Below are 143,787 nucleotides of genomic sequence, written 5' to 3' on the forward strand. Positions count from 1 at the left end.
TACCACATGCTACACACACACACCCCCGACACACAAGCCACACCCTCATGCTCAACATATAGAACATTTCTGACACCCAGAAATAGTCTGCAGTACCTCTTCCCAATTATCACCCCAGGCCCAGAGGTAATCACTGTTCTGACTCCTATCACCATAGAGAAATTGTATCTGCCCTCAAACTCTCTCTGATTGGGCTCCTGCTTTAAAGACTTATGTGTCTGGCTTCCCTCCGCTTCATTATGTCTGTGACATCACCATGTTGTTGTTCTGCGTACATCTGCTCTCTCCTGCCACAGAGGGACCCAAGATATGACCGCAGTACAGGCTGACTACTGTTCTGTCACTGCATGTCTCAGTTGTTTGTACTTACTGGCTACTATGAATAAAATATAAGACCACTATTACATGTGTATGCTGGTGGACACACACACACATTTGTCTTGGGTTTGTACCTAGCAGAATTTAGGTCATCAGTAGACATATGTCTAGTTTTTAGACCTGCTGCCAAACGGTTTTCCAAAGTGATTGCACATATTTATGTCCTGATCAACAGTGGAGTGTGGTTGCTCCACATGATTGCCAAGACTGTACATGATCAGCCTTTCTCATCTTAGCCACTACACCGAGTGTCTAAGGTACTTCCCCAACAAATAATACGAAATAATTTCATTGTGCATATGTATGTATTCTTATACGCACACTGGTATCCTCTTTTGATACTACCTGAAAAACAGATGTTTTAATTCAAAATAAAATAAAATATACTTAATAATATTATACCATAAACAAAGATAGTCTTTAGAAACCATATGTTCTAAGTTAAATGCATGAAGCACATCCGATACTGTTAGATTGGCTATTTTAAAGTAAATTTAAAAGGAAACAGACATCATAAATCTCTGGGCAGACACAACCAGTCAGGTCTCATAAATTATTTCAAGATTGATTGATTTGTGGACATAAGCAACACTTAACTTGAACCATTTCTTGTAAATTCCCATGTTAAAGAATAAGAAACATAAGCTAAACAATCAGAAGTAGCCAACAAACTTTTAATAGCCATATCAACATGGGACTTTCCAATGGGACACAACAAATAAGGCATCTGTGCAAGTGTAACCAAGCCAGCACTCTTTGCTTCACTTCTGTGTTGTCTAATAAAAGCATGAGGCATTCCCTCAGGGGAGTTCCTGAACCACCTCTGGTTTGGAGCTGCCCAATTCATGAATTGTTGCTTGCTCAAATGAACTCTTTAAACATGTTGCTGTGCCTCAGTTTACCTTTTTCACAGTCCAGTGTCAGAAGTGAGATCTGAAGGAGACCCTTGATGACCCCCAGGAGCAATGAGTAACCAGGCGTGGGCAGCCTCCAGGCCACTGTGCTCACTGCTCTCTAGCTGCATTTGGTGGTCACAGGGTAAGTCCCTCTAGGAGGTCAAGCTCCACAACTTGCATCCTGAGCTCTCTGACTCCATAGGAGCAACTTTTATTACAGAGGTTAATAGCCTGGGTCTGACAGGGACTGCACTGGAACCTGGTTTGGGATCCAGAGTTAAACTGGGTGTTCTACAGGAACTGGCCTGGGTCCAGTTGGAGGCCTCAGGCAAGAAAAATGTGAGAAAAACAAGGAATTGTGGGTTCATCAGAATCCATGGAGTCTGGGACACCCCAACTGGAACTCCAGGTAATTTTCTGTTCAGAAACTACAGACCCAGAGCCCGTGCCTTTCTAGAGAAATGGGTGCAGCTCAGGAGGATGGCTCTGAGTTACGGGGCCACAGTGGGAAGTTTATTCCAGATGAAATCATTCGCCTATGGGCACATTGAAGAAAAGGAATCCTGAGTGCCTACAACACCATGCAATACATTTTTTGATTGGTATACAGATTGATTTCAGACAGAATGACTCCAAAATTGTAGCCTCTCTAAAGGAATCTCTACAGCGCTTGAACAGTGAGGTGTCTCCCGGCCACTCCATAAACATGGCCTGCAGTACCGGTAAGGCTGACCAGACTACATGCAACTGTGCACAACTCCTTTCTGGAGAAAACTTACTGTCCTTTCTCCCACCTTAGAGTTGTTGAAAGCTTTAAAATGCAGCGTCAGGGAAATGACTCATCAGAAGGGAGAAGAAATGGGAACATTATAAAATAAAAACTGGCAAATGGAAAATCTTAAAAGTCCTTTTCATATGAATTAACAAAAGGCTTTGGCCATCCGAACAGGTAACTTTATCTGCCAAGAATACAATTTGGACCGACCAGTGAGTTTTATATTATTGTACCTGGCACAGGGCTACAATTAGAGAACAGAAGTCAGCAATCTCTGCATCTGTCTGTTTGGTTATTACATCTATATATATGTATTTTGTTTGCATGTTATAGCATTTACCTCTGGATGCTATTAGAAATATTAAAAGAGCTCTATTTTACTGGCCTAAAGAAAAAAGTGCTTATATAAATTATTTTCTCAGAAGCAAAGGAATTAACCCAAATCATTTTCAAGGTCACAAAACTTGAGTAATCTTTTTGTTTTGTTTCATTTTTAAGAAAGTGTTACTCTGTTGCCCAGGCTGAAGTGCAGTGGTGTGATCATAGCTCACTGCAACCTCAGTCTTCTGAGCTCAAACAATCTTCTCACCTCTCACCCCAGCCTCCCAAGTAGCTGGGACTGCAGGCATGCACCACCACACCCAGCTAATTTTTAAGTTTTTTTGTAGAGACAGGGCTCTCACTATGTTGGCCAGGCTGATCTCAAACTCCTGGCTCCGAGCAATCCTTTGGCCTTCCAAAGTGCTGGGATTACAGGCATGAGCTACCATGCCCAGTAAATCATTTTTAATAAATGAGAATACTGACAATTTGGTAGAAATGGATATTCTTCTACCCAGTTGTAATGGTCAAATAAGCTTACAAAATTTTTGTTACAAAATTTGTCAACAAGAAAAATATCCTGAAATGACAAGGAGTTATGTCTGCCTACAAAGTTTCCAAAATACTTTTGAAAACTTGAAACCCTAAAATCATACCAATTTAAATTAAATGATAATTATTAAATATCTAGATCATGCCCAGAGATAAGATAAACTATTAAAACATTAAGTTTAATGTTTCACAAAATCAATTAAAGCTTAAGTGTTTTTTGGCTTGTCATGGGGGAACTGGAGCTACCTGGGTCTGCCGTGAGCGTGTCCTGTGCTGCGGAGGCACAGGCCATTTAATAACTACGACATCATGTACTTCCTAATTGGCAGTGGATATTAACGTCACTAAGGATTAAGAACTTGAATTAACACATGCAATTAAAACCACTAGAAATAAAGATGAAAGCAAACAACTGTGTATGAAAAATGTGCAGAGAAAGTAGGATGTGCCTTCAATGAGAAAAAATGTACAAGGTCTGTGTTTAAGGAAAAAAAGAGATTTTGTGCTAAAGCAAGATAACGGATTGTCCCGGAATGAAGAAGAAAATGAGTAAGACAAAAATTTAATGTGTATAGAAAGTTGTAGAAGGTTAGATTTGGCTTTCTCTCTGTTCAAAAGAGGTATCTTGGAGTTGGTCTGCTCTTGATTATGAAAAGCTTTTTAGCCTTTTAAGCAATTGACCTGGAAAACAATGATTTTATGTTTTACCAGGTTAATTTCTTATGCTTCATGTTATGTTATTAGGTCTTTGATTATTTAAGAAAATAGTCTTTTCAATACTAAAAATAGTTAAGTTTTTTTTTCTCACAACTACACAGCTTTCTGTATTTATTTTAACACCTTTTGGCACTTTGACATTTTTCCACAGCGGCCTGTGGTCCTGCCTGAGTGTCTTAAGCCACCTGACATTTCTGACAGCATCCCCAAATCACTGTCACCTAAGAATCTTAGGTTACACTTACATGCATATATATCTTTCATAGGAATGCTTTAAAAATTACATGAAATTTCTAAAAATCTGATATGCTCTGGTATAACATTAACTCTAATTCTGTTCTTAAAATGTGGCGTGTCACCCAATCAACCAAATTTTGTCAGTTGCTTGAAACCACATCGCAGGAGAGTCATGAGAAGAACTCTGACAAGTACGTGTTTTTGATAACTTTAAGATCATACTATTGAATAAGGATTCCAGAACTTTAGTGATAAACTGATGGATTCATTGAACTGCTAAGCAATGATTGAACAAAACAAAATTCAGTACCATTAATTATATGGTACTGAATTAACTATTAGAATAATTATAACTTTCATGACTTGTTTGAAACATTGCTGGCTCTTTAATGTCTTATTTTTCAGATTTAAGGAACCCTCTTTTTTTATTAATCTGTCTACAACTTGCAGTCATTTGATAAAATATGCTTTTGTTTTTAAAAAAAGTGGAATATATATCTTTTTCTCCCAAACCCTGCTAACTGAAGCTGGATGACTTTAAACTTAAGAAAAATCCCTGCAGCAGACTACGGATGGACAAGGTCCATGCCTGCTGCCATTTCACTCAGGGTTCACCAGAACAGCTGATGACCTCACCAGGGACATGCCAACTGCAAACCAGGGAGATCTGTCAGATCTCACCTGCCATCTGCATTCTACCATATCAGGATGCTTCAAACTCAAATCTAGAATCTTCTTGACAGCGGTCCGGGCTCAACCACTAAGATCATCATTTGCTCCAAATATGAACCTTCGTTTTTCTTGTTTTCATAAAACAATGCCTTGAATTCCCTTCAAGCAATACAATCTGAAATGAGCACTTTAGCCTCGGTGGTACTCCAAAATAAACGTTCTTGACACCTTAACAGGTTAGTAAGGAGGAGTTTGTGCTCTTTTTGATCTAGAAAAAACATTGTTTCTACATTAATAAATTAGAAAGTGTTGCCCAAAATTTAAAGGCTCTTAGGAAACAAACACAAGGCTCTCATCAAACAGGTGCTGTGTCCTCCACTGACAGATTTCACCGTAAGCCTCAGCTCTTTGGGGTCTCTGCTCCGGGGAATTTGTCGGGCCTTCGCCATGACTTTCTCACTGCCATGGCACTTTTCTCCCTAGTGTATTGTATCTGCTCAAGGGTTTCAGTGCCTTCCAGCAGGCACTCACACATCCCACGCCTGCCATCAGGATCAGACACCATGAACAAACAGCAACCTGACCCCCAGCCTTCAATGCCAGGCAACGGTGCAACTGCAGACAATGCATCCTCCACGGGCCCCTCCCTCCCAGCGACTGTGCCAACGTGGCAGCTGAGACTTGTTAAATTAAAACAGTGGGTCTTGGTTTACATTTTTAACAGCTAAACAGTTTAAAAATGAATTTCCTTACTCAATAATGTCATCATGGAAATAAGCTGACATCATAACAGTCCTCATCAGATCACTGAGTTCCAGTCAGTGAGGGTTTGGTAAAAATGGCATAGAATGGGCTCAACGGGTTGAGAATGGTACAGTGTTGGCCTCTCTCCTGCTCTGCCACTTACTAGCTGTGCAGCTGGGCGAGGCCCTGGAACTTTCTGCATGCAGGGTCTACATTTTCAGAAGTCCACAGTTCATGTCTAAAGTGCTGGCTTTCCAGATGGACCTGGGCCTCCAGGGGCAAAAGGGAGTGCCGTCATCTTCTGTTCTCATGCTGCCCAACGGCTTTCCAGAAACAACGTCAATGAGCATTTCCACAGTGCTCTGCTCTCCAACCCAGCCCCAATCACATTTGGTTTTATGTTCACAGGAGCCTTGGAGACAGGTGCAACAGACATTGTCACCATTGCAAAGGAGAAGTGACAACAGTTTCCTGGCCAGGCGGAGCTGAGGATGGGTCTTCGTCCCAGAGCAGGGGTGAGACCTCCTGGAAAACGGGAGCGCCGCATTCTCCCCTTCACTGGCCTGCTCCCCCACTTGCAGTTCCAGCGTCTGCCACTCCACCTTCTCCTCTGCAGTGTGCCCGGGCTGCTCCTCAGGAGAGCCTCTTGTTTCTTCATCCCTTGCACCTGGGCAGGACTCCGGTTCTGACTGAGGGCCAGAGGTTTGACGCTGACTGCTTCAGGCACAGCCCTGACCTGGCCTGCGGCTGACGTCACCTGTCTTCAGGAGCCACCAAACGTGAGAGGCACAGCCATGCTGGCCCCGCATGCGTGGGCAGCCCCAGCCACACATACAGCCCATGTGGAGAGACAGAGAGAGGCCACGCATGTGCGGAAAAGCCACATGAGAGGTGGGTCCCTCAGCCCCAGCTGGCCAGCACCCGGAGGGTCAGTGGGTCCCTCGCCCATGGAATCGTGCGCAAAATCAAACAGGTGTTTTAAGCCGCTAACTTCTGTGAGAGTTTGTTACACAGCAGTAGACAATCAAAACACGCACCACAGAGCAGGGAGGGAGGGAGGGTGCCCACTCTGCTTTTCTAGCACCGAGAAACCCCATCACAATGCCATAGAGCTTCTGCCTAGAAAACTTGCCAAGATTTCCAGTCTAAAGTCCAGCTGAGAGTGCGGCCACTGGGCCAGACGGGCTGGGGTGAGTCCTGCCCCCGGAGTGGCACAGCTTTGCTTCATCCCACACCTGCACTCACGACTCCCCACCTCGAAGTGAAGAGAAGGTGGCATTCGCCTCCCGTGTGGGTAAAAGCTTTCACACCCAGACAGTGAAGCGCCTAGAACAGGCGGCTTCCTCGAAGCTGCACCCACCCTTACTGTTCCCAGGCTGCATCTGGAAACAGGCGACGTGAACCTGCAAGGAAGGTGTTAGATTCTGTGACCCGAGCTCACCTGGAAGCTCTCAGCATTTGTGACCGTGGCCAGGGCCCTGTTTCATCTGGACACTTTCTGGCCTGAGAGTCAGCTGAGGCCGGTGTAGCACTGATGGCGCTCTCCACGCAGTTCCAAGATATTTGACCTCATTCGGGACCTGCACCGGCTTTGCTGCTGTGGAACAAATCAGGATGCAGCGGCTTCTAATATGCATTTTATTTTTGTGTGTCAGAAACAAAATTTTGTGTGTCAGAAACTTGGTAAGTGTTCAAGAGCAGTTCCCATGTGATCATTCATGTGGCCAGCCCCAGGTTGGACGCCATGTGGCCCAGGCACACACACCTGGCCAGGGGTTCATGTCTCTGCTCAGCCCCTTGGCGTGGCAGGCTCCCCATTGAGGGTCCCAACTGAATTGGGTGGAGGGCCCACGGCAGCCTCACTTTTATTAAGTAGAAACTTATGCAATTGACTTTTAAGGATGAATTAGCAGACAATTTAAAAGTAAAGCTAATAAAATAAATTTAAAAATAAAAATCAGTTTATGGACTTTAACTTCAAAAATAAATAACAGGCCTGGCAGGGTGGCTCATGCCTGTAATCCCAGCACTTTGGGAGGCCAAGGCAGGTGGATCACCTGAGGTCAGGAGTTCGAGACCAGCCTGGCCAACATGGTGAAATCCCATCTTTACTAAAGATACAAAAATTAGCCAGGTGTGGTGGCGCAGCTACTCGGGAGACTGAGGCAGGAGAATCGCTTGAATTCGGGAGGTGGAGATTGCAGTGAGCAGAGATCATGCCACTGTACTCCAGCCTGGGCAACAGAATGAGGCTTTGACTCAAAAAATAAATAACAATTTCATTGGCTTTGTGAAATTTCCCTTGACATTTCTTCCTCCTCTGAAACTCTCTGTTAAGTGGGTCACTTCACTGGAATTATGATTTTACAAGTGTGTAGCTGGTGGGGAAGGGAACAGAAGCAATTGATATGGGTGGATGCAGTCGTGGAAGGGGTGATTTGTGGTATCGCTAAGGAGAGAATGGCCTGCAAAGAAAGATGGGGGAGAATCCCACAGTGGGAAATGGCTCCCGAGGAGTCACTGTGTGGGGAGTGAGCTGTTCTTACTTGGTGTGAGCAGTGTCTAGGTTGGATGTTGACAAAAATGAGTCATTTAGAGTTGATGTCAGGAAGAGACTGTCACCACAAGAGGGCTATTCCTGCACCCAGAGGTGTGGCTCTCGGAAGCCTCTCAGGCGGATGCCAAGCACGGCTTCCCAGGGGTCCCCCGGCCACACCCACAGCAAAGCCCAGAGCCCACCTCTGTGATCTCAGGCTGGTGACTCAGAGCACTCCACTTTTCCAGTTTCTTAGGAATTAAATTCCTAGACTGCATTAAAATAGTATGTTCAAAGGAGCTTTTCATGAACAGAACTGTAAGGAAATGGATCTATTAGAAGGAATGTTCTCTTGTTGAAAGCAACATGTGAGGCTGTGAAGCACAAGAACTGCCGCTGGGTTTCGACGGGTGTCCAGTCTCCAGTCTGGAATCTGGCTGAGCAGCTCCAACGCCCCACCCGGAAACCAGGTGGTTTGATCCACACCGGCTTGTCCTTTCGAGTTTCTGTACACTTAATAAAATCAATGATGTTTTCTTAAAAAAATAGTTGTTTTCTTCCATTAAAAAAATGAGTCCACCATATCTGCCCAGTGGCTGGGCTGAACTCTGTCTCCAAGGGAGCAAACGACATTTTGTTAAGGCATAACAATTGTCTCCAGGAACTGATGTTTTATTCTAGTCAGAACAAAGATCTTGGCGTCACAGAGTCTGGGAGACCTGCTCCTCCACAGCCGGTGGAGGCACCGGGCCTGTTGGTTGCAGGTGCCAGGCTGGGCGCCATCAGTTGCTCCCTCCCTGTTCATCTGCAAGCATTTGCCCGAAGTCTGCTGTGACAGTCAGTTCCTCTCTGGGATCCAGAGCTTCATGCTGGCCAGTGAGAAGGCAGAGATGCACCTGGGCTGGCTGCAGAGGCACTGAGAGAAGCTCAACTGTCATCACAGCACCTCATGCTGGCACGAAGGAGAAAAGCATCCTGCATGGACACAGCAGCCAGCCCTGGCTTTTCCAGCTGACCACGAGGCCTTCGGCAGGCATGCTGTCACCTGCACAGGGAGACATGGGCTCTGAACTCCACGCAGCTGCGAACACGCGGTGGAGCTTATGAAAAAGCTGCTGCCACAATGTTTCAGGGAACAAGTCACGCGTGGACCAACCTCACGTAAGCTGCACACACACCACCAGGCAACAAAACAAATTACCTTTCCCAACACGCTCTGCCGCATACGATGGAGTGGGGAAGTCAACACGGGTAAAGCTAATCGTCCTTCCTGCATTTTGCTTTTGAGTATCCTCTTCATGTCCCCACATTCTATTTGTCACTTTCTTACCACAACATCTTTTACGATCGGGAGGGAGGATATACTGCATAAAGAAAATCAAGGTAGAAAATAACTGCAGATGAATGAAGCACTTCAACACAGCGACAGAGCCCAAACTCTAAGAACAATCTTCAGGAGAAATGTGGGCTGATTTGAGGGCTTAACAGATCTTCCTTTTCTGCCATTACACTGTGTCCAAGCTGGTGTGTTTAGGACTCAAAGGCGTGTGAGTTAAAGCTCAATACTTACCTCATTTATTTTCTGTCTATCTAAACTCCATCTGTGTAGTTAGTTGATTAGAACAAAACACTGAAGAGGACGTGGTCTGTGGTCTCACTGCTGTTTCTTCTCAAATGCCAACAAAGCACCTTGCACTGGATCCTAAATAAATTGTTGATGATTGATTGAATAACCAGTTAAGAGTTTGAGTTTTCTGTCTTGTGAGACCATCTGAAGACGGTTGGGGCGTGGACGGAATGTTGCCAGTTCTGTGCCAGCAAACAGCATCGTGTGGAAAGCACCCCCTTAGGCACCACTGGAGCAAGAGAGACACAGGTCCAAGGCGCTGCACTCCGCAAATATGCGACCCAGCTGAGCCGCAGACACAAAACAGTCAGAGGTCACGCAAATCAGCCTGTGGTTGCCCGTCAGAATGAGCAGCATGAGCACCAGTCACAGTCCTGGGCCGAGTGATCCATCGCCCATGTTCCCACACTGCCCTGGTTGCAGTTTGAAATAAAGGCACAGCTGTGCCAGGTGGCAGAGATGGTCTGGTGACCAGGAGGTGGGGCGAGGGAGCCCTGTGTCCTCAGATGTTCTGGATCTTCATTCGAGGAATGGTTCCACAAGTGTAGGCCACTGTAAAACTCTCTGGTCACCCACTTAGGAACTGTACACTTTACTGTGTGTGACTTACACCTCAACTTAAAAGTCAAAGAGGAAAATTATTTTAACTACAGCCAGGCACACATTTAGTTGAGTCTGGAAACTTCTGTGTTTCTGGCACACCAAGCGTCATCTGGCACATAGAACTCTTGTGAAGTGGAGAGGACTGCTAGAGACGGAAGACTCCTGAAAGTACATCAGCACTTGCTTCTTGATGGAAAAGCAGCCACAGTTGACCCTGTGGTTTTTAACCCTCTTCCAGTAAGAGCATGCACATCCCTGGTGCCTCACACAGTTCAAGGCTCTGAGAGGATCACTGCACCTGTGGATGTTGTATCCTCGAGTCCTACACAAATCTCAGCAGAAATATGGGGGATAGAATGTTCCAACTCTTCTCAACGAGACACAGTACATGGGTGCATGTGTGATGGTTAATTTTAGGCGTCGATTTGACTGGATTGGAACACCTGCATAGCTGGTGAAGCACGATTTCTGCGTGTCTCTGGGACAACGGGTGCGTGGGTGGGTGGACGGAGCAGGGAGATCTGCCCTCACCGTGGGCCAGCACTGCCCAATCAGCTGGAGACCCATATGGAACACAAAGGTGGAGGAAGGGAGAGGAAGGGAGAATTCTCTCTCTTCTGGAGCCGGGACACTGCTTCTGTCCATGGATGTCGGAGGTCCAGGCTCTCCAGCTTCGGGACCCCAGAGCTTGGGGATTTGCCCTGGTAGCACCCGGGCTCCCAGGCCCTCAGCCTGGGACTGAGAATTACACCATGGGACCCCTGGCTCTTGGGCCTTTGGACTGAATTGCTCCAGCAACCTCCCTGGCGCTCCAGCTTGCAGAGGGCACGTCCCAGTAAACCCCCTCTCACATACCCATATCTGCACCTTGTCCTGTGGCTCTGTCTCTGGAGAACTCTGACTAACACAGTGTGATGGCTGTTCCTAAAAGGTTCTGCTGGTCCCCAAAGTGTCAGTGCCCCCAAGGCAGGAAGTTATTCAGAGTTCCCGGTAACTGGCTTGGTCCCTGGCACAGTACATGTGCTCTAAAATACATCAATATGTATCACATTTAATATAAATAGAGATTTCAGAAAAAGTTAAATGGAAAAATGTATTTCCACAGGTATGCATTATTCTATTAAAGACTTCAGAAGTAACAAGTAGCTTTCATGAAATTGAGCTCAATTGAAAGTAAAGTCACACAAAAATTCTGAGGCTGACAAATTTACCCTGAGGATCTCTATCCCTGGCCCCCCTTTTTTGTGGCTCATTCGCCTTCATTTCCCCACACTCCTGTCCTCTGCTCTCCCATGGGAAGGGTTCCCCTCTGCAGAGGCATCTGCGCTTAAACACTGACCACAGCCCTGGGCTAGACGCTCCAGCTGTGATGATGGAATTCCAGGCACATCTGTGGAGTCTGAAAGGACTGAGGAATGGGGGTGAGTAGGGCAGCCTTGTGGTCAGCGGGTCACATAGCCTTTGGAAGAGACAGGGCCCCACTGCCAGAAGTGGCCGTCTAAGCCTGACCTCAGCTCCGGGCGGTGGGGCCTTTAAGCCCTCCCTGTCAGACAGCAGACTCCTGGCTTTCCTACGACTGGGCCGTTCCACATGTCCCTGGTCTTGGCAATGTTTAGACAGCGACTTTCCTGGAAAAGTCATCTTTTGATGAGTGAGCTGTCACTGTAATACCTTTCTCCTTCAGATGAGGAACTGACCCTCTGCGGTGAGGACAGAATCCCACAGCGCATGCAGGACACAGCCCTGATGGCAGGAGTGCTCCTGATTCCAGGTGTGCAAACGTTCCAGGGCTTTTGTCTTGTAAAGACGGAAAAAAAGGAACTGTAAGGGGTTTTATTTCCGGTTTCGAAATAGGGGGATAGGAGGTAAAACGCCTCATAACGTGGGTTTTATTGGTTTAAAGACTCCAAATGAATAACAAAATGAAGACTCATTTCTAAATTTAAATTTTTAAATGTCACTTAGTTGGCCGTTGAGGGTGCTAGGGTTCACTGAAATGGTCTACCAGCCCTTCAGTGGATTCCTCCCACAAATGAGATTTGTGTCCTAAGAGATCAGGTAACACCTCCAGGCCGAGCCGGCACACCTGGGCCTCTGGGTGCCCAGGGCTCTTTTGATTACCCAGGGTTGAAAATAAAAGTGAAGACCCTGCTCCATACACTGGGCCACTGGTGCAGGTGCTAATGCCAATGAGGGAGAAGTGAATTAGCCACTGTTCATGTTATGTCTTGGGAAAACATTGCTTAGTAATTGTAGTAAATAACACGTTGAAAACTCTTTTGTTGATGGAATATCTCCACCATCCGCCCACCCTCATCTGCCTATCCCCATCCCCTTCCAACGGGCATTCAGAACTGGGGAAAGGACCTAGTCAAATAGGGTAGAAAATGGGAAAAAAGATTAAGAACAAAAAATCAGTATTTTAATGAAAATACGAGGACAAAATTCTTGATATTGTAAAAACTCCGGTTTTGTGTGTAAAAATAGTAACTGAGAACAATTAGACATAGAAAATCCCTCACTTTCATGTGATGCTTTAATTACTCCCAGAAGAACATTATTAATTATTTAAAGGGTCATGTGAGTCATTAATTATCCTTCCCTGTTCATTTCTAAGCAAACTTTTAAACTTAGTCTCATTCGCCAATTTACTCTTCAATTAGATTTCTATTTCTGCTTCACATGCAGCTAAAAATAGTTCCCTATTTTGTCCCTTTAATGTTTGTTTTCTTCTCTTCTCCCTAAAAAGCAAGCCACTTGGAAAGGTGACATGGCTGTCAAACCAGACTCTGCTTCTCTCTGAAGATCCAGGACCCTCTGGCCTGGAATCATGGGCCTCTCAGCCCTGCAGGGTCTCCCTGTCACTCCCAGGACCCTCCTTTCACCCTGTCTCCCCTTCCCCATGCTCCGTGGATCCTCCACACCCTCAGAATTTTGGCACATGACAAATGCGTGACTGGTGCTGCAGATAATGGCCAGGGGGGCTCAGCTGACAGATTTCTCCCTCCTCTCACCAGGCCCTACCCAGGCCTCGCCTCTGAAAAAAGAAAGTTCTGGTTTACCAATTCACACACAAGTGTTAGCAATTCAACACCTTTTACTTCTCCTTTGAAAGGGAATAGGAGAGAAGAGCACAACCCAGAAAACCAGAAGGCCCTGGCAGAGGGGCAGGGTCTGGAGGGCAGCCCTGCTGACCTGCTCCCAGCCTGTGGAGCAAAGTGAGGGCTCTGGGCTGGGCTTGAGGGGAGTGCTCAGGGAGGGGCCTGCTGTCTTGGCAGCCGCTGGCTGAAGCCTCCCAGACTGGAGTGAGTGTAACCAGGAGTCACTCACACATCTGCCCACTTGCTCGTCCACAAACAGGAAACACCTACTGTGCAAACCCCAAGGCTGAGCAGTCAGTGGAGGGGCAGACATCAAATAACCTCTCTAAATATTGTGTCATATTATATCAAGCCCTGAATGGTTCTCCAAGAAAATGGCAACACCTCCTTGTAAAGGGAAGTTTAGAGAACTCTGAGTCTGGCTGGTCTGAGAAAGTGGAAGATGGCAACAGTCAGGGCCCTAGGAGAGGAGAAAGAGACCCCTCCTGGAAGAACTGGTCACGATCAGGAGGCAGAGGCTGGCAGCCTGCCTCTGTGAGTCCCATCATCCTGGGGTGGGAGAGGGGCCCCGGCCAGGGCTGTGCCATGTGCTGGTGTGTGGCCAGCTCTTGGACAAACCATCCAAGGTGTCCTTCCAGCAGCTCCCAGACCCCTGAGGTTCCTCCCAAAATTTCACAGCTTGGAGTGAAAAAAGAGATTAAAGCTGATGATGTTTTCCAACATCCTAGGCTTTTTGTCAAGAGGGTGAAGGAAGCAATGTTTTTAAGTCTAATATTTAGGTTTTAAAAGATACAAAAAGAGGGACACAGGCAAATGATGAGTTTCTTCGCAGTACAAGCTAAAAACGGCCTGGCTGGGGCACCCCTGAGGTTAGCATCGTCCTCTGGGGCGCCCATCTCCACTACCCAGGCAGATGTGGTCTCTAGAACCCAAAGTACTCATCTGGATGTGGCAGAGACACCAGAAGGATCTCAGAGAGTCGTGTTTCTGGGAAGCTTCGTTCCTCTTTTGGAAGAACATGCAGTACTAGCATGGCACCTTTTTAAAAGTGATTAAAAGGTGTATCTTTCACTCTGTTCTAATCATGAAGCCCCGAGGCTTCCCCTGACGTGTCATTGGGTTCCAGGCTTCTGCTTCATGAGGAAAACACACAAGTAGCTGCTCAGTTTCCGCCAGTGTCTGCCAGAGATTTGATTCTCCCATCAGAGCTCAGCCTGGAAAAGCCAGGGCAGCTGCCAGTGTGGGAAGCAGCAGGGAAGTGGGTGACCTTGGAGGGCATGTCCAGGGGGCAGGATGAGAAACTGAAAAGCACCTCAGGGGTCCCAGCCCCTCCAGAATGCCCCAGGATGGAGGCAGGTGGAGGTGCAAGGGAAAGAAGGTGTGGCAAAAAGAGACCTGGTTATGGGGAGAAGAAACCTTGGTGGGAGCAGGAGGCAGAACCCAGGCTTCTGCTGGGTGCATAAGCTCAGTCAGGGGCGGACCACGCCTGAGGCCCAGACCAAAGACCACAGCACCAGGAGTCAGGCACCAGCAGAGGCCGGGAAAGGGAGTCTTCTCTGCCCTGAGGACACAGGGGCTCTGGGAGGAGGAAGTGTGAACCATCCTGAAGGAGAGGGCATTCGCCCAACAGAGTTGGAGTGATCTTTGACACACATAAGTAGGAGCCATCCCATCATCTGTGGGAATTCTGAGCAGGTTCAGAGCAGTTGGAACAGGAGGAGCCTCTTGTGGCGGAATCTGTTTTGTAGGGTGAACTTGACTCCCACCGTGTGTGCCTTTCACTACGTCGGAGCCTCCAGAATTGGCAGTCTCCCTGCTGCCACCCCGCTAAACTCCTGGCACAATCACTGCTCTCAGCTCTTCTCCCCAAGATGTCCCATCTGCGGGAAAGGCTCTGCACCCCACACTCGGCCACCCACCCACACTCCCCTTGGCCCATTCACTCCCCTCACACACTCACACTCCCCTCACACACTCACACTCTTCCTCCACCTACTCACTCTCCCTCTGCCTACTCACACTCTCCCCTCCACCCACTCTCACTCCCCTCCAATGCACAAGTAACTCCAAGTTTATGGCTTTCCCAGGGTGGAACCAGGAGGAGAAGATGCGTTCATCGAAGGAACCCAGCGTCACAAGCTTTCTTCATAAGCCAAGCTGTCACCCATGGCCCAGGTCTCCTTCTTCATCAGTTTCCCATTAGATACACATGGATGAAGCCAGAGAGATAACAGGTAGCACATAAATGACAGGCAGATGACAGATGATTGACGACAGGCAGATCACAGATATGATAGATCCCAGAAAAATGACAGATAGACAGATGATAGATCACAGACCATAGATAGGAAGATGATAGATGATGTAAAGGTACATGATACATGGATAGATCATAGATAAATGACAGGTAGATGACAGATAATAAATAGGTAGATGGTAGTAATAGATGTCAGACAGATGATAGGTAGATTGTAGATGATTGGTACATGATAGATGGATAGATCATAAATGACAGATGATAGGTGATAAATAAGTAGGTGAAAGGTTACAGCTAGATGATAGGTAGATGACAAATGACAGGCAAATAATAGATGATAGGTACGTAACAGATGAATAGATGATAGATAATAGATGACAGGTAGGTGATAGGTGATAGGTAGATAATAAAAAGGTACAGGACAGGTGCATGATGGACAGGTGACAGCATATGACAGATGGATAGATGATGTGGATGATAAACATCAGATGACAGAAAAATCGATATCTGTGAACACGGGGGATCAGAGAGAAGCAAATAAGCCCAACAAGGTCAGTGTTAATGACTGAATCCAGATGAAGGGTAAAAAGAGTTCTTTGTACTATTCTTATTCTTCTAATTTTTGTGTACGTTTGAAATTATTTCCAAATTTAAAAAAAAAACACACACAAAATTAGCTTTCGTCTCTCATTTCCAGTGCCTTCCCCTTGCTGGGTGACGCCTGCTCTCCTGGGCTGGCCCTGCGGGCTCCTCGGGAGGCGGCGCAGTCCTGCGTGGGGCAGGCGGGCGGCCCCAGTGGCCCCGCCTGAGTCCCGCCGCCGCGTGTGCGGGGAGAGGACGACTCCCCGCGCTGCAAACGCAGGACACAAAACCAGCAGCCGAGCCGAGGTTGGGACCCCCTGCCCCTCCGTCTGCGTTTTTCTCCGGTTTTCTGTCCAACCTGACTTGGTCTGTTGAGGCTGTTCCTGGGTCCCCACCGAAACGCACCCTAATTTTCTCAATTTTCAGACGTCCCAACCCTGCCCCACCCGCTACAAAGACAGCGCACCCACCCTGGACGGGTTTCTGGACGCTTTCTCGGGCTTCCGCAGTTATTTAGCGAGGCAGGTGCAGGCAACCAGCGGCCAAGGCCTCGCTCCTTCCGAGCGCGCACACCTGGCCGGGTCCTCCCTCCCCGCCCCGCGGGCCTTTTTCCAGGTTCTTCCCACCCCGAGCCAGGCGCGCACCGAGCATCCCCTTCCCTGCCCCTCCGCCCACAGAACCTGGGAGGCGCCGCCAGGAGGGGAGCGCGGAGCTGGGGTCTCGGGGGAGGAGGAAGACGGGAGTGTGAGGGGGGCGCGGGGCGGGGACAGGGCGCGGGGCGGGGACGGGCGGGCGTGGCGCGCGCTCCAGCGCCTGGTGAGGGTAGGCCCACGCGCTCGGGACTCCCGGCTACAGCTGCGGGGCACGCGCGGGCTTCGGCGGCTGGAGCCTGGGGTGCTGGGACCGCGGTCTCCGAGGACTCGGGGCCAGCGCATCCTGGGGGCGGCGGAGCCGCGGGGACTCGGGACGGAGGCGGCCGGCACTGGGTGGCCCCCGGCAAGCCGAGCTCGGGATGCGGGCGCTGCTGCCGCCCGCGCTGCTGACCTGCTGGCTGCTCGTCCCCGTGAGTGCGCCTGCGATCCCCGCGACCTGCACCCCAAGCCGGGGCTCCCCTTCCGAGAAGAGCGCTCCTCCCGCCGGGCTTCGCCTTCCTCCCGGGTCCTGGCGCGGGCGTGGGGACTCTCCCTGCCTGCCTGGGGTCCGGGGTCCGGGGTCCGGGGTCCGGGAGAGGGAGTGGGGTCGCTCGGGGTCCGCTGGGCTCCGGCCCTGCCAGGTTGTGGGACCCGGGTTGGGAGGCTGCCTCCGCCTCTCCCTGCGCCCTGCATTTCGGGGTTTGCTGGAAACGGGATCGTTCCTTCCTGGACGCGTCCACGATGAGCTCATTCGGGCCGTCCCGGGAGCTGGGAGCTTCGGGCACCTGAGCGTTTCGTTGGGATCGGGGTTGGCATTGGCCGCAGATCCTCGGCCACCTCCTTGTACTTACTGGTCTGTGTTTTAGTGTCGGGGAGACGTGGCGTTGGCTGGGGAAAGTTTCCTTTTGGAAATAGTTGCTTTGTTTCCCAAGAGCACGGGAGGAAATAACTGCGCGTAAGTTTGTTGAATGAGTGCTTTCACACACGGCGTTCTGAATTACCCACTTTGTGAACCTTTACAAAAAAGAAAGAAAGAGAGAAAGAGAGGAAGGGAGGAAGGAAGGAAGAAAGGAGAGAGAGAGAGAGAGAGAGAGAGAGAGAGAGAGAGAGAGAGAGAAAGAGAGAGAAAGAGACAAGGAAAAGAAAATCCGAGCCTTGTTTCTTGCTTTCCTCTCGGAGACCCAAGCGGGTTTGCAGTGCGCGCGGCTTTCCTGGCGTCGCGGCCAAGGTGGGTCTGGAGGGATGCGCGGCCTCTCTGTGGCTGGGAGAGCCCTGCTGCCGCCAACAGGACCGGGTTGTTTCCGGGACGCCCGGTGCTCAGCGGGGCGCGAGCTGCACTCCCTGGCCTTGAGCAGAGGCGCAGCCAGGCTTTCCCACTCCGGGGTGGGCGCTTTACGGAGCGATCCTTATCATGGTGAATGCTGCTTTCATTGCTAAAATGCCTAAGAGGAGTGATTGTTCTGCATTTTCCAGGAGCGTCAGGTATTGTAATGTCATTTATACCTTTACAGAGTTTTTTCTTTTTACATCAATATAATTTCCTTAATTCTGAAATTTAAGCCACTGACTTTCCCTGCATGAAAACAGAGGACCTGGAGCCCAGAGTCTGGCCTGGTGCTGCTTCGGTCATGAGCTAGAAGCAAGCTAGGCTCCCTCTTTTAAATGAGGCCAAAGGCGGCAAAAGGTCCAGCGTTGTTTTCCCCTTAATTCTTTAGGAAATTGTGTTTGTGGTTGGAACTGTTACTGACCATGTCAGTAGTAAGGTAACTGGACATCCATGGCCATAATACACCCAAGAGTATGACTCTCTTTAGTTATTACTTTTGTACGAGTAGAGTTTTGGTCTGTGCGGGGGAGGGGGAAGATCAAGACCAGAAGGATGGGTGCGTAGAGCCCTCCTTAAGCCCCGAAGGCTGCTTGGCAGGCCCGGTGCTGACTAGGGGTGGGCGCGAAATGCAAGCGTGTTGATCTTGGTAGAAACCGTGCCTTCTGAGAGGAACCGTTATGTAGTTCTGTCTTCTCGCATTCACAGACAAGGTTAATTACCATCTTTGTAGCATCTTTAGCTCCCCTGATGGAGCCTGCCTGGAAATCGCTCCCTCTTCTTCGTGAGGCCACAATGGTGTGACTCCCCCACCTCTGCCTCCCTCCTCATCTTGCTGATCTTCTTGAATATCTCTTCCACTGCAAATTCTAGTCAAAATGACTGCAGTTTTATCTGTAGTTATAGGGTTAAGCTTTGAAAGTATACCAAAGCCTTTACAAATAAAGCCCTGCTATCCAGCTCTTTCTTTCCCTGGTGGAAGCTATCTGCAGAAAGCTGCACAGTCCACAGGCATCCATCCACTTAAACCAAACCAAAGGCTGTGACATGGAGGACCCGGGTGTCCAGGGATTAGTGGAGTGAAGGGCTCTGTTGCCTCCATATTAGTACTGAACAACATCCAATGTGTCATGTTAGCAAGTTTATTTCCTGCCCAGAAAAAAAAGAAATCTATTAGATTTTGTACTTGTTATAAGATAACTTTACAAAGTAAATAGTGAAGTTTAAGAAACGCCAGAAAAATGAAGGTGATTGGTTTTAAATGAATTTTAGTTTGGAAGCGGTTTAAAACTGTGCGGTTTTTGGGTGTTTTTGTAGAAGTTTGCTTGTTTTCCTCTTATCGTGGAATTTTTAGTTATGAATATTTCTTTTAACCTTGAACAGGTGAACAGCATTCACCCAGAATGCCGATTTCATCTGGAAATACAGGAGGAAGAAACAAGATGTGCAGAGCTTCTGAGGTCTCAAACAGAAAAACCCAAAGGTAAGGTAGAGAGCTTGTGAGAAGGAACTCCAGTGACATTCTAACCTGGGAATATGCACACTCAGCTGTGGTTCGGGGTCACCACCTGCATCTTAAAAGAAAGAAAGAAAGGTCACTTCCCATTGTTTGTTACTGAACTACTGGAGCTAAAACTCACAGAGTGTTGGATAGGTAGGGTCTTCACACACACCTTAGAAAACCTGAATCCTTAGCAGTAACAGTTTCCATGGTTTGAGATGATAGCAACAGTTACTAAAACAATTTCTTCATGGGCTTTGTTATGCTTTACAAAAACAGCTCCAGTTTTCCAGGGGATAAGCATTTATCTGAATTCTGCCTTTAACTTCTTAGTTATAGCACAGATGATTTTGATCTGGTCAAGGATGGTGGATATTTGGCAGAAAGCAAACAGAAAAATGAGTCTTTAGTTGTCCTGAAGATGGGCCTGCGGTGAACACTGTCTTCTCCGGTTTGACAGAGGCATGCTGCGCCATCATGCCCCAGACCCGGCCTGCTAACAACCTGTTTATAGATTCTGTGCCCTGGGATAGCACCCCGCCTATAAATAGCAGCAAGGCCTTTGTCCGTCAGCTTTCTCTGCTCTTTGTCATGATTTTCTCCTCTTGAAGAAAGAAATTAAATCTGCATTGAAACAGTCTGGTGTCCTGTAGAGGGCCTCAGATGGTGGGCTTTATTCAAGAATAGCCCTGCCCAGCAGAAATAGAATGCAAGCCACATTACAAGAAGTAAAAAGAAGCATAAGAGATTAATTTTAATAGTATCTTTTGTCTACCTGAATAAATCTGAATCCTTAACATTTCGACGTATAATCAACCTAAAATTATCAATGTTATGTTCTTATTTTATGCTAAGTCTTACAAGTCCAGTGTGCTTTTTGTGCTTACAGCACAACACAGCGTGGACCCCATTTCAAGGTTCAGGAGCCACAGGCGGCCAGTGGTCTCCACATGGGACGTGGGACTGTAGATTGTAACTAAACAGGTGTTCCCCACTTCCCGTTCCCCTCTGAGCCACCATGTCCCAGTCTGAACTAAGTGGCTCTGCCTCTAGGGCTGCTTCTGGCTTTGAAGATCAGTGATTCTGTGGTGCGTGCCTAGCTCTGCCCACATCTTCCACATTGTCTGGTTGAACCCTGTCCAGAGAAAGGCAAATAAACTAACTTGGCTGAAACCACGCGGAGAGTCTCTCCTGTGAAACACTGATGCGGCCGAGGAGATGTGGATGGATGAGCAGCTGTGGCTCGTTCTTCCCAGTGAAAAATCTGAGTTAGGAAAAGTAGTCCTAAGAAGAGATGAGCTTTTAGGGTTACCGGGGGCCTGGGGGCCTGGGGGCTTGGAGGCCTGGACAGCCCTCATCACCTCCAGGTCCCAAATTGCCCAGCTTCATGTTTTCATAAATGCAGATTTATGTAAAACATTTTACTTTCTTAAAAGCTTGTAAACAATACATTTAAAAAATACATTTTGAGGGAGCCCAGAGCCATCTGATGGCTCTCTGCATGGTAGCTGGACCATAGCTTATCCCCAGGTTGGAGACGCCTCCTGGGGCACCCTCACCCAAAGCCGGGTCAGCATATTTAAACTGTTCATAGGGGCTCTTCCTCACTGAGTGATCTGTGTGTGAGCCACAGCGGACACCAGGGGCCAGAGGTCCCAGGGAGTCACTCAGCCCCACACAAGCTTGAGCAGGTTCAGATGCAGGCCCAAGAGTCAGGCCTTGAAGATCTGATTGGGTCATGAAGCCTCCACCCATGTAAAGGTTAATCCATTAATAGATCAGTGGGTTAATGAATTTTCATGGAAGAGCTGGTGGCTTTATAAAAAGAGCTAGAGAGACCTGGGTTGGCACGCTTGGCCCCCTCACTACCTGATGCTCTGTACCACCTGGGGACCCTAAAGAGTCCCCACCAGCAAGAAAGCCCTCACCATTGTAGCCACTCAACCTTAGACTTCTCCATCCTCATAAATGTAAGAAATAAATAACCTTTTCTTTACAACTTACCCAGTTTCAGGTATGTTCTTATAAGCAACAGAGGCAAACTGAGACACTTGAGCAGATTGCAGCTCTTCCTGAAGGGGACTTGGACTTGAACCTCTTTGATGGCAAGGATTTGTAGCGTTTTCTGGGTCAATACCCAGTTCCTGTGATGCTCCAAAGGCTACATGGCCAGGGCCTGTATGTTTGAGGGTTGCCTCATGTCATGGGATGAATGGAAATGAAACCATCCTGCTGACGTTTACTGATGCATTGGTTGATCTTTTCATTTATTTTTTTTTTTTCTGAGATGGAGTTTCACTTGTTGCCCAGGCTGGAGTGCAATGGGTGATCTTGGCTCACTGCAACCTCTGCCTCCCGTGTTCAAGCAAATCTCCTGCCTCAGCCTCACGAGTAGCTGGGATTACAGGCGCCTACCACCACGCCCAGCTAATTTTTTTATTTTTAGTAGGCACAGAGTTTTGCCATGGTGGCCAGGCTGGTTTCGAACTTCTGACCTCAGGTGATCCACCACCCTGACCTCCCAAAGTGCTGGAATTACAGGCCTGAGCCACTGTGCCCAGCCTTCTCTCATTTATTAACATTTTTTCAGCAGGTTTTTATGGAACAGATATCAGATTGTAAAAAAAGAACTTTCTTTTTTATATATTATTTTTATTTTATTATTTTATTATTTTTTTTTTTTTAAGATGGAGTCTCACTCTGTCCCCAGACTGGAGTACAGGGGTACAATCTCACCTCACTGCAACCTTTGCCTCCTGGGTTCAAGCGATTGTCCTGCCTTAGCCTCCCAAGTAGCTGGAATTACTGGCATGTGCTGCCATGCCCACCTAATTTTTTGTATTTTTGGTAGAGATGGGGTTTCACCATCTTGGCCAGGCTGGTCTCGAACTCCACAAGTGATCTGCCTGCGTCAGCCTCCCAAAGTGCTGAGATTACAGGCACAAGTCACTGTATTTAATTAATATTTAATAAAAAAATATTAAATAATTTTTTTAATATTAAAGACTCACATTTCTTAACTAATCAAAGACTCAAGTTATCCTGACAAAATACAAAATCATTGTTTTCTAGGCCAATTTCTTAAAATGAAAAAAAAAAAACCTTTTGTAATTAAGAGAAGACCAATATTTAAGAAAATATCGTCCTATTAACAGAGACAAAATGAGCTTTGTGTCAGTGCTTTACTAAGCTTTAAAAAAAGCTTATAAACAAAATTCTAATCTTAGTATTTGGCCACACGTAAAATTCCTTCTGTCAGACTTCCTATGACTGTGTAAACCCCTCAGTTTTTGTCTTACTCATTTTCTTCATTTTTATGCTAGAACCATCAGTCATTTTGCTTTAAGATAACATTACTCTCTTTTTTCTTAAAATACAGACCTCGTGTACTTCTCCTTACTAACAACACATCCTAATTTCTCTGCACATCTTTCATACACAGTTGTTTGCTTTCATCTTTATTTCTAGTGGTTTTAATTGCATGTGTTAATTCAAGTTCTTAATCCTTAGTGACATTAATATCCACTGTCAATTAGGAAGTACATGACGTCGTAGTTACTAAATGGCCTGTGCCTCCGCAGCACAGGACACGCTCACGGCAGACCCAGGTAGCTCCAGTTCCCCCGTAATACACCAAAAATAATTAAGCTTAAACTTCTTTTTGGGAACTAGTATTTCCGTAGTTTATTGTATTTGGGCATGCTCTAGATGTGTAGTAAATATCATTTAATTTAGCCTAGTATAATTTCAGAGTTTCAAGTTTTCAAAAATATTTTGGAAACTGTTTTTAAACAGACACATAATATCAAACTACCTGTCATCTCAGCTTATTTTTCTTGTTGACAAATTTTTTAACAGGAATAATGAGCTTATTTGACTAGCTCAGCTAGGTAGAATGTTCATTTCTACTAAATCATCAATATTCTTATTTATTAAAGATTACTCAAGTCATATGAACTTAAAACCATTGGGGTTTTTTTTCTGACAAAATATTGAATTTATACAAGGACCTAATTTTCTCTAGGCCAGTAAAGCAGCTCTTTTAACATTATTTCTAATAATAGCATCCAGAGGTAAATGCTATAACATGTAAACAACATACATATATATAGATGTAATAACCAAACAGACAGATGCAGAGATTGCTGACTTCTGTTCTCTAATTGTAGCCCTGTGCCAGGTACAATAATATAAAACTCACTGGTCGGTCCAAATTGTATTCTTGGCAGATAAAGTTACCTGTTCGGATGGCCAAAGCCTTTTGTTAATTCATATGAAAAGGACTTTTAAGATTTTCCATTTGCCAGTTTTTATTTTATAATGTTCCCATTTCTTCTCCCTTCTGATGAGTCATTTCCCTGACGCTGCATTTTAAAGCTTTCAACAACTCTAAGGTGGGAGAAAGGACAGTAAGTTTTCTCCAGAAAGGAGTTGTGCACAGTTGCATGTAGTCGGGTCAGCCTTACCGGTACTGCAGGCCATGTTTATGGAGTGGCCGGGAGACACCTCACTGTTCAAGCGCTGTAGAGATTCCTTTAGAGAGGCTACAATTTTGGAGTCATTCTGTCTGAAATCAATCTGTATACCAATCAAAAAATGTATTGCATGGTGTTGTAGGCACTCAGGATTCCTTTTCTTCAATGTGCCCATAGGCGAATGATTTCATCTGGAATAAACTTCCCACTGTGGCCCCGTAACTCAGAGCCATCCTCCTGAGCTGCACCCATTTCTCTAGAAAGGCACGGGCTCTGGGTCTGTAGTTTCTGAACAGAAAATTACCTGGAGTTCCAGTTGGGGTGTCCCAGACTCCATGGATTCTGATGAACCCATAATTCCTTGTTTTTCTCACATTTTCTTGCCTGAGGCCTCCAACTGGACCCAGGCCAGTTCCTGTAGAACACCCAGTTTAACTCTGGATCCCAAACCAGGTTCCAGTGCAGTCCCTGTCAGACCCAGGCTGACCTCTGGAATAAAAGTTGCTCCTATGGAGTCAGAGAGCTCAGGATGCAAGTGTGGAGCTCGAACTTCTAGAGGGACTTACCCTGTGACCACCAAATGCAGCTAGAGAGCAGTGAGCACAGTGGCAGGTATCTCTGGGTGGGTGGAGGAAATGACTGATCTCATCTTGTCATTCTGCACCTGGGAAGACAAGCTTGTAACTGACATAATCAGTGTAGAATTGAACAGAATTTGGTCTTAGGAGCTAGACTTAGGTTACAGACCCAAAGTTAATCATTGGATTGTCTTTGTTTATGGGAGGCCAGTAAATAATTCATTTACGAGTGATCCCTGGGGGCAGTCATTCAGAGACCTCTGAGGCCGTTTGCTTTTTGAGGGCTGAAACGTGATGCTGGTCACCGCAGTTCATTTGGAAGGGGATATTGAGTGACTAACCTCCATCCTTAACTTTTCCTTTGCCTTAAAGAGATTGGGAGTCCTGAGATTTTTCTATTTGCCTTTACACTGGAAATAAGGTTTTCCATTTGTTCACCATCCACTTTGTGAAATCAGCATTTTCTCTTCTCTGGTCTATGTTGATTCTTTGAAGTTTGAGGGCAGGGCCCCACTTTCTTCTTTCTAACATTTGATGACCCCTCCTCGTTCTACTGGCCAGAGTCTCTCCTACACACCCCTGGCACAGACCACCCCATTCTCTGCCTTTCTGTGTGTAGATGGACTGGGCAGAGGCAGCATGTTCTGTCTGGAAGAGGGGACGAGGCCTTGGATGCCATGTCCACAGCAAGCTCAGATGTCTGCAGCCACTTAGGTATCCTGCTGTTGGCTGTGCTTCTGTGGCTCAGAATTAACAGTTAATTTCAAGGCAACCTTCCTCCCATCCCAGATTACTAACAGAGCTTTCCAAAGGATCTGTAACTTACCTGTAGCTCTTTTCTTGCCAGCGGAGAACATAACCACCCGATAGGTTTGTCCTGCCCACTGCATAAACAAAATCAATTTATAGCATTTCAGTAAAGAAAGAATTTAATTGACATGATGCTGGCCACGGGTGGGAGACAGAGTTGTTACTTAAATCAGCCTCATCAAAGGCTCAGAGGCTAGGGTTTTTCAAAGGTGGTTTGGGGTATGGAGGACTAGGCAACGGGGCTTGCTGCTGACTGGTTGGGGAACCATCTTCGGGGTGTGAGAAGTGGTGCTCTGTGGGCTGAATCACTTCTGGGTGGAGCTACAAGGGTGGTTGGTGGGTCCAGGTGAAGCCGTGATGTCAGACGTGCAAAAGCCCCGAAAAGATAATTCAAAAGGCCAATCATAGGTTCCACAGTAGTGATGTCATCTGCGGGGGTAATTGGGAAAGTTGCATACCTTATGACGTCCAGAATAATGGCTGGCGGTAATTTATATCTGTGCCTTAGCAGGATTCAGGCGCCTCTCCTTCCCCTAGCCCAGTGATCTGTCATTAGCTTTACAAAGGTTGAGTTTGGGGGAAGGGCTCTTATCACTTAAACCATAACCTAAAAGTCTCCAAAAGTTAGCTTGACCTAAGCCCAGGAATAATTGAGGGCTTCTAGAGGCAAGATGGTGGGGGGTGGTTAAATCAGGTCTCTTTCACTGCCATCTTTTTCTCACTTTTATAATTTTTGTGAAGGCAGTTTCATGAGGGAAGAACAGAGGCCAGTTGGAGGGGACAGAGTGTGAAGCTGGTCACCTGGCCCTGTCCCCCCAGGTGGGTGGTGACGGATTCTTCTTACAGCTGCACACAGGCGTGCCATTGCCCCCAGGACCATTGTCTCCTGGCACCAAAATGTGCTGTGGGAGCTCACGGGAGAGACTATTTACACTGGGGCTCAGGCTGCCCTTGCCAAGGAGCTCGAAGGGTGCTGGGCTTTGGGGAGCAGCAGGTAGAAGAAGCCCATGTCAGGTCTGAGCTTAGCTGCAGGGAGGAGAGGAGGGAGTACTTGAGGGAGGGGAGCAGTCACCATGCCCAACCTGCAGAGCTGAGACCACTGAAGGCTCCTGAGAAGTGGGATTTGTGTGTGAGCTGTGTTTCAAGAAGGTCCACAGAGCAGTCATTTCTGGAAGGAATCAGGGCATTCCTGGGAGTGAGGAAACTCACTGATTGAGTTTGTCCAGGTGGGAGATAAAGATGTCCTTGTGGCAAGTGTGGGAATGGCAGCTCCAGGAGCCACCTCTGAAGATCCAGTGAGCCAGAGCCAGGCCGCAGGGCAGGATCCAGGCTGCAGGACAGCTGTGCACACTCCCCCAGAAATTTCACGGAGAGCAAAGGAGGCAGGGTCAGAGGCGAGGAAAGTGCCTCCGGTGGGGACTGCTGGAAAGAGGGCGGAGGGGTCCCAGCATGCAGGTGGGAGACCTGGAGGCAGGAGGGGAGTGGCAGGGGCCGTGCAGAGGTTTTTACTTAGCTGTGAGGACCTCAGTCATCTGGGGGACTGAAGGGAGGTCCTGGTGTGAACGGGGGCACAAGGAGGCCACTGCAGGCTCAGAACTACTCCAGGGTAGTCAGGGGTTGGGGGAGGATTGGGCTGTGAGGTCATAAGATCTGGGTCCCAGGGTATGGATGGGGCAGACATCCCAGGCCCGGCAGCTGCTCACATCGTGACCGGCTGGCCTGCAGACCCTGAGCACAGCTGCTGGCCCTGACTAAGCTGGGGTGGTGGCCCCCATCACATCCTGCAGGGGCAGAGGCAGCAGGGGCCAGAAGGAGAGACCTGTACCAGGTGTCCTCACCTGGCTCCATTCCTGCCGAGCCCCATAGTCAGGCCCTGCTGCAAGGTGGGTGTAGGTGGCTTGTTCTGGCACTGTGGATGTATATTCTGGGATGATCTGGGAGGTGACTCAAGTCCTGATCATAATCTATGGAAGATTGTCCTTGGAATAGCATGGCAGAACTCCACATGCTCTGAGGCGTTGAATGTTCACCCTCTCCAAGGCAGGCCTCGCGTGGCCCGAACCCTAACCCCTGAGGCCCCAGCATGTCCTGAATGGCAGGAGTTCAGGGGACGGGTTTGAGAATATTTGATGTGGAAGGAATCACTGCTTGTCTCTGAAGGTAATAACAGCAAACATCTCGATAGGAGAAGGGTTCAGGCATTTTGCAGACGATTTAGCACACACATCCGATTTCCTGCTCCCCACATGCGTTTACTCAGTGCCCTGTTGGTGTGAAGCTGAAGGCCCCGAGGATGCTGCAGGCGTGGGACAGACTCCCATCTTCTAGGTGTTTGCAATGATTCTTTCTCTTTAGGCAGCAATGGCTGGGCAGGGATCCCAACCACATGTATTGGACTGACTCAGGGCTCAATCTGGAGCATATTTAGATGTTTGGGTTTTACTGGATTCAGAGCATTAAAGGTTCTGTCTGGACTTTACATACATTACTTTGAAAAACCCTCTTGTTTATTGTTTTGGTTATTTCTGGGTTTGGAGTTGTGGGTTTAATGTTTGTTCAGGTACCAGAGTGTGCCCCCCGTCTGTGGAGTCCACCTGAACCCCAACGCATCATCAAACTGCTGTTTCTCAAATTCAGAATTCTGCTGTGAGCCAGTTTCCAGGTGCCATCTAAGGGCAGTGCTCCAGGAGATGGTGTTTCCCGACGCACAGTCTCTAGTTCACCATCTGGCTGTTGAGGGTGGGATGCGTGTAGCGTGCTAATGAGAAAGAATGTCAGTGTTATCTGAGTCGTCTGAAAAAAATCTGACTCCCTGTAAAATATTCTCTGCAGCATTCTAAACACATTTGGAGACCTTGCTCTGCTGCAGGGCACTGTCTCCTCCTGCTTAGCTGTTTCTCTTGGGGACCAGGAGTGGACACTTACCAGCCAGGAGGATGCTAGGAGCAAATCTCCACATTGAGGCTCTGTTTGCAGGGCTAAGCTTTGCTGTCCTTTCTGGCAAGAAAAGCCCTGGCCAGGGAGCCCCAGACAGTGGCAGGTGATCCTGCCATAGTACAGTGCCTGGCAGTGCAGCAGATGCTCAGTAAACATTTGCCAGAGAAATAAATGCTCATTACTGCCAAGTATATGGAGCTTGTCTTAAAACTGTGCTAAGTCATCAAGAGCAGCCTGTTGGTTGGACGGTGTATTGCCTGGTTTCTCTGCCTCTGTGGATGGTTGGGTTACTGTCGTACCCAGAGCCCCTTCTCTGATGATCTCTGCAGTTAGTCTCTCAGCTCTTGGCTGCAGCTAATGCCCTTCCCAGCGTGTGGTCATCTGACACCTCCGCTGATTGTCTCCTGAGAAGAGCACATTCTCGTATCTGTACTCCATGCATTCCAGGGTATGCTCCTTTTATTAGTTTTGACAGGTAATTGCTTTGGGTATTTCCCTCCAAAAGCTCTTCCCTCTCTGTTTCTGCCAAAAGCAATTATTGTCATCATTCTTGATTGCAGCATTTCTAAAATGGCATTTGGCATCATACCCAGCTTAGTGAATGCATAGATGTAGCTTTCCTTATCTCAGTTGCAAATATTTTAAGAACAAATGATGTAAATGTGCATCTTTAGAACAAAAAGAAAGAAAACCTGTCATTTGGTAGATTTGTAAAATCAGTGTTTGTGTTAGAATAACTGGGATTCTGTAGGACTGAAAGTAACAGGGTATTTTATAATTGGTCACCTGAACAGGCAGCATTCAAAGATGTCACTGACAGGGAGATTTCAGGAGCCTGGCAGTGTGGGATACCATTTCAGATCTCCAGAGGCAGCGGAAGATTTGTTTACCAGACCCCTCAAGTTCACGTCCCACAGGGTTGTGAAATCTGGACCTGGTGATGTCAGGTCTAGCTTCCCACATTGTTTCATCAGCTTCACGCTGGAGCCTTGTTTACCATAAACACTAAGACAAGAAAGTTCTGGAATGCAGCTACAAGAACACTGAGGGTCTCTATACCACTACTCCCTGATGGGGTGGGCAGGACCACAGGCATTGGCTCTGCGAAAACATCCACCTCTCAACTACAAGCCCCTGAGCTCTGGATGTGGACACTGTGGGGTTCTTGCTCTGCATGGCCAGCAAGATGGTGGGGGGAGGGTTAAATCAGGTCTCTTTCACTGCCATCTTTTTCTCACTTTTATAATTTTTGTGAAGGCAGTTTCATGAGGGAAGAACAGAGGCCAGTTGGAGGGGACAGAGTGTGAAGCTGGTCACCTGGCCCTGTCCCCCCAGGTGGGTGGTGACGGATTCTTCTTACAGCTGCACACAGGCGTGCCATTGCCCCCAGGACCATTGTCTCCTGGCACCAAAATGTGCTGTGGGAGCTCACGGGAGAGACTATTTACACTGGGGCTCAGGCTGCCCTTGCCAAGGAGCTCGAAGGGTGCTGGGCTTTGGGGTGCAGCAGGTGGAAGAAGCCCATGTCAGGTCTGAGCTTAGCTGCAGGGAGGAGAGGAGGGAGTACTTGAGGGAGGGGAGCAGTCACCATGCCCAACCTGCAGAGCTGAGACCACTGAAGGCTCCTGAGAAGTGGGATTTGTGTGTGAGCTGTGTTTCAAGAAGGTCCACAGAGCAGTCATTTCTGGAAGGAATCAGGGCATTCCTGGGAGTGAGGAAACTCACTGATTGAGTTTGTCCAGGTGGGAGATAAAGATGTCCTTGTGGCAAGTGTGGGAATGGCAGCTCCAGGAGCCACCTCTGAAGATCCAGTGAGCCAGAGCCAGGCCGCAGGGCAGGATCCAGGCTGCAGGACAGCGGTGCACACTCCCCCAGAAATTTCACGGAGAGCAAAGGAGGCAGGGTCAGAGGCGAGGAAAGTGCCTCCGGTGGGGACTGCTGGAAAGAGGGCGGAGGGGTCCCAGCACACAGGTGGGAGACCTGGAGGCAGGAGGGGAGTGGCAGGGGCCGTGCAGAGGTTTTTACTTAGCTGTGAGGACCTCAGTCATCTGGGGGACTGAAGGGAGGTCCTGGTGTGAACGGGGGCACAAGGAGGCCACTGCAGGCTCAGAACTACTCCAGGGCAGTCAGCGGTTGGGGGAGGATTGGGCTGTGAGGTCATAAGAGCTGGGTCCCAGGGTATGGATGGGGCAGACATCCCAGGCCCGGCAGCTGCTCACACCATGACCGGCCGGCTGGGAAGTGATGGCCCTGAGTGTCCAGTCTAACACCAGGTATCCAGGAATGCTGTTATTTTGAAGGGTCTCTGAGTAGAAAGTTAAAGTAAGGCAGGGATGGAAATCATGCTGAACTGCCGCGTATCATAACTGCAGCGGCCCCTCGAAGGCTCCAGAAAGCAGAACTAGGGTCGGGGATAGAAATCACAAGTAGCTAGATTTTGGCCCTAGGACATACTGGAGAATTTTCTAGTGAACTGAGGTGGGCAGCTGCTGTGGGAGGTGCTGATTTCTCAGACTCTGAGAATAACCAGAGGGTTAGGCTGCCCTGGACCAGCTCTGTGGCCTTTCCAGGCCTGGGCACCCACTGGTCCAGCATAAAGTGAGGAAAGAACCACAGTTCCCTGTGTCCTCCTTACCCAGAGACCATGTGGACTGGCCAAGAACATCTTACACTGCAGGAAAGACTGTGTCCTCCCTGTAGGCATGGATGCCAGTCAGCTTTGCAAGGTCAGCAGGTAGGGGTCAGTTTGTCTGGTCTGGGATGATTCAGGTCAGATCAAAGGCCATGGTTCACGGAGGACAAGCATTTTTTTAAAAATGATTTTCAGATGCCCTCTCTCACCACTGCTATTTAACATGCTATTGGAAGTCCCAGCCAGGGCTATCAGGCAAAAGAAAAAAATAAAGCGTATCCAAATAGGAAGAGAGGAAGTCAACCTATCCCCATTTGCAGACAACAAGATTCTATATGTAGAAAACCTGACAGTCTCATCACAAAAGCTCCTTCTTCTGATAAACAACTTTAGCAAAGTTTTAGGGTACAAAATTCACATACAGAAATCACTAGCATTCCTATACACCAACAACAGCCAAACTAAGAGCAAAACCAGGAAAGGCAGTCCCATTTACAATTGCCAAAAAAAGAACAAAATGCTTAGAAATACAGCTAACCAGGGAGGTAAAAGGTATCTGCAGTGAGAATTATAAAACACTGCTCAAAGTAATCAGAGATGACACAAACAAATGGAAAAACATCCCATGCTCATGGACAGGAAGAATCAATATCATTAAAATGGCCATACTGCTCAAAGCAATGTACAAATTCAGTGCTATTCCTATTAAACAACTAATGGCATTCTTCATGGAACTAGAAAAAAACTAATTTAAAATTCATATGGGACCAAAAAAAGAGCCCAAACAGCTAAGACAATCCTAAGCAAAAAGAAGAAAGCTGGAGGCCTCACATTGCCCTACCTCAGACTATATTACAGGGCTACCATAACCAAAACAGCATGGTAGTGGTACAAAAACAGGCACATAGACCAATGAAACAGAAGAGAGAACCCAGAAATAAGGCTGCACACCTATGACCATCTGATCTTCAACAAAGCTGACAAAAATAAGCCATAGAGAAAAGACTCCCTATTCAATAAATGGTGCTAGGATAACTGTCTAGTCATATGTGGAAGATTGAAACTGGACTCCTTCCTTACACCATATACAAAAATCAACTCAAGATGGATTAAAGACTTAAATGTAAAACCCCAAACTATAAAAGCCCTGGAAGACAACCTAGGCAATACCATCCTGAACATAGGAATGGACAAAGATTTCATGATAACGATACCAAAGGAAATAGCAACAAAAGCAAAAATTGACAAATGGGGTCTAATTAAACTAAAGAGCTTTTGCACAGCAAAAGAAACAATCAACAGAGTAAACAGGCAACCTACAGAAGGGGAGAAAACATTTTCAACTATGCACCTGACAAAGGTCTAAATCCAGCATCTATAAGAAACTTAAACAGATTTACAAGAGAAAAACAACCCCATTAAAGAGTGGGCAGAGGACATGAACAGACACTTTTCAAAAGAAAACATACATGCAACCAACAAGCATATGGAAAAAAGCTCAACATCACTGATCATTAGAGAAATGCAAATCCAAACCATAATGAGATACCATCTCACACAGTCAGAATGGCTATTGTTAAAAAGTCAAAAAATAACAGATGCTGGCAAGGTTGCAGAGAAAAGGGAATATATATATACCGTTGGAAGGAGTATAAATTAGTTCAACCATTGTGGAAGACTGGAAATTTCTCAAAGACCTAAACACAGACTACCATTTGACCCAGCAATCCCATTACTGGATATATACCAGGAGGAATATAAATCATTCTACCACAAAGACACATGCACCTGAATGTTCACTGAAGCTCTATTCACCATATCAAAGATATGGACTCAACCTTAATGCCCATCAGTGACAGACTGGATAAAGAAAATGTGGTATATATACACCATGGAATACTATGCAGCCATAAAAAAGGATGAGGTCCTGTCTATTGTGGGAACATAAATGAAGCTAAAGGCCATTTTCCTTAGCAAACTAATGCAGGAACAGAAAACCAAATACCACACATTCTCACTTACAAGTAGAAGCTAAATAATGAGAACTCATGAACACAAAGAAGGAAACAGACACTGGAGTCTTTTTTTTTTTTTTTTTTTTGAGATGGAATCTCGCTCTGTCATCAGGCTGGAGTGCAGTGGTGAGATCTCAACTCACTGCAACCTCCACCTCCTGGGTTCAAGCGATTCTCCTGCCTCAGCCTCCCGAGTAGCTGGAACTACAGGGACCCACCACCATGCCCAGCTAAATTTTGTATTTTGGGTAGAGACAGGGTTTTACTATGTTGGCCAGGATGGTCTCAATCTCTTGACCTAGTGATCTGCTCACCTGAGCCTCTCAAAGTCCTGGAATTACAGGCATGAGCCACCATACCTGGCCAACACTGGGGTCTTCCCCCAGTTGGAGGGAAAGGAGCAGAAAAGATAACTATTGAATACTAGGTTTAATACCTGGGCGATGAAATAGTCTGTACAACAAACTCCCATGACATGAGTTTACCTATGTAACAAATCTGCATATGTACCCTAGAACCTAATTAAAAGTTAAAAAAAAAAAGATTTTCCCAGTTCAACCAGTTAATCACTCTATCAAGCTGTTAGTCCTTTAAACTGATAATAGTCACAAACGATCAATGGCTTTGATGGGCAAAATGAAAATAATTGGTTTTTCTAGAAACTGTTACATCTGCATTTTAGAGCTCATATGGAAACCTCCTTGCTCAGCAGTTGTTTTTCCGGAGAAGACACAACAGCCCACAGGTGTGCTCTGCACCTGTACGTGACCCTGTGCTTTCCCGTTAGTGGCAGGGACTCAGAAACACTGCCAGCACCCTCCAGACCCACCCCGTGGCAGAAAATGAGGTGAGAGCGTCCACTCTGCTTTGTTGTTGGGCCTATTTTTATCCAGTTCAGTCTCTTCCCTGGGGAGCAGGTGGCTCAGGAGATGACTTCTAGACCCCAAAGAGAGATTCTGATGGGAGCACACTCACCCCTTGCAGCCTCATCTCTGCCACCAGCCAGGCACTGCCTCAGTTCTGTTTGTGTAGCCTTTGGTGCATGACCTCAGGGTCCCCCTGGGAGGCAGCCAGCTAGCTCTGCTGGGTGAGCCAGCAGCTTCCCATCACAGCCTCCCCAGGTGCCTTGCTCACTCAAGGACTCAGGATTCCATGAGCTCCTGCTTTTCCAGGGCCAGGCAGAACTCTGCAGGTAAAGGAACCCTGGTCTTCAGTCTCACCTTAATGAGCAGTTTTCCACCATGGAAATGCTGTTTTCTTTATAAATGTTTGAAAGCTTTTATAATCGTGGTGTTGGAAGGATATGTGGAATACTCTCGCATTCCACAACCTGGATTCAGCAGCATTTTGCTGCATTTGCTCAGACTGTGTTTACAGATTCTAGAGGGCATATTTTGGGGAACAGTGTGAGTGCAGCTACAGGCCTGTGGCTCTTAGAGGTCCAAGACTGAGCCTCCTGACAATGAAGGCATTTTAACAGGCAGGTCTGTCCCCTAACCAGCCCACATTCTGTCACAGCATTTGCTTTTGGTGTCGAATTCTTCCTCTGTTCTCTGTGGTTCTTTTGAACTAGAATTTAGTGCTAAAGGCTTGATTAGATTCAGGTCCAAGGCTTTTGGGAGGAAGACATCTGGGGAGGCTCTGAGCCTGCTGGTGCATCTCCCAGCACACCATCCTGCTGCCCGTCGTGCCCTTGACCTCCTGTTATGTTCTTTGTCACATGGTTAGGAAGTGACCTCCAGAACTCCATACAGAGAAGCATTCTCTTTCCCTTCACAGGGAGTTAAAACGGGGCTGGCGAGTCACCTGTGAGGCTGCTAGCACAGTGGTGTGAGCTCTGGTTCAACAACTCTTCATGTCTTAGCTTTAGTGTATGTCAATGTTTGGTACCCAATCAGTTGTCTTTGGAGGTTAACCATGTTGACTTCTCAAATTTTAATTATTCTCCACACATTATTAATTAGCATTTGCAGTAAAGAAGGGCTTTTCCTCATTGATTGGGAAAGAACCATAATTCCTTTTAAAGTGATAGGATGGAAGTTCAAGCATTTTTGGCCCTTATTAAATACTGAATAACTAGATTTCCTATCAGACAATTATTTTATTGCCATTTGTTTATATCATAAATATAGTGGATATTGATGATTACAAATGGGGCATTTAACTGTACTGTGGAATATTATACGGCCATTAAAAATGATGGTGTTCTACATGAATAGCATGAAAAATATGCATGCTATTCATGATGTATTAAGTGGGAAATCAAGGAATACTTCCATATGTATAATATCCTATTTTTGTAAAAAGAAATCGTACGTAACTTCTGTGTATCACATGCACATGTACCTAAGCATGTATACCAGTGTCAAAATGAACTCCTGGAGTCTCAGATTCATTATGGTCTTAAGCAGGCAGGGTCCTCTTCCCTAGCAAGTCCCTGATGTTGCTGGACTTAGAATTGGTGTCCTGATAGTTATCTCTGCTCTCAGAATGCCATGACTGCCCCCTTCCCCTGTGGAGGGAGAGGACCTGCAGGACAACCTCCCCTAGGAAAATGGAGCCCTGGGAGCCACCTCTGTGCAGAAGGAGCTGGCCTCGGAGTGTGTTAGAGTCTGCCCAGCAGGATGAGGAAGGAGGAATCAGAACAGCAGCCTGGAAGGAGGGAGATGACCACCCAGGTCTCCCGAGCGGGTCAGCGGGAGGCCTACAACCCCAGGGGCAGTCTCCCACCCTGCCCTCCAGCACCTCACGCCCTGGGCATGGGAGGAAGAGACCTCCCCTCTTCCCATGCAGGTTTCTGCCCCAAAGCTTATTTAATACATTTAGCTGCAAACTTTAAGTCCAAGCTTAAAAAGCAGGCAAGGGTGCCTGGTGCAGAGGGTTGGCTAGGAGATGGCAAAATCTGGCTGGATGGCCCCTGTTTAAGACCAACTTAAATGTTAAAATTTGGAGCTAAACATGTTAAATGAGGAAACCAAACCTAGTCTTCATACCTTAGACTAGGGTGGTTAGAAAATGCATTTTCACAGAGTGGCCAGAAATACTAGGGACAAAGGCACCTGCCCACAGAGGTGAGAAGCGACAAGGCCCAGCCTCTTAGCTAGCATAAATAGGGTGCAGTGGGACACAGAGATGGGGCCTGCACAGCTGCACCTGCTGCCAGGCTGCACACCAGCCTGTTACTACACAGTGGTGCCAATGCAAGGCCTTCACTCTTCTCCCTGTGCTGTGTTGTGTTGGAACATGTTCCCAGGCAGAGATCACCTTCCTAATTTGAAATTTTATACCTGGAAAAATGTTTGGAATCTTAAATAAATATTTAAGTGAGGCATGTGTATTGTCACCTTAGAAATGAAAAGTTCTGGGCTGTTTCCTGTAAAAGAACCCTGGTAGCCCAGGACAGCATGGTGTGACTGGACTTGGCAGTGACCCCTCTGTCCCTGCCTTCGTGACCTGGGAGGGGTCCAGGTGCAGTGGGCAGCTCCTCCTTGGTGACACTTCAGGTGGGGCCATCCAGCCCTGCTTTGCTGCCTCCTGACGACCCTCTGCACCAGGCACCCTTGCCTGCTTTTCTCCCAGGTAGAAGATGCTCCTTACTTAAGAGACAGATAAGGAGAATGACAAATACAGTGAGAAAACCACATTTTTTCCCATTCAGGGATGTTCGGTAATGAGTTTGGCATGAACCACCCCAGACCAAAATATAGAACATAGGCACAGCTGTGGTGGGAGGTCCTCCCTGTCCCTGCCTGCATCCCACCCAGGTAGGCCACAAGGACCCCCAGCAGGTGCAGGAAGCTCAGGAGGCACCCTTGCAGAAGTCGGGGGCTCACAATGGGAGATGCCACCAGAAACAAGCTCAGAGCTGGGGGTAGCCCCAGCATGCTGTCCCCTCTCCAAGGGGGACAGGTGTTTCTTCCAACCACGCCCACCAGTCTTCATGGGTCTCTGGATGGCTCTGAATAGGCGTGCCTTGCCAGGCTGCGCTTCCCGAGGCCAGGCCCTCCTGCCCTTCAGCCAACGCAACCCCACCCTGGAGGATGCTGTCTGGGGGCTGAGGAGAGGCTAGGCACCCGCTGGCTGCTTCACCTCAGGCACTATACACCACCAGTGGGAGATGGGACTGGTGGTGGCCCCTGCCCTTGGGCTTCTGGTGATGAACAAGTCCCCATGTCAGAGCATTGGGGAGGGGTTTGCCTTGGCCTCTGCTTCACACCGCTGCCTCCACAGCCCCCTGTGCAGCAGGCTGGTCTGGGCTCCTGAAGGTGCAGAGGGGAGCAGCAAGCATGAGTCCGAGTCTGGAGACACAGGCCATGTGTCGTCCTGCAGGAGCTCTGAGTGCCACTGCCTCGAAGTCTAGGCCCCATGCACCCAGCTCTGCCTTGCGGTACTCGTGATCACCTCCTGCCTGGTGTCATATCCATTCTGCAGAAGAGCAAACTGAGGCCTAGGGTTAGCAGCATGCTCAGGGGCAGCCAGGAGCTGTGGGGCGGGACCCCTACGTGTCTGGGCCCTGTCCTTCCTATCTCCTATCTCCACCTGGGGAGCTGTAGCCTGTCGTCAGAATTGCTGGGGGCCTGTTTAAATGAATGGCTAGGGACCACGCTGCACAGTGACCCCATTCCAGTCCCCACATTCCAAGGCTGGGCCTCAGCCCGGGGTATGCTTGGAACCATGAAGAATCTTGAAGAAATGAAAACATTCTCCCCTGGGGCATGCGTACTTACAGCAGTTTGGGAAGAGTGGGGCTTCCGGCAGGGGGCAGGTGTGCAGTCGATGAGGATCAGGCAGGGAGGTCCTGCCACAAGCCTGGAGGGACCCACGGCTGCATTTCAGGACGGGTGTCTGGTTACCCTCTGCCCTGCCTCCACCTGACTCTGCTCCCACAGCCTCAGATGTCCACATCCAAAATGTGGGATCTTGCTGCTAATTTTCCTCTGAAGGTGTGGGTCTGTAGGAGTGCACAAAGTGCTGTGCAGCACACCTGGGCCTCAGTTCTGTGCACTCAGGACAGCAGAGCCTGTGCCGGTGACAGCAGCCAGGAGTAGCTCTGCACACCGGCGCCAAGTGACCTTGGGAGCCATACTGTTCTGGTCACAGCAGATTTTATACAAAGAATTACCAGGGTACACAAGGTGCTATCATTCTGGTTTCTCTTAAGGTAAGAAAAAACAGTCACTTGCTATAATAAAAGAACTTGGACCTGATCATGCATCTCCGTCTGGGCCGGAAGACAAGGGCCAGCGGAGCTGGGCTCATGCCTGCCGTTGAATGGCAACTATGTTTCCGTTTCTCTCTTCCTTTCCCTCCATCTCCTTATTCACAGTAGAAACCCACTGAATCTGGAAGCACTGCAAAGGAAGAGGTGGAATCAGGAGGCAAGGGAGGTGGGATGCTGAGCACACTGTTCTCCAGCCTTGGTCTTGCTGCATTGGGCCCGTGTTTTAAGCTCGTTCCCTGAGATGGACTGGGCCGACTGCTTTCACCTGCAGCTCCTTGAGACACAGAAAATGGTATCCAGCAGCGCACTCCATCACACCAGTCAATCAGAACACCTCCTGAGGGCCTTTTCCTCATGGCGGCCTCCAGAAAGAATCCCGGATGTTACCGGGATTTGGAGCAGAAGAGGTGAGGATTGCAGAGAACTCAGACACTCAGACACGTGGCTGGTATTAAACACCCACCTTTGGAAAGAGTGATCACAAGGACTTCAGCAGCGCCCCTTGCCGGAAAAGAGAGGCTCATCCCTCAGCCCCTGCTATTTGCCATGAAAGGAGTGTTCAATGACTGTGATGGCCCCGAACCCTCTGAGCTCCCTGTGAGAACCAGCTAGGCTTCCTGCTCTGCCCAGACTCTGGGTGAAGTTTTGTGGCTGTCACCTGAGACATAAATCAAGCTTTCTTGAATGGAGGATGTGATTGGAAATATTCGCTCCTAAATGTATTGGAGGCAAGCTGTGCTCTAAGCCAACGGCCCATCTCGGGAGGCTTCGCTTCTCAGCTTTCCTTTCCCCACTTGCTGGTTCCTCGAGCTGCTCCCCAGCCCTATTGGGATGAAGCAGCTTCAGCCCTCATGCCCCTTCTCTTGGTCCTGCTGACACTTGGTGGTCACTGATGACAGCAGCAGGATGGCCTCCCATGAGCCAGGCCTCCCAGGCCACCCACCCTCAGCTGCCGCTCTCTGTGGAGTTGCAGGTGGGTTAGGGGCAGGTGACTCTGAGGTGGAAGGAGCATGTGGGGGAAACACGGGAAGATCTGGGACACTACCTCCCAGAGCTGCCCATCATTCAAAGAGAGCACAAGCTGTAGCAAGCATGATGCAGGTGATGACTGGAGTTGTACCTCTCTGTGTCCATGTCTCAGGAGAGCAGGTGCAGCCCCCACCTCCAACGTGATGCCCTCCATTACCTTTGCGTGGTGCAGCACCATGGGTGACATGCTCACTGTTATCCCATCTGTTCACAGGCCATGCAAAGGGGTTCATCTCCATTCATGCCAGAGGTTTAAAGAGGATCCTGGACCCACACACCTACCCTTTGGCTCCATGACCAGTGCTTTTATAATTATAAAATTGTGGAGAAATTAAGCCACTGGAAGCCTGTGTGGTATACACTAGTGATAAAGCAAGTCCCATGAGGTTTGGGACAGCAGGTGACTTTCTAGGGAAAGGGCAGTGACCCAGGTGCCCAACCTGCTCGGCCAGCTCCCACACTCCATCCTGTGGCTCAGAGCATGTTTCCTCCCCTCTATGAACCTGGTCTCCTCCCCACTGTGAGGACAGGGTCTCTCGCCTCATTCAGGGAGCTGCTGGGAGGACAAAATGGAATATCTGTAAAAGTCATTTCCTAGATAAAGGGAAGCGTGTCATATGAGAGTCTCTTGATATTTAATTGATGTTTATGTCATTGAAATTGAAATAATGAGAAAATGAATCCAAATCCACAATTCAAAAAAACACTTTTAATGTCATCTGTAAGAGCCAGGACTTCCTAGGGAGTCTTTGGAGAGAAGACAGCCTCTTTGATATGATGGGATTGCAGGTTCCTGCAGGTTCCTCTCCACTGGATCCACTCTCCCGTTTGGCTGGAAGGTGTCACATAAATGAGTTCCTGCTGTGTTCCTCAGAACTGCACCTGGAGGAATTCCCAGTATACTGATAAGAACCTGTTCTAGCTGAAGCCTTTCCCAAACCCTGTGTATTCCATTGAAGATACTCTAAAGCCTCAGAAATGTCAGGAGGCTGCACCATCACCGGATCAGTTTTTCTAAACCATTTAGTCTAGAATGTTGTTGTCGGGAGACTAAGCTGATTTTCAGGCAAAAAGTTAGGAAGTCACCACTGGCAGTTACTCATTGCCTGGAAGCTTCCAGAGCCCTGACTGGCCCCTGTGACTGAGCACCAGTCACTGCCCACTTGCTTCCCTGAATGCACCATGTGGGCACTGGCCATGCCAGCGCCAACCCAGTGTGGGGCACCCTAGAGGGCCCATGTGACTGCTCCGCCAGCTGTGTGTTTCCCAGGAAGATTTGCTCCTGGTTAGTTATGTGTGGCTATGGCACAAATTTCCTGAAATTTGGCTTCAAAATTGGTAGTTGGCCCCTCCCAGGGCTCTGAGGTGGGCCCAGAAGGTTCTGCCCACATCGCCCAGGCCGTTCCTTCTCTATACTCCACAGGTGCCTAAGCCTCGCTTCTCCCTGCAGCCTCTCTAGCAGGGTTCCCACCATTGCTCTAACCCTTCCATGATGACTACCTTCCAGAAGGAGGCAGAGCCTGCCAGTCTGAGTGGTCAGCACAGGTCACAAGGCCACAGAGCAGGGTGGGGACAAGATCCCATGTCCAATGGGTGCAGCTGGTGTGCATGGGATAGGAGGAGCTCACAGTAGCCCTGGGAGACCTTGCTGTTTACAAACAAATCGATGCCTCACACCTGCTGCCTGACTACTTAGCTAAATGTAGCCTAAGCTGGTATATGAAAGGAAGCACATGGCTCCAGGAAGCTGACTTAGGTGCTTAGGAAAGACTGGAAGCAGCAGCAGAATCAGAAGTGAGAAGGGCAGCTACAGGGTGTCAGGCAGTTCGGACACCAGCTTTGCCAGCCTGAGTTCCTCCACTCCCAGTGCCCTGACCTTGGAGGTTCCAGGCAGCACGTCAGGAGCATGACCCTCAAAGGCCAAGGGTGACCCAGCCAGCAAGCCTGAGTTCCGGGGCTTTGGTGATGCATTCTAAGTGCTAGTGGTGACACACCTTGCTGTGTTCTAATTGAGGTGAAATGTCCAAAGCAGACAGACTGCAGTCCTGTTTCAGCCAGGCTTGCCCACCAAGCCCTGGCTATCACTTCAGATAAAGGGCTGCTGATTATCAGAGAAGGCTCCTTCTCCACCCCTCTGCCAGGTTTTGAAAGATGAAGATTGGGGTGATAAGTGAAATAACTTTCTCATTTATATTGATTCATAGGTATTTTGGATTATTTATATGGAACATTTAAGCTGAAGAGCAGTGACCCAGAGAAGTGGCTCCTCTGAGCTTCTGCCTCAGTGTGCAAACTGAGGGGTATCATCGCTCTTTTCTCTTTTTGCTTCTCGATTTGTGAGACAAGTTTGCTGGGTTTACATTGCATTTGTCTAACTCTGGACCTAAACAGTGCTGTCCAGTAGAATTTCCCATGGTAGTGGAAGTGCCGGTGTGATAGCTACCAGCCGTGTTCCACGGTGGAGTTTAAATGTGGTGGTTGCAACTGAGAAACCAAACCTTTAACTGTATTTCATTTTAATTAGCTTTCATTTAAATGGCCACATGAGGCTAGTGGTTGCTATACAAAAAGTCCAGTTCTAGGCTGTTTTCTCTGCTTTTTACCAATTTAAACCTCAGTTCGTTTTCTTTTATCTGCTGTTTTAGCTGAAACTTATGACACATTGTTGAATAATAATGGATTGCAAGTGCCCAACCTAGCTCCTCAGTTGTACAATTGTGTTTAAACATGTCTAATAATATTTGCTCTTTCTCTTTCTTCTTCCTTTCCCTTCCTTCTTCCTCCCTCCCTTCCCTCATTTCTCTTTCTTTCCTCTTATTTTTTTTCTTTTCTTTTCTTTGAGACAGGGTGTCTGTCACCAGTCACCCAGGCTGGACTCAAGCTTCTGGGCTCAAGCAATCCTCCTGCCTCAGCCTCCTGGATTGCTGGGACTGCAGGCACTCACCACAGTACCTGGCTTAGTACTTGCTATTTTTAACAAATATTTTCTGTGATGTTAAGGGTTTCTCATTATTTTACTATTTAGGGCTTTTAAAAATTAGAAATGGCCACTGAATTTCACCAAGTAACTTTTCAGAGTCTCTTGATACAAACGTGTTCCACTTTTCCAGTGACCTTTATGAGCACCATCTCGAAGACCTAGGTTGCTACCAGAGCTTAACAAGTCCCATTTCCCTGACTGCCTCATCTAAGCACTTTTGTTTCTCACTACCTCCATCTGCAAATCTTTTTTTTTTTTTTTTTTTTTTTTTTCATGAAATCCCAACTGCCCACTGCTTTCATGGCTGTGCTTCTCTCCTCTCGGGGGTGGCCCTGCCTGCCTCCCCTTCTATTCCCATGCTGTCCTGTGCCTCGGCACACTCTCTAACAGAAGGATTTGCTGCCTTTCCCAAATTTACTGCACCAAATTTGAATCACTTACATCCGACACTGAACTGATGGCCTGTTCCTGCATTATTTTGCTTTGGCCTGCACAATGTTTCTTAAAAATGCAAATATTTAAAAATGGGTATCTTAATATTATGATACCCTTCAAATATTAAAGTTGTACAAGGCTGATGAAGTCTCCGGCCCCTTCTTGGCTCCTCCTCCTCCCAGTGCTCAGCCCTCTGGTAGCATCTCTTTTATGTCTTCTCTGGTATTTATTTTATTTCTAAACAGCATACTTATGCTGCCGTTTCTTTTCTTTCTTCCTCCCAATTTACATCAGTGTCCATTAGATTTCTAACAAGAATAAAGATCAATCTCTCCCGTGCTGTTCTCACCACCCAAGTATAATTTATCATCCCGCCAGCCTCTTGATAGAATCACTTCACATTGCTGGTGTACATCATCGCCATCGCAGCTGAGCCACATAAGATTCGACACTTCCTTTCTTCATACTTGACGCCTTTACTCGTTTTTCCGTTGCTGGGTTTTTTACCTACCTGTCAATAGTTAGGCATCAAACCTCGGGCCAGAACAGCAACCGCAAAACATTCTCCAGATACCACATTCATGAGGTGGTCTCAGGGTTCCATTCTTTTTCTCTTAGCGCCACTCCCTTTGGATTCCCCTTCCTTGCCTATTCGGGATCCTGAGCCTCCTCCTCACAGTTGGGATCTGGTCCCAGGTAGGCTCCATGAGCCTCCTCCTCACAGTTGGATCTGGTCCCAGGTAGGCGCCATGAGCCTTCTCCTCACAGTTGGATCTGGTCCCAGGTAGGCGCCATGAGCCTCCCCCTCACAGTTGGGATCTGGTCCCAGGTAGGCGCCATGAGCTTCCTCCTCACAGTTGGGATCTGGTCCCAGGTAGGCGCCATGAGCTTCCTCCTCACAGTTGGGATCTGGTCCCAGGTAGGCGCCATGAGCTTCCCCCTCACAGTTGGGATCTGGTCCCAGGTAGGCGCCATGAGCCTCCCCCTCACAGTTGGGATCTGGTCCCAGGTAGGCGCCATGAGCCTCCCCCTCACAGTTGGATCTGGTCCCAGGTAGGCGCCATGAGCTTCCTCCTCACAGTTGGGATCTGGTCCCAGGTAGGCACCATGAGCTTCCTCCTCACAGTTGGGATCTGGTCCCAGGTAGGCGCCATGAGGCTTCTCCTCACAGTTGGGATCTGGTCCCAGGTAGGCTCCATGAGCCTCCTCCTCACAGTTGGGATCTGGTCCCAGGTAGGCGCCATGAGCCTTCTCCTCACAGTTGGATCTGGTCCCAGGTAGGCGCCATGAACCTCCCCCTCACAGTCAGGTCAGTCCCAGGTAGGCCACGTGAGCCTCCTCCTTACTGTCGGGATCCGGTCCCACATTGGCGCCGTAAGCCCCTACCCCTCCCAGTCGGCGTTCTTGGCCAGGTCTGGTCCCACGTAGGTGCCGTGGCCCGCCCTTCAGGAGGCTGCAGCCTTAGAGCCCGGGACTCCACCTGAACATGGTTCCCTGCTGCGTCCTCAGCCCTTGCCAGTGAGCGGGGAGGGCACCATGGCCTCTCTCTTGCTTCTCCCCCTCCTCTGCCTGGCTATTTAACACAGTTGTTTCTGTCTGCAACGCTGTAGGGACATCTCCTGGAGATGCCCTTTCAAATTCTTGGCTGTCCTTTCCGTGGGTTTGCGAAGCAGACGGAGAAGCTCCCGCGTTCCCCGCCCCTGGGGGCTCTTGCCCTGAGGTTGCGATGGCACCACGCATGCGCCCCAGTGCTGTGGTTGTAGTTCCGGCTGCGCTTCCGGCTGCGCCCTCAGCCTCGGCGTCCTGACGCCCTCGAGTCCACGTACTCACATCCTCACAGCTTCTAGCTCTGCTCCCTCACGTGCGGTTCAATAGAGGAGCAAATGAAGGGAAGACTTTACCTAGCCATTGAAGGAATCAGATGATAAGTTCTAGACACTTGAATCAAATCCTACTGTTGTGGTGTGAATTTAGTATTTCTGTTAAAATTTAAAGCAGCAATTAGTCGTATACAACATATAATTATTGCATTATAATTTATGTATTAGTTATCTTATTATACATTATCTTCTTTATTATTTATTTATTATGAGACAAGGTCTCACTCTGTGGCCCAGGCTGGAATGCAGTGGCATGATCTAGACTCAAGGCAACCTTGACCTCCAGGCTCAAGTGGTCCTCCCACTTCAGCCTCCTGGGTAGCTGGAACTGCAGGCCTGCGCTGCTACCCTCCAGCTAATCTTTAAGTGTTTTCTATAGAGACAGGTTCTCACTGTGTTGCCCAGGCTGGACTCAAAGTCTTGGGCTCAAGGGATCCTCCTGCCTTGACCTGCCAAAGTGTTGGGATTACAAACATGAGTCACCGCACCCAGCCCATTATTTTAAAATAACAATATTATATAATTATTACTATCATCAAGGCAGAAATTTGTCATTTTGTGGTGAAGAGTTGAACCTTCAAGATAACCAGCCACGAAACTGTCAGAGCTTGCTGTTTTGTAGGAGAGGGACAAAACTTTGCTGATCATATGCAGAGTCTTCACTGGAGGCCTAGACATCTTCACTTTCCTCTCCACCTTGTTCGCTCTCTGCTGGGAACCCTATCCTGATACCTCTCGACCACCTTCCCTATACACCAGCGTTAGAGGTGCTTGGTTTACGAGCTTAGCACTTGAATAACTCTACAACTTAGACTCTAAGCACCCTTACACAGGGGCTGATGCCTGTTGAGCCCAAGGCACATCTGGAGTTTCTAGTGATGCCTTAAAAATGTTCACTTGTTTTGAACGTTTGAAAAGAAAACCAACATTTTCTTTAAATATGTTAACATTAATGTAATATGAATTTATGGATCTATTAAGTATTGATGTGTAATTTTATTTTATTTAGAAAGTATTTTCATCTGCAAAACTTAGCTCATGCCCAGCTTTTCAGAGACGTTTCTATATTCTTGAAAGTAAAACACTTCTGTGTTCACACCAAAGCTGTGTGTTCTCCATGAGGGTATTTCTGCAGTTATTGCACAGGCCTGGGTGGCATGTGTCTGAGAGTTTGTTTGCTGGTTTTTACCTAGGCTAGCACATTGCTTTTCCAATATCGAGGTTTAAGTAAAAGATAAAATTTTAGAGGTTTCAAATATAGTATAAATACCATGGATATGTAAGAAAAAGTCCTGGGTTTGAATATGGATTCTGTCACTGTTGTGCAATACTGAAAAATCATTAAATGATTCGAACCTTAGTGCGTTGCATCTGGAAGAAAATGCAATATTTTTATGACTTACCTTCACCAAGTGGTTAAGACCAAATAAGAGGTCTAAAAATGTTTAAGCTATGCATTATGCAAATTATTTGATAACTCCATGAAGGTAACCTAAGATTTTGTTGCTAATAAGGCATCTTGAGAGGACCAAACTCTTATCAAATACTCAATTTGCAAATAATCAGTGATGTCAGATTCCCCAGAAGCACAAGCATACTTTCCCCGGGAGTCTTCCTCCCCCACGGGCCCAAGTCTCCAAGACTTACGCTAATACCCAGTGGTGCCCATTTCATTACACTGGGAAATCCTGATCACAAGAAATATTAAAAATTCAGAAAGTATGTAGTATATATTGTCTTAAAATTCAGAAAGTACATAGTATACATTGAATTACTCAAATGCTTTCTGTCACCATGTGATTATTCCTCCAAAGCTAATTGAGATGAACCCACAAGCTAACTATAGTCTCAATAATTGTGTTGGTGTGTGTTTCACAGAAAAGGAGTTTGTGAGGCAGTTATCTCATTAATGGCTTTTCCATCTGTGACAATTCTGTCACCTTGCACCTGCCTCATTCTGCTTCTCTCCTTTCTAGCCTGCAGTGGCGTCTGGGACAACATCACATGCTGGCGGCCTGCCAATGTGGGAGAGACAGTCACGGTGCCCTGCCCAAAAGTCTTCAGCAATTTTTACAGCAAAGCAGGTACTGTCTGTGGGTTGAGTTCCTTAGCTCCCCCAGGGTGTTTGCATCTGAGTGTCCATATTTTCCATCCACGAAGCAGGAACATCACTTTTCTTCAGGCATCTCCTGCTACCCTGGGGGTCAGGGAACAGCTGTGGTACATTGGGGTGAGTGCCCATCTTGGGGAGCAGGAGGGCATTACCTACCTTCAGCCAAACCCCAGAGAGCAGGGCAACTGCAGGGAAAGAACCAGGGGACACAGGAGCCAAATGGAAACCAAAGCATGGGAAAAGTACATGAGAGGGGAGGGAAGGCAAGGGGGTCATAAAGGAGGCTCCCCTCCTCCTGCTGAGTTGGTCTGTGAACCCCAGAGAACATGCTCTGGAAGGTTCTGGGAAGTGGGAAAGTGTGGCACCCAGAGCTTCCATGCTCAGGGGAGAGGCCCCAGGATGCACCTAGTTTACTGAACCCACTCCCCCAACCTCCTTGCTGCCTCACAGGTTTGATACTGCCTGGAATTTGCAGTTTCTCTGAGGTTCCAGGCTCCTTCTCTGTGTCCAGGGCATGCTTCATATGCGGTACTGCAAATATCTCTTGGCTGAATCCTCACAGAAGGGTTTGATTATTTTTGTGAGTGATTCAGAATTTCATAATGTAAAGAAATCTATTTAGAAAAATAGAAAACATAAGAAACATCTGGAAACAGAAAGCATAAGACTTTGGAGTGCTATGGAGAATTTGCTTTTTATCTTGGACAGAGGTTAAAGGGTAAAGACGCTGGGAAGTAATAATGTTGACATGTTAAAGCAGAGTATTAGAACAGAGATTGGGACAGAGGAAAAGGAGATTCTGACAGGAAGATTTTTACTTCCTCACCCCGAGCTGCCAGCAGAGCAGCCTAAAGGTGGGGACCATGCTTGTGTCAGCATCATTGGCCACCCCCCAAGTTAGAACCTATGTCACTTTGGAGGACCTGAACTTTAAGAACTGCCCCTCTGGTCAGTAGCGTTTCTAGTAATCAGCTTGGGCTACATCCATTCTCCCAGAGATGTGGAGTGAATTGGCCTGGACTCCAGCTTTTCCTAGTCAATGGCATGGTTCTGAGGCTTCCAGAAAGCACCCAGCAACCTGGTGGTTTCCACATTGGCAAACACCAGAATGCAAACTCCTGCCCTGCAGTTAGAACCTTGGATGCAAGCCCTCTCCCCACCCAAGCTAGACTTTACCCCTCTCCCACCGGGGCTGGACTTCACTGCTGGTGCTTGGGAAAACTGTGAGGATTAGGTGCTTCTGGCATTTCCTGTCCCCATCCCCTCCAGGAGGCAATGAGCCAACTGTCTGCATAGAGGGGAACAAAGGAAGCGGAGAGCTGGGGCGAGAGGCACAAGGACTCACCACCTCATGACAGCCTTCCATGAGCAGCTCTTGCTCACGCCCATGCTCAGCGCCCAGGAGGCAGCTCTGACAGCTATTGTGCTGGCTTTTCTCCCTTGACTTGCTCTCCGTGTTTCCAGTTGCTCCTGGTGCCCACCTGCCAGTTCTGCATGGTGCTGTTGTAGCCAGAGCCAGGGCAGCAGCTCAGCACAGATGTAGGTCCAGGTGCAGTTCTGCGTCTTTCAAGGGGCATCAGCGCAGCCCTGAGTGGAGGATGATGTAGGCTCATGCAGCTTGGAATAGTCGCTGAGAAGCACTGAGGCCCTAAGGGAGGCCTTCAAGTATTCTTTGTCTGGCAAGTGGGTGAGAGTGTGGCGCCCCCCCACCCCCAACCTTTCTTTGCATCTTCCTGGCCTCTCTGCCCCTCCCAGGCCTCTCTGCACCTCCCTGATCTCTCTGCAGGCTGCCATCTCAGGCATTTCATATCCTTCCACATCTACCCCATGTGTCTCAGCAGTGAGTAGTCAGAAAGGATGAAGAACCTGTGAGAGAATCTGCACCTCATGGAATGACTTACTGGCTGAGTTTTTTGAGTTTTATTTAAGCATCTTCTTTGGATTGGTAAACACTGATCTCCTGTGGGAAGGAAAGAGGGCTGCACCTTGCAAAGGATGAGTGACAGGCTTAGCTCCCACCCAAGTCCTGGCTCCCGGCTCAGGATAGGACCTGCAGGTGCTATCGGGTACAGGATCCAGGCTGTCGGGTGTGGCACTTGGCCCATCGCTCACCAGCAGTGTGACTTTGGGCAAGTGGCACAACTTCCCTCCGCCTCGGCCATCTCGTCTCTGAGATGAATTAGAAAGCTGCCTCCTGTGGTTGTCGGGATTAACTGGGCTGTTGCAAGCACAGAGCCCAGCGTTGCTGAGAGCTCGGTGAGTCACAGCTGCCACTATGACTACTATCATTGTAACAACCACTACAAGTGCTATTCCTGAGTCTGTAGTGGGCACATCATTTGTGTTTGTGGGCCTGTCTCCTTGTCCGTAAATTGGGGCAGTAGGACCAGACCTATAGGAGTATTGCCCCCTTTAGGGCTCTGTTTTGCCTCTACCGTGTATGGGGGTCTCTGCAGCTAAGCAGCCCCCAGAACCCCCTGGAGCTTGCTGTGTGAGGTGTGGGTCTTGTACTCAGAGCCCCCAGTTGGTGACAGTGTCAGGGTGCCAATGGGTAGGGCCAGCCCTGTGGTCTTGCTGAGACCAGCCTCCCACCCACTCCTCCCTGGTAGAGTCAGGGCCTGGCCGGGCCCTCTCTCTGCCTCTCCCCACTACATGACAAGAATCACGCAAGTACCCGACTCAGACTACTAAGTCTTCAAAGCTTTGTTTGCCTCTTCTGTAAAATGGGAGCAGCAGTGCCCACCAAGTCTGTCTTGCAAGGTTGTCTTGAAATTAAAAAGTCATGAGAGTGAATATATTGGCTAACTCCAAAGCCCCAGGCCCTTCCAGTCACCCAGGCAGGGAGATAGGTGCCCCGCTCTGGCCACACCAGGCTCAGGTGTGCATGGAGGGGTCCGGCCTCATGGGCTCTGCGGTGGGGTGATCCTGAGGCCGTACAGCCATGCTCGGGGCAAGGCTGGCATGGGGTTCAGTGCCTGGTTTCATTCTTATGCCTCGGACACCCTTGAGAGCTATATCACTGTTCCGTGTGGCCCCATCTGCTAGGGACACCCACAAATACAAGGAACATTGAATTTCTGAGCTTACATATGATTTTAGTTCTTTAGGAGCAAACGATGAGATTGTAAGGGCATAACTGCCTTGGTTTCATGTGATTAAACTGTCATTTCTCCACCCTTCCTTCCAATACCAGTGGCCAAGCGAAGCCTGCCCTACCAGGTCAGGGTTGGTGGTGAGGGCCTAGCGGGGAGGAGGGTGGGTGCTGTCAGGACCTGGGGCAGGTGAGGCACCTGGCTCCAGGATGGTCAGGGCTTGGCTGCAAATATCACTTATGGTGGCAAAATGTAAGAATCTATTAAGAATTTTCATTCTGACCCAAAAGAGCTACACTTACCGCTGTAGTAATGATGATTTATGACACAGTGCATTCACTCACATCTCAGGCCCCTGAGAGGTGGCCTACTGGCCAGGTCACGTGGACAAGGAGGCCAAGGAAGGTTTTTCGAGGGGCAGCCATGTCTCCTAGCTGACCCCTGGGCATGGGAAGCATTTTAAGACAGCATAGGCTCAGCATGGACCAAATGGTGCCTTCTGAGGCCAGTTTTCATGGACTTGCAGATAAAATATCTGAACTTCACTTTCCAGGAAACATAAGCAAAAACTGTACGAGTGATGGGTGGTCGGAGACTTTCCCAGATTTCATAGATGCCTGTGGCTACAGCGACCCGGAGGATGAGAGCAAGGTAGGCTCCCGTGTGGTGCTGCGGTGGTCGGGCTCCACATCCTAACACTACATCAGCAGCCCCTCCCACCCTGCGAGAATTATTCAGATGTTTCCCCTAAATAATCCTCTGAGTACCAACACTACTTCCATTTTCCAAATTAAGCAATGTCCCAGTTTCCGTTCTGCTGTCAGCACTTGGAATTGTTGGGTTGTTCGTCGTTTTGCAGGCAGGGAAAGGCAGGTTTTCTTGATCTGCTGTCTGCGCGTCTGGAAGATGGTGAAGAGAACCTAAGAGTGGTCCCACCTTCCTGAAAGTAGCTTTTCAGATGGGTCCTGGAGAGCGCGTCCTTTCTGTATTTGGATTTCTTGTCCCATTTAAGATTTTGCCACATTCTGGGACACTGAGCAGCCAGTGCCCTGGTTTCTTGAGCCCTGAGCCTACAGCAGGAGATGTGACCACAGCTAGGGTGTCTTTTCAAGCTGAGAGACCTGGTTTGTCCTCGGCCAAGAGGCATCTGGGAGCCGGGGGCCCACAATGAGTTGGGGACACCCCCAGCAGGGCTGCACAAACTTGCCACACTGTTCTGGGGCTCTCAGTATGATGTTCACTGTGAACCCTTTTGCAGGGCTGTGATCTTGCAGTAATGAGGATGTTTTTCCTGAGTGTGGGATGTGCAGCCTTAAGCTCTGCTCCAGTCCATCCGCGCAAACTTCCCCAGCCCCACCTCGGGTGGCTGCTCCTCCTGAGGCTTCATTCCACTGCAACGTCCACCTGTGGTTTGTTTTATCACCAGACAGACCACCATCCTCCCCCGCATTCCTGGCAGCACCGTGTGGGTGGCAGGCGCCGTACAAACCTTCAGCCAGAGGTGTGTGCAGAGCGTGGTCCCTGCACAGGGCGAGACAGGGGCCGGGGATGCGTTGGAGGCTGCTCTAAGGAGCCCCCGGGAAGTATCGCACTCCCCACGTGCAGAGGTTCTCCTACAAGCCCGCAGAATTCCCAGCAAAACCATCAGCTCCCTGGTGAATCACCTCCTGCCCTGCCCCTGCTCCGCCTGCACCTCCTGGAGGTGTGGCTTCCGCCCTCTTGGTCCCCAAGGGGACAGCGATGCTACCTGGCTGCCTCTTGGGGGCATGAGCCTGACTTCTTTTTCACAGAGGCTTCCTTTGCTCACTTCTCTAAGATTCACAACTCTAAGCCAGTTCTTTCTCCACCAGATTGTTAAACCCTAGGAAAGGCAGTGAGTAGTTCTGGCTTCCGTAGCACGTATACTAAAATGGGAAGTAAGTGAGTAGCCAATATCCCAACAATTGGAAGATAAAACTCCTAACCCATGGTATATTAGTTCGTTTTCACACTGCTGATAAAGATGTACCCAAGACTGGGTAGCTTATAAAGAAAAAGAGGTTTGGTAGACTCTCAGTTCCACATGGCTAGGGAGGCCTCATAATCATGGCAGAAGGAAAAGCCATGTATTACATGGCAGCAGACAAGAGAGAGAATGAGAGCCAAGCAAAAAGGGAAACCCCTCCCACCACACATCAGAATTATCAGAGCTACAATTCAGGATGAGATTTGGCTGAGGACTTAGGCAAACCATGTCACGTGGCCAGTGGATAAGGGTGATGGTGGTGGTAGATGACGTTGGCGGGTGTTACTGTGAGCCCGCTGTTATCACATTACTTCAGTTAGGCTTGAAAACAACCCACTGCGTGGATGGAGAAGCTGAGGCTTAGGTCATTGGTGAGGTGTGCTCCCCAATCAAGAGAAGTCACAGCCAGGCCCCCGTCCATCTGATTCCCATGCAGTCTGCTTGTTGCCATCTGGTTGGGGCAGCTCCTGGCCCCACTGCCCTCCCTGCATGGGTCGAAGGCACCTGCAGGAGCCACCTGGCTGGGAACTACATTGACCTGTGGACCGTCTAAGATGCGCTCTCCCCCATGGCATCCAGTTGAGTTGAGAGAAGACTGAGTTGAGTGTTGGGGTCCCAGCTTCGTCATGCATGGAGCCCTTGAGGAAGGTCCTTCTCTGGGAGGGTCCCCAGGTGCATAGCTGCACCAGCCCAGCCAGGGAGAAGGGGAACATTGTGGCCTCTGTCATCACACACCATGGCTAACAACTGGCTCTGGTGTGTGAAATCACGGCAGTGACAATCCCATCTGCCCCAGGCTTCCATTGGAAAAGGAGTGGCCAGGCATCTGGGGGACTTCTATAGCCTGGGTGGGATTCCAAGGTCCAGGTGGGATCCCCGGTGTGTTGGCGGCCTCACCTCTGAGTCTGCATCTTCATCTGCACCTGTCCAGCAGCCATGCCTGGGAGACATTAGGACAGAGTGCTGGTGAAGAGCAGAGAACAAGACCCCAGCAGCGTCACCCAGAGTCCCGTATGTGCAGGCTCCTTCAGAAGGCCTGGGCCTGATGCTCCTTCATTTATTCTTCCACTCCATGAATATGCATTCCCTGGGAACCTCTATTCTGAGCCCTGGCCCGGGTTATAAAGAGTGACGTGGATCTGGAAGGCAGTGACAGCCACCACCTACTCTGGCAATGTCAGCTCACAGAAGTCATGCGAAAGCTCCTCATCTCCTGTCTCTCTCTGGGCACACTCTGGGAAGCATCCCAGGGACATGTGGAAAGCTCTTCCAGGGCCATTGGTCCTTGAGAAAGGCCTGCAGCTAAACCCTGCCTGCCTGAGCTCTCTTACCCCTCATGCTTTGCTGTTTAGTCTGAAGAATTATTTTTCTTCTTAATTAAACATTTCAGAGATTCTATGAATATTATAAATGCATATTCACTGCTAAGGGATTAGAAAGTCTAAATATTTTAAAGTGAGAAAGCAAAGAAAAGGATGGCACAAAACCAAAATGAATAATTTTTCTTCCTGTTGCAGTTTCTACTCTTAGAATACTTTGAATACTTGGTTGGTTTAGGGACTCGTTTCCAAGATGAAGCGATAGCACATAGCCCAGGGCTTTCCAGAGGCTGCAAGTGCCAGGTCAGGTCCCAGGCAGCCACAGGGTGGACACGCACTGCCCACGGCCAGGTCCACCCATCGGTGAGTGCGGAGCTGCCTGGAGCCAAACTGAACGGGGTTTCTCCTGCCCGGAGCTCATGCTTCATCCCATCAGTGCCCACTTGCTTCCCAGATTCGCTTTTAGTTGTGTTTCCTGCTTGCACAGAGCCAAAGTCTGCCCTGGTGTTATGTGTGCAATAATTATTGTTTATTGTTTTCAAATTTAATTAAATTCAAGAAAAAATTTAGTCTCCACAAAAGCTACAGATTTGGCTATGTGTGTGAGGGAATCAGCAGAAATGTGGGTGTGGGAGCCCCTGGGAGGATAAGGGCTCTGGGACAGCCCTGGATGCTGCTGAGCAGCTGTGTCTCATCCAAACCTGGAGCCCGAGGAGCCACACAGGCCATGGTCTGGGCCTCTCTTTGGGGTCTCACCTGCCGCGGTCAGATCCTGAAGCAGGTGCGCTGACCAGAGTTCAGCCTCTGCATTCGAGGCCTTTCTGTCTGCGTCCTCCTCCTGCCAAGACTGGCTTTTAAGCCTGGGGGAAGAACATTTCCACTTTAGTCCTTGGATCTTCACTGAGTAAAGGGTTCCATCCCACAGTGTATCCAGGGGCAGCAGCTGAGGCCCTTGCACTCCACAGCTGCTCCTCTCCTTTTTCCCAGCCACGTTCCCTGTAAGCCATGGTTCTCGAGCAACACCAGATTGAAGGCTCAGGATCACCAAACGTGGGGGGTTCCCCGAGCCATGTGCTGGGGCCCAACCACCCTGCCCTGCCCTTCATCCCATCACATCCCTTCTGTGCTGATGGGTGGAGCTGGGGTTCCCATTGTGTGGAATACAGAACAAGAACCACCGAAGGCAACGGAACAGCTCAGGCAGAGGATGGGAGCTGCAGCAACCAGGCTGGTGTGAGGCTGGGGATTCTGCTAGCCCAGGCAGGGCTCAGGCTTCCACGAGGCCACTCAGGAGCTCCTGGGACTTGGACTTGCAGGCTCTGGCCCAGTGGGTCTGTGTGGGGCCTGAGACCCACCCTGCCTTTCGAGCATGTTTCCGGCTGATGCCAGTCAGAGTCAGAGCCTGGAGTCCTGACATGAGAGTCTAGAATCCTTGGCCTCAGCCGTCTAGGCCTGAGAATCCACCCAGCTGTCACTCACCCATGGCTGAGGGACTTCGCACAAAGCCCTGTGCCCACCCTGTCCTACTCCTGGAATCAGGCCCAGAAATCTCTGCCTGTGCATCTGGAATAGCTAGAATTGCTGCTCAGCTTCTGAAAGGTCCTCTTCAATCCTGTGTTTCTTGGAACAGGGCACTGAAAAGCATACTTTCTATCAAAAGCCCAGGAGAGTGGGAATTCTCCTTCGTGATTTGGATTTCATCTCAGGCACTGCCGAAAGAGTGCGGAGTGGTGGCCTCCCTCATTGAGTCAGGGTCAGGCAGGGCTAACGCAGCTGAATCTTTAAGACCCTGGGCAGTCGCAGCCCCTGCCATTGCTTCTGCAGCGTAGGTGGCTGGGGCAGAGTGCAGGGTCCCTGGGAGTGGCCCCAGCAGCACGCCATGGTGGGCACACACGGCAGCCTGCTCTCGTAAGTCTTTTGTGTTACATGCTTGTTAACTCCGTTCTTAAATAAAGAACACTTCTGCTAAATTTAGCCAAGAGAACTGTTTGGCATTTCAGCCTTCCCATGCTTCAAGTGTACACATTTCTTCCGTGTGACGCCACATCCCTAAAAATAAGCCTGTGCCCTCCTCCGACACTCAGACCACTGTGGTGACTTGTTCCCACTGACAACAAACTTCACTCCCCAGGCTCCCAGCCCTGACAACAAACATCACAGCAGCTGGCCCTGCGGGCGCCTTTGTGGGAAGCACCATCTGATCATCCCGCCAACCCTCCAGCAGCCCCACAAGGACACACCAGCCTCCCAGGGTACCAGGAGGAGTCTGGCAGAGACCCCAGAGCAGCCTGCCCCAAATCGCCTCTGAGAGGAGGAGCGTTTCAGAAGGAAGCTCCCCCTCATGGTCCTCAGACTCAGCAGGTGCCAAGCTTGGGACCAGCCACGGGGTTGTGGGCTCATTGAGTGATAGGAATGAGGACAGCAAGGCAGCCACAGACAGGATGGGCTCGTCCATGGACACGGTACCACAGAAGCATCCACAGGTGGGTCAAGATGAGAGCTGGACCTGCGGCTGCTCTAGGGCCCACAAGAGTGACCTCAGGCAGTGACAGAAGTCATTCAGCAGTCACCTGGCACAACCAGACAGGATTATGAGCACTTTTCTGCTGTTCAGTTTTAACTGCACCTGTGCAAGTGATGCTTCATACTTTCCAAATAAATGGATGTATCTTTTCCTGGCCAAAGGAGATACAGGACCAGGGAGGGAGGTTAAGAAGGAAATGCACGGAAACCCTGGTGCCCAGGGATGGTGACTGGGTCTCCAGTTTCTTTAAGTTCTAAAGGAATCCACTGGGGAAGATTATCCTAAAGGGAGGGAGATGAAGGCGAAGGAATTAAAGGCCCACATAGTCAGGAAGATGGAAGGATGGAGGAGCACACGGGGATCATGTCCAGCATGGGACTCGGAAGAAACACCAGCACCAGGGCCATGACGGCACGCCAGGCACTTCTGGGCATGGGACTGGCCAATACCGGAGGAGGGTAGGTTCATGCCTGGCACAGGATGGACTATCCGAGGCAGTGGGGTCTGCACACCAGGCTCTGCATGAAGGAGTGTGTGGCTGGGGCACATGGAGATGAGGTCTGTCTTTGGGCTTGGGCAGCCTTGGGCAGGACCCCTGGCGTTATGCTCTGGCGAAGGATCCAGGCTACCTGCTGCTCCCCTTAAGGGGAGGCCTATATATGGGCAGCAGATGTTCAGCTTGGGCACCCAGCAGCTGGCTCTTGGGCCCCACAGACGAGCGGGGCAGGGGCACTGGTTCTGAAGAGTCAGCGCCCTGAAGCTGTTGCCAGGAGCCCCCAGGAGCCTCCCAGTGCTCACCGGACACTGCACTGGCCCCTCCAGGATGCACACACAGCACATATTCCGGGACTTAGCATTTATACTCCTAAGAAACACTGAATTGAAGAAAGTATGGAAACCCAAAATTCGGGGCGCTAGGGAGGTCTGTTAAAGACTTAAAAAAGAGAGAGAAGAAAGAGCTTTGAAGGGATTCACCTGCTGCCTGTCAGGCTGGCACCACCTGTCATGTCAGTGTGATCTGCAACCCGAATAGGAGCAGGGGGCTTGTGGAGACCACTGTGGGCAGGATAGTAGCTGAGGGGGCAGAACAGCAGGGCTTGGAGCCTGGGGCTCCCGGTAACACTCATGTTCTCTCTCTCAAAAGCCCTCTTGCTCTATTTTCTGCTGTTTCAAAAATAAGAATATATTGGTTTTATATTTTTAAAAATCAACTTTTAAGTATTAAAAAACCACTTAAGTCTATACCAGGTTTGCCTTTGAGCCACGGACTCTGTCAGTACACTGAGGAAATAGCTGTCACATTCTTTCTCTGCTGTATCTTTCCTAAAAGCTGTTTTGAAGTTAGTTGCGAGAACAAGGCCAGGTTCCCTGATTGTGAGCCCTGTCAGTGGCTGTGAGCGTTGCCCACCCCTCACATTGGGTATGTGTAGCACACAGTCGTTTGAGGGTGGGTTGCGCACACGCACCTCTTCACCCCTCAAGTGTTAGCGGAATCCAGCCTTCTCATTTCATGAAGCGGCTTTGCTGGGCTCTTTCTGATCTGTCTGATGGCTTCTTGGGATTACATTCAGGAGAGCTGCCAGGCACATGTTTCAAAGCGAAGTACGAATATTTGGTAGCAAAGCAAAGGCCCCCAGTTCCAAGGTCAGTTGCCTTTTTTAATCCCAAACTCTATGCATGAACTAGGTCTCAATGGGATACAAAGCTCCAAATGGTCTCTGGTTGTTTCTGTACTTCGGAAATGTCATGTTTGAATTTTAAAGGAAAATCAGTTCTCCCTGTAACTCAGACACACCACAAAGGAAACACGTTGCTTAAACTAAGGTGCGTGGCTCGGCACGGAGTTGCAGTGACTGTGGGTGTCTGCCTAACAGCCCTGTGCGCACAGGATCTTCCTCTTCAAAATGTCACCACCAGAGCCGGATGCCACCCCACAAAGAAGCTGCGAAATCACACTGCAGTTATCACCGCAGGCTCCGCGTTCACGTGTCCTCACTTAGGGTGACAGCAGTGCACTCTTCCTTCCCTGGGAAACCAGCCCTTATTCAGGAGGAACAGGACACCACTCTTCCTTCCCAAGCATGTCTCTGCCACTCCTCCAGGGAGTGCACGTGGCTGCACCTGGGACTCCCAGCAGCTCCACCTCCTGAGTGCCAGCCATGTCCAATGGCTCAGAGGCTCCAAGGGTTCCTAAGGGCTGAGCTCAGCTGATGGCCAATGTAGAAGCAGCCATGGGCACAACTCTCTGTGAGCCTCGGGCACTCTCTGGCCTGTGTCTAATGATGTCTCCACTCCTCAAACAGAAAGATTCAAGGGGCAAGTTCCCACGTGCTCATCAGAGACCCCAATGGCCTCTTCCTCTGCTGAGTCTGGAAGTGAAGCCACAGTTTCCACATCCCAGATGGCAGAGGAAAGGCCCTGGCTCCCCTGGGCATGGAGCAGAGAGGAGGAGCCTCCTCTGTGAAGAACAAGACCAGGGCTGCAATGACAGAAACCATCCCGTCCTCTGCATCTCTCCTCTTGGGGCCTCTTAAATGATTTGGAAATCATTCCCCTAAAAATCAAGCCTTTCATTGAGAGGTCAAGGCAGACTTTCCCGTCACAGATATGAGCATGATTCCCCACCAGCCCTTCACCTTCCTGCTCCCTTTCCATCACCCAGAACTGACCACCATCCCTGAAAGGGGCAGGCACAAGGGGCATGCATGGGCACCAGGCATGGGATGGCCACTGTTCAGCAGACTCAAGGATGCTTTGGGGCCTCTCTCTTCTCCAGACCCAGGGACGCTGCAGGCTCTCCCCTCTCCAGACCCAGCGACACTGCAGGGTCTCTCCCCTCTCCAGACCCAGGGATGCTGCAGGGTCTCCCCTCTTCAGACCCAGGAATGCTGCAGGGTCTCCCCTCTCCAGACCCGGGGACACTGCAGGGTCTCCCCTCTCCAGACCCGGGGATGCTTCAGGGTCTCCCCCTCTCCAGACCTGGGGATGCTGTGGGCTCTCCCCTCTCCAGACCCGGGGATGCTGCAGGGTCTCCCCATCTCCAGACCCGGGGATGCTGTGGGCTCTCCCCTCTCCAGACCCGGGGATGCTGTGGGCTCTCACCTCTCCAGACCCAGGGACACTGCAGGGTCTCCCCTCTCCAGACCCAGGGATGCTTCGGGGTCTCCCCCTCTCCAGACCCGGGGATGCTGCAGGGTCTCCCCATCTCCAGACCTGGGGATGCTGTGGGCTCTCCCCTCTCCAGACCCAGGGACACTGCAGGGTCTCCCCTCTCCAGACCCAGGGACACTGCAGGGTCTCCCCTCTCCAGACCCAGGGATGCTGTGGGCTCTCCCCTCTCCAGATCAGGTCCCTTCAGCTGGATTGTAGCCATCTAGCCTGAGGGTACTTGCCTGTTGTGGGTGGGACAGCTCCTTATTCCTATCTCGGATCCTAAGCCCCCTGTCTGCACTGGCAAACTCCAGGGGAGCCTTTGGCCCAGGGAAGTGGTTATTTTTGTGAGAAATAAGACTTTTTAAAGATCTCCCCTGGATGAGGTAGAGAGGCTCCTCACTTTCGGCAAGACTCCACAAGACCATGTCAGCCCCGACCGAGACGTCACTGCATGAGGTCAATGCCCATGGGGTGGCCCAGGGGCTCCTCACTGCAGCAGAGCCAGGGTCTATAGTGGGACTGAGCCCCAGCCTCATCCACCAGCACCCTCAAACATCAGCAAGGAGCCACAGTGCCTGGTGTGACTTCTGCTAACGGGCACTTCTTAAATCACGGTTGGTCCGAGTTTCCCACTTCCCTCAAGGATGACCTCTGAGAAGACTGAGACCAGCCTCCTGTGTTGATGTTTTCAGTCTCAACCTAAGGAAAAGTAAATGAGCACACAAAGCTGTCAAAATCTACAGTATTCTTAGATATAAATATAATTACGTTTGCCTCTCGCCTTCCTCCAGTAACTGCCAGTGTCTTGAAGAAATGTATTCTGCTCCCACCATCAGGACTGCACTTCTCAGCTTGGGAGCAGCATCTCTGCTGCTTGGACGGGTTCTCCAAGTGGACAGCACCAACATGGACATGGAGGCTGTTCCACCTGCCTTGACTCTCCCGAGCCACCCGCTCTCCCTGGAGAGGCTGTGGCACACTCACATGCTGTGTGGGTAACGAGTCACAGCCTGTGCTCCCAACGTCTAGGTCTGGCGAACAGAAGGGAGGCAGCTCTTGGTGGTGGCCCTGCCCAGTGAATGAGATGCCTGGGGCCCAGGACTCCAAGACACCAAGCCACAGGCCTTCCAAGCAGAAAGCCACATTGCAAACACCGAACTCGTCCCTCTGGCAGACACACAAATCCCGGTGAAAACAGCCTCCTGCCAAAAAGCATCCTGAAATTGCTCATGGAAGGAGGTTATTTTGGTGATTTGGTTCAAGCTATTTTGATACCGGAGGCTGTGCAATCTGGAATGAGTCAAGACTCTTCAGTTTAAAATGGGAAAGGAAATGAATATTTGAAGATAATATCTCAAAGGGCAGTGGCAGACCAGAACCCAGAAACCCTCCTCACCCTGTCATCTTGAGGAGAAAATCTCAGAGGAGAGGGTAAATGGGGTACTCAGTTCACTGTCTCCTCCCTCTGACCTCAGATTAGAACATGGTGGCTGGGCCTGTCTGGAGGGGACAGGTTAAGAGCTGCTCCTGTCCCACCAGCACTCTCAGCTTCATGAGCATCAAATTCGCCGATGTCACTCTGGGCCCCAGCCATCCACTGCTGCATCCTTTTGCATAAAACAGGCTCAGCCTGCAGCGTCCACAGCTCAGGCAAAGGTAGGCAGGCTCTGCAGGTGGGAACACATCAGCATCTGACTCTGTCTTCACAGGAAAGCCCTGGGAGGTTCTCACCTCTGTTTTCTGGGAGATTAACCGCTGCCCAGGAGTGCAGTGGTGCAATCTCGGCTCACTGCAACCTCCACTTCCCAGGTTCAAGTGATTCTCGTGCCTCAGCCTCCCAAGTAGCTAGGACTACAGATGTACGCCACCAGCTTGGCCAACTTTTGTAGTTTTAGTAGAGACTCCTGACCTCAGGTAAGCCACCCACCTCAGCCTCCCAAAGTGCTGGGATTACAGGTGTGAGCCCCCGCCCCCGGCCCAGGTGGCTTTTCTAACTGCGGTTGCTTAGGCTCATGGAACAAGGACAGGGCCAGGCCCAACTGACTGGGAAGCAGCCCTCAGGGCCAGGCAGGTTCCCGGCCACAGGTCCGACTGTCCACCTCCTCCTGTGGCGCCAGCCAGTGCTTGTGTCCCAGGAACACAGGAGGAGGCCAGGCAGGTCTCGTGGCCCCTCGTCGCCCCACTGCTGATGCTAATGGAGGAAAAGGAGTGTGTGGGGCAGGGCTTGTCCTGGGCCCCCTGTGAGGCCAGCATGTGCCAAGGAAGCAAGGAGGGCTGCAGTTGTGGGATTACACAACATTTCACATCCCTTCCATTATCAAAATGCCTTTCATCATCATATCAAACCAAATAGCATAAATTATTGAGCATTCACGGAGCACCTGGCGCCATGCTGACCTCTGCATGGACCATCTCATTCACTCCCCGGCAACCCCATGACCACACTTTACCATATGGGGACACAGCTCAGAAGGGGCAGCCACAGACTCATCCGTGAGCAGGGGATTCCCACCAGCAGGCGAGACATCAGCCCTTATCTTCTGCATCGTGTGCAAAGCCCCGTTAACCTCACTTGTGTTGCTCCAGTTCCACAAACCACGATTCGATGCTTCTATGGAGCTCCTGGGGTGAAGCACGTTCCCAAGGAATCCAGGCTTTACTGGTTTGGTAAAATGGTCATAGGAGGTGGCCTCTGTGCATTTGTGCCTGGTTCCAGCGTGTCTGTGCTGGGGTCACCAGGGATTGCGGTCATCGCAGGAGGTGGCCTCTGTGCATGGTCCCAGCATGTCTGTGCCAAGGTCACCCGGGATTGTGATGGTCACAGGAGATGGTCTCTGTGCGTGGCCCCAGTGTGTCTGTGCCAAGGTCACCAGGGATTATGATGGTCACATGAGGTGGTCTCTGCGCGTGGCCCCAGTGTGTCTGTGCCGAGGTCACCAGGGATTACGATGGTCACAGGAGGTGGTCTCTGCACGTGGCCCCAGTTTGTCTGTGCCGAGGTCACCAGGGATTGCGATGGTCACAGGAGGTGGTCTCTTTGCGTGGCCCCAGCGTGTCTGTGCTGGGTGTCTCCTGTGGTGCCTGCCTTGCTTTTGATTTGCTGTCCCCTTCTGTGCACAGTAATTTCTTAAGTCCTGATTTGCTCTTCCTTTCTTTCCACGAGTAACTTCTCCCTTCACCAGAGCAATCCTTGCCAATCATAGCGTCCTTTAGGTGTGGCATGCCTTGCCCTCGCAGAAATGCAGCCTCACACTGTCATCTGCTATGCAGTGTACAGCTAGTGAAGTATTCGTTGTTAGGGTCCATGCACTTTTTGAGATAGTGAGACTTTCCCAAAGATAGGGTTTTGCTGTTGTTGTTTTACAGATGGAGAAACGTGAGTTATAAAGCATGTAAAAACTTGTCTCAGGTTTCCTTGATGACAAAAATCACTAATAAGTATTGAACATCTATAATGTGCTAATAATATTAGTTATAATAATAATAGTTGTTACTAAGGGCTTACTGTGTTCTAAGCATTTTACATGAAATTCTAAATTTAATGCACACAAAACTGCCCAATAGGTCTATTCCCATTCCACAGGGGAGGAACTGAGGCCTGGAGGCACCAGGATTGTGCTCCCAGCAGTGTTTCCAGGTTGACTGGAGGAGCTGAATGGACTCCAGAGCTCACTGCTTTCACTCTGGGTGCAGTCTGTCCCACTATCGTTGTGTGATTCCCTCTCCAGCTCGGATGGTAGCTTCTCCAAGAAACCCTACTCAGGTCAGGACTTCGTCCAACTTGGGAGGCACTGTCCTGTCCACTCGCTCACCATGATGTGAATAACATGGTAGGCCTGTCTTATCTCTTTGCAGCTGCCCAGCTGTGCTGCAGCAGGTGTATAGGTGTGCTGCTACAGGTGTGTGGGTGTGCTACAGCAGTTGTGTGGTGTGCAGCTGTACAGATATGCTACTGCAGGTGTGCAAGTGTACAGGTATGCTGCAGCAGGTGTGTGGTGTGCAACTGTACAGGTGTGCTGCTGCAGATATGCAGTGTGCAGGTGTACAGATGTGCTGCAGCAGGTGTGCTGGTGTTCAGGTATACTGCTGCAGGTGTACAGGTGTGCTGCAGCAGGTGTGTGGTGTGCAGGTGTGCAGATGTGCTGCAGCAGGTATGCAGTGTGCAGATGTACAGATATGCTGCCACAGGTGTGCAAGTGTATGAGTGTGCTGCAGCAGGTGTGTGGTGTGCAAGTGTACAGGTATGCTGTTTCAGGTATGCAGTGTGAAGGTATACAGATGTGCTGCAGCGGGTGTGCCAGTGTTCAGATGTACTGCTGCCGGTATACAGGTGTGTGGCAGCGGGTGTGTGGTGTGCTGCAGCCGGTGTGTGGTGTGCAGGTGTACAAATCAGCTTCCATGGCTGTGCAGGTGTACAGGTGTGCTGTACCAGGTGTGCAGGTGTGCTGCTACAAGTGTGGGAGTGTGCAGGTGTTCATGTGCCCTGCTGCAGGTATACAGGTGTGCTGCAGTAGGTGTGTGGTGTGCAGGTGTACAGCTGTGCTGCAGCATGTGTGTGGGGTACAGCTGTGCTGCAGTGGGTGTGCAAGTGTACAGCTGTGCTGCAGCAGGTGTGCAGATGTGCAGCTCTGCAGTGCATGTGTGGATGTACAGGTGTGCTGCAGCATGTGTGTGGTTTACAAGTGTGCTGCAGTGGGTATGCAGATGTACAGGTGTGCTGCACACATGTGTAGTGTATGGGTGGGTGCAGCGGGAGTACAGGTGTATAGGTATGCTGCACTTGTGTGTGGTGTATGGGTGTGCTGCACATGTGTGTGGCATATGGGTGTGCTGCACATGTGTGTGGCCTATGGGTGTGCTGCAGCGGGTGTGCAGGTGTACAGGTGTGCTGCAGTGGGTGTGTGGAGGTACAGATGTGCTGCAGCATGTGTGTGGTATACAGCTGTGCTGCAGTGGGAGTGCAGGTGTACAGGTGTGCTGCAGCAGGTGTGCAGATGTACAGGTGTGCTGCACATGTGTGTAGTGTATGGGTGGGCTGCAGCAGGAGTACAGGTGTACAGGTGTGCTGCACATGTGTGTGGTATATGGGTGTGCTGCAGCATGTGTGCTGTATGGGTGTGCTGCAGTGGGTGTGTGGATATACAGGTATGCTGCACATGTATGGTGTAGGGTTGTGCTGCAGCAGCAGGTGTGCAGGTGTACAGGTGTGCTGCAGCAGGTGTGCAGGTGTACAGGTGTGCTGCAGTGGGTGTGCAGATGTGCTGGTGTGCTGCCGCATGTGTGTGCTGTATGGGTGTGCTGCAGTGGGTGTACGAATATACAGGTGTGCTGCACATGTGTGTGCTGTATGGGTATGTGCAGGTGTGCAGGTGTACAGGTGTGCTGCAGTGGGTGTGCAGATGTGCTGGTGTGCTGCCGCATGTGTGTGCTGTATGGGTGTGCTGCAGTGGGTGTATGAATATACAGGTGTGCTGCACATGTGTGTGCTGTATGGGTATGTGCAGGTGTGCAGGTGTACAGCTGTGCTGCAGTGGGAGTGCTGATGTACAGGTGTGCTGCCGCATGTGTGTGCTGTATGGGTGTGCTGCAGTGGGTGTGCGAATGTACAGGTGTGCTGCACATGTGTGTGCTGTATGGGAATGCGCAGGTGTGCAGGTGTACAGGTGTGCTGCAGTAGGAGTGCAGATGTAAAGCTGTGCTGCTGTAGATGCTGGCTCCCCTGTAGGTTCTGTCAGGATAGGGCAACAGTCAAGGCTGATGGATGCCGTGCTCTAGTAGGTAGAGGAAGGATGATTCTTGACTGTCTCAAGAAGACCCTCAGGCTCATTGCTGGCTTCCCCTGAAAAAGACCCTCAGGTTCATCATAGGCTGTGCCTTCAGGGGTTGGGTGAGCACTGCCTGTGACCCCCAGCCAGCCACAGTCACCACCCAGTACTTGGTGGACCCTGGATTATGGAGGCAGCAGGGAGAGGATAAGAAGCTCCCCCACCTGGGTTTTGTTTGTTCGGGAAGCTGTATCTCACTATCAGAATCCTGGCAGAGTGTGGTTTTCTTGACACAAGGACATGAGTCTTCACTAGACCATTTGAGATGAAAGCTGATGTTTTAGTCACAGAATCTGAAGACAAACTGGTGGTGTCACAACCAGGCTCCAAGACCCACTTTTCCCACTTCAGATAAATGTGTCACTTTCATGTTTATTACATGGGTATCAGCTACTCACTGATGAGTGATGGCTTTGTGCCAGCCTGTGGGGTGGGAAGCGATCACCGTCAGCTGAGCGTCCTGGCCAAGGCACTCGGAGGCAAGCAGAGCTCAGACCCATCAGGACCAGCTCCTGGGCATGACACCCGGCCATGGAGAATCGGCGCAAATGCCACACCCAGGTGGTGCGTGTAAAGAGAGTGTCCCTCAAAAGAAACTTCACACTGACATCCCCCAGGTTGAGAGCTTCTCTCTTGCCTTCCTGCAGTCTCAGCAGAACCATGCAGGCCCCACCCTCAGCTCTTCCTGGGGGCAGAATCTATGTGGCAGGTCTCAGCCATGCAGCCATGGTGCAGGATCAGGCTGCCACAACCTTTGCTTTGGGAAGGCCTCTCCAGCACATCTTGGATTCTGTGATGCCACAGTGCTCAGCATGGGTCAGAACAGGGCACCTCCCTACAACCCAGCTCAGCATGGTCTGATATTCATGGGACTGCACAGGTGAAACAAGTCAAGATCATGCCTGTGCTTTACCTTGCTGTTGGAAAAACAGTTCTCGGCCCTCTTCCCCAGTGCACACCAGAGCACACATTCTTAAGATGGAACCACCCCGGGCATCTTTAAGTTCCCCGCTAGACATACCAGCTCCTGCTTTTCCAAGCTAATTGACTCTTTAGAGCAGTTTTATGGTGACATAAGAATTAAGCAGAAAGTACAGGGGTTCTTGTGCAGTCTGCACTGCCCAGTGCCTCTTATTAACATGTTTTATTAATGTTATACATTTGCTACAACTGATGGCTTTGATATAATATGGACACCTTATTGTTAACTGAAGTCCCTGATTTACTTGGGGTTCACTCCTGGTGCTTTGCATTCTGTGGTTTTGGACAAATGCCTAATGACAAGGACCTGCCATCACAGCATTGCACAGGGCGGTCTCACTGCCCTGAAACTCCCCTGTGCTCTGCCTCTTCATCCCTCCCTCCCCAGCCCCTGGCAACCACTGATCTTTGCCCTGGCTCCATAGTTCTGCTTTCCCAGAATGTCATGGGCTGGAATCTGTAGCATTTGGCCTTTTCAGATGGAATCACCAGTTACTTCTAAAGAAAAAATACCTGAAACAAAATAGTAACTCTGGATTCTTGCTGTGAGAGGCTTCCTCCAGTGACACGGTGTCATGGGATTTGATCCTGGTGTCAGCTTCAGCATGAGAGCTGTGTTCTTAAACTCACCACGTGTCTCGCTGGGGCTCGTGCTCCTCATCTGTGTAATGGGAATGGAGCACTGAAGCTGATCTGGTGCCTTCACAGGGTCATTGCCAGAACTGAATGAATTCGTTTTGTAAACTGGAAAACACTGCACCGTTATTATGCTGGTTGTGACAGTCTCCTAAGCAGAGTGACTTGTAGAATCACTATATCCTTTGGCAAACAGTGATATCCTCAAAGGACATTTTGCTAGTAACTTGAAAGAAGAAAAATTCTATTTGCTAATGCTTTTACACAGTGCAGTGTTCTCATCCTGAGTCTTGACAGCACCTCAATTTTGGGAAGAAGCTTCCATGGGCCATGATGCCCTTGGAAAATATTGCAGCCGAATCTTGGAGAACATTTTCCTCAGAAATAGGTTGTGGTTTCTGACAGTGTCTAAAACATTTGAGAAGCAAAAGAAAGTTCCAGCCTTCAACTTTTAAGACAAGAACAGGCAACTCCTACCTCTGAGACGCAACTGGCGGCCTCCATTGAGAGGTGGAGTCCATGCCTGGAAATCCTCCCTGTGGCCCACTCTGTGCCAGCACAAGGCAGAGGCCCCCCAACAGGCTAGCATGCTCCAGGGTCTCGAGGGAGATGCAGACAATCCCTGCACTTTCTGCAGCATGAGGCCGTGCCTCCAGGAGCCCTGCAGACACTGACCAGGTGCTGACCCTGGTGCTCCACAGGCAGAATGCCTGAATCCCATGCCCAAGGCCCTCTCTGCAGGAGCCTGGAGCCTGGCAGAGGGAACAGGGGTGCATTGTGCCACTCTGGGAGGGAGAGGCCAAGGGAGGGTGCTGTCACTTGGCATGAAATGCTAACCCAGGGCCCCCCACATCCTGTCCCCTGCCTCATGCTGTTCCTGCGCCACCTGGCAGCACTGCCCTCCAGGGTGCCCAACCGCCTGCCCCATCACTCGCTACTTCCCTTCACACACTGAGCGCTCCCAGGGTTCCTGCCCCAAGCACTCTTCTCCTCCCTGCCCACACCTTGTGCAGTCCTGCTGAGAGTCTCCTGCCTGCTGCAGAACCCGGGGGCACGGCTTCTGCCCCTCTGGTCTGGTGCACGTTGGTCTTGTTTACCAAGGACAGGACAGAAGTTGTCAGAGGACTGATGCGGCTTTGCCTTCCGCACTCCCACAGCACCCTGTGCAAAGTGGCATTGGTTCATATGTTCAGCATTACACAAAGGGTCTGGAAGAAGCAGTTTCCCAGACGGAGATGTGTGTGATGGGGGCTGACGTGGGCTGGGAACGTTCCAAGAACATTCACATGCACAGGCCCTGCCACTGCCTGCAGCAGAGCCAGGCTCCCGCACAGCCAGCCATGGAGTCAGGAGCCCCCTGGCCTAGCCCGAGACTTGCTTTGAGTTTGCCTGAGACTCTCAGTCAGGGATATGGTTCACACTGTGATGCAGTGCAGACACCTCACAAGCCCACAGGTTCTGTGCTGTCCTCTTCCAAATGTTGGTTGTCACCCACCAAACTGCATACCTACCGAATGGGTTACGAATGCAGTGACAATAAATGTGTCCACCAGACCTGGCCTCTCTTGAGAGAACAGGGCTGTGCGTGATTGCCCAGGACAGCAGGTGAGAAGCAGGCCTGGCCCAGCTAGTGGGTGTTGGCCACCCAGCCTGTGGCTCAAGCTGTTGAGCCCATGTGCCATGAGAGGGACTCTGCCATTGTCACTCCAGGCAGATATTTATGAAAAGATGGAGCTAGAAGAGGACTTAGACCCTCCTTGACCAACACACTCATTTAGGGATGAGGAAACTGCTCCCAGAAGGGGAACTATGTGAGGTCACTGCTTTAGAGAATAAAAGGGCTGGGCGCCAATTGAGGTTCCTTGCAAATGGGACTGGAATGGAAGCACTTCTCCATGATGGCCACAAGGTTCCAGATGAAGTTGAGGGAGACTCCCTCACCTAGACAAAAATGAGAGCAGTGGGGAGGGCTTGGGATCCTTGCCAAGTGAGGAGGCTTGGGGAGGCTGCTCTAGGGTGGACAATGGGATTAGTGTGTGCGGCAGGCAGGTGGAAGTAGGGCAGGGGCAGGTAGGACAGGTACTTCAGGAAGACTTGGGGGTGTGGCCACCAAGATCCAGTATTAGACCACTGAAGCTCTTGCCTTTCTGTTCTATTCTTGAAGCCAATCACACTGAAGCAAATATAACACCATATGTAATTACATGAGGATGATGATTAGCCCTATTTGCATGCAATTAAGAAGGATATAATCATTGTTCATCATGCATTCAGTGACCCACTGATACACTGGGAATGGCCTTGAGCAACACTTCATGATAGCTGCCTCTCTGTCCACCTGTGAGCAGGTCTACCTGCTTGTCTGTCTCCCTGCCTGCCTGCCTGCCTGTCTGTCTGTCTGTCTGTCTGCAGGTCTATCTGGCTTTCTGCCTATCTGTGTATCTGTCTGGAGGTCTATCTGTCGTCTGTCTGTCCGTCTATTTTTAGCACAGCCTATTCTGCGTTAGAAACCCAAATGAAATGGGTGAACAGGTAATTAGGATTAATTCGGAATGTTTGCTCTCTCATAGAAACATTCTTAAAAGTGGCACCAAAAATGCAGCAAGCACTTGTTTTCATTTACATTATTCAAACCTACATTGTTTTATTATTTTTAAAACTTTATATCCAAAATGAGCACGATGGTTCCAGAGAAAATTCCCCCAGGGCTGAGTGGAACTCACTAAGGTAGACTGAATCTGAAGCCCATTCCTATCCCCCTGTGCACACTATAATTTGGCATACAGTTACAGGTTTTCTGTTAGATTAGGGTGAAAAACTTACTCAGACTGCAGGAAAAAAGCAAAATGTGCATCCAATAACAGATTCCCTCCATTTTTTAACCCCATAACATTACAGCACACTCTGAGTGTATACAGTAAGTAGGGTAGGGGTGTCCGAAGAAATGTCAGAGAGATTTGCTTGATATGAGAATTTTCTCGAACAGGAAGCAAACTGTTCTTAAACAGAGAGACTTTAAACCCATAAGAGGTAAGAGGCTCGTCTCATGGAAGCTACAGGAAGGTTTGGGTTCTGTAAGGGAGGAAGTGCACAGTGCGTCCTGCTTGCTGGCTGGCCAGGTAGGCGGGTTGCTGGCACCCCCCTGCCATGTGCCAAGTCTGCTGACCTCACAGCGGATAAAGGGGCTCTGTGAATCTCACTGAGCTGCTGGGGCTATGACTGGGGTGAAAGTCAGTCCCCACCTGCATTTCTGTTTTTATTTGACAATTCTTCCCTTTTGGTCTTTCTCTGAGTGGAATTGAGAGGGCAGCCCTTCAGCATTCTGTCATCGCCTGTCTCTCCTTTATGGACACTGAAGGCTGCAAAGTGGGAGCTCAGTGGGCTCCCCAGGTTGTTGCTTTGTTCTCACGGAGACCATTTGCTGAGTCAGTGGGCAACGGAGTGGACACAATGCCCAAGAGAGGTGGTGGATGTTACTCTCAGGAGAATAACACCAGTATCCAAAAATGCCACCTGCCCAGATTTAACCAGCCAAAAAAATAAAATGGGTCACAGTCAGACTCAGATTGCATGTTTTCAAGCCCATCTGCATTTTCCTGGATAACGTGTAATCGGGTTTCCGTTTTTCCTGAGTTACTTCGGTAGACACAATATGATGCAACACGTGCTCCTCCTCAGCCGTGAATAGCCCAAGGCTGTGTGATTATCTAATGCAAATCTGGCTCGACAGTTTATAGATTTTTTGCTATAACTGTAAATATTTTGCAGAAGATACCATCCAACAGGCTCAAATGCAGTCTTTCATTGGTATCTTTTCCAATAAACTAAGTCTCCCAGTTCTAATAAGGGGAACATTGCTTTCTTTTGGAAGCAGATCACAGAAAACTTCTTAGATCTGGTGGAAATGAGCTTTTGAATATTGCATTAGTGCCTTACAGTGTTGAACCATGTCAAGATTACCTGAGACAAGATCAACATGAGGATGTCTCATTTCAGGAGGCAGTGTTACAGGTGAGCTTCCCCAAATGGGATGTCTCATTTCAGGAGGCAGTGTTACAGGTGAGCTTCCTCCTAAATCAGGCTTCTACATGGTGTGAGCAATCGGGTATTTGTTAAGAGGCATTTCTATGGAAACAAACTAACAAAAAAACCAAAGGTTAATAGTTGGAACAGATTATAAAGTCAGTCTCTCAGTTCAGAGGGAAGCCAGTTGAGATTTGTAGATTTGAGCTCAAATTATCTTTAGAGGGTAAAATGGGGGCGGGGGTTTCAAATGAACGATTTTCCTGATTTTCAGTTTGAATGCCCAAGCAATATGACCAGATGTTCCAATGAGCTCTCTAAGTGCCCCACATGGCAACAGGCATGAACATTGTCCATACATGAACTGTGGCAGTGAGTTCTCTGAAGTTTATATCAGATTGTCCAGTTTCAACTTGCAGGGTGTGAGGAAAAGGGCAGTTTTGTGTCTGGTGATTCCAGGTGAGAAGAGTGGGGAAAACTGGAAATGCTCAGTTGGAAAATCATAGCCAGACATTAGAGGAAAAATGAAAAACTCAAGTTCCAATCCAGGTCAGAGGCACACAACAAGCCTCAAACAGGGTCCAGTCTGATAATAGGTACACTATAGTTTTCTACTAAAACACAACTTTTATCTCTTCAATCACCATCATTCCTACCAAAGATAATCATACTAAGACTAATCTGTTTGCAAAATAAGTCAGGTCTCATTAAACTTGAACTGACCATTTATGTAACTGCATCAAGGATAGTGATTCAATGCACATTCTCAATAACATTCCAGTCAAAGTTGTGGTAATAACAAAGTGGGGTTATTGGCTCCATAAAGTCGATCACCACTCATTAAAACTCTCTGGTAATAAGGAATCACAGATTAGACTGTTAAAAGCCTCTCCAGGCTAAGCAGCCAAGCCATCGACTTACACAATTGTTTCCTGTTACAGGGAGAACAGATTCTTACTGAATTTATATAAATAGCTATATTGTCATGAAAAAGAAGACGCAGCAAGAGTTTCTGAATTCTGGAGGGTTCAGGTAGAGAGAAAAAAGATGAATGTGGGCCGGGAACGGTGGCTCAAGCCTGTAATCCCAGCACTTTGGGAGGCCGAGGTGGGCGGATCATGAGGTCAAGCGATTGAGACCATCCTGGCCAACATGTTGAAACCCCGTCTCTACTAAAAATACAAAAATTAGCTGGGTGTGGTGGTGTGTGACTGTAATCCCAGCTACTCGGGAGGCTGAGGCAAGAGAATTGCTTGAAGCCGGGAGGTGGAGGTTGCAGTGAGCCAAGATTGTGCCACTGCACTCCAGCCTGGGGACAGAGTGAGACTCTGTCTCAAAAAAAAAAAGATGAATATTTCATTTTTGTTTACAAAAGTATACTTAACCAAATTACTTTGTTATAGATAACATAAGAAAAAAAGCCAAAAGAGGTTCTTTAAATATGGAAAACAAAACATTAAAGAATCAGCAAAGTTGTAAAAAAAGTCATAAAAATTATAATCATCCTTGTCAGTTCATTCAGAGAACTTGACAAATTGATATAAACTTCAGAGAACTTCAGAGAATTAATTATGTAATTAATTCTTGTTCTGCTTGATCTTGGTTAGCAGTTTTATGAATCCATCAATTTGACATTAGGGTTCTGGAAATTCTTACCCAATCCAATGGTATGATCTTAAAGTTACCAGAAAGCTCTCTGTTAGTCTTTTCCATGAATTCTTTCCATTTTGTATTATAGCTGCTTGCAAAAGTTTTCAGGAAAACAGAATAAAAATAAGAACCAACTATGGATGACAAAAGACTTAAAATGGTCATGGTTAAAAATTGGATGGGGAGGAGCACAGGGGCTCAAGCCTGTAATACTAGCACTTTGGGAGGCTGAAGTGGGTGGATTGCTTCAGCCCAGGAGTTCAAGTTCAGTCTGGGCAACATGGTGAGACCCCATCTAAAAAAAAAAAACCAAATAAATAAAATAATTTTAAAAGATAAAACATTTGATGAGAGTTTATTGTTAATATTTTAAGACAGTAACTAAAATTATGACTAACAATATTATGCTAGGACATATCAGATTTCCAGTAATTTTTATACAATTATTAGAACACTTAATCACATATATCCATACAAATGTAACATAAAGAAGATTACTCATCACCTTTATTTGACAATGCTTCTCATGCAATTTAACATGTAAAATAAACCTGAATAGTTATACCTTTGACAATTCTTCACATGCAAATAAGCCTGATTATTTTAATGTCTTTTTATAAGGAGAGAGAATACATTTTTGTAAATTTTCTAGAGGACCTCTAGAAAATCCAAAAGTTTGCTTGAGACCAAAAAAGACCTCATTTGGAATTTGATTTTGGAAAGTTTGTGAAAAATGACAGAAGATTTAAAACACTTGATTAGAATCACAGATTGTTATCTGCTATGGTTTAAATATGTCTCTCAAATTTCTTGTGTTGGAAATGTAACCCACACATGCATGTGCAGGTGACATTTGGAGATGGGGCCTTTGGGAGGTAATCAGGATTAGATAAGGCCATTAGGATCAGATGTCCATGATGGGACCAGTGTCTTTATAGGAAGAGGAAGAAAGACTTGAGCTGGCATGCCCTCTCACCATGTGATGACCTCTGCCATATTATGACATAGTGAGAAGGCCCACACCAGATGCAGCTCTTTGACCTTGGACTTTTCCAGCCTCCATAACTATAAAAAATAAATGTTTTTCTTTATAAATTACCCAGTCCCAGGTATTCAGGTATGACAGCAGAAAATGAACTAAGACATATATCCATTTAACAAAAGTGACAGAGGTTTCAAAGACAAATACAGAAAGTTACATCATAGTATTTAAAAAAACAAATTTTTTTATACAGAAGCTTAAATAGTCAAATTACTTTGATAAAACATAGTATCTTTGTTTCCTAGGCAGATTACTCAAAATGCAAAGAAAAACCTTTCACGATCTCTTATCAAGAGCAGATCAGTACTCTAAAATAATTTTTTTAACAGAGAGAAGACTAAATTCTAGCTTTGCAGCTGTGTATTTTTGACATTAATGCTCATTTTTAAAAACTCTTATAATTCAATTTTAGCCAGCTTGACCACACAAGATTCACTCAGTCTCTCTTGCTCTCACCAGCTTTCTATATGTATTGATTAACCAACCATCTGTCACACCAGCATTTTGTAGATTGGCAAATCCACAAATATAATATGTCTATGTGGCACAGGACATATTTACTAACAGACCCAAATATCTTCAGTTTCTGTCCAAAAGTAGATAAACTTATGTTGAGCAATTAATGTTTTAATTTGTCTTATTTGGATGTTCATCCGTTTAATTCATTTTTTTAAACTTTCTTGCCTGGAAACTTTGTAAATGGAGATAATTTGACTAGCAATAAAAGTTATATGTCTGCATTGTGACTAATATTGATAACTCTGAAGGTATATCCTTTTCTTGTTTTTAAAAACTAAACCAACAATATTCTCGCTTACCAAAGATTATCCATGTCATGTGAACTTAAAAAGCATTTGAGTAAATTCCTATCTTTCTAATTTAGGAATACTTATATAAGTGCTTATTTTCTTTAAGCCAATTAAATAGAGCTCTTTTACAAATTAATTTTGGCAATGCCATCCATAGGTAAAAAAAAAATTCTACATTTCATAAACATATAGACAGACACAGATCTTATAGCTTCCATTTAAAAATTTTAGTCATATGTCAGGTACAATAATACAAAACTTGCTCATTTATAAAAGAATAGCTGTGGATCCAAATTGTGTTTCTGGCAGATAAAATAAGTTAAAGTTATTTGTTCAAATGGCTAAAGACTTTTACTAAAGATTTTTCATTTGTGTACTGTAAAGATTCTTTTGGAGAATCATTTTATCTTTTAGAAGCTTCTGCATAACAAAGAATGCATTTCACTGCCTCTGAAAAGATGACAATCCCTGTTTTTAATGGTAACCCTAAGTTGATCTATCTTACTTTTAAAGTTTCCCCAAAGTGGCCATGGCAGTTCTGAATTATCCTTTTTTAAGTTTATCCATTTTTCCAAAAAGGAACAAGATCCTGATACATGGAGGATTTTGGACCAGGTGGAACCCATCTTTGCCTTAAATTACCCAGACATGAACAGCTGTTCCAAAATAGTTCAGCTGTTTCTTCCACTTCTGTACAGAACAGGGTGACCTACCAAGAAGCTTCAACAAAGATTGCTCAACAACACAAAGGGCTGGAGATTGGATCCTAGAGACCCACCCGAGACCTCAGTGGCCCATGAGAAAGCAGTAAGTGCAGTAGGTCTTTGGGTGCCAGCCCTGGGCTATTTTTCACTGGCCTTAGGACTCATCAGGGATCTTCTTTGGGTTCCCACCCCCAATACCAAAAAGCTATCAAAAGAAAGTTTAGAGAACTTCTACTTGATATGAAGATTTTATTGAGTGAGAAAAAAAGTATTTGCAAATAGGGAGACTTCTAAACCAAAAGTGGTAAGAAGCTTGTCTCCTGGTTACAGTAAGGTTTATATCTATGAAAGAGGAAGTTATGAGCTTGATTCTCATTGGTTAGGTTGACTGATTTACTTGGGTCACTAATTGGCTACAATGTGCTGAGGTGTTCCAACAAAGAAAGAAAGCTCAAAATTGGTTGATAGTATAAGTGGATAAATGGACATCTGTAGATTTTGCTGAGCTGAGGCCATTGGCTCACAGGCAAAGGTCGGCTCTAGCCTCCAATTTTTTTTTTTTTTTTTTTTAATTTAACAGCGGTAATGGCAGGATCCTAAACTTTTCAAAAGGATCTGAAAAGGCCACATGTAGTCTAAGGCTAACATAGAATTAGAAGCTTTTTATAGTGTAAACTGTATTTGATCACTACCTGTCTTTACTCCAGAAGTCAAGCCATTTAAATATCAGCTAAATAATGTATTCATTGAGGTCAGTTTTCATAGAAATAGAGATGCTCCAATCCAAGTTACCTGTCTCATGGCACCTCAAGCATAATGGGTACCCAGTTTTTCCTACGTTCTTTGGTCTCTTTCTAGGGGCTTAAGAAAAACGAGTTCTTTTTTTTATCTGGGTGTTTGTTTGTTTGTTTGTTGTGACAGTCCCACTGTGTTGACCAGGCTGGTCTCAAACTCCTATCCTCAAGCAATCCTCCCACCTCAGCTTCCCAAAGTGTTGGGATTACAGGCATGAGCCACCATTCCCAGCCAGAAAAACAAGTTCTTATAGATTTCTAGTAATAAGAACAATTTTTAATAGTATATTATCTTAGGCTATTCAGGTGCTATAACCAAATACCATAGGCTGGGTGGCTTATAAAAAATGGAAATGTATTTTTCAAGCTTTGGAGGCTATGAAGTCCCAGAACAAGGTGCAGCAGATTACTTGTTTGGTGAGGCCATGTTTCCTCTCACGATGCTCCCATATGGTAGAGAGGCAAGCGGCTCTAACCCTGTTTGTGAGGGCTCCACCCTCATGACCCAATCACCTTCCAGAGGCCCCACCTCTTGATACCATCACCAAAATTAACATAGGAAATGATGTCCTTAGCAAGCTGAGTCCTTCATACCAAAATGGGTCTGTCTCCCTTTTATTTGGATTTCTCTTCTGTTGTTTGGGGAAATGCTTCAGTGTCTTCACCTTAGGCTCAGAACACTTTCTGCTCAGTTTATTCCTGTTTTACCCTTTGTGCAGCTCTTTTGAATGAGGCCTGATTAAATTTACTTGATAGTTTTACTGACTATTTCTGTTGACTTTGTTTTGTTTTTCTGAGTATGGACTTACCCGATCCACAAGCAACAGTTTTGTTTTTTCTTTTCCAATGTCTAAAAAAAATTCATTTTGCATGCTTCATTTTATTGGTTAAAATTTGAAAAACATTTTTTGATAGAAGCAGGAGTGGACACTGCTAATGTTAATAGAGAAATTTCTAGTCAGGGCTCTGATTCCATCAGCCCCCAGAATTGTGTGAATGGTTGTCTGTCTGTGCACACAATTTTCCTCCTGTAGAAACAAGGTTTCATGTCTCCTTAGATAAGAAGACACCTCCACAGCCCAGAAGAGGTGGAGTTCTGCGGCTCCCCCACTCCATGTGGCACTGCCTGCACCTGAAAGGAATTGTTCTAACTAATGAGGCCTAAATAATTATAATTATATTCAATTTTTTTTTTTTAAAGATAGGCTAGACATGGTGGCTCATGCCTGTAACCCTAACACTTTGGGAGGCCAAAGCAGGCAGATTGCCTGAGCTCAGAAGTTCAAGACCAGCCTGGTTAACATGGCAAAACCCCGTCTCTACTAAAATTACAAAAATTAGCTGGGCGTGGTGGCACACACCTGTAATTTCAGCTACTCAGGAGGCTGAGGCACTTGAATCACTTAAACCTGGGAGGTGGAGGCTGCAGTGAGCTAAGATCAGGCTACTTCACTCCAGCCTGGGTGACAGGGCAAGACTCTTGTCTCCAATTAAAAAATAATTAAAGAAGGACAAATGAATGTCAACTGAGATAAGCATTTTTTTCATTGGCATAGGGATGCAATATATTGTACTAATTGTAATCATGTGTCATCTTTGCATCCTGGGGAAAATCTATTTGACTGAGGTGTGTGTGTGTTTAATATACTCCTAAATTGATCTTTTTTATTCTCAACATTTTGATATTTTCCTCTTGTATTTATAAGTGAAATTAGTCTGTAGTTATTACTGTATGTTTCAGTAGATTGTCTGCTTTTGACATCCAACTTATGCTAACTTTAAAAATAAAATGTTATGCTTTTCCTTTATTTATTGCTATATTCTGGAACTATTTTTATATCCTAAGACTAATGTATACCTTAGAAGATAAAAAGAACTCACCTGTGAAAACTCCTAGGTTCACTGACATTTTTACACTTATATTTCACCAACTTTTTAACAATATCTCTTCTGGTTATTGGTGTTTTTAGGTTTTCCTTAAATCTGTTCTGGAAATGTTTACAGCCCCAGAATGTTACCATTTCATTGAAGTTTTGACTTCATTAGCACAGAGTTGTGCATCACACTTTAATTAAAATGTATAAAATACATTTCTTGTTATTTTTGTTTTGATATTTCATATATATATCTACTCTTTAGGCTATGCCAAAAAAGTGGATTATTGTAAATCTGACCAGTGTTCTTTAAAATTTACTCTTTTTAGTAAATATTTGCTGGGTATTCCTGCATGCCAAGCACTATGCTGGGCATTTTGGATATACATCAATAATTACAAAACCAAGGCCCAGGAGCTCACGGGCTTGTCTTCCAAGAAGGAGCTAACTTTCTGTGTCTTTCATTTTTGTGCTCTTATTATTATTTCCTTCTTCTTGCTTTCCTTGACTTGTTTCATCATTTTTCTGGCTTCTTTAGTTGAATGCTTTATTTTCTTAATTATTAACAAAGGTATTTAAGGCTCTAATTATGCCACAGAATATAGTTTTGGCAATGTTTTGAAGTGTTACCATTTTCTCTTTTTCAGATGTTTACTGTTTTTCTAGTTTTAATTTTATTTTTTGAGTTTATTTGGAAAATAAGTTGACTGTTAATTTTCTTGCTCTTTAACATTTTATAATCATGTGTCATTCCACAACCTTTAGAGACCCAGGACTCTGGATTTTGTTGCTATTCTAGTGATGTGTGTTTCTTACCTGCCAGTGCCATCCTGCTTTCTTCCAGCAGATACTACAGGGTTCCCAGCTGTGCTCTGTGCAGTGTAACTGTGCTTTTCATGGCTATTTTGTATATTGCAAATTTCAATTTACCAGAAGTCTCCTCTGGATCTAAAGTTAAAGAGAAAACTCTCTCCACCTGTTCTCCTGTGAACAATCTTTCTCGTATGGATGGGTTCACTCATTACCGCTGAACTGAACTCCTGTTCTAGACAAGGAGGAGGCTTGGGCCTTGGGATGAGGCTGGGTGGGGCTGTGGGTCTGACCTCCAGGCACAACTGAGGAATCATGAAGAACAGAACACAGTGCCCATGGAAAAGCCAGAGGCAGGGAGATGCTCAGAGCCAAGATTCTCGCTGAAGGCCCCAAATGGGGACAGGCACTCTCTGAGGGGTCCAAGGCCAAGGGTCTGCCTGGGGACCCTGGAGGAAGAAAGCCAAGATAGGAGACTGAGCCAGGGAAGGTTCTGGAGTCCAGAGGCAGAGGCCTCCTAGGAAGAGACCCTCTGTGCAGCTCTTGAAACTGCTGAGCTGGCTTAGCCACCTCTAATGAAGATAAACTTAACCTCACATTGAAGATGGAAAAGCGTGCACAGTTCCTCATGATGACCACGTTGTAAACATTGGTTCTTATTACAGAAGGTTGAACAAATGTTTGTGCAACCCAGAAAAAACCCAGAAGTTGCTCATCCTACCTCCTGCAACAGAGTGGCCTGGTGGTTTTCTTGTGAGTTGCCTCATGTTTTTAAAAGCTGACTATGAGAAGGATTCCTTGCCCATAATGACCTGTGTGGTGAAGCCACAGTCAGCCGGTCTTTGGGCGTGCCATTTCACGCACTGCTGGGCCACGCTGCCAAGGTCCTGACGGGGCCTTCCCACCTGCATGGGTTTCCACCGTCTGCTTTCTTTTCCCAAGACTTTAATGGAGGTATTTTTGCAAGAAACCAAATAAGCCTTCTTAAATAATTGAAAGCACAGGATGTGTAAAATCAAAACCAGCTTTAAGCAATCTAATGTAATTTGAAATGTAGACCTTTCTATTCTTCTAGTGAAGACAAACACAAATTTCATATCCATCTCACTTTCTAGCTCACATATTGTCTTCTGAGACAGTTCCCAAAACAAAGTTCGTGTGGTAAAGTATGGGCTGAGTGACTTGTGAGGCCCTTCTGTTAGTCATTGCCGTGTTTCCCACAGCGCCTTACATGGTATCTGCATCTTATTAAGTGTCCAGGAATGACCTGGATAGAATGAGTTAAGTTAACCAAGGATACCAAACACATTCAGCAAGAAACACAAATCTTACATTAGAAACTCGGGATAAACAACTCCCACCACAAATCATCCCAAAATGCTAAATAAGACATAACAATTATCCTTTAAAATGTGTAGCTGGGATTTCAAGAAAGTAAGAAAATCTAAAACAAAAACAGCTGAGAATCAGAGTGAGCGTGGTGGCAGTGCTGGGCCTGGGTGTGTGTGCTGAGTCCTCAGTATAGCCCTGGATGCAGGGGGGCGGCTGCTTGGAATCTGACCCCAGGACAGCAGGGAAAGTTGCCTTATACGCCTTTGCTTTCAGCTAGAAAGATTTTTAAACTCCTTCCCAGGAATCTCACCATGGGCATGGCCTCCTAAAGGGCAAGTTCCTATTTATCTTATCCTCAGTACAGAAGCTCTGAGCAGAGACCTTGGCATTGGTTATTGCTGAGTGGGCAGCATTGTGGGGGACCTGGCAGAGCAAACAGGTTCTCTCTGGAAGGAAATGCCCACCAGGCCTCACGGTAAACTTCAAACATCAGCTCATATTCCAGGTCCACACACTACAGAAGAAAAAGGCACCATGAACAAGAATCAGCCAATGACAGTAAAATTACACCCGGTCTTCAGCTCATGAAATTATCAGGCACCAAAAGGGAAAAAAATGCATTTAAAATTGTTTTTAAAAAGGGGATCTGGGGGGTGAAAGTGTGAACCCGAAACAAGATACTCTAAAAAGTAAGGGTTAGATGAGTTTCCCTTTTGGGGGGAAAATGGAGTAGGTGCAATAAACAGCATATTGGGACATGGTGCAAAGAGGATTCTGGACCAGGAAGGATCCGTACAAAAAAACCACCCCAGCTACCAGCAGAAAGAGGACAGAAAACAACAGGGTCAGAGACCAGGACTGCCCGAGGCCAGTCACAGGCTTAATGGAGATTTTCTAGAGTTTTGTGAGGCTCCAATCCTCAGATTCAGGAAGCCTGAAGACCCCAAGTACACTGAATAAAAAATCTCCAGCCAGACAATTGTGGTGGGTCTGGAAAGTTCCAGAAACAAGAGATGGATTCCACATATGTGAGGAGTGCAGCAGATGGGATGTTGTCTGGGGCCTACAGCCACTTTTTCCCAGGAGCACATACCCAGCCAGACAGCATGCGGGTTCCAGAAAGCCTGGAGAACGTAGTTCAGGGGAAACTGGACAAAGCGGGAAGAACTGAGACACAGGAAGAAAAAGCAGGAGAAAGGCTCCATGGGAGCCCTGAGCACAGTCACTGTTTGAGGCTGGAGAGGGGCTGCTGCAAGACAGGCGAATGGACACTGCACAGCCAGGAACCAGCGGGGAGATGGAAACCTGTGAGGAGTGCCTGCCCTTCTGTTAGATTAAGTCTGCTCAGTGAGGTTCAGGAATTGGAATGGTTCATGCAGCTCAGTGAAGCCTGAGGCCCTGGTGCTGCAGAGACCAAGGACAGGGGCCTGCTGGCACCTTGAGGTTTTACTCCCTTACAGTTCTCTTTCTGCTGTTTGTTAGTAGCTGCGTGTCTTCCTGATGTTGTTTTCTATACTTTTGGTAAGTTTGAAATATACTGTTTTCTGACCATTTAGTCTGAACTCTGATCACAAGATAATTGGTGAAGAGTGGTTGTTCTGCTTTGGTCCCTGTGGGAATGTCTCAGTCAGAAAGGAAATTAGAAAGGGGACAGTGGCCTCAGTCACAGCTGTGGAGACACCTTCAGAACCCTCCTTGGCCCCTGCATTCTTTTCAAGGCCATGCTGTTGTGCCCACCGTCCAGAAGTGCGCCATTCCTGCAACAAACATCACAGCGGCGGGGTCTCACACTCAGGCCTGCCTTGGCCCCAGCAGGCTTTGTTGTGGGTACCAGGGCTGTCTGCACTGACTTAATAATCAAACAAAAGAATAGAGAACCCACTTTTAAACACACACACTGTGGAACACAGAAGGCTAGCCATGTGGGAACCCTGTTCTTGCACTGCACTGTCACTGGTGGCTAATTAGAAATGCGTCTTGGCTGCTGACCGTGTTCTAGGGCAAAGAGTGCTGAGTTTGGGGTCAGATGGCTTTGCCATTAACACTCAGCGTGCATGATTTCTCTGACAGATTTTAATCAGTTCTATTCCCCTTAAAGGAAGAGCATGTGAAAAGAGAGAAGCTTTTTTTTTAAAGGAAACTGAGTCACAGGGGCAAGAACCCTGGGGCTGGGCTGACTCTCCCCTCTTGGAAGTAAGAACATGCTGCTTTGGGTCTTAGCGCACTGTCTACGTGCTGGGGTGGGGTTAGTAATACCCGTATCGAAGGCCAGGTCCTCGGACATGCTTGATATTTTCGGTTAACACACCATTGGCCTCAGTGTTTTCTAATTTCTGAGCCAGTTGCTGTTCACTTCTGGAGTTGTGTGGGCAGCTCCCCTGTGGTTAGCGTACACTAACCATAGCCTGGCCTGCTCAAGAAGGACCTCTGCAGAGAGGGGCTGGCAGCGCCTGTAGCACCTGCCCTTCCTGCCCAGCCACAAACCATCGCAAATGACAGCAGCAAAGCACCTGCTTCCTTTTGGCAAGTCCAAGTGATAGCCTAGAATTTATGAGAGTATCTTTTGCCCGTCTCCTTGGCCTTGACAGGATCTTGGGTCAAGGGAAAGAACTTCAAGGTCTTGCAAATCCTTCTTTCCAAAATCAGTGCTGGAATTAACTTCTGCTGTGACTGAGCCACTCCCTGAAGTTGCAGATGTTAGATTAGGCCCTTTCTGGCCATAAACACTTCCTGCTGGACTATTCTTTCTTTCTGGTATGAAATCATGGTGCTTTTAGAATCCTGTAATGATCAGAGCTATTGTACATTCTTGAGATTTAAAATACCCACATTGAGCAGAGCATTTTTTGTTGAGAGGAAATTTGAAGGCACTGAGCTCATGGGATGAGTGTAGCTAGCAGGTGTCAGGTTGGCATCAGCTCCTCATGCACACTGGGTGCTGGGCCATTGGTGGAAAGGTTGGTGCTGTTCAAACAGATCTGCTTTATAAGTTCCAGGCATTGCCCACGGACCTGCCCCCACACACCTGGAATCCAGAGGCTCCGTGTTGGGAATAAATCCTACTGCTACACAACAGAGGTGATGACTTTCAAGTGGGTAAAAGCATCTGCTTGGCCGCCCCATATGTGAGACTGGAGAATTCACATGTGCAAATGTTGATTAACAACGTGAAAGTGCTCCTCTGGGTGAATGGTGGTCGTATGGTCTCTGTGCCAACAGAACTGTCTACACTGATGGTAACGTTCTTTATCTGCTTTGTCCAGGGTGGCAGCCACTGGCCCCATGTGGCCTTGAGCACTGAAATATGGCTGGGCCACTGAGTAACTCGTGTGTCAATTTTATATGGTTTAATTAACTTAGATCTCAGTATCTGCACATGGCAGGCATGTGTTGGAGAGCACCAGTGCCCACTCACAGGGGAGTTCCACTCACAGTGTGGGTCTTGGTTTTCCTACTGAGGTTTTAATACATTCGTTTCCCAAATCAAAATTGATGTCAACCTTGATTACCTGAACTACTGGAGGAGTTACACTAATGAATTTAGTTTTCTTGTTAAGTATTTATCAGTATTGTCTTTCTAAAATGTGTCAGACCATGATTGAGGCTTTGCAAGTAGTAATGAACATAGGGAAACTTTCCTTGAAGCATCATCACTGAGCTCTAGTTCTCTCACCATGAAGAAAGATGCAGGGAGTGAACTGTGGAAGCAATGCAGACAAATCTGCTTGGTCCACTGAGCTGTCCCAGAGCAGAAGCTGTCTGACTGGGCTGAGTGGCCTCCAAGAATGGCATAGGAGGGTTTGGGAGCAATTTTCCTGGAATCCATGGGATGATGTCCTGAATCCCACAGAATGCTGCAGGAGCAGGCATCCTGCAATCTCATGGACGGTGTGGGAGCAGGCATCCTGCAATTTCACAGGCAGTGTGGGAGCAGGAATCCTGCAATTTCACGAGCAGTGTGGGAGCAGGAATCCTGCAATTTCATGGGCAGTGTGGGAGCAGGCATCGTGAAATCCCACCGACACTGCAGGAGCAGGCATCCTGGAATCCCATGGACGCTGTGGGAGCAGGCATCCTGCAATCTCATGGACCGGGCAGGAGCAGGCATCCTGGAATCTCACAGACACTGCGGGAACAGGACACGAAAGGAAAACCTGCCCCAGCAGTCTTCTTTTAATATCTAACACGTTGGGTTAAATGATTTTACTTCACCCGCATTTTCCATTGTCTCAGAGGAGGTCAAACCTCACAGCTCTGTGCTCTATGTGGCTTCTTTCATTGAATAAACACAATCTGTGGGTCAGCCCTGAGCATTCTGTAGTGGGCACTGTGGTCATGAACATAACCACAGGTGGGCCAGGGCACCACAGAGAAACCAGGGTATTTTCTGGGTGGGGAGCTTCCGAGGCAGGAAGAACGAAAGCACTTTCAAGAGCTGTGTCCCTGATGTCTTCTCGTTTCTTGTGTGATCTCAAGTTCTAAAACCTGGGTGTTGAAAATTTTTCCTCATCAATTTGATGGTCCTTTTATGGGGATTAGAGTTCATCAAAAATGTTATTGTGTGTGCAAGGAACAGTGCGTCGATTCAGGTTCAAGCAGGACACTGCTGGCACATGCTAAGGATAAAACTGAAAAGTGCCTAAATGCGGAGAATCCTTACAGAGGTCTGGGCCGTCAAGAAGCCCTGTGAGAACTGTGCGGCCTTCACTGTCCAGCCACGGGAAGCCAGAACTCTGGCCAGAGGGGCAGGGAAGGGACCCGAGATACCAGGGTGTGGCAAGAGTGGTATTTTGAGCAGCCACAGAGGGCCAGAGCCTGGGGTGGAGGCAATAAGCACCCCCTGCCCTCCTGACCCCATCTCCTGCAGATGCCTCCTGCAGCAGCCACGGCAGGGGAGGGGTGGGCAGGGGAAGCAGCAGCATGACATTGTCCAGGGCTTTCTAAGTCCAGGAGGTGAGGTCCTAGAACAACTCAGAAACAGACACATCCAGACACTTCTCTCTCAGCTCTCAGATGTTCCACTCTCCAGGGATCAGGCCTTTAGGAGAGCCAAGAAAGCCTCAGTTTAGGAGGGATCGTGTGGGGTGTTGTGATTTCCGACCTCCCAGCCCTGGTATTCCCACCGCCTGCTTCTGTAAGGTCGGCAGGTTGTCGGTATAGGTAGCAATGCAGAATCTACAGGGGGACCATCAGGCCCCTGCAGAGCTGGCACAGGAGCTTCCTCCACACGTCATCAAAGCCTGTCTTGCTAGGCACAGAGCCCAGGTCTCCAGGCAAAACCTCTGTAGGGACTGAAAGAGGGAGGGTTGGTGCCCCCAGCACACAGCTGTGCACAAGCAGCTCCAGGGGCCACATGGTGCCAGAGCTGAGGTAAATAAAGGTGGGGCCAGCAGAGGACCCTGGATCTGCCGCAGGACTGGATGCCGACCTGACAGGACTCACTCAGCACCAACTGCTCCAGCCCCCAGAGAGCAGCCTTGCCGGCCTCTGTGCCGCTGCACTCAGGATCCAACGCAGGCCTCTGTGCCGCTGCACTCAGGATCCGACCCAGGCCTCTCTGTGCCGCTGCACTCAGGATCCGACCCAGGCCTCTCTGTGCCGCTGCACTCAGGATCCGACCCAGGCCTCTCTGTGCCGCTGCACTCAGGATCCGACCCAGGCCTCTCTGTGCCGCTGCACTCAGGATCCGACCCAGGCCTCTCTGGGCCGCTGCACTCAGGATCCGACCCAGGCCTCTCTGGGCCGCTGCACTCAGGATCCGACCCAGGCCTCTCTGGGCCGCTGCACTCAGGATCCGACCCAGGCCTCTCTGGGCCGCTGCACTCAGGATCCGACCCAGGCCTCTCTGGGCCGCTGCACTCAGGATCCGACCCAGGCCTCTCTGGGCCGCTGCACTCAGGATCCGACCCAGGCCTCTCTGGGCCGCTGCACTCAGGATCCGACCCAGGCCTCTCTGGGCCGCTGCACTCAGGATCCGACCCAGGCCTCTCTGGGCCGCTGCACTCAGGATCCGACCCAGGCCTCTCTGGGCCGCTGCACTCAGGATCCGACCCAGGCCTCTCTGGGCCGCTGCACTCAGGATCCGACCCAGGCCTCTCTGGGCCGCTGCACTCAGGATCCGACCCAGGCCTCTCTGGGCCGCTGCACTCAGGATCCGACCCAGGCCTCTCTGGGCCGCTGCACTCAGGATCCGACCCAGGCCTCTCTGGGCCGCTGCACTCAGGATCCGACCCAGGCCTCTCTGGGCCGCTGCACTCAGGATCCGACCCAGGCCTCTCTGGGCCGCTGCACTCAGGATCCGACCCAGGCCTCTCTGGGCCGCTGCACTCAGGATCCGACCCAGGCCTCTCTGGGCCGCTGCACTCAGGATCCGACCCAGGCCTCTCTGGGCCGCTGCACTCAGGATCCGACCCAGGCCTCTCTGGGCCGCTGCACTCAGGATCCGACCCAGGCCTCTCTGGGCCGCTGCACTCAGGATCCGACCCAGGCCTCTCTGGGCCGCTGCACTCAGGATCCGACCCAGGCCTCTCTGTGCCGCTGCACTCAGGATCCGACCCAGGCCTCTCTGTGCCGCTGCACTCAGGATCCCACGCAGGCCTCTGCGCTCCTGCTGCTGCTGACCTCAAAGCCCCGCCCGACAGCAAGTGGCTGCCTCCACCTTTAGCCCAGCACACAGCTCGCTGCCACCACTGAGACCACAGTTCCGGTCCGGTGCATTTCCACCGCACCAAAATCCCCACCCATAACAAACCCAGACACTGCTAACTCAGGAGCCGCCGATTCCATTCCGCCCCTTCCTGCATCCCTCCCCTCATGGTCCGTCCCGAAGGGCTCTGCACAGAGGGCGCAGCTGGGGGTCCTCCCTGGACCCACTGGAGCCCACGGGGCCCAGGTGCAGGGTCGGCTCAGCCAGGACCCAGCGGCTCCCGGGCAGAGGACCTGGGCGTGGGGCCGCCTTTCTCCCCCACCCTGCCTCGCCGATCGCCTCCTTTCTGCTCCCCGCGTGCTCACCCTCCCTGGACGCGGCTTCTCCAGCCAGAATGACGTGGCGTTTTCCTGTCATGGGATTTCTCGGTGAATGCCCGGGGCCTCAGTGCCGCCTGCGCTTGAGGAAGACTCAGAGGAGCCTCTGTCCCAGACCTTCCTCTTGAACCCCAGCCCGGGGTGGGCGCCGGGTGCTCCACGCCCCCCAGACCCCGCCGGGACCCCTGGACTCTGCCACGCCCCTCAGATCCCCCAGGACCACCAGACCCCGCCAGCACCCCGGGATCCCGCCAGGACCCCCAGACCCGTGCCCGAGGCTGCCGCTGCTCTCTCACCTCCCTCCCGGCAGCTGTGGCTGAGGCTTGCCCGGGTTCGGGCTGAAACCTTGGGGGCGTCCTCGCCCAGTTTTCCTCCCTTCCCCCCCCTCCCCAGCCCGGGAAGGCCCACAGGCCCCGCCATCCAGTCACCGTCGGGATCTGACCAGTTCTCGCCTGCTTCGCACCAGCCCCTGCAGACCCCACACCTCGCCCCCTGCAGGGCCCTCAGGTCTGCGCTCCTCTGGAGGCTCCAGGCTTCCCGCCTCCTCGCGGTTTCCCGCCACCCGCCCTCCCGCCTCCTCCCGGCCTCTCGCCACGTGCCTTCCAGCCTTTGGCTCCAGACGCGGCCGCCCCCGCCCCCGCCCCCGCCCCCGCCTCTCCCTCCAGGGCCGCACAGCCGCTGCACCTTCCCCGCAGCACCTCGGCCCGGCCTGGCGTCTCCTCACAGCCGCGGCGCACTGCGCTTGACCCAGAAACTCCCCAGCAGCTCGCGCTCCAGTCCACCCGAAGGCCGCCATTCCTCTCGACTTCTCCCACGTTCTCAACCCTGGTGGGCGCCCAGTAAACACTTGTTGAATGAAAGTGTGGAAGTGGCCAGGCACGGTGGTTCACGCCTGTAATCCCAGCGCTTTGGGAGGCCGAGGCGGGTGGATCACGAGGTCAAGAGATCGAGACCGTCCTGGTCAACATGGTGAAACCCCGTCTCTACTAAAAATACAAAAAATTAGCTGGGTATGGTGGCGCGTGCCTGTAATCCCAGCTACTAGGGAGGCTGAGGCAGGAGAATTGCCTGAACCCAGAAGGCGGAGGTTGCAGTGAGCTGAGATCGCGCCATTGCACTCCAGCCTGGGGAACAAGAGTGAAACTCCGTCTCAAAAAAAAAAAAAAGAAAGTGTGGAAGTGGAACTGTGGACTATTTTCCACTTTTTTTTTTAAGACAGGGCCTCGCTCTGTCACCCAGGCTGGAGGGCAGTGGCACAGTCAGCTCATGGCAGCCTCCACCTTCCCAGCTCAGGCGATCCTCCCACCTCAGCCTCCCTAGTGCTGAGGACCACAGGCATGCACCACCACACCTGGCTACATTTTTTTTTATTTTTTTAATAGAGACAGGGGTCTCACTGTGTTGTCCAGACTGGTCCCAAATTCCTGGGCTCAAGCAGCCCTCCCACCTCAGCCTCCCAAAGTGCTGGGATGACAGATGTGAGCCACCAAGCCCGGCCTTTTTTATTTTTTTTTTCAACTTTTATTTTAGATTCAGGGGCACATGTGAAGCCTTGTTACCTGGATATGTTTCATGATACTAACGTTTGGGGTGTGATTAATCCCACCACCCAGGTACAGAACATAGTACCCAACAGTTTTTCAACCCTTGCCCCCTTCCTCCCTCCGCTTCTCCTCCCTGAGGAAGGATGAGGAGTAAGGAAGAGGATGGATCTGGCCAGGACTACTCTGTGCTCTTTTCTGAGCTGCTCTGAGTACCCAATGTTTCACTCCCACTTATGAGAACATGTGGTATTTGGTTTTCTGTTTCTGTGCTAATTGGCTTAGGATGATGGCCTCCAGCTGCATCCATGGTGCTTTAGAGGACGTGGTTTCAGTCTTTATGGCTGTGTAATATTCCATCCTGTATATGTGCCACATCTTCTTTATCCAGCCCACCATAAATGGGCACATATTGATTCCATGTCTTCGCTTTGTGAATAGGGCTCTGATGGGCATGTCGTTTTGGTAGGATGATTTCTATTCCTTTGGGTTTATACCCAGTAATGGTATTGCCAGGTTGAATGGTAGTTCTAAGTTCTTTGAGAAATCAGCAAGTGAAGGTGGTGGTTACGTGCTGTGAGGGTGGCTATTAGGTGAGGTGAGGGTGGGTTAGGTAAGGTGCAGGTTGTGGTTAGGTGAAGTGAATATGAATTAGATGAGTTCAGAGCAGTGGTTAGTGGTTAGGTGAAGTGAGGGTGGTGGTTAGGTGAGGTGAGGTTAGTGGTAGGTGAGGTGAATACCGGTTAAGTGAGGTGAGGGTGGTGGGTAATTGAAGTGAGTATACATTGGATAAGTTAAGAGGGGTGGCTAGAGAAGCTGAGGAGAGTATTTAGGTGAAGCGGGGGTGGTTGTTAGGTGATGTGAGGGTGACAGGTGAGGTAAGAGTTACAGCTAAGTGAGGTGAATATGGGTTAGATGAATGGAGAGTGGTGATTAGGTGAGGTGAGGCTGTTGGTAGGTGAGGTGAGAGTGGTGGTTAAGTGAAATGAGTATGTGTTAAATGAGTTGAGAATGGTGGTTAGGTGAGGAGAAATGGTTAGATGAGTTGAGAGTTGTGGTTAGGTGAGATGAGTATGCATTAGATGAGAGCTGTGGTTAGGTGAGGTGAGGAAAGTGGTTAGGTGAAGTGAGTATGGGTTAGGTGAGTTGAAAGTGATCATTAGGTGAGGTGAGAGGAGTGGTTAGGTGAAGTGAGATGGTGGTTAGTGAGGGGAGATGGTTAGATGAGTTGAGAGTTGTGGTTAGGTGAGATGAGTATGCATTAGATGAGAGTTGTGGTTAGGTGAGGTGAGGAAAGTAGTTATGTGAAGTGAGTATGGGTTAGTTGAGTGGAGAGTGGTGGTTAGGTGAGGTGAGGGTGGTGGTTGGGTGAAGTGAGGATGGTGGTTAGGTGAGGTGAGAGGAGTGGTTAGGTGAAGTGAGTGCACGTTAGGTGAGTTGAGAGTGGTGTTTAGGTGAGGTGAGAGGAGTGGTTAGGTGAAGTGAGTATAGGTTAGGTGAGTTGAGAGTGGTGTTTAGGTGAGGTGAGGATGGTGGTTAATGACATGTTCTCACGACTGGAGTCAGGAAGGATGAGGAGTAGCAAGGAGGAGGGATCTGGCCAGGACTACTTTGTGCTCTTTTCTGAGCTGTCATAAGTAAGCAGGGTCAAGGTTACCAAGAAGAGATTCCTACAATGCAAAGTAAATGGGTTAATGCATTCTAAATAATGATTAAACAGTAAAATTATAATTAAGAGTCAAACTAACAAACAAGAGCATAACTTTTTTAGTTTTGCCTTCAATTTTATATTGTAAAGTAACAGGTTCTGTTTTATCTATACAGATTTAGGACCTCGTGGCAAAAATAAAATTCATCATATAAGCACACATGGATTGTTTACCTCTTTATTTTATAGGAATTAGCTTTATCAAGGAAAATGCAGATCAGGAAGTGGCTTTTGGGAGTGGTGAGCAATGATGAGGCCCTGCAGGTGTTGCTGGTTTTATCAGGACTGGCACTGGTTTTCCTTCTAGAGGACCCAGTTCTTTCTGTGTAGGATTCCCTGTTGTCAGTGATTCTGCCACTGTGATGATCATGAATGCCTCATGTGCCTGATGATTTTGTAGAGATTAAAAGTATCAAGCCATGAAGCTTGCTAAACCAAGAAATGTTAAGAAAATAAAATTCCCAAGATACTGCAGCTTAGCAGCTGGCTATGGCTTAGGCAACTCCCTCTGTCTGGAGCACCTCACCCTGCGCCTGGAGGTCATAGCGTTTAACATACTCAGACTTGTGTGTCCACTTGAAGTATCAGAAGGCTGGATGTGCTGCCTTGGGGACAGACTGAGCTTTCTTTGTGAACTTAGCTCAGCGCTTCTTCCCTTGCTTTCCCTGATGGTGGTGGGTCATGTTCCCTCCACACAGAGGTGCTTTACGGAAACCATCCAAAGTCATTCATGATGAAATACAAGAAAAAAAGAGGATGTTCTGAGTGGTGGGTATCATTTTTTGGTTCAAGATGGAGGTGGAATTATAAAGTGAGACTGTCTCATGCCTTCCAGGCAGGCAAGAGTCCTTCATGGCCAGAGCACAGGGCTGGATGTTGGAACCGTTCCCATTGTCTGGTGTTGCTGCCAGTCACCATCAGCTTACAGATCCATTTTCTTTCTTTGTAGATCACGTTTTATATTCTGGTGAAGGCCATTTACACCCTGGGCTACAGTGTCTCTCTGATGTCCCTTGCAACAGGAAGCATAATTCTGTGCCTCTTCAGGTAAGGAGTAGAAATTAGTAAGTCTGCAAAGAATACAAGACAAGTTTCCATTTAGGCCTTCTAGGCACTGCCCAGCCTGAAGCCCTCTGTGTGCTAAGCCAATAAAACTCCCTTGGAGAATGCTGGCATGAAATACGATGTTAACACTTACATTTTTATTCACATGCTCTGTATTTGTCATGTAAAGAGATAATACTGACCTTGGATAAGAATTCAACTCAACTATCATTTATTAAATACTTAGCCGTTATGTAAATGCATGGAAAACAGAGAAGAAATATGATCTCACCCTTGCCATCCAGAAGCTTCTGTGTTTTGACTGCAGGTGCTCTATTAGCAAGATGCTGCAATGTGTTTAAGAGCATGAAGGTGGAGTCAGACTGTCTGGGTTCAAATCCTGGGTCAGTCTCTTAGCAGCTGTATGACCTTGGGCAAAGTACTTAACCTGTCTGTGCTTCTGTTACGTGTAGAGACTAAGAAGCCCCCTTCAGAGGGCTGTTGTGAGGACTTAACGTGTTGGCAGATGTGAAGTGCTTAGCATGACATGTGGGGTGGTGATGACGGCTTATTAAATGCTGTCCGCTCTTCCCTGGAAGTGAGGTGAGATGGCCCCTGCCCACCTGCATCTTTAGCGGGTCTCTTGGTAACTAATGATGACATTTTACAGATGACTTGACCAATCAAATCATTGTTTGATTTGAATTAGGGGGTAGAGGTTTTCGTCCCAGAACAGCAATTTCTCTATAGGAAGAGCTCATTGGTGTATTAGGATTAAATCTGTCTTCCATATCATTAGCACTGAATAAAATGGATGCTATTCAGCTTATTCTAATAGTGTATCAATCATTACATATTTTATTTCTCTCTGCTAAAAGGTAATCCAAATGTTTGCCAGTATGTCAGATAAGATCAATGATATAACAAATGGAATATTTCTAGACCCTAACAACAGTCCATTAGAAGATCCATACTTGGAAGTAAAATAAACAAGTTAGTTGTTGAGAATCCAGCTAAGAAACCCAGCAAATGTAATCGAGTTATGTTTTTTATTGTTCAGGCATCTCAACTATGGTTGGCAATTCTCAGAAAGAATAAGCCAACCTTTCATACAGGGTTGCACTTTGAAAAGTGTGAGGAAGGCCTATCATATTCTAGTTATTTCAAAAAGCTGGTACAATATTAATATTTGTTCTATTATACTCTATATTTTATTATATATGTTTAAATTTTCAAGTTGCTAAAGAGAAGAAAGAGAGGAAAAATTTAAGGAAGCAAGCTGACCCAAGGTAATTAAATCTGAAATTTTTATCTTATTTTCCTATATTGAACAATCCCTATTTTTTACACACATCAGTTTCCTTCATGTATGTACAGTATAACATGTTTATTAGGCAACCCAAGAGCATCAGGAATTATCCCACCTATGAACACTGATCCTTTAGGGCACAGAGCACACTCCTCCAACTGTGGGCACCATTAGTCACCTGCCTGTGGCACTTCTGAGCTGAAAAAAGTGTACGTCTGCGTCAGATGTCATTCTGCTGGTGGCCAAGTGTGTGACATTTGCCAGAAAAAGCATCCAGAGCTGGTGTGCTGTTGTAGGACTGGGGCTCATCCCACATCCTTCTGTCAGAAGCAGGGTCCAGTGTCACTTCCTGAGAGCTGTGTGAGTGTGTCGATTCTCAAGTCCATATTATAAAAATAATGTGCTCCATTGTCTCGGTAATTATACCCAGGAAGCAGAATGCTTTGTGGGCATTGAACATTTCTTCTCCAAAATAGCCCCATAAGCCAAGAAAGCCTTCAGGAGCCATGTTCTTACTTTACACACAGGGAAAGGAGCTACTTATTTCTTAGAACAAGTCCCAAAATGCGATGATGACTCTCACAACAAATATAAGACCAACTTTGTGTAGGAGTCATCCTGTGACAGCTGCCCCTGTGACCCAGGGGCCAACAGAGACAGCTCCAGTTCGCGCCAGTCCAGCAGGGACCACAACAGTTGCTCCTCAAACAACACGGGTTTGAACTGCATGGTCCTCTTCTCTGAGAATTTTTTTCATTATGGTCAGCCCTCTGTATCGAGGAATTCAACCACAGATCAGAAATACGGCCTATTCTCAGGATGAGAAGCCTGCAGATACGGAGGGCCAGCTTCATGTATCCGCGGGTCCTGAAAGGCCAACTGTGGGACTTGGACATTCATGGATTTTGGCATGGGGCAAGGAGGGCAAGGTCGGGGAGGGGGATTAGACCCAATCCCCTATGGACACCAAGGGACAACTGTAACTGCTCACATGCACCATGCCAAGTATTTTACAGATGTTAACGTCACCAGGTAAGTACTGCCACTGACCCAGTTTCACCAGGCGGAGAGTGCAGCCCCGGGAAGATCGCTGGACATTTCAGGGTTGCTGAGCTGGTACATGCAGAGCCCAGATTCTCTCATCAATGCAGCCTGCACCTCCGTCACTGTCCGATGGACGTGGCCTCCAAAATCCTTTCCCACCAGTGCTAATGAGCAGACTGCAGACCCCCTTTTCCAGAAGCCACACTTTCCGCTACTTCCATTGCCCATTTGCAGATCCTTACGTGGAAGTGAAAATTTAAAATGAGCAGTGAGTAATGAAGAATATCATCAAGAAACCCAGCAAACATGTGTTTGGATGGCTTGCTAACTGGACCAAAACCGTGCTTATGTCTGAGCAATGGCTATAAGTGCCAACCTCACTCCACAGAAAGACATGGGGTGGGAGAGAGGGAAGGAGAGAAAGAAAATAAGAGAGGGAAAACAGTGATTGGGAGAGATGAACGCAGCCAATGTGAGAGTCAGTGGGAAGTGAGATGGCACCAGTAGGGGACATTTGCCTTCTGATGAGGGGAATTGAGGAGAAGCCAGAGGAAGCGGCACTGGTTCGTACGCCTGGCGCAGTGGCTGCACAGTGCCCACACAACTTCAGAATTGCTCCCAAGACACCAAGAAAATTCAGAGCATATTTATAATTCTTCTCTTACTAAGGCTCGGTGGCAGTTACATATGTTAAAATAAACATTTGCTAATGCAGTACACATTCAGAATGCATGTTTACCAAGTGAACACAGCACCAGATCCAGATGCAGGACACGACTCTCACCAGGAACACTGCATCCACCCCCTTCCCTCCTGAAAAGCAGTCGTTATTCAGAGTTCTTTTGCCAGAGACAACTTTTCTCTCCTTTTGAAAATGTTATTTCAGAATCCTACAAAAGGAACTACTGATCCCTGGGTTCTTTCACTCGACGTTTTGCAAGGAGGCTCATCCATGTTGTTGCATGTAGTTGCCATCTTTTATTTTCTTGCTGTATCGTATTCCACTCAAAAAAAATACAATTTATTTATCCAATCAACTGTTCATGGACGTACGGGTTACTCAGCTGGAGGCATAACAAATAATGCTGCTGTTACGCTCTTAGTCATCATCTCGTGCACACACGCACATGTTACTTCGGGTATGTGTGTTTATGTGTATACACATTTGTATTTACATTTATGTTTATCTTGTATTTCCTGGTCACAGGCTATACGTAGAGATAGTCTTTCTGGACACTGCCAGTAGCTACACTAATACCCTGATGGGATCATCATACAACATAGACGTATCAAAGCACCAAAGTGTACCCCACAAATACATACAATTATCATGTGTCCATTAAAAATAAATACGTTTATTGAAAATAAATAAAGGCCACCAAGTAATTTCCAAAGTGGTTACCAGTGTCCACACCCACCAGCAGGGCATGCGGCCTCCATTCGCACTGCATCCTTGCCTCCATTCAGTATTGTCCGTTTTTAAGTCTCCAGCCATTCTTGTGGGTCTATAATAACATAGAATGGTGTTTTAATTTACATTTCCCTGATTTCCCTGATGGAAAATGAGTTCGTATGTTTCAAATTCTTGCTTTTTTTATAGGGCCGTTTCAAAATGAGTTTGCTCATTTTTTTATTTGATCTCTCTATTTAAATCAATATTTAGGAGCCTTAGAGTCTTTCATTAGGTGTGAGTATTACGGATTTTGTCTCCAGCTCTGTGATTGGGTTTAAGCCTCTTCGTGGATAAACAGAAGCTCTTAACTTTAATGGAGCTCATTTGCCATTTGTTTCTTTATGCCATTGTTTCTTGAGTCATCTTAAGAAATCTTTTCCATATTCTTTTTTTATCATCTAGAGATTTTATTATTTTAACTTTTCATGTTTCTGTCCATCATCTACCTGTGATTTATTTCTGCTATGATGTGAAGTGGGGTGAAGTTTCGTTAGGTTTCAGTGTGTCATCCAGTTGTCCAGCAGGTATGGGAAGGAGCTTCTGTGGCCTGCATTGCTTCTCTGTCACAGAGCAGGCAGTGGCACGTGTGGGGACCTAGAGTCTCAGTTCTGCTCTTTTGGCCTTCTGTCTGTCACTGCACTGTTTCCGTTTATTATAATTACCTTGCCTTTAATAAGTCTTTATTCCTAGGAGTCCCAAGTACATCAACTCTTTTTTTTTTTTTAATTAGGAAGAGCTTGGCCATTTGTACTTACATGTGAATTTTTAAAATTAACTTTTAAAAATTAACTTTTAATATCAATTGCCATTTTTGAAAAATCAGGCTGGATGGAGTGGCTCACACCTGTGATCCCAGCACTTTGGGAGGCCAAGGCAGGATGATTGCTTGTGCTCAGGAGTTCGAGACAAGCCTGGGCAACATAGGGAGACCCCATCTCTATGGTCTATAAGACAAAATTTAAAATTAGCTGGGCGTGGTGGTGCATGCCTGTAGTCTCTGCTACTTAGGGGCTAAGAGGTTGAGGCTGCAGTGAGCCATGATCATACCACTGCACTCCACCCTGGGCAACAGAGCACGATCCTGTCTGTCAAAAAAACAAAAATTATATTGCAATTTCATTTGGAATTGCATTGTATCTGTAGACCAGCTTGGATAAACAAGACATCTTTCTAATTTTGAGTCATCCAAACTGATCATAGTAGATCCTTCCATTGGTTTTGGTTTTCTTTAATTTCTCCCAGTGTTTTGTGATTTTCTGAGTGGAAGCCTTATACATAATTTAATAGTCATTCCTAAGTATTTGTTTATGCTATTACAAATATTTTGTTAAATTCCATTTCTAATTATTTCTTGAGATATTAGTATATTAATGTTGCTTCAAAGGTTAGGTACAGTGGCTCATGCCTATAATCCCAGCACTTTTGGAGGTCAAGGCAGGAGGATCACTTGAGCCCAGGAGTTTGAGATCAGCCTGGGCAACAGAGTGAGACCCTGTCTCAGAAGGGAAAAAAAAAAAATCTTGCTTCAGCCACCTCACTAAATTCATTTATGAATTCTTTAATTAATGCATAAATTAACTTGGATTTTTCTGTGTAATTCATGCTGTTTGTGAAGTACAACGTTAAATAGAAGTGGTGATAGCAGACAACATTTTCTTGTTTCTGAACTCAGAGTGAAAGCTTTCCATACTTCACTGTAAGCATGATGTTTGCTATAGATATTTTGAAGATACCTTTTGCCAGATTAAGAAAATTCCTCTCAATTCCCAGTTTTCTGAGAGTTTTTAGTCATAAATGGCTTTTGAATTTTACCATGATTTTTATGTACATACATATGGTTTTTTTTATCATTTGCTCATTTAATTTTAAATATTATGTGGCTAGATTTTTCTAATGTTAAATCTACGTCTCATTCTTAAATTAACCCTTTGTGGGTTTGATATGTTTTGTTTTTAATGTATAGCTGAACTCAGCCTGCTGATATTTTATTGATGAGTTTTGCGTCTACATTCATGAAATTGATCTATTGTTTTCCTTTCCCATGAGTCTGGTAAGATTTGATGTTGGCCCATAAAATGAAGAGGAAAGTGTTTCCTCTTTTCTATTTTTTGGAGTAGTTTGGATTAGATAAGATGTTATATCTTCTTTAAATGTTTGGAAGAAGTCATCAGAAAAGCCATCAGGGCAGAGAGTTTTCTTGTGAGAAGGTTTTCTTTTGGGGTCCAAAATTTCTAAAACAGATATAGAACTATTCAGACTCTGTGTTTCTTTATATGTTAGTTCTGCTAAGTTGTACTTTTCAAGGAATCTGTCCATTTCATCAGTGTTTTCAATGTTCTGTTACATTTTTAATGTATGTAAGATCTATACAGATCTCTGCTTCTTCAGTCCTGGTATTGTCAATTTGTGTTTTCTTTCATTTTATCTTGATGAGTCTTATTGAATGAAGTGTTAGCAGTTTTATCAGTGTTTTCCCAGAACCAACTTTCAATCCTCTGTAGTTTGTTTATGATCCAGCATCCACCTCTTTTTGGTAAAAGTTTCATTTTCTTTTCAAAATAACTTAAATTCTGCAGTTCTTGATATGCTACATATGTCATTCACATCGTTTTTCAATGTTATCTAATTATTCCATATCTTTACTGATCTTTTTAACTGCTTTTTCTACCAGAACTGAAAGACATGTATTTTTCTACCAGGACTGAAAGACGTTTATTAAAATCTCCAAATATAATTGTGGGCTTGTCTATTTGTCCCTTTAATTCTTTCACTGTTTGCCATCTATATTTTAATGTGTCATTAGGAGTATATCAGTTTAAACTGCCCGTGTGAAGCAATGTCGCTGACCTTAAAAATCTGCTTTGTCTGATATTTAAGTTAGTTCCATTAGCTTTATTTTGTGTTTGCAAGGTATCTTGTTTTCTGTGCTTTTATTTTCTGCTTCCCTGTGTTTTATACTAAATGTAGGTATTTTATAAGCTCAATTTAATTGGAATTTGCTTTTTGTCTCCAGTCTTTATTTTCAAATGCAGCATTTTCATACTCACATACAGTCTACTTATAACAACTCTGAATTCTAATCTACCTTTCATTTCTTTGCTTTCTAATAGGCTCAGCTGTTCTTTGTCATTTTTGCACATATTCTTGTTTCTTTTGAATTGATCAAGTATTTGTATTATTCCAGTTTTCTCCTCTTTTGGATTGTTAGTTATACATTGTTATTATTCTTCTAGTTGTCACCCCAGATTCACAACAGGCATCCTTTTCCCATGAGTTAACCTCCAGTTACTACCTTTTACCACTTTCCAGTCAATTCAAGAATTTTACAACATTTTAACTCCATTTACCTCTCATGTGTTTTGTGTTTTTGTCATGTATTTTAATTCTATATATATCTTAAGTCCCACAAGACATAACTACTGCTGTTGTTGTGTTGAAAGTCATATTTACTTGGCGCTCCCCGGCATTTCTTTCTGGTGCTGTTCATTCTCCTGCATTTCATGTTTCCATCTGGGATCATTTTCCTGCTGCAGGAAGCTTTCCCTGCGGTGTTTCTCAGCACAGTTCTGGTTTTGATTGCTAGAAATCATTTTAACTTTGCCTTCATTTTTGAGACTATTTTAGGGAATATTAATTTCAGGGTTTTTTAAGTTTTTAATTTTCCATTTGATTGTCTTAATTTTATTATCTAATAAAATTCTTCATCTCTTTATCTGTTTTCTTAAATATATTAATTTTATAGTCTATGTCTTAAAACACTAGCATCTGAATCACTATTGTCTGGATTTTGTTTTCTTTTTTTTTCTTTTTGCTTTTGCTTTTTTTTTTTTTTTTTTTGAGACAGAGTCTGGTTTTGTTGCCCAGGCTGGAATGCAGTGGTGTGATCTCTGCTCACTGCAACCTCTGCCTCCCGGGTTTAAGCAATCCTCCTGCCTCAGCCTCCCAAGTAACTGGAATTACAAGCATGTACCACCATGCCCAGCTAATTTTTGTATTTTTAGTGGAGACAGGGTTTCACCGCATTGGCCAGGCTGGTCTCAAACCCCTGACTTTAAGTGATCCACCCACCATGGCCTCCCAAAGTGCTGGGATTACAGGCATGAGCCACTGTGCCCAGCCAGTGTTTTTTCTTTTTAACTTGGCTTTTGATGACTTAGTCTTGTTTCTGGAATACCTAATAATTGTTATTGAATTTAGAAATACTTAAATTGCAGAGGTTTCAAGTGATATCTTACTACAGAGGATTTGAATTTTTCACAGTAAGAAGAGCAAACCAGCCTGGGCCGTCAGAACCAAGTGGGTTTGAGGCTGGTTTGGGAGCTGCGAAAGGCAGCTTTTTAGGGTCACCCTGGTCCTTTCCTGAGGGATTCTCCTTCACGGCCACAAGTGGAGGTCCTCTTTAGTGTGTGTTCCAATTAAGTCTTCTCTGAAGAGAGTTATAAACAAAATGTTCTGAACACTTTTTAGAAAAGCAAGATGTCACATAAAGTTAAGCCCCAAGAAAGGTTCATGTTGACATTTCATGAAGGTCTTGCTGGAAGAAGAGAATTCCAAGAAAGTTTTATGGGAGTGCGTGCTTGGCAATAGACATGCTCAGAACAGGAATGCTCAGATGACCCACGGAGGTCACCACACAGTTAGGTGCAGAAACAGGGTGGCATCTTGATAGATAAAATAAAAATAAGGCTCAAGAAACTGAAGGCTAAGAATGAGGAAACTTTTGAGTGGGAAAGAAGGGTCCTCCATGCCTTGAACAAGTGGACCCAGCAGAGGTTTGTGGAACGAACTAGAGAAAAGCCCCTGGAGCTGTGCAGGACATTGGGGAGGCTGAGCTGGAATGCACGCTGGCTGTGGAGGAGTTCAACAGGTGCCAGGGCATGGGAGAGCAGAAAAAGCTGTCAGGATCAGCAGTGTCTAACTGAAACATGAGTAAAGCCATAGCATAATTGTAAGTGTTCTAGTATCCTCATTTCAACTTTTTATTTTAAAAATAAAAAGCCAGTGAAATTAATTTTAATAATACATTTTATTAAAGTTGTTAAATCCAAAATATTACTTCAACATGTAATCAATATAAAAGAATGTTAATGAGCTATTTACATTCTTATGTTCAGAGTAGGTCTTCAAAATCCAGTTTGTAGTTCACACGGCATAGTTCGATTTTGTCACTGATTTGTATTGGAAATACTTGATCTGCCTTTACACTTTTTAAAATTTACAGTTGAAAAAGTTGTTCAAACATACCTAGCTGTCCAAACATACAGAAGTTCTCCAGCAAGTCACTCAGGTACCAGGAGCCATTTCCCTTTACTATTCATATCCACATTAACAAAACTGGGTCACCATTTTTAGAGAAGTTGATTTAACTTTGAAGCAAAAGCACCTTTGTTTGCAAATTATGTTTTCTCGAGTTAAATAAGCTTACCCTTGCAGCAGTGTAACTAATGTCAAATTCAAAGGAGCAACACATAAACTGGCAAACAACTCTAAATTCATTGACGTGAAAAAGTGTTCCTCAAATTTATATGGTAGTTTTCTGCCATTATGTAGTTCTCTTTATTGCAATTAAAACATTCTGCATATTTATTCATGTTAGAAAAACATGAAATCATTAGTTACGATTTATATTATGGAAAGTGTTTATTTCCACATAATTTTTACATACCTAGCTATGTCACAAATGAACTTTCCTTTCTTCAAGGTTTCAAAGTCAACAAGACAGCAGTGAGAAACCATAAATTATATTGTCATTTTGCCTTTGATTACTGAATATTTGGAAAGCACTTATTGTTTGAGGAAAATCTTGACTTGGATTTACCAGTAGAGTGAATATTGTAAAATTCTTCCATGACTCACCCAAGCATTGGCAAAGAACACAAGATCATTAAGTTCATTGTCTTCTTGCTTTCTTCTTACTGTTGTGTAAACTCTCTGCAATTCAAAGCATTTGCACATAAATATTGGAAGATTTTAACAACTACATTCTTGGTAATTTTTCTAGAGTCTGCTTCATAAAATGGAACACAGATACTTTCAATAGTATTATACAGTGGAATGAAGCAATCATGGAAATATCTGTCCCTAATATTTTAAATTCTAAATGAATTGCACTAAATTAAGATTTTCGACCTACCATAGCTGGAGCAGTGTCTGTCATAATAGAAACTGAGTTTTGTATATGTAATTGAATTCTTTGACAAATGGAAACTATGAAAAAAACTTACCCTATAATTTCAAATTTTTTGGCTATCAATTGACATTTATTTATAAACTTGGAATTCCACTGAAATTGAAGTATTCAAAGTATTGCCCAGTGAGTTTCTCTTAACCACACAACTCATCAAAATCAAAGAAAACTACTTGCAACTTTTCAAGTTTTAAGTTAAAGGATCCGTTATAATTTTTTTTTTTTTTTTGAAACAAAGTTTCACTCTTGTTGCCTAGGCTAGAGTGCAATGGTGCAATCTCAGCTCACTGCAACCTCCACCTCCTGGGTTCAAGCGATTCTCCTGCCTTAGCCTCCCGAGTAGCTGGGATTACAGGCATCCACCACCATGCCCAGCTAATTTTTGTATTTTAAGTAGAGACGAGATTTCCCCATGTTGGTCAGGCTGGTCTTGAACTCTTGACCATAGGTGATCCACCCGCCTTAGCCTCCCAAAGTGCTGGGATTACAGGCGTGAGCCATCGTGTCCAGCCCATGATCTTTAATAATGTTAGAAAGGGTTTGTACTCTGTGGGCAATACTTTGGATTAATTGAAATTTTTCACTTTTTGTAAAATATCTTTCTTAGTCTGTTCTTTATATTTCTCTAACAATGTTTACATAAGTGAAATAAAAATTTCTTTTAACATCTTTTTGGATAAAAATTATTTTTTATGCAAGAATCCAAATTGTTTTACAGCTGGCCATAATTTAAAAATTTGAAGGGGAGAGTAGATTTTCAAAATTTATAGTGAAATACCCATAACATAAAATTTACCATTTGAGCCATCTTAGGGTATACAATTCCTTGGCATTAAGCACCTTCATAGTGTTGCATAACTATCACCATTGTCTCATTCCCAAACTTCCTATCATCTCAAAAGGAAGCCCCTACACATTAGGCAGTCACTCTCATTCCCCCGAGCTCCTGGAAACCAGAATCTGCCTTCTCTCTCTATGGAATTGCCGCCTCTGGATGCATCATACAGTATGCAGCCTTTTGTGACTGGTGTCTTTACTTAGCATAATGTTTTCAAGTTCCAGCCACAACAACTCCATGCCTCTTTATGGTTGAATAATATTTAGTTGTGTGGATATGCCACATTTTGTTTTTCCATTCATCTGCTCATGGACATTTGCCTATTGTGAATAGAGCTGCTGTGAACATTCATGTACACATTTTGTTTGAATACATGTTTCCAAGTCTTTGGGGCATATACCTACAAGTGGAATTCTGGAACATATTGTAATTCTGTGTTGAAGAACCACCAAACTACTTTCCACAATGACTGTACCATTTTACATTCCACTAGCAATATGTGAGGGTTTCGGTTTCTTCACATCCCATCCAATACTTTTTATTTTCTCTTTTTAAATTTATTATTATTATGACTATTGCCCTCTTAGTGGGTATGCAATGATACAATGATACATCGCAGTTTTATGTGCTTATTGACCATTTGTATAGCTTCTTCGGAGAAATCTATAGTCAAGTTTTTGCTCATTTTCTAATTGGGTTTTGTGGTTGAGTTTTAAGAGTTCTTTATATATTTCCTTATCAGATATATAATTTACAGACATTTCTCCCATTTTGTACGTTTTCTTTGAACTCTCTTAGTAATGTCCTTTAATGCATAAAAGTTTTTAATGTTGATGAAGTCCACTTTATCTGTTGTTTTCTTGCTATGCTTTTGATATCATACATAAGAGCATAAGAAATCCAACAGAGCCTAATAAACTTGTGGTTGACACCTCAGGTACACAAGAAATCCAAAGGTTATGAATATTTGCTCCCATGTTTTTCAAAGGAGTTTTACAGTTTCAGCTCTTACGTTTAGGTCATTGATTCATTCTGAGTAATTTTTAACGTGCTGTGAGGTAGGGGTCCAGCTGTATTCTTTTACATATGGACATCTACTTGTCACAGCACCATTCGTTAAAGACGATTCTTTCCCTATTGAATGTCCTTGGTACCCTTGTCAAAAACCAAACAGCCAAAGATGTGTAGGTTTATTTCTGGACTCTCAGTTCTGTACCATTGATCTATATGCAGTGCCACACTATTTGGTAGTCTGTAGTAAGTTTAGAAATTGAGACAGTTCGTTTTCCAGCTTTGTTCTTTCTAAGATTGCTTTGGCTGTTCAGGATTCCTCATAATTCTGCATGACTTGAGAATTTTGGCACTCCGCATGCATGTGCTGGTGCACTTGACGGAGCTCCACAAGCCTCTTAGGCTCTTGAGCTCTCTTCATTTTCCTTCATCCTTTGTTTTCATTCTGCTCCTCAAACTGGATCATTTCATTTTACCTCTTTGCAAGTTCACAGATAATTTCTTTTGCCTGCTCAAATATAGGCCAGTGAAGTGACTCACGCCTGTAATCCCAGCACTTTGGGAGGCCAAGGCAGGCAGATCACTTAAGGTCAGAAGTTCAAGACCAACATGGTGAAATCCCATCTCTAATAAAAATACAAAAATTAGCTAGGCGTGGTGACAGGCACCTGTAATCCCAGCTACTCGAGAGGCTGAGGCAGGAAAATTGCTTGAATCTGGGAGGCGGAGGTTGCAGTGAGCTGAGATCACGCCGTTGCACTCAAGCCTGGGTGACAGAGTGAGACTTCATCACAAAAAAAAAAAAAAAGAAATATGCTTTGACCTTCTCTAGTAAATTTTTTAGTTCAATTGTGCATTTCAGCTCCAAAATTTCTATTTTGTTGTTGTAATTTCTGTCTCATTATTGATATTGTCTGTATTTGGTTGTTGTAATTTCTGTCTCATTATTGATATTGTCTGTGTGTTGAGACATTATTCTCCTGGTTTCCTTTTTTTCCATGGTGTTTTGTTTTTTGATTTTTGTTTTCTCTTTAAGCAAATTTAAGATAGTTTATTTAAAGTTGTTGCCTGTGACTTGAAGGCAGAAACTTAACGTAAATATATTTCCTGTGATGCCTCGGGGACAATTTTTGTTGATTCACTTTCTTTCTCCTGTAAATGGGCCATATTTTCTTATTTCTTTTTGTGCTTTACATTTTTTTGTTGAAACTGGGCATTTTGAATATTCCGATGTGATGACTCTGGAATCACATTCTCCCCGCTCTAGGATTTGTTGCTTCTTGCTGCAGGTTGTAGTTGTTTATCTGGGGACTTTCTAACTATTTTTATAAAGACTCTTGGTCTTTGCTGGTCTCTGAAGCCTCTATACTTTTAGCTCAGTCATCAGCTGGTTGTTAGACAGAGATTTCCACAAACACCTGGAGCAAAAGAGATTAAAAAAAAAAATGAAAGAAAAAAAGTGCTCTCTCCACGCCTTTGCAGGCTGGCTCTGTGTTGGAAGCACTCCTTCAGTGCTTAACCAGACTGTTTCCAGCTCTGCCTTAGCCCTCGCTGCCTGCTTGTGCTGAGTACAAAGAGCAGCCTGAGAGAAGAGCTTGTGGGATTCTCTGGTCCTTTCTGCCCTGAATGTGCGCCTGGATTCTAGGTTCCCCATTTCATGTAAGAGCTTCTTGAAGCCCTTATTCTCCAGGATTCTTACCCCCAGGTTTTCCTCTCAGGCCATCAGAGAGCCTGTTGTTTGCTTCAACTGCCAAGTGTTTCCTGAGCTGGCAGCAGCTTATACATTCAGCTTCCAGCATGTCTGCAAAACCGCCTCTCAGCCTGAGAAATCTGAGTCTTTTGCCCAGAACCCACAGAAAGGTCAAAACAAACACAATTCCTTGGGTTTATGAACTTCCTCCAGTACCAAATACCCACAATAGGAGCATGGGTTTCTGTCTTCAAAATGACCACCATGTTGGGGTAGGCTGGGGCAAAGGTGAGTTAAATACAGCATGCTCTCTGCCTATTTAGGGCCTTTCTCCAGGCTAAGGGTTCACTTGGTTGCCATAAGCCTTTGAGTATCTTCCAGGGCTCTGGGCTCTGGTTGATTCCAGCAGTTTTTCCCAGGTTTTTTGGTGTTTCCTTAATGGTCCCTATGCCACCATTTTCACTGACCTCCTTTGTTAGGATTTTAACCATTTTTTTAATTGTTGATAGGAAGCTTCTCAAATTCAATATGTATTTGCTAAAAACATTTCTTCATCTCATCCACTTCATTATCTCAAAAAAAAGATCTTAACAGAGCTTTTTTATTTTTCTCTGCCACAGCAAATTGCGGTTGCCATTCATGGTGAAATTTGCTTCATACCCTCAACTCTTTTATTTCTCTCTGTTTCCCTGGTCATGGTATGAGTTTCTCATCTCTACCTTGTTCTGCACCAGCAGTATGCCTTCATTTTTCATTTTAAAATTTGCCCACAGTTATTTCTTAAACTAGAAAAATAAGTATTATAATTAAAATAACAAGTGTTTCCATTTTATTTTATTTTATTATTATTTTTTTTTTTTTGAGACAGAGTCTCACTCCGTCACCAGGCGCCAGGCTGGAGTGCAATGGCATGACCTCGGCTCACCGCAACCTCCGCCTCCCGGGTTCAAGCAATCCTTCTGCCTCAGCCTCCCGAGTAGCTAGGATTACAGGCGCGTGCCACCACGCCCAGCTAATTTTTTTGTATTTTTTTTAGTAGAGACAGGGTTTCACCATGTTGGCCAGGATGGTCTCGATCTCTTGACCTCGTGATCCACCCGCCTCGGCCTCCCAAAGTGCTGGGATTACAGGCGTGAGCCACCGCGCCCGGCCCGTGTTTCCATTTTATAACTAAGTATGATTTACACAAGTATTACTATAATTCATGCTGCCTCCATAAAGTATTCATGTTACAGTGTTCCATTCACATATAGAAAAAAATCATTCAACTCAGTCTGTCACTATCAGTTAGACCCGTGGCATACTGAGGTAAAGTGCTAGGCAGAGCACAAACACCCGCGACACACTCATACAACGCAGTGCCGGGCATGACACAGCAGCTGCAGCGAGAGATGGTGCTCCCGAGACGAGAAAGGGACATGTAATGGAAACAGAGCTTACACTGCTTCCAGTTTAAAATTTGATTAAAAGTAATGAAAATGTCAAACGCAGCCCTTAGGTTATTAGTTGAACTAACCACACTGCAGTCTCCGTTGCTCTGTGTAGCTCATGGAAGCTGACTGGAGAGCACAGGTCAAGAGGCACGAAGAGTTGAAAGTCACTGTGAGTGGGAGAAGGGGAGGCACTGGCCTGTGGTCTGACCCACGACAAGCATCCGTCATGAGGGCCAGCAGTGGTGATGTGCAGAGTCCAGGCAAGGCCAGGAGGCCAAGGTGTTGGTCCAGGTCCAGAGACTGGCTCTCAAGTGATCCCAGAGGTTTGGTGTGGGGTCTGCCTTCCACAGCATTAGTGTGACTAGGAGAAAATCAGCTTTTAGAAAAGGCAGTTTTTCCCACCTAACAAAGGAAGTTATGCATCAACTGGAGTAAGACCTTCGAGGGCCAGGTATTAATCAGTTCGCTGAGGACAGGCTGATGCTGCCTCCTTGCTCAAGGTGGAAGAGTCAGAGCAAAAAGGAGACTCAGGGATGGAACAGAAAAGCAGTCCTCAGCCTGAGGGCCCGGAGCCCAAGCCCCAAAACGCCAGATGTACCAGCCACTCAGCCTCCACACCCGTGACATGGGCTCCTGCCATGGCAGGGACTGGACTGAGTGCCACTTGGCTTATGCTTTTACCGTAAAATCCTCTTCTAGGAATCTAACCTAAGGAAATAGTACAAGATAAGGGAAAAGATGTATGTGCAAAAATATTTATCATTTATTATTTTTTTACTTTTAAATTCTTCTTTAGAGACAGGGCCTTGCTCTGTGGCCTAGGCCGGAGTGCAGCGGCACCATCATAGCTCACTATAGCCTCAAGTTCCTGGGCTCAAGTGATCCTCCTGCCTCAGCCTCCCAAAGTTCTAGAATTAAAAATATTTATCACAGTGCAAAACTAGAAACTTAAAGATTCAATGATAGAGGAATAAATAAATGATTCACTTCCATAAAAAGAAAACATCTTTAAGATTAAAACCACCTAGGTGATTATTAGGGTGTTTCCAAAATCAGTGTTGATTCTCTCTCGTCCCTCCCTCCCTTCCCCCCTAATCCCTTTCTCCCCCCTCCTCCACTTCAGGAAGCTGCACTGCACCAGGAACTACATCCACCTGAACCTGTTCCTGTCCTTCATCCTGAGAGCCATCTCAGTGCTGGTCAAGGACGACGTTCTCTACTCCAGCTCGGGCACATTGCACTGCCCCGACCAGCCATCCTCCTGGGTGAGGCTCTCCCCACCACAGGGTCCCACCCTCTTGTCCCTTTGTCTCTGTTCCTCCTTCTCATGATGACGATGACTCAGTGCTGGTGCAGGATCTCTGTCAGGACACAGGGTCACAGCTGAGAAACAGAAAGACTGGCAGAGAGGCTGGAGCCAGAGCAGGCCCCATCAGCAGCTGAGACGTGGGGTTGGTGCTGAGGCAGGGAGGGTGGGGGGTCCCAGGTGCCATCAAGGCTGGGAAATGAAAGGGCCCTGAGCCCTGACCCCCGCAGTCCTAGACTGAAGAAAGCCACACCCTTCCTCACACACATCTGGGTTGGGAAATCTTGGCCCAGATGAACACACACAACTCCATTGCTTTCTATCTGAATCTCCTAGATTCTGAGCAGTAAATGCTTCCTTCCAGACTGCTGGAAGAACTCGATGTGTGTCACAGGTAAATTCCATGCAAAACCTGATTGTGAAGCCAGCTGCAGGTCTGTGAATATCTTGGGTCCAGCTCTTTGATGTGAGGATAATCTTAATTATTAGTTCCTATAAATGCAGTACAGGGTGTTTCACTCCACCCAGGCCCTTCTCCCTTGGCTGTATTTGTGGTGGCTGTTGATGGTTATTTAGCACCTAATCAAGTCAGTTTAACACGGCAAGTGCTGTTGAGTGCCTCCTACACGCAGGTCATTCTACCAAGCACATCCCTGCTGGCCCAGAGCACTTCACATGCCCAGCATCTCTGTGAAAGATTCATACCCCTGGTACCTCACTCTTGATCTGAGACCCTTGCTACCAAGGTTCTTCTTAAGGAGCCAGGAGTGCCGAACTCTCCTCCCGCATTCCACGCAGATAGGTCCATATGCTGGCACAGTTGCTCAGTCTAAACAGACTTGAATTAACTTAGTTTTAAGAGAGTAAAGCCCTTTATAACTGCACAGACATCAGCTGTTTCGTAGGCTGTCGTCTTCATGCAGAAAATGTGGTTCTGGGGATAACCTGGCGCATGATGCATGTGAATCAGATTTGCCGTGATAACAAAATGAAAAACAAGATTTTTCACCTGGCAAACCCCTGTCCCCAGGTGGAGTTGGGGCCCTGGAGTTCCATTCCTGGGACAAGGGCCTCCCTACATGTGTAACTGTGGTAAAAGCCCGTAAGAAGTATTAGGACAATGTCAGATTCTCTCTCACCAAGATGGTTTCAAGCTTCACTCTGCAGATCTCCCTGCCCTTAGCTCTTCATGAAGAAAGCAGTCACCCTTGACAGATGCTTGACAGACACTCAGAGGACTACTGGGACTCATGACAGACCCTCGATGGACCCATGACATGGAAAGCAGTGACCCGCAACTGACCCTTGACAGACCCTCAGGACCCCCGACAGACCATCAGGACCCATGATGAACCCTCAACGGACCCTGACGGATCCCAGAGGTCCTGTGACATAGAAAGTGGTGGCCCTTGACAGACTCTCAGGACCTGCAACGGACCCTCAGCAGACCCCGCAACATGGAAAGAAATGGCCCTCGACAGACCCTCGAGACCCGTGATGGACCCTCAGCAGACCCTCAGTGTAGAAAGCCGTGACCCATGACAGACCATCAGGACATCTGACAGACCCACAGGACCTGCAACAGACCCTCAGTGGACCCCAACAGACCCCAGAGGACCTGCGACGTAGAAAGTGGGACTGGGTGCTGGTCTGGAGCAGCAAATCTCTACTCTCCCCCACTGCTTCAACCCAAGAGGAGCGCCCAGAATCTCCCAGCCAGGGCAGGTTTGAGCCAGTGTGGCTGCCCCGGTGGGAAGGGCTGGCCCCCTGTATGTGGCATGGAGCTTTCTCTGAAGGCCAGGCTGTTTCTGTGGACACCGTGGGTGAACACTCATTCGCCTTTAAAAGAGCAGTTGCCCCATTTCACAGATGAGGCAACGGAGCTGAGGGAAACCCAGCAACTGGCCCAGAGCCCAGGAGCCCCAGCAGCATGGATCCCGGTTCTTGGAGTTGAGCTCTGTGAGGACAGAGGGAGACAGCTTTGCCGATTGTGCCAGGTGCCCCGAGACTCCTGTACCAGCAAGGGGAAACAGAGGCAAAGGGAAGGTGTGCGAGCAGACACAGGAGGGAGGGGACAGCAGCCAGGAGGGAGGGGAGGTGCCTGAGGCCAGATGGAAGGTGAGCTGGGTCTTCCCTCTCACTGTACCCTAAAGAACGCTCACACTTTGAGTAAACAAGTCAGCCAGAAATATAGTCAGACCTCGGCATAAGGAAAGGGAAGAGTATCTTTCCTTCCGGTTGCATTTTTTGGATTTTTTTTTGTTCCCAGCCGGCTTCACTAAACCAAGATTATTCTCCCAAGCAGAACACGAGGGGCAGCCCCCCCAATAGGTGCAGGGTCTTTTTCTCATGACATTAGGATCAGCTGAAAACATGAAAAGTTTTCCTCCTGGCTCCTTCCATGTGGTCTAGAGACACAGTTTCCTCTGGGGCCCTGGGCTGCCCCGGGCGTGGAGCAAACCTGCTGTTTATTCTCACAGTGGCCACAGCAGGTTCTATGGGACTCCCAAAAGTGCACCCCCAGGCTCACTAAGCTGAGTCCTGCCTGCCTGACATGCATGTGTGCACCTGCATGTACTCACAGTCACACAGAGGCTCCCCGACAAGGTCACAGGGCTGAGGAGGGACCAGCTGCTGATCGGGCACCGAGCCTTGGTGTGTCTCCTGGCCAGGTGTTCTCACATCAATGCTGTGGGTGGCAGCTGGCCCTGGAGGACCTTTGTGGCCTGCCAGGCCCCTCCTGCTATGCTCTGGAGCCTGTGTGATGTGGTTTGAAAGTCACGCTGTAGAAGATGAAGTCTGTGGAGGCCTTGTCATTCCCCAAACCTCCCATGCTCACAGAATGTGCTTGCTTGGTGAATGGGCACATGGAAAAAATGCAGAGATGTTTGTGTTCCCATTTTAGAAAGAAAATGGAATCTTCACACTCTTTCTGCATCCTCTTTGCCACTTCAGCAGGACATCCCAGAGCCCCTCCAGGCTGGCGCCTGCTGTCAGGCAGGACACTCCCCCTCGCATGGCCTGGCGTTCTCCATGTAGCCCTTGCCCAGCACGGGGCCTGCTCTGCACTTGATTTTTCTCTTTTGCCACTGCAGACGTCACTGGACATGCGTCTTTATGGACTAGTGTTCTTATTTCTATTGGGTGGGACTCACCAGTGAGGCTGTCTCCATCTGGGCATGCTGCTGTCACAGACGGCAGACATTTACTTCTCGGTTCTGGAGGCCCGATATGGAGGCATCACGAGATTCGGGTCTGAATCCTCTCTGTGTCCTCACGTGGTAGAAGGGGTGAGGGAGATTCAGGTCAGACTCACATGGTGGAAGGGGCAAGGGATAATGCTGGGGTCCCTTTACAAGAGCACTAATTCCATCACAAAGCTCCACCCCCATGACAAGTCCCCACCCCTGTGACAAGCTCCCACCCACTAACACATCCCACAGCAGGTGAAGCTTCAATACTTATTTTTTTGTTTTGTTTTGTTTCTTTTTTTTTTTTTGAGACAGATGCTCACTCTGTTGCCCAGGCTGGAGTGCAGTGGCACAATCTCGGCTCACTGCAACCTTCACCTCCCAGGTTCAAGTGATTCTAATGTTTCAGCCTCCCAAGTAGCTGGGATCACAGGCAGGTGCCACCACACCTGGCTAATTTTTTTGTATTTTTAGTAGAAATGGGGTTTCACTATGTTGGCCAAGCTGGTCTCCAACTCCTGACCTCAGGTGACCCACCCGCCTTGGCATCCCAAAGTTTTGAGATTACAAGCGTGAGCCACCGTGCCCAGCTGCACGTGTATTTTTACATTGTAGTAAATATATTTTGCTAGATTGCTTTCCAAAAGGCTGAGACAGCTGACAGGTGCACTTAGGATCACACCAGAGCCCGGAGACATGACTGGTTTTGCCATTTTGCCTGTCTGGTAGGCATTGGCACTGCCTCTGTGGCTCTCACGCTCACTCCGGGGCAGGGCACCTGCTGAGAAGTGGCATCTTTCCACAAGCTGTTCCGGCGCTCTAAATACCACATTCATCTGTAATATCGGTGTTGTAAAAATTAACCATTTGTCACTTCCATTGTCAATATATTTCCAAATTCATCATTCATCAATTATATTTTTATGGTATTTTTGCCATCTAAAAGTTTTTAAAGTTCATATAACCAAAAATTGCCTTCTATCCTTTTAGCATTTCTTGTTTTCATTTCGGATTTCCCATCTTGATTAAGAGGTTTCTATTCTAAGATTGTTCATTTGTATCTTGGTTCATCTGTGGTTTACTCCTCCTTGTGTTTAAAATCGGGTCTTTTACTGAGTGACAGGCAAGTTGCATTCAGATGAGTCACCACATCCCAGAATCCCACTGCCCAGAGATTTTAAAACTTGATTTCATTTTATTCAAATGAGTGGCAATGAGTTACAAATTGACCTACTGTGACTCTCTTGTGTTCATGGCTGTGTCATGTGTGTCTTTCCATGTAAGAGGCTCTGTCCTGATGCCCAGGGCAGAACTTGCTGGGATCTGAGTGTCCATTCAGCAAGTGTTAACACTTGAGATCCGCGTGCAAGTGCTCGGCTTGCCCTGGTGGCAAAGATGAACAATGAGGGTAACTCTCACCTGTGCACTGCCTCAAACAATGAAGCACCTACCCTGTTATGCTTAGGAAAAGGAAAACGCAGATGAAGGCAAGGCAGATCCGGAGCACTGGGGAGGTCAGGGGCAGCCTGCAGGGCTCAGCAGCTCTCAGGACCCTGGAGGCCAAATTGAAAGGCCACCACATGAATGTATAAGTATATCCACCCATATATATGTATAAGTATATCCACCCATATGTATGTATAAGTATAATCCACCCATATATATGTAGGAGTATATCCATCCACATATATGTATAAGTATAATACACCCAAATATAAATATATCCACCCGTATGTATAAGTATATCCACCCATATATATGTATAAATATATCCACCCATATGTATGTATAAGTATAATCCACCCAAATATAAGTATATCCACCCATATGTATATAAGTATATTCACCCATATGTATGTATAGGGATAGCCATCTGATAATGTGTATATTATATCCACCCATATGTATGTAATATTCACTCATATATATAAGTATGTCCACCCACAAATAAATATATCTATCTGACATATATATATAGCATATCTGCCTGTACATATGTGCTTCCTACATATGACTATATCTATACATATATATGAACATAAATATAGAATAAGAATGGAAATAAAAATACTATCCTTTTTCAGCACACTTTATATAAGCTCAGTGATTAAAAGTAGCAGTTTCATGTTTGCTCATGAAGCTGAAATGCCTGGTACATTTAGTTAGAAGAAGGTCTGAGAGATTAAAATAGATTTATTTTATTTATACTTTCCCAGTGAAAATTCTTTTAAAAACCTCCTCATAAAATATTTTATTTGCCAGATTTCTCCTGTTTCCCCCTTTTTTAAGGTTTAATTAGGTCACCTAACATTAAAACCAGTTTTTTACAATTGAGGAACTTACAGGGTTGTCAGAAATTTAAAGGAAAATTTGGGGGCCTGATGTGGGTCCATTTTCTCTTCCCAAGCGCTGCTCACCTGAGCTGCTAGTGAGGGAAGCTGTGGGTGCTGCACCCTCTACCTGCACTCGTGCTCGAGGGCGAGGGGGCTGGAAGCCCTAAGACCCTCCAGCAGTGAGTGCACTCCTGGCCCTGCAGCAGTGAGTGAGCTCCTCTCAGGGAGGGCTGTTCACAGTTGCCTCTGCTGAGTTTATCTTGCAGTGATCATCCCCTGGAGCCACATATACACAGGGCCTGATGCTAACAGAAGGCATTCCAGGCCAGCGCCCTGGCCACTGTGTTAACCCCTTCCCAATAGCACCTGGCATCTCCTCCTTCCTTGCACAGATACCAAGCGCCCTGTATCCTGGAGCAGCCTGCTGTGAACTGTTGTCGCCTAATTGGGTCCTGCTCTCCTCTGTTTGCGGTTTCCAGGTGGGCTGCAAGCTGAGCCTGGTCTTCCTGCAATACTGCATCATGGCCAACTTCTTCTGGCTGCTGGTGGAGGGGCTCTACCTCCATACCCTCCTGGTGGCCATGCTCCCCCCAGGAAGGTGCTTCCTGGCCTACCTCCTGATTGGATGGGGTAAGCGTGCCCCTTCCCACCCACAAACCCCCCAAGTTCCTAATTCCCAGCCCATCTGACTAAACAATGCAAACTTTTTCAGCTCAGAAAAATGCTTTGCTGTCCCCATAGAATGCATGTCAGGGTCATGTTATGAAGAGTTTTTCTAGGATGACTGGAGGCTCCTATGAACAACACGTTAATATTTCCAGTAACCAGGAACCTAGTCTAAAATACTCCCCATTCATGGCCCCTTTGACACCAATTCAAATGGGGCTGCTAACAAGTAACCGAACAATTTCCTCCTCCCCACCTCAACCCAGTTCAGCTTTCACGAGGGTGGGGATCAGAGAGGAGAGAAGTTGAGGCCACACCAGGTAATGGAAGTCTTACCTTGCCCAGGGTTGGAAAGGGGTACAAATTTGGGACATCCTCATGGAGGGGACGAGGCAGATGCAGCCAATATTTCCTCAGGTGGCCAAAATCAGTGAACATATCTCCTCCCTGGCACATTTACCTCCGTGGCCTCCAGTAATAACACTTCCTGTGTAGAATGGCAAGTCTCAAAGCGTCATCAGATTCTCAGCTCTCAAGCATGTGTGTAATTATCTTCACTGCTTACTAAGGCATGAGCATAAACTTGTAAATATTTACGAAGACTTTAAACAAGAAATTGCACTTCATATTCCTATGAGAAAGCATGTCCTTGAGGGTTCTGCTGGTGAGGGCACCCATCTGTGTGCATGCGTGGCTCCGCTCTGCCTGTGTAACCAGGCGTCTCTCCACAGGCCTCCCCACCATCTGCATCGGGGCATGGACTGTGGCCAGGCTCTACTTAGAAGACACGGGGTGAGTCCATGCCCAGACCGTGGCCTCAAAAACGGGCACGACAATATGTGGCAACATGAAGTCCTTTGGAAGCCAGAAGGTTACCTGGTTGGAAGGACAGGGAGCATTTGCGGGAAGCATCTGGGAGATTCTTGGGGAGGAATGCTGAGGTTGGAGTGTTTGGAGGGAGCCCATGTGAGAGACAGAAAGTAAGCCAGGTTTTACAGTGCAGTTGAGACTGGGATCAGCCAGGCAGAGACTGCGGCAGCCCCTTTGGTGGGCACAGCAATGTCCACAGAAGAAAACCAAGTGCCCTGCATGTTGTTTAAAGTGTGGAGGGTCAGATGATGGTGCTGAGGGCACCTGGCACTTCCTGCACACTGTTTGAAGTGTGGAAGGTGAGGTGACGGTGCTGAGGGCACCCGGCACTTCCTGCACGCTGTTTGAAGTGTGGAAGGTCAGGTGACGGTGCTGAGGGCACCCAGCACTTCCAGCATGCTGTTTGAAGTGTGGAAGGTCAGGTGACGGTGCTGAGGGCACCCAGCACTTCCAGCACGCTGTTTGAAGTGTGGAAGTTCAGGTGACGGTGCTGAGGGCACCCAGCACTTCCAGCACGCTGTTTGAAGTGTGGAAGGTCAGGTGATGGTGCTGAGGGCACCTGGCACTTCCTGAGTGCTGGTCTTGGCTCATGCAGCCCGGAGCGCTTCTGCCCTTGCTCACCCTGAGTGAGACCATGGCCCAGATACCAGCACACATGACTCCAGCACAAATATCCTACCTCGTAAAGGGCCTCAGTGTGCATCACTTATCCACTGCTAGTAACAAATCACTCCAAAATTTGGTGGTTTAAAACACCCACCTAGTCTAGTTACTGTGTGATTCTGTACCTGACGATCTGGGAAGACTCAGCAGGGGCACTTCTGGCCTTGGGGACTGGCCCCCCCTTGGTCCCCTTCGGCCGGCTGCAGGCTTGGGCCCCTTGTCCCTCTTCAGGCCAATCTGAGGCTGCACCAGCTGGAAGCCTCCTGCCCTCATCCTCCGAGGGAGTTCATGAACCCAGGCCTGTGATGGAGATTCTGCTCTGTGGGAGGGCTGCACACCCCCAGGACAGGGTGTGGACCCTGTGGGGAAATGACTGAGGCATTTTACCAGCCAGGGGTCACAGCTTCCTGCTGGAGACACCCCATGTGCCATGAGATGGAGAGCTGGCGGCTCGCCCACCTCAGTCATTCTAAGGACATTTTGAACCGTTTGCCACACACATGCACACCATTTGGGAGGTGGAGGGAAGCTAATTTTCAGGAGGAAGGTTCTTTGCTCATGACATTGGCTGGATGGGGCCAACACAAGCATTCATGCTCAGAGAGGAGGGCTTTAGCACCGTCCTGCCTGTTCCTGGCTTCTGGGACTGTGCCTGTGTCCCTCCTCCCTATAAGCAGACTATCATTTTGGAGCATAAAACGAAACACAATCACTCACTGGGACAGACTCCTTTACGATCTGTCAGTGTAGAGAAGTGATGCTTCTGCGGTGCAGGGAGCAGGCACACTGGGAGGGGCAGGCAACCCCCCAGGCAGGCGCAGATGTGAAGCAGACCTCATTCTCCTGCGCCCCTCTTACGAGAGTGGTTGGTGGTAACCTGATTTCCCATCTCTCTCTCTCACAGTTGCTGGGATACAAACGACCACAGTGTGCCCTGGTGGGTCATACGAATACCGATTTTAATCTCCATCATTGTAAGTAGCCCCTGTTGAAATGTGGATTATCTGTACAGTCACGCAACTGGGCAGACAGCGGGCCCCCTATCCTTTATTAAACAGAAATGACCCATTCCACTCAGCCATCCCAGAAAAGGACCTCTTGAGGCTTCGGACCCCCAGAGGCAATTCCCAGGAAGGAGGGAGGGACTTCAGGAGGAGGGGAGGGTGGAAATCAGGTGGACTTCAGGGAAGTTAGGTCTCTATGAGTCAGTTTCACAAACTTTTAATCTCTTTTGTGCAGGTCAATTTTGTCCTTTTCATCAGTATCATAAGAATTTTGCTGCAGAAGTTAACGTCACCAGATGTCAGCGGCAATGACCAGTCACAGTACAAGTGAGTGTGTATCCCCGGCCTGGCCACCCTGGGGGGGATGCTGTGTGGAAACCCCCCAGCGCTGCCAGGAAGGCCTTGGAACCATGGTGACTACACCTCCACCTCCACCACGCCTCACCTCGCAGCTGGGCCCCAGGGCTCTGCTCCTGCCCAAAGCTTAGACAGGTCCTGGGCAGCATTTCCCTGGTGACTGTGAGAGTTGCCACCCTTTCTTTTATTTCAAGGCCAGGAGAAAGTCCTCTTTAGTGAGCTGGCTTGTTTAAGCTTCCGCCCACTTGCATGTTACACAATCTGTCTTCTCCTTGGCCACACATTATTTTGATTTTACGTTTAATTCTGTCTTCCCGCTCAGACCACATGGTCCATGTCCACGTGTCTACTGCCAGTCCTAATACCAGGCCTTGCAGTTAATAATTCAGAATGTGTTTCCTCCCTGCATGATTACATGACATGGCATCATGATTGCCCTTCAGTAGATGAAGACAGGGCAGATGTTTCACCCCCAGTCATCCAGCTAATTCATGATGACCTGGGAAATCTCTAAAGTAATGCAAAGACTCCATAAATTTATATTAACATTTATAAAGAAAAGGGAAAATCCAAAAATTCAAGTATAAACTAAACTTGGTGTGAAACTGGCTTGGCATGAAAGTGGCTGGCCCAGCCAGAAGGCACCTCGGGCCCAGATTGACTGGGGCTGGAAGGGCAGCTGTGCTCAGAGCTGCTCTGTGACAGGACCCCTGCCACCCAGGCCAGGAGGGTGCCTGGCCTGCGTTTCCCTTTACTCCCACCTTAGAAAACAGGATGGATTTGGGGAGGGGCAATTAGGCAGGAGCATGGCCAAGAGCCCCAAAGCTGGGTGCAGATACTGCTGGTGCCTGAGGGAAGTCACTTTGCCGCTCTGTGCCTCAGTTTCCTCATCTGTAAAATGAAAATCATAATGTCACTAACAGAATCGATATTTGCTGGATATTTGCTGCCTGGCACCAGAGTATTGTGAAAGAGTTTGGTAAACCAGAGAATCTAATTCTGCCATGTGGCATCTAAATCCAGGGAGTGTGCATCTCTGCCTGTCCACGTGAGGGATAGGATTCCACGTCAGACCCTGCGTGGCAGCATGACCTTGTCCCTGCTCCTGGGAGGCCAGTGGTGCCTGCCACGGCAGAGAAGCAGGAACAAGATTGTTCTTGGCCTTCAGGCGGAGCTTTGATTTCCTATGAATCTTGTGTAGTTTGTTTAGTTCCTTTGTATTGGTTCTTTGGGAGTGTTTGTTAAATACACTTGGAGATGGGTACTTTTATTTTGGAAACAGAATTAAGTGGGGACAATAAAATCTGTTCTCGGTCCAGGACAACAGAAAAGGCCGAGACACCCATGCAGCCACGAGAGGTCTTTCTGTGTAACTCTCTGTCATGGAAGTAGCAAAACCTCCCTGGACAGGGCCAGGAGCTCAGCCACAGGGAGGCCTCTTTTCAAGCAAACTTCAGACGAGTTAATAGTGGGGATTAGGCGAGTTCTCTGCTGCTGACTGAAAAGGCCGGCTCCCACGGAGCCCAGCTGTTATGAGCCACGGGCCCGGGAGCAGGCGTCACCCTCATCATTTAAACATGCACGTGGCCACGGTGGAAGCTGGCCTTCTCATCCCATGTGGCACCCTCACCTGCCTCAGGATGGGCGGGGCACCCAGGCAGGGCCCCTATAGGCTGTGGGTCACTTACAAGGAATCTTGCCCTGGTAGCCATGAACCCTGGGGCACAGCATGTGTCGTTGTGAGGGAATTTGGGAGAAATGAACACTTTCTGAAATGCGTGTTCCCGGGTCCTGAATGCTGGATCTGCACAGGGCCTCAGACATAAACATAAAGGAGCAGTGGCTTTTCCTGCTAGCCAGCGACTCCAGCAGTGGGGAGAGGGGTGTGGAACACCCCCCCCACACACACCCAGCTGCCTGGTCCTGAGCAAGACCCTGCCAGGCATGCAGAGGGTTCATAGGTCCAGCAGCTGAGCTGGCTCCTCTCCTTCTGTGCAGGAGGCTGGCCAAGTCCACGCTCTTGCTCATCCCGCTGTTTGGCGTCCACTACATGGTGTTTGCCGTGTTTCCCATCAGCATCTCCTCCAAATACCAGATTCTGTTTGAACTGTGCCTTGGGTCATTCCAGGTAGGTGTGAGGAGGCGGCGGCCCACCCACAACAAAGGGGGTGCTGCCTGACCACCCCTTCTCATTGCAGGGCCTGGTGGTGGCCGTCCTCTACTGTTTCCTGAACAGTGAGGTAAGTGGCCACCTTGGAACCAGGCGCGGGTACTCAATTGGTTCCTGAAATGCTGCCCAACCCAGTCTGTGGCCCCACGTGCGCCTGTCTTCCGTGGGCCAGTCCCACTGCCCAGGCCCCCATGGCTCTCTGTGACCCCATCAGAGCCCATAGTGACACAGGCAAGCCCACTTTCTGGGCCGAGCTTCCAAACCCCCTGTCCTTCCGTCCACCCTGGGCACCATCGACTGCTGTCCTCTCAGAGCCTCTCGGGAAAGCTCCCCGCCAGGTCTAGACAGAATCTGTGTTTCCCCCTGGTCAGCGTCTTGCTTGTGAGTCCCAGAAAGCCGGGAAGCTGAGCAGCGTCCCCCTGGCCCTCACCTGGCCATTCAGTTCCCACTCCCTCCAGCGTCTCTTCCCCAAGCCATTTCTGTTTCTGTCCATCTGACGAGGACACAGATATAGCCCCACCATCCATGTAGGGTCAGGCAGGAGGGAAAGCTGGAGGTTCATGGGCCGTGCTCCTCAGAGCACACACACACCCCTGCCTGGTGCCCTCACCTCCCCAGGTGCAGTGCGAGCTGAAGCGAAAATGGCGAAGCCAGTGCCCGACTCCATCCTCCAGCCGGGATTACAGGGTCTGTGGCTCCTCCATCTCCCGCCACGGCTCGGAGGGCGCCCTGCAGTTCCACCGTGGCTCCCGTGCTCAGTCCTTCCTGCAGACGGAGACCTCTGTCATCTAGCACGACCCCCGCCTGTTGGAAGCAGCGGGAGCCCATGGTACTGGAGCTGATGCAAGGCTGATGCGGGCTGACGCTGGCTTCCTCCTTCCAGAAGCCCAGGCACCTTGTCGGGCAGGTCAGCACAGTCCTCATGCAGTCAAGTTGGTTGTCCACCAAACCCCACACGTGGAAATGGAGTCCTGTTGTCATTGACTCGATCTAAACTCCAGCATTTAGATAATGTTGTTCAGCGTGTGTTTCAGCCATATCATTGGATCCATTTTCGAAGAGAATAGAGAAGCCAAGGAGGAAATGTGGAAATGCAGTTGCATGGCCCAGCACGGGCCTGGGCGACCACAGGTGATGTCCATGCCATTTCAGGGTGGCCTCCCAGGTCCCACAGGGCAGCCCCCTCGCCTGCAGGACAGAGGCAAGCCGGTCAGGGCCCCCTGACATTAGGACCAGGATAAATCAATGTGAGGGCAACCCATCCTCCCTCCTGGGGTTCCCACCTGGCCTGCCCGAACCCTTCCCTACCCAACTCTTCCCACAGGGCCCGGCACAGCCGCCCCCACAGGGCTGTTATGCCTCCCTATGGAAAGTGGGCTGAGGAGACCACCAGATCAAGAAGCAGGTCATGAAGGAGGGGCGCCCTCCACATAGGTGTTGGGAGGCCCCTCAGCAGCCCTGGCTCTGCCTTGGGAGGTCACCTACCACCCTGTGGTGGCCACAGAGCCCAACACTTAGTCTCAGACCAGCTACAGCCAGGCCTGCAGCCCCTGGTGATGGGGTCAGGTGGGGCATGAGATATAGCTGAGTGGGAACCAGAAACCTATTATCTTTTTAACAAAAATAATCTTAGAATCATTTCTGTCCAAATGGAGAATTATTTTAACAACATAGGCAACTGTTTCAAGCCCTCCTCCCCAGAGCTGGCGCTCAGCAGCCCTAGTGGCTGTTCCTCCAGGCGAAGAGTGACCTGCAGACTTGGAGAGGGTGTCTGGGGACGTTGCTGAGCTGGCTGCAGAAGGGTAGGGACATCTGGGTGCAGTCTCCATGCCTGTGACATGCCCTGGTCCCTGCAGCACCTGGCAGACCTCAGCAGGCCACCCACTCCTAGCCCAGGTGCCTCGACAGCGGGGCTGGGTTGTTCTGAGTGCATCTGACTTTTCCCCTTAAAAATGAACATCTTTTTCCCATGCCTTGGTGCCATCACAGACCCCAGCTGGAGCGAGGTGCCAAAGGTCAAGACAGCTGTGCTGGGAGACGGCCACAGGGAAGTGCACACATCCTGACAGCATCACCTTGGTTTGGAAAACCCATGTCCCCAGTAAAATGAGGCCAGAGAGAGGGGCTGTTAGGATGGCAAACCAGCAGTGTCCAGAGACCCCTCAATCCTCGATGGTCAGTGCTCCATCTTGCATACCCTGGGCCTCAGCAACCACGCCCCATCCTATATGCCTTGGGCCACACCAGCCAGGCCCCATCCTGCATACCCCATGCTGGCCATACCACTCTATTGCAATGGACTCATCCCTGGACTTCTGGGGAGAATGAGCCCAAGGTTAGTTTGGAGATGCAGGTAAGGCGGTCAGAAAATCTAGAGAACAACTAACCCACCAATTCTGGGGGCTGCAGAGGCTCCATCAGGGACTAATGTTGGGGAGCAAATGACCCAGGGCAGGTGGCCGGGAAAGGATGGTGGAGTGTGTGGAGTGCAGTGAGAGGGAGGCAGGTGGATGCTGCAGACCCCAAGTTCAGTCCCACCCATCGGCTCCACCCCGCCCCTCTGCTGCTCCTCCCTGTAGGGTTTGGGAGACCCATCCCTAGCCTTTCGTGGCTTTAAAAGGACAAAGAGGGCATCCCCCACCAACTCAGGCTTTTGAGGAAACAAAGATTTGTGGTAACTGAAGGTGTTAGGACAGTAACCAGGTGTGGACACTGAGCTGTGACCCAGAGGGGACACGGAGGAAGTGGGCATGACGATCGTGGTCAGGTGGTTACCGGGCCCTGGTTGTGTGGCTGACCATCAGGTGGTTGGGTGTGGGTGGTCATCAGCCTTCAGGTATGTGCAGGGGACAGTGTTCAGCAGAGCTGAGGACTGGTTCCTCCTGCCTGGTAGAGGGGCAGGCTGCCCGCTGTTCCTGGCAGATACCTGGTGAGCAGGGGATGCAGGACCTAGCAGTCAGCAGATGTCTTTAACTGTAATCATCTGTAGAATGTCTCAGACTCCTCCACGTGGCAGGAATGAGCTGTGTAAATACTTCAATAAAATGTGACTTCACATCTGCACGCTGAGTAAGAATTTGCTCTGACGAGACCTGAGGCCCTGGGGCACAGAGGATGAGTCTGCCATGTTCACTGTGGCTGCTGCATTCAGATGAAAACAGAGCTGGATGGGGACGGAGAGGGTGGGCAGGGTCCCCCCAGCCACACTGCACCAGGGAGGCTGTTGGAAACGGCCGCCCATCCCTCAAGACAGTCACAGAACCCTGTCAGAGCATCGCCATTGGGGAACCTCCAACTGGCAGCTGATAGGTGAGCAGCGCCCTGGGTAGGAGGCCCCTGCATACCCAGCCTTGTCCCACCGTGCCTGACACAGCCCCCGTCAGCTCTGCAGAACCAAGAACCTGTTAATAGAGCAGGACTGAGTGCAGGAGTGTGTGTGTGCATGCGTTCAAACAGTCCACATGCGTGGGGGGGGTGTGCACACCTGTGTGTGGGTGTCTGCATGTGTGTGGGGGTGTGCACATATGTGTGTAGGTGTCTGCATGTGTGTGTGAGTGCATGTGTATGGGTGTCTGCATGTGTGTGGGGAGGTGTCTCATGTATGGGGGTCAGTGCACACGTGTGGGTGTCTGCATGTGTGTGGGGGGTGTACACGTATGTGTGCCTGTGTGCATACACATATGTGAATCTCTGTATGTGCTGAGCCTTAGTCACATGTATGCTACAGGCAAATAAAATCTATTTCTAATGAACTCCATGCTCCACCAAATGGCTGCATTGTCAGGAGGAATACAGCACATGGCTAAAAGCCACGTCCCCAAGGAGTCAGACCTAGAGCGAGTCAGACCAACCAGCCTTTGCTGACTTTCCTAAGAGCAGAGCAGGTGGGAAGGGGGCAGGGGGCTTGGCACACACCCCTCCAAGGAGCACATACCCCTCCAGGGAGCACACACCCCTCCGGGAAGCACATGGCCCTCCAGGGAGCACATGGCCCTCCAGGGAGCACACACCCCTCCAGGAAGCACACGGCTGTCCAGGGAGTCAGTTTTGTCTGAGTCAGAGGGGCTTAGTACCCATTTGCCTGAGGTGGGAAAATATTCCAGCCGCTGGAGGAGATTCAGCCCTGATGGGAGGCGGAAGGTGCAGGCCAGGGGCCACGCTGAAGAAGCCCCTCCTCCATCCACAGGAATAGGTTCATTCTTTCTCATCACAAATGGCAGCTTTTTAATTGGCTATTTTTTTTCAGGCTTTCAGATGACAGAAATTATACAGGAAAGTTATAAAACTTCAAACTCTGTGCAAAGATTACACAGAAAGTGAATTCCTCTGCCTGCCTCTCCCCTCTCTGGGGAAAACTAATGCCCGCCCGAAGCGGGGTCCCAGTGCTTTCCTCCATCTGAACAAACCATCTCCCTCCTGCCCTTTCTTCTGTTTCTTCATGGGAATCGGGTTAAATTGTGTAAAGTTTCTGCAGCTGTCTCTCTCCTGCTGAGACAGCTCATGTCCATCTTTCCCATCTGAATGTGCACGTCTCCTGAGATTTAACCGCTGCATGACATTCCACAGCCTGGCCTTGGTAGGATCGAATCCCTGCTGGTGAGTGTGTGAGTTGTTCCATGTTCACCCAAGAATTCCCTCACCATACACTCCTGAAAGGAGAGAAGTAAAAGGGCACGCACATTTGCCTCAGGACGATGTTTGCTCTACGGCTCCCCTACCCCTCACCAAGCATCCTGTGGGGGTTGGGTACATAGGAAACACTCACTTCCATTTACATGTCTTGAATAGTTTCTTCACAGGTTTTTTCTTTAACTCTGATTTAAAGCTGAGCCTCCGCCTGACACACTCACGTCACAGCTGCCTACGTCTCCAGGGGCCGCCTGGCACATCTGTCCACGTGCCAGTTCACAAAGTCACTCCCGTTCCTGGGACCCGGGCTAAGGATGGGAGTTGTCAGCTCACAGAGGCCAGGTGCTGTCTGCAGGTGGTAGAGACCAGGAGAAGCGTTGCTTTGTGTCAGCGCAGGCTGCTTGTGGGCCGACATCACAAAGGATTTAGGGCACCTTTTATACTGAAAAGTGTTCTTTGGAAGATGGAGAGAAAAAGGGCTCTCACCTCCTTTGTGTTCTCTGAAGGTTTAATGAGGAGAGAGGAGCAGGCGGCAAGGGTGGTGGGGGGCCCACTTGTTCCAACTGTGGAAACAGACCCTTCCCAGGACACCCTGCAGGCCCATGAAGCGGGCGCCCCAGGGCTGTTACTGGGATGTTTTCTAAGCTGCTATTCAGTACCTGGAACTGAAGAAGCAATAGGGAAAATAAACTATTAAAATATAACACAGAACAATGAGAGCTGTTGGGACCAAGTTCTCTGTTTGAGATTCAGGGCGCTCCACAGCCTGGAGCATGCAGTTCCACGTGATAAAGTCTAAGAGCCACGCGTGAACAGGGCACCTCAGAAGCACAAGCTGTCACGGTTTAACTGCTACTACTATGAATCCAGATGTTAAATGTGTGACTTCCTGATCACTAAATAGTTACTGTCCCTTCGGATTTAAAGGCATGCAAACCATGAAGCCCCACCATCCCACAGCTCACAGTTGTGCAGATTTTTACACAGCTTAGACGGATCACACGCTCCCAAACCCATCAGCATGTGGTGGAGACCTGAGTATTCATTCCCAACTCTGAAGAAGCTGGAGACACCAGCATGAGCCCCGAGCCTCCAGTCTCTGTTTGGAATTATTATGAAGAGCCCAGGGAAGGGGATAAGAAGGAAGCCATGAGAGAACAGGACTTCCCTCGGCCAGGTGGCAAGGACAGGTTCAGTACAACAGGAGGGAGCAGAGTGGCCCTCCAAGCAGGAGAGCTGAGGGCAAAGGGGAAAGGTCACCAGGAGCGCCCAGGACCCAGGCACAGCCTCCAAGCTGTGCAGAAAACAGCGGGAAGGGGTTGGACCTGCAATCTCTCTTGATGCATTCGTTCTTTTGATCACACCACTGCCCTGGGAATGAGGCCGGCGGCCTGTGGCTCCAGGAGCACCTGTGGCGGTCAGCCACACCTAGTCTGCACTGCGTCCCCTTGTCCATCCATCCATCTGGCCACATGTGAGCATTGCAGAAACAGCAAGGAACGTTCAGCAGGCATGCTGCCTCTCAGCAGGGGAGAGAGGAAGAGGAGAATTAATGCAAACATAAGTCCACGTGCAGGGCTGTGCACAGTGCTGTGTTCCCAGGGGCATGCTCATTTCCGTGGGGAGAAGCAGGAACTGCAGTAGCACCCTCAAGGTCACCCTGGAAGGGCACCCAGTGCCCTGTCTGTTGGAAGAGAAATGGCTTTCTTCAGAGAAATGGGAGATCTTAAAGCATTAAAGCTGGGGAATGACAAGGTCCAAGTGGTGTTTTAGGGTTAACTTGGAGACAGCTTAGCAGTTGGGAAGAGGAGGCGCCAATAGGTGTGGTCTGCAGGGGGTCCTGGAGTAGAGACAGTTTGTGAAGAGATGATAAAGGGGTCACAGGATGCTGGAGTTGCTTGGCACCTGATGGCGGTGCGCCCTGCCAATCTGAGACCGCTGGGTGCCACCAACTGCCCAAACACCCAATAAGTGCCACAGCACACTATAAAGTGGACTTTGTCCTTCACGCTGATGCTTCTCAATGGCATTGGCATTTGGGCAGTGGGTGGGCATGCAGCCATCTCACATCAGAGGGCACAGAAGTGCTTTAGGGTACGGGGCAGCCATGGCGGCCTCACAGTGGTGCAGCTCAGGGTGCCTGGCAGCAACAGGGACAGCCACCTTCAGGCACTGCACAGCTCAACCTTGGGCCTGGCTGAGCTCCTGAAGCCCATTGGGCATTCCCGCCTGGGTCTAGCTGAACAGGTTTTATGTGAGTCAAACCCCACATCTCTGCCAGAATTCTATTCCGGGCACTTAAAGGATATGCAGGGCTGTGAGCAGCCTCAGAAGGGAGGTGTCTGTCCAGGAGAATGGCCCTGAGTGTCAGTGATAAGGTTAAGGCCACACAACCAGGCCCAGGTTAGGGGAAGGAGAGCAGAGTGGAGGACAGGGTCAGGGGGCAGCGGCTGCAGCCACACAGCAGCAGAGCACGGTGGCCGGGCCCACAGAGCAGCATCACAGAAAGAGGGTGCTAGGTTGTCAGTTCGGGCCCATAAACCAAACCTGCTGCGTGCTCTATGTGGAGAGAAACAGAGAGGCCAGTCCTGGTGCAGCATGTGAGAACCTGCAGCTGGTGATATCATCCAGGTGTGATTGTGGGCACAGCCAGAGGCAGGCATGGTGAGGTGGGTCAGGGGCAGCATCTTCATGGGGTGGGATTGTGGGTGTAGCCAGAGGCTGGGCATGTGGGTCAGGGGCAGCATCTATATCAGGTGGGATTGTGGGTGCAGCCAGAGGCTGGGCATGGTGAGGTGGGTCAAGAGCAGCATCTGCATGGGGTGGGATTGTGGGCAAAGCCAGAGGCCGGGCATGATGAGGTGGGTCAGGGGAAACATCTGCATGGTGCATTTCCCCAGCAGGGCTCTGTCTTTGGAGCCACTGCAGATTTAGCAGTGACAATGAACACCACGCCTCCAGACCCTGTGAGACCATCACCGGGTCCAACTATGCTGGACATTGGCCCAGTGGCCTCCCCAACAAAATCGCATCTGATGACAGCCTTACAGCAGCATGGAAAGTGCCCTTCACTCAGGCCATGATGTGAATGTGCCCCGGAGGTGGGCTATGTCAGGGCCCCCAGACCACCTTTTGTCCTAAAGATGGACATCATGGGGGCCTGACCCCAACTGCCCAGGGATCACCGTGTGCTCTGGAAATGGACACCATGAGGCATGTGACTATCAGCTCATCTGCACAAAATTCTCTATAGGCCAAAAGCCACCCATCCTCCACCGCCCTCCTTTGCGTTTTAATACACTGAAGGTGCAGGCCTCGACGGAGTCTATGTCCCCCCCGTCCCAGCTCTCACGTAGGCTTGTGGACCCCCTCTAAGCTGTCTGGACACCAGGCCCTGGACAGTGGACTGTGAGCTCCGACCCAAAGTGTGAGACCCAGTGTCATCAACAGCCAGGTCCTGCAGCTGCCTAGACCCTCCCAAATCCCCTCTGGGATGTTGTTGGCCAAGTCTGTTTCACAAAGAACCCTCCCTGATGATGGAGCCTGCACCATGGCTATGTCCTGACTCAAGAGCACTGGGAAATGTATATTTATTTCCTTGAATTTTTCAAAAAATTCCACAAATGGGGAGATAATACAGAGTTTCAGGCCCTAACTTGGCTGGAGAATCAACCAAAACACTTTTTTGGTCTAGATGTTTTTAAAGTTCCAGGAATACTTGTTGTGCTCTGCAGGCACTGTCAGTGCAGGTACACTGTGCCAGACGGGACCCCGGAGTTTACACACGTGACAGGCTCCAGCCTCCCAGCCCCACTAGGACTGATGCTGAGTCAGCAATGCCCAGGTGTGAATGCCAAGGCCTGCTCCACACTCGGGACCTCCGGGCAAGACCCTTCTCAAGGCAGGACCCTCTGGCCACCGTGCTGTGAGGGCAGATGGGCAGCCCTGGAGCCAGGCCTGGCACCACAAGGGCCCAGCAGGTCTCCGCTCTACTTATTTCTTCTTAGGAGGAGAAATTCTAATCTCCCCACAGGAGCTTAAATCAAAGAGAAAAATAACACTTAGAACACTGGCAAACGGACACAAACAGCTGATGTACACAAGACTGTAGAAAGCAAAAAGAATAAGGGGGAGTTACACTCTCCAATAAGCAAAAGGAAACTAAAACTGGGGACCATAATTGCCTATAAATGACACACATCCCAGGATAAGGTGGGTGAGTTTACAGTTGTATTATGTGGTGTGATATTATAAATTTGGATTTCATGGTTTTACTGTATCATAGTGTTATAATACAATATAAAACTCACTTATGGCTGAGTGCAGTGGCTCATGCCTATGATCCCAGCACTTTGGGAGGCCAAGGCAGGCAGATTACCTGAGATCAGGAGTTTGAGACCAGCCTGGCCAATGTGGTGAAACCTGTCTCTACTAAAAATACAAAAATTAGCCAGGCATGGTGGTGGTGCCTGTAATCCCAGCTACTCAGAAGGCTGAGGCAGAAGAATTGCTTGAGCCCAGGAGATGGAGGTTGCAGTGAGCCAAGATCATGCCACTGCACTCCAGCCTGGCTGACAGAGCAAGACTCTGTCTCAAAAAAACAAAAACAAAAACAAACATACTTCTATAGCTTATTATTGTGCCATATTTATTTACTCTATAAGTTTTTAATATATTATAAACTTAGTATGTTCATTCCATTCAACCCAGTAATTTCATTGCTAGGAACTTTTCCTAGTTAAATATTCAGAATTATGCACAGTGATTTGTGTATGAGAATGATCATCATGGTGTTATTTGTAATATCAAAGAATTGAAAAGCAAAATTCTTTTCAATTATTAGTGACTGACTAAATAAACTGTAATTGGGAATACAGAGGCCAACAGGCTTGGAGGGTTCTTGAAAGGTGAGTGTGTCCTGGCCCTTGCTGTTTACAAGGTGCACTCATTCAGCAAGTGCAGGCATGAGGCCAACAGGCTGGGGTGGAAAAGGGCAGGTCCCCGGTGAAGCCCAACTTCAGGCTGGAGAAGACCTGAAGCCTGGGGGCCAGCCACCAGCCCCATGGACCACAGGGGGAGCTTATTCTTTTTCCTGGGCCCACCCATGGCCACACATGGTCAGAATGATGGGAAAGAGTGAGCCAGAAGCAGAAGAAACCATGAACTACACAATGTGATCTGAGAGGCATGCGCCAGCCTCAAAGTAGCGCTATTGGAGCACGCAACCAGGAATTGTTGTGCATTCCTTGTAGTAATTAACTTTGCCAAGCACACCAGTCATAATGCAGCACAAATTATGTGATCTAATTACTCACCTAACAAGGATATTAAGTGATGATGCTGCTTTTTGATCTTAACTGTGGAAAGGGGAAGTTCAGCTCCTCTAACACGGGTGGTTTAATTATAATGCAAAGGGCTAACACATCTTGACTCCCAGTTGGTCTCTCCTGTCCTTAGACATCTTCCCCTGGATATTCCATTCTATCTCAGCATCTTCTTCCCCTTGCATAATGAAAGGTCAGTTCTTCAGGAAAGCATAACAATCCCAAACATGCATGTACCTAGTAACAGCGCTTCAAGATACATGCAGCAAAATTAACTGAAAAGAAATAGACAAATCCACATGGTTGGAGGTTTTAGTGCACTTCTCTCTGTGTATTTGATCAAGTAGGCAGACTAAGAAAATATGTAAGAATATAGAGTGTTCAAACAATAATATTAATTAACAATATTAACCAATTTGACCTTATCAGCATACACAGAACATTTTACCCAACAACTGCAGAGTGCATATTTTTCTCAAGTGCACATGCAACATTCACCAAAATGGACCACATACTAGACCATAAAGCAAGTCTTGATAAATTCCAAAGGAATAAAATAATACAGACTAAGTCCTCTGACCATAATGAAATGGAACTAGCAATTAATAACAAAAAACACCAACTATTTGAAGTTAAGCAATGCATGTCTAAATACATCAAAGAAGAAATCACAAGAGAAATTTCAAAATATGTTGAGCTGAATGATAAGGAAACCACAACACAGTAAGATTTGTAGGAAGCGACTAAAGGAATCCTCGGAGAAAAATTTATAGCTCAAAATATAGATATTAGAAAAGAAAAAGGATTAGAACAATTAGTGATCAAAGCCTCCACTTCATAAAAAGAACAACACCCTCCCCAACCTGTTTTTCCTCTCATGTTTTCAAGCCAGAAGCATTGGAATCCTAAATCCTCTTCCTCATCCCATCCCTCGGGGCCCGTTTGTCAGTCTCATCAGTTCTGCCTCGGTCTCTGTCTCCTGGCACCTTGGACTGGTCCAGCCATCTCCTCTGTTTACATCCTCATCACTTTGCAAGTGATTATACCAACAGCTTCTTAACTGGTCACTCTGCTAATCCTGTTTCTTCCAATATTTCCCCAAATTATCTGTTAGAGTGGCCTTTCCAAGATGTATTCTTGGCTGTGCTGTTGGTCACTGCACTCCCTTGACAGGAAAAGAGGCAGGAAAGCCTTTGGCCAGTCCAATTCCTTCTGTTCTGAAATAGCAGCATCATGACTTTCAGCATCTGTCATGAGATGGGTAACTCCTAGCTTTGGCCAGAGTCTTTGAATATGTGAGCTCCTTCTCACCTTCTGTTTGATGCGGAGCCCCCAACGTGCATGGCTACATCATGCTCTCACCCACTCTGGAGGGTGCCTCATGCTCTCACCCACCCTCTAGGTTGCCTCAGGCTCTCGCCCACTCTGGGGGTGCCTCACGCTCTTGCCCACTCTGGGAGGCTCCTCTGCACATGCTCCACTCCAGCTGCACCAACTGCATGACCCGACTCCACCGCCAGCGCTGTCATGGCTAGCCTGGCCTCGGCCAGAACGCCACATGCTTTGTCCACACACCAGTCAGACACTCGGATCAATTCCTTCACTCCAGACACCCACCATCTGGGAGGTCTGCCTTCAGGCTGCCCAACTCCATGAGCCACTGCCCTGGGGCGCCCCCTGCCCCCGACATCCTCTGCACCTCTTGATAAGAAGCTTTGATCATGGCCTTTCCAGTTCCCCCTTTCCATTAAAATGAAGAAGGATGTCTTGGTCACCTCGGTGTCCTTGGCACTGAGAAAAGTCACTAGTGGAAGGTAAATCCATGTTGTCTTGCTCCATGTTAACTTACTGATGACGTTTGAAGCACATGCTACGTAGAGACGTTGTGTAGGAATCTGGCCAAACCTAGTAATTTCCCCTTCACGAAAGAAGTGTAAAGTCACAATGTTGATATTTCAGATACAAAGAAACAGACTGGCAAAGGCTCTCCTGCCCCTTCTACTGTCAGTGAAGAGCAGTGACCAACGGCCGGGCAGCCGTGCCCCACACAGAAGGGCAAACCTCACCCAGAGTGGCCAGGGAGAGCGGGAGAGGCCGGCCAGGCCCTGCACAGAGCCGCTGGGAGGTCGCATCACTCTAGAGTGGTCAGAGAGAGTGGGAGAGGCTGGCCAGGCCCCGCACAGAGCCGCTGGGAGGTCGCATCACCCTAGAGTGGTCAGAGAGAGCGGGAGAGGCCGGCCAGGCCCCACACAGAGCCGCTGGGGGGTCGCATCACCCTAGAGTGGTCAGAGAGAGCGGGAGAGGCCGGCCAGGCCCTGCACAGAGCCGCTGGGGGGGACGCGTCACCCTAGAGTGGTCAGGGAGAGTGGGAGAGGCCAACCAGGCCCTATACAGAGCTGCTGGGATGGCTGAGTCGATTTTCCATCCTTCCTCAATGTAAGTGCACAGCAAATGGCATAAAAAGTTCATGGTACAGGAGGCATGCATTGCTTAGGAGCAACAGTCAGGGGTTTATGAACACTCACTGAGCCCTTAGGAGAAAAAAACAAGGTCTCAGAAAGGTTCTAGATTCTCACTGAAATTTTCCATAATAGTGGAATAAATCAGAGAAAGGCGAAGGGGGAGCAGGGAAGGGTGACCATTTCCTTGGGGAGCACCAGGAGGAAGAAGCTCCACAGGCAGCCAACTTGGCCCACAGGAGGCTCCTTGTGGTTGAACAGGCCAGGAATACACAGGCCTTCCATTCATTTTGTTGGAAATACATTTGAAAATATTTAATTCCATGAGAAAAAAAACACCGGATTTATTTATTTATTTATTCATTTGTATTTATTTATTGAGATGAAGTCTCACTCTGTTGCCCAGGCTGGAGCGCAGCAGCACGATCTCAGCTCACTGCCGCCCCTGCCTCCCAGGTTCAACTGATTCTCGTGCCTCTCAGCCTTCCAAGTAACTGAAATTACAAGTGCATGTCACCACGCCTGGTTAATTTTTGTATTTTTTGTAGAGATGGGGTTTCACCATGTTGGCCAGGCTGGTCTTGAACTCCTGACTTCAAGTGATCCACCCACCTCGGTGTCCCAAAGTGCTGGGATTACAGGTGTGAGCCACTGCACCCAATCACAAAACCTAATTTAAAGTGAAACAATGATCTGCTCTTCAGTCAGGTCGCTGGGCTCCTTCCACTGGGCTTCTTCCATTTGCCATCGCACAAGATGCCTGTTGCTGTAGCAACCACAGGGAAGGAGAAATAGTAACTGAGGGCTCTTCCATGGAGGAAAATTTTCAGGTTTTGTTTTTAGGAGCTCTTTTATTTTAGATTTTTCTGTTCTGAAATGGCATACAGACCTGGTTTGACGGCAATGTCAAATGAAGCAAGTGTTTCCTATCCCCAGTCTGCCCACGCTTCCTCTCTGTTGGTGAGAACATGGACTCACTGTTCCCCCTGAGTCAGGAACAGCCCCCAAACCCCAAGATCCTCACGGTGGTGCCATGGGGATTGGAGTTCTGTGGGGACCCAGGGAATCATGCTTTCTTGATGGGTCACTCAGCTCTGCAGATGCTCTTGTCAGTAAAACCCAACTGTGGGACCCCACATACATATTGGAAAAGTAAAGACAGAGACACAATCGGGGAACCAGACTGAGACACAATCAGGAAACGAGACCTAGACACAATGGGGGGGTGAGACTGAGACAAATGTGAGAGATGAGAAACAATGTGGGGTGAAGAGACAGACGCAACGGAGGGGAAGAGAGAGACAAAATGGGGGGGTGAACCTGAGACACAATGGGGAAGTGAGCCTGAGACGCAATGGGGGGGGTGAGACTGAGACAAATGTGAGAGTGAGACCAAGAAACAATGAGGGGTGAAGAGATAGACACAATGGAGGGGAAGAGAGAGACAAAATGGGGGGGTGAACCTGAGACACAATGGGGAGGTGAGCCTGAGACACAATGGGGAGGTGAGCCTGAGACGCAATGTTGGGGGTGAGACTGAGACAAATGTGAGAGTGAGACCAAGAAACAATGTGGGGTGAAGAGACAGACAATGGGGGGGAAGAGGTAGACACAATGAGGGGAAAGAGAGACATGATGGGGGGTGAATCTGAGAAGGTGAGACTGAGACGCAATGGGGAGGTGAGATAGACACAATGAGAGGGTGAGGCAGACATAATGAGGGGGTGGAAAGTGAGACTGAGACACAATGCAGGGATGAGACTGAGACACAATGGGGAGGTGAGACAGACATGATGAGAGGGTGAGGCAGACATAATGGGGGGTGAGACTGAGACACAATGGCTGGGTGAGACAGACACAGTGGGGGAGGTAAAGCTGAGACATACTGAAGGGATGATGTGGACACAGTGGAGGGGATGAGCCTGAAGTGTAAAGGGACTGAAACTGAGACATACTGGCTGGGGGCTGGGACACGTGCAGAGGAGGGTGAGACTGAGAAACCGTATCAGAAACCACAAGCTAAACTAAAAGGGAAACAATAATATGGATAAATAAATGCAAGAAATATAAAAGCAGTCAATATTCCTATGGTTCAATGAATAAGAGAAACACCAAGAGTCTAACAGAAAATAAACAAACTACATAAAAAGTCAATCCAAAAAAAGCACACATAAAAATGCTTAAGAAATATTCAAGGTCAGCCGCCGCCACGCTCCCGCCTCCTGTCGATGGGTCGTCGGCTCCCGCTGCGCTGCAGTTCTGACAGCCGAGCCCCGCGGTGCTGCAGCCCAACCTGAGCACGCAGCCCGACCCGCGCGCCTTCCTCGCCGCCCGGAGCCTGTGGTCCACGCGCCGCGCTGCGGCTGGTGCCCGGGCATCCTGAGGCACGGTGGCCCGAGCCCGGCCACCATCGAGGACCCGGCGTGGACCTGCAGGAGGCCAGCCACCCCATGACTCAAGATGGCGCTGTGAGAACAACCCAGGATTGGAGCTCTTGTTGAATCCGCGGAGAGGTGAGTCAAAGCTGCATTTCCAGACTGATCTTTGTTGCCCACAGAACGGGGAAATTCCCAAGTATAAAGGAGACGCGGGACACCAGGCAGAGGTACGCCAGCCAGGGTGGTGGCGGCCGGCCCTACCCAGCACTCCCCACAGGGCGTGCTTGTCCGGGTGCCCTGTTGAACCGGCAACCTGAGACTTGAGAGGGCTGGACTTGAGACTGAATGAGACTTGGACAGTGGGCCAGCCCAGGGAATTGCAGGGACAGAGCGTTTGGGCTAGCCCAGTGGGACGAACAAAACCGCGATTTCAAACGATTCCGAGCAGAGGGTCCAAGACGCTCTGTGGGGGAGGGGCGTCCACCATTACCGAGGCAACCCGCCCCAACAGAGATACACGCCCACTGCTGACACAGCCAGCCATTGCCGAGGCAACCCGTCCCTACTGAGATACACGCCCACTGCTGACGCAGCCTGCCGTTGCTGAGGCAACCCGCTACAACAGAGAGACTCCGCCGCAGGGCATGGCGGAGACCACAGCAGAACAGCAGAGCCTGCAGCATTAGGGCGAACCTCACAACAGCAGGGCAGAGCCTCAGCAGGCAAACAGTGGCTAGTCTGCCTCCTAGCTGGGCAGGACACCTCAACGGACATCCAAATATAAAGCCCAAACCCCCCAACACAGAGCATTTGAGAAAAAAAGGGTTTTTTTAATGAGCTCTGTTGCAGCAAAATCAAACGTAGCAGCCTAACAGCTCTGAATCAACAACAGAGCTCACAGCTCAGAAATTGAGCTCCTATAAAGTACAGACTGTCTCCTCAAGCAGCTCCCTGACCCCTCTATATACAAAAGACTGACATTTGGCAGGCATCATCCTGGGACAAAGATAGCAGAAAAAGAAACTGGTAGCATCCCTCGCTGTGCCACAGCTGCTAGAGGTGCACCCCAGAGGAGCAGGGCCTGGAGAGGACCTCAGCAGTCGTACAGCAAAGGAGCTAGACTGGTAGAAGGAAAACCAAGTAACAGAAATACTTCATCATCAACAATCTGGGTGTCCACTCAGAGACCCAATCGAAAAGTCAGCAACTACGCAGATGACAAGCAGATAAATCCACAAAGATGGGAAGAAACCAGTGCAAAAAGGAGGAAAACACCCGAAACCAGAACACCTCGCCTCCTAGAAAGGACCAAAACTCCTCACCAGCAAGGGAACAAAGCTGGACGGAGAATGACTGTGACGAAATGACGGAATTAGACTTCAGAAGGTGGATAATGAGAAACTTTTGTGAGCTAAAAGAACATGTATTAAATCAATGCAAAGAAACTAAGGAACTTGAAAAAAGATATGAGGAAATGATAACAAGAATGGATAACTTAGAGAGGAATATGAATGAATTAAAAGAGCTGAAAAACACAATACAAGAACTTCGCGAAGCATGCACAAGTTTCAATAGCCGAATTGACCAAGCATAAGAAAGAATATCTGAAGTCGAAGACCAACTCCATGAAATAAAACGAGAAACCAAGATTAGAGAAAAAAGCGCAAAAAGGAATGAACAAAGTCTCCAAGAAATGTGGGACTACGTGAAAAGACCTAACCTACGTTTGATAGGTGTACCAGAAGGGGACGAAGAGAATGAATCCAAGCTGGAAAATACTCTTCAGGACATCATACAGGAAAATTTCCCCCACCAAGCAAGACAGGCCAACACTCAAATGCAGGAAATACAGAGAACACCACAAAGATATTCCGCAAGAAGAGCAACCCCAAGGCACATAATCCTCAGATTCAACAAGGTTGAAATAAAGGAGAAAATACTAAGGGCAGCCAGAGAGAAAGGTCGGGTCACCCACAAAGGGAAGCCCATCAGACTCACAGCAGATCTCTCGGCAGAAACACTACAAGCCAGAAGAGAGTGGGGGCCAATATTCAACATTCTTAAAGAAAAGAACTTTCAACCCAGAATTTCATATCCAGCCAAACTGAGCTTCAGAAGTGAAGGAAAAATAAAATCCTTTGCGAACAAGTAAGTACTCAGAGATTTTGTCACCACCAGGCCTGCTTTACAAGAGCTCCTAAAAGAGGCACTACACATAGAAAGGAACAACCAGTACCAGCCATTCCAAAATCACACTAAATGCTAAAGAACATCAACATAATGAAGAATCTACAACAACTAACAGGCAAAACAGCCACTTAGCATCAAAATGGCAGTATCAAATTCACACATAACAATATTAACCCTAAATGTAAATGGACTAAATGCACCAATCAAAAAACACAGACTGGCAAATTGGATAAAAATCCAAAACCCTTCAGTGTGCTGTATCCAGGAAACCCATCTCACATGCAAGGATACACAAAGGCTCAAAATAAAGGGATGGAGGAAGATTTACCAAGCAAATGGAGAGCAAAAAAAAGCAGGAGTTGCAATTCTCATCTCTGATAAAATAGACTTTAAAGCAACAAAGATCAAAAGAGACAAAGAAGGCCATTACATAATGGTAAAAGGATCGATACAACAAGAAGAGCTAACGATCCTGAACATATATGGACCCAACGCAGGAGCACCCAGATACATAAGGCCAGTTCTTAATGACTTACAAAGAGATTTAGACTCCCACACAATAATAGTTGGAGACTTTAACACTCCACTGTCAATATTAGACAGATCAACCAGACAGAAAATCAACAAGGATATCCAGGGCTTGAACTCAGACCTGGAGCAAGCAAACCTGATAGACATTTACAGAACTCTCCACCCCAAATCCACAGAATACACATTCTTCTCAGCACCACATCACACCTACTCTAAAATTGACCACATAATTGGAAGTAAAGCACTGCTCAACAAATGCAAAACAACTGAAATCATAACAAACAGCCTCTCAGACCATAGTGCAATCAAGTTAGAACTCAGAATACAGAAACCGACCCAGAACCGCACAGCTTCACGGAAACTGAACAACTGGCTCTTGAATGTTGACTGGGTAAACAATGAAATGAAGGCAGAAATAAAGAAGTTCTTCGAAACCAATGAGAACGAAGACACAACATGCCAGAACCTCTGGGACACATTTAAAGCAGTCTCTAGAGGAAAGTATATAGCAATAAGTGCCCATATGAGGAGAATGGAGAGATCCAAAATTGACACCCTATCGTCAAAATTGAAAGAGCTAGAGGAGCAAGATAAAAAAAACTCAAAACCTAGCAGAAGACAAGAAATAACTAAGATCAGAGCTGAACTGATGGAGATTGAGACATGAAAAACCCTTCAAAAAATCAATAAATCCAAGAGCTGGTTTTTTGAAAAGATCAACAAAATAGACAGACCACTAGCCAGATTGATTAAAAAGAAAAGAGAGAACAACCAAATAGATGCAATAAAAAATGATAAAGGGGAAATCACCACAGATTCCACAGAAATTCAAACCATCATCAGAGAATATTACAAACAACTCTATGCACATAAACTAGTAAACCTGGAAGAAATGGATAAATTCCTGGACTCCTGCGTCCTCCCAAGCCTAAACCAGGAGGAAGCTGAAACTATGAATAGACCAATAACCAGGTCAGAAGTCGAGGCAGCAATTAAGAGCCTACCACTCAAAAAAAGTCCAGGTCCAGACGGGTTCACAGCCGAATTCTACCAGACACACAAAGAGGAGCTGGTACCATTTCTTCTAAAACTATTTCAAACAATCCAAAAAGAGGGAAGCCTTCCCAAATCATTTTACGAGACCAACATCATTCTGATACCAAAACCCGGCAGAGACCCAACAAGAAAAGAAAACTTCAGGCCAATATCTATGATGAACATACATGCAAAAATCTTCAATAAAATATTGGCAAGCCGATTACAACAGCAAATCAAAAAACTTATTCATCATGATCAAGTAGGATTCATCCCAGGGATGCAAGGCTGGTTCAACATACGCAAGTCTATCAGCGTAATTCACCACATAAACAGAACCAAAAACAAAAACCACATGATTATTTCAATTGACGCAGAGAAGGCATTTGACAAAATTCAACAGCCCTTTATGCTAAAAACCCTCAATAAACTCGGTATCGATGGAACGTATCTCAAAGTAATAAAAGCTATTTATGACAAACCAACAGCCAATATCATACTGAATGGGCAAAAACTGGAAGCATTCCCTTTGAAATCTGGCACTAGACAAGGATGCCCTCTTTCACCACTCCTATTCAATATAGTACTGGAAGTTCTAGCCAGAGCAATCAGGCAAGAAAAAGAAATAAAGGGTATTCAAATTGGAAAGGTGGAAGCCAAACTGTCTCTATTTGCAGACGACATGATAGTATACCTAGAAGACCCCATCGCCTCAGCCCAAAAACTCCTGAAACTGATAAGCAACTTCAGCACAGTCTCAGGATATAAAATCAATGTGCAAAAATCACAAGCATTCCTCTACACCAATAACAGACTTAAAGAGAGCCAAATCAAGAACGAACTGCCATTCACAATTACTACAAAAAGAATAAAATACCTTGGAATACAACTCACAAGGAACGTAAGGGACCTCTTCAAGGAGAACTACAAACCACTGCTCAACGAAATCAGAGAGGACACAAACAGATGGAGAAACATTCCATGTTCATGGTTAGGAAGAATTAATATCGTGAAAATGGCTATACTGCCCAAAGTAATTTACAGAATCAACGCTATCCCCATCAAGCTACCATTGACTTTCTTCACAGAACTGGATAAAACCACCATGAACTTCATAGGGAACCAAAAGAGAGCCCGCATAGCCAAGTCAATTCTAAGCAAAAAGAACACAGCGGGGGGCATCACACTACCGGATTTCAAACTATACTACAAGGCTACAGTAATCAAAACAGCATGGTACTGGTACCAAAACAGAGGCACCGGAGGCAACACAACGTATCTACAACTATACAATCTTTGATAAACCTGACAAAAACAAGCAATGGGGAAAGGATTCCCTGTTTAACAAATGGTGTTGGGAAAACTGGCTAGCCATGTGTAGAAAGCAGAAACTGGACCCCTTCCTGACACCTTACACTAAAATTAACTCCAGATGGATTAAAGACTTAAACATAAGACATGGCACCATAAAAACCCTAGAAGGAAATCTAGGCAAAACTATCCAGGACATAGGAGTAGGCAAGGACTTCATGAACAAAACACCAAAAGCATTGGCAACAAAAGCCAAAATAGACAAATGGGACCTAATCAAACTCCACAGCTTCTGCACGGCAAAAGAAACAGTCATTAGAGTGAATCGGCAACCAACAGAATGGGAAAAAATTTTTGCAGTTTACCCATCTGACAAAGGGCTGATATCCAGAATTTACAAAGAACTCAAACAGATTTACAGGAAAAAAACAAACAATCCCATTCAAAAGTGGGCAAAGGATATGAACAGACACTTTACGAAAGAAGACATATATGAGGCCAACAATCATATGAAAAAATGCTCATTGTCACTGGTCATCAGAGAGATGCAAATCAAAACCACGTTGAGATACCATCTCACGCCAGTTAGAATGGTGATCATTAAAAAATCTGGAGACAACAGATGCTGGAGAGGATGTGGAGAAAAAGGAACACTTTTACACTGTTGGTGGGAGTGTAAATTAGTTCAACCATTGTGGAAGACAGTGTGGTGATTCCTCAAGGCCTTAGAAATAGAAATTCCATTTGACCCAGCAATCCCATTACTGGGTATATATCCAAAAGACTATAAATCATTCTACTATAAGGACACATGTACACGAATGTTCATTGCAGCACTGTTTACGATAGCAAAGACCTGGAATCAACCCAAATGCCCACTGATAATAGACTGGATTGGAAAAATGTGGCACATATAAACCATGGAATATTATGCAGCAATCAGAAATGATGAGTTTGTGTCGTTTGTAGGGACATGGATGAATCTGGAGAACATCATCCTCAGCAAACTGACACAAGAACAGAAATTGAAACACCGCATATTCTCACTCATAGGCGGGTGATGAAAAATGAGAACACATGGACACAGAAAGGGGAGTACTAAACACTAGGGTCTACTGGGGGGAAAAGGGGAGGGCCAGTGGGAGGGGGAGGTGGGGAGGGATAGCCTGGGGAGAAATGCCAAACGTGGGTGAAGGGGAAAAGGAAAGCAAAGCACACTGCCATGTGTGTACCTATGCAACTGTCTTGCATGCTCTGCTCATGTACCCCAAAACCTAAAATCCAATAAAAAATTAAAAAAAAAAAAGAAATACTCGAAAAGTGTTCAGCTTCACAAATAGGTAATGCATTTGTATTTTTATTCTCCAATGCTTACAATGGTTTGTAAAATTAAGTAATACTGTATTCTAGCCACATGCAGAATGTTACTAATCAAACTCAAGTTGACCCAAAATTTCAGGAAAGCAGCTTGGTAAAATACAGCAATAATTTCTTAAATGTTCATGTACTTTTAAATAGATAATTTCACCTAAAAATCTACCATAAGCAAATAATTCCACTTTTAAACAAATATGTATGTACAGAAATGCACATCCTAGCTAAAGCTGAATACAGTAGGACAACATCACTGTATGTCCATTTCCTGAGATATAATTGGACCATTACAGAGATGTTTATAAATTTTTTATGATAAAAGTTAATGCATATGGGATTAAGTGCAAAACCCAGCATATTAATTTCATATAAGAATCCTTTATTCAAGCAAAATGCATTAAAATACTAAAAATACTAAAAATATTAAAGTAGTTATGTGTAGGGGCCAAGAACTATGCATTCATTTTCATGAATTTATTCTTTCTTTCTCTAACTAACAAGTGCTAAGTACCATCTCCTACCAGAAAAGCCCCTGGGGCACTGGGCATATGAAAGTCAACAGAGCGAAACCCTTGCCTCTGTGCAGCTCACACTCCAATCAGGGAAAACAAACAGTAAAATATCAATGAACACAGACAGTAATGCAGGAAGGGAAGTGCTGTAAACACCTTTAAAAATGAGAGGCACAAGGACATTTCCAGCAGGAAAATGGAGGTCCCCCAATACTGATTAGAATCCAAAGGAAAAATTTAAATGAATAAAGTGGAAATAGAAATGTTTCAAAGCCTGTCCTACATACAGTCCCTTATCAGATAAAGCATACAGCTGCTGAGAAATGAAGTTCCTGCCTTTTGTGGTGGATTGATGCCATTATGAATATTTTCTCTTCTGTAAGACACCACTGCCTACCCTGAGGTGCTAATCTAACAATTAGAATAATGACTACAAACATTTGTCACAATTATTAATCAACATGTGTGTTTGATACATTATAGCCACCAGCACACTTTTAAATGGAAATTAAATCTTATCATTTTAATGTAATCAAAATAGTTTGCCTCTCATGAAGTTATTCCCAAACAAGAGTTGACTTTCAGACTTCAGCTTTATTTCAGACAAAATTTGAGGCTTCACTCGGATAGCACCCATCTATCACATCCTCCCCTGGAAAAAGCACAACCATGGGGAGAGGCTGTAGTTAGGGCTGTCATCCTTCAATTCTGTCCATTTGTGCTTCAATCATTTTGATGGTCTCATTTATAATTGCATATCTTTTTTGCTATATTGAAACTTTTATTAATACATTATGTCCTTCTTTGTCTCTCGTAACCTTTTTTGATTTCAGGTCTATTTTGTCTGGAATTAAGAATGCTGCCCCTCCTCTCTTTTGGTGACTGTGTGCAACATCTTCTTCCACACTTACACTTTCAACTTATATATGTGTTTGGATCTAATGTGGGTCTCATAGATGGCATATAGTTGGATCATGATTTTTCTGATCTGTTCTGCCAACCTCCAGCTTTTGATTGGAGAGTTTAATCCATTTACATTTAAAGTAGTTATTGATAAGAAAGGACTTACTTCCCTCAATATAAGGTTTCAATAGGTTAATTTATCTGTTAAAGGACAAATCTCAGATTGGGTCTAAAAACAAAATCCAACCATGTGCTACTTGTAAAAGCTACATCTAAAATAAATGACACCAAAATACCAGCACATAAATTTCATATAGAATCCTTTATTCAAACAAAAATACATTAAAGTTTTTTTCTGGAAGGGGGGTAAATTTATATATTTATTTATAAATTGGTGTACTGGCAAAGCATACAGGTAAATGCAGTGAAAAGAAATTCAAGGATTTTATTATAAGAGTAGGACTGAATTCTTAAAGTATTTTGTTTGACAATGAAGATTTTTTTGCATTGACAAAGGCCACAATTCCTAATGAAGATTTAAAAAAAGAGAGAGAAATACTTTACAAATGCAGTAAAAAACAGCACAAGCCTGCCAAAACAGGAAATATTCAGCCACCTGTGTCCGCAGGATCTGGCCCTCCAGAGCTCACAAGTTGGGGGTGCAGAGTCTCAGGGCCACGTCACAGCCCAAGCACCGGCACGGTCTCGAAGGGAACCTGGCCACTGGTTCTTCAAGGGCTTAGCAGCAAAGGAGAAAAAGCCAAAAATGCTGAAGGAAAACAGTCAAGAGGGGTTAATTTTTCCAGTTTTGTTTTAGAATGGGAAAGACCTGTACATATTAATATGACATTGTTGAGAGAGAGACAGAGACCAACGGGGAGACAGAAGTGGAAGACAGGAAAGGAAAACAGACCCAGAAGAAGCGCAGGTGTGCAGGGCCAGGTTGAGCAGTGGCAGCAGGCATCCCCACAGAGTGAGGCAACCATGACCCACGTGGGAGACCGGCAGTGTGGCCCTGCGAGGTGCAGCGGGTTCCCTAACACCAGATGCACCCCAGTCTTAACCAAGGACACACAGCAGGTCAGCCGGTAGTCAGCCCGGAGCCCACACTCCAAAGATGAGCCTTATCAATGCCATTAAGGGCCTGAGCACCCTCACAGCTTCCTGATCAGCATGAAGAATGCTGGATATGAGCTCTGCTGCCGAAAATCATGGTATTCAAGACCTGTGTCAAGGCTAATAGTTGCTCAGCTTTTCCTCCTGGATAAGAATCTAGGAGGCTGGGTATGGTGGCTCACAATTGTAATCCCAGCACATTGGGAGGCAAAAGCAGGTGGATCACCTTAGCCCAGGAGTTTGAGGCCAGCCTGGGCAACATAGCCACACTCCATCTCTACAAAAAAAATTTTTAAACTTAGCCAGGCATGCTGGCATGCACTTGTAGTGCCAGACACTTGGGAGGCTGAGGTGAGAGGACCACCTGAGCCCCAGAGGTCAAGACTGCAGTGAGCCGTGTTCCCACCACCAGGTGGCCTGTGTAACACAGTGAGATCCTAGCTCTGAAGAATAAATGAGTGAATAAACAAGAATCTAGGGAAGCGTCTGTGTCTCTGTTAGGAAAGTCACACCACGCCTAAACCCTACATCCAACTGTGAATTCAGGGATTCCTGGTGCTGGGTGGGAGAATCAGTGACCACGGCCCCCAGAACATTGTCACAGGAATTTTGGCAAACCTTCCTTGAAGGGTGCAGCCAGGACGCATAGGAGGACAGGGAGCTGGGGGTCCCGGCAACCCCTGAGGGAGCCGTGTGCCTGGTGACTAACGCTTCTAACATGCCAGTGCATGTGCAGAAGCTGGCCTGAGCCCCCCGTCACCCAGTGCACTTGTGGGAGGGTAGGGAATGGTCACCTGCCCCAACTTCCCCACACTGTGCTGTGGCCCCAAGGCACAGGACTTGCCCTGGGCTGCCTGGACAGCTGGGGAGTTGGGGACAGCATATGTCTGCTGGGACATTTTCCAGGTGCACCCTCTGAGCCTCATGTCCCACAGGTGGAGGAAAGGGACTTGAGTGAGACTCTCTCAGTCTGGTCTCAGGGCATGTTGGACATAAACCTCCTCCTTGGCCCAGCACCAGCCCCGTGGGTCTCTCTGGGCCCCTTCCGAGTCCTTTGTTCTTTTTGTAAAACTGATCCCAGCCAGAGCACTAATAAAAGCTGCGTAGTTAGACCCAAGGGCTGCGTGCAGCCAGTGGAGAAAGGACTCACAGCAGCACAGAAGCCTGGGCTGGTTTCTGCAGAGCCTGCCCCACTTCACCAGCTGACAGCGTGAGAACGCAGCAATTGCTGAGAGCTGGGAAAGGCCGGAAAATGTTTTTATGTGGAGACTCAATTAATTGCTGTTTTATTTTTCCACTTAAGCATCTAATGATTAATTTTTATTGAACAATTATAAACTCTAGCTTCTCAGACATGTGCTTTTGGAGCAGGAGGGATTACAGCTTCAGTCTGTGTGCCTCGTTTACCAAAATCACAGAGTCCAAGAAGAGAAGGCGCTGGTGTGAGAACCCACATTCTCGTGTCAGTTGCTGCAGCCCTGCGTTCCCTGAGATGACAAAGTTCAACGCCTGGGGTTTGAGGAACTGTTGGAGAGGAGGGAGAGGGCTGATCCACCTCCATCCCAGTATCTAGTGAAAGACTGAGCCCTCCACAGCACATCAGGGCCAGCGTGGGTGGAGGGTCTCCTAGCAGCTTCAGTGCTGCAGGACTTCCCACTGGCTGTCGGCTTCATCCTCTTTGTGTTTCCCTAAAAAAACTGCTCAACTAAATGAGGGGCAGATCTCAGGATGTCGGCCTTCAGGAAGCTCCGAAGTCTCCGAGCACAGCTGGCCCTCGTCCCCCACCAGCGACAGCAGCCTCCTCTCACAAAGCCAGTTTACAAAAGAAGAATAGAGAAAAAAGGGAGTTATAAAAGGAAGAAAGGGAGGAGGGAGGAGAGAGGAGGGAGAGAGGAAGGAGGAAGAAAGGGAGGAGATGGGAGAGAAAGAAGGGAAGGTCTTCATTTTTAAAAATCCTCTTATTCACAACTCAGCTTGCTCATAAAATAATTGATTTATTGGTAAAGCCACCAAAGCATGAGGTCCGTGAGGACAAGGACTTGCTCTTTACC

General features: G+C 47.7%; 1 protein-coding gene and 1 long non-coding RNA gene across 9 annotated transcripts; one reads left to right on the forward strand and one right to left on the reverse strand.

The window, feature by feature from the left end:
* The first annotated feature begins 16,223 nt into the window (after window positions 1-16,223).
* On the forward strand, window positions 16,224-121,035 carry VIPR2 (vasoactive intestinal peptide receptor 2). 8 transcript variants are annotated; one of them, XM_035254217.3, is made up of 14 exons: window positions 16,224-16,304; window positions 19,338-19,437; window positions 38,229-39,096; window positions 46,424-46,531; window positions 50,206-50,303; window positions 90,355-90,452; window positions 106,538-106,679; window positions 112,637-112,874; window positions 113,642-113,702; window positions 115,348-115,417; window positions 115,683-115,774; window positions 117,803-117,932; window positions 118,003-118,044; window positions 118,593-121,035. In XM_035254217.3, the coding sequence occupies exons 3-14, from the start codon at window positions 39,030-39,032 to the stop codon at window positions 118,764-118,766; spliced, it is 1,320 nt and encodes a 439-aa protein (XP_035110108.1). In that variant the 5' UTR covers window positions 16,224-16,304; window positions 19,338-19,437; window positions 38,229-39,029; the 3' UTR covers window positions 118,767-121,035. The 8 variants fall into 8 exon arrangements, with proteins under 8 accessions (XP_035110108.1, XP_035110113.1, XP_035110107.1 ...); XM_035254220.3 differs by lacking the exon at window positions 16,224-16,304 and adding an exon at window positions 17,701-18,112 and having other exon boundaries at window positions 38,232-39,096; XM_035254216.3 differs by lacking the exons at window positions 16,224-16,304; window positions 38,229-39,096 and adding an exon at window positions 16,810-17,061.
* On the reverse strand, window positions 39,843-44,303 carry LOC144578281 (uncharacterized). Its single transcript, XR_013523757.1, has 2 exons — window positions 43,079-44,303; window positions 39,843-40,034 (listed from the first exon to the last, which is right to left on the reverse strand). It is a non-coding gene; the product is annotated as an uncharacterized LOC144578281 (long non-coding RNA).
* Window positions 121,036-143,787: the final 22,752 nt, after the last annotated feature.

Source organism: Callithrix jacchus, chromosome 11 (genome assembly GCF_049354715.1).
Source record: "Callithrix jacchus isolate 240 chromosome 11, calJac240_pri, whole genome shotgun sequence".
Taxonomy (NCBI): Eukaryota; Metazoa; Chordata; class Mammalia; order Primates; family Cebidae; genus Callithrix; species Callithrix jacchus.

Excerpts from the sequence above, each read along its gene's own strand:
- VIPR2 (XM_035254216.3), top strand. The coding sequence starts at position 17,011 with ATGCGGGCGCTGCTGCCGCCCGCGCTGCTGACCTGCTGGCTGCTCGTC. Across the intron at positions 106,680-112,636 it reads CCGACCAGCCATCCTCCTGG|ATACCAAGCGCCCTGTATCC; the intron begins GTGAGGCTCTCC and ends TTCCTTGCACAG. Across the intron at positions 115,418-115,682 it reads CGATTTTAATCTCCATCATT|GTCAATTTTGTCCTTTTCAT; the intron begins GTAAGTAGCCCC and ends TCTTTTGTGCAG.